Here is a 137,856-nt window from a genome sequence, read left to right on the forward strand (position 1 = left end):
CGTATTCTCATAATAATCTAATTGACTTTAACTATACCATCTATTACATGAACTAAGCCCTTTTTCAAATATAATCATTTGTTGGAGAAATATTATCGAATGGAAGGTTAACTTCACGTAATTTGGAGTAAATCAAGTGTGTTTGGAAAAAGAGAATGAATTTAAAAAGACGTATTTTTATTTGTTTGACCTATTCACGTCTAACAAGTAAGTAATTGCTGACTTCATAATCACCCAATTATTGCAATTATTCCGCGAGTTAAATGTAAATAGAGTCTATGCACTTACAGGCAAAATGTGCTAGGTAAACTCCCATACACATATGAATGCGACTTAAACCGGATTTAGAATATGAAATATATTTCGCTCCTTATTACGTCGTAAATTTTCGTTCAGAAACATAAATAAAAAGTCAACGTAGTTAGGAAAAGCTTATGAACAAATAAAATATTTCTTATAGATAATATGCGTCTTATCTCCGAGAGATGGATGCCGATCGTACTTAGGTCGGAGTAATTATTTCTCCATGTCTTTACAAGAAGATAATACTTCAGTAGATTTTAGTGGCGGAAAATTGCTTATAATTGCCCTTTAGTTTGCAATCACCGGGTAGATTTATTTCATTTTTACCCCATTCGATAAACATGAATGAGTTCTAGGTTTGCACGCATCATAAAGCAGTCTGCTTTCACATGACGCTATATTCAGTCCATCCCCGTAACCACTGGCAACAGTTTCCTTTAATTGATTAAAAATCTATATATTTCAAAATCACGCATGACAGCACATCATGATTTGTTAATAAATTCCAACAGAAAATATTACCACTCAAGTTAATTTAGAATGTTAAGTTGACCAGGCTTAAGTACACAATGTGCATTACAAAGTGCACCCGTATCTGGCTGTTCCCATCACCCACCTGTCGCCCCGCCGGTAATAATCGTGATCGAGGCGAGACATGAGACAGTCGGCCGATTTTATTGGTTGATCACGAAAATAATGAGTAGAACAATAAAACACAGCCGGACTTCATAAACATCTACAGGCTTAATAATGTGTAAGTTGTCGTCTGTTTGGCGGCCATGACGGGTCACACATGGTGTCTCTCCCACGTACACCCCCGTAATTATGACGTCATCAGGAAAACGCCGGTACCTGGGAGTTGTTAAATTGCACTACTCATGTAAACTGCAGACAAATAAATTCGTGCTCCCAAACATCTTTTAATGACTCCCATCACATATATAAAATGCACAGTGTTATTTCAATAAAGTGATATATACAATTAAAAACCATATTATATACAGTATAATATTATGTAGATAATTAATATCAATCATTCACATCGTTGCATTCATATGATGAAAAGGGAGGAAACTCGTGAAAATCAAAATGTCTTTGGAGTTAAAAGCATGATCTGAATGTCATATTTATTTGATATCCTGATAGTTTAATACGTCACAATCACGCGAGTTTGAAACTTTACACCAAACATATTTATGAATATGTATCTATCTTTTGATAGGAATTCGGACTACATTTTATCAATCAAAATTGATGCATGTGGACAAAAAAACTAAACGGCAATTATTATATCAACTCAAGAATAACTTTATTCAATAAATACAATGCACAAGTAAATTCGGTTCCCGGTAAGTAAGTCAACAGTAACAAGAGAGACAACTCTTATGATTTGTTCAGGCCTACAATTGTTGTCTCCCTTTGAAGACCGGTACAATTTCACTATGCAATAGATTTCTTGTATTGCAAGAATGTACGAATATCTGCATCAAAATTTGGTTGATATATCCAAATTGTCTTCTGTTTTACGACCGGGAAAGAAAGGAAGTTCCCGGGTCATTCTTCTACCAAGTAAAAATATTTTGAATTACTCAGGTTAGCTGCAATATTTTAGCTCAAAAGACTTTTAGACAGAAGATGGTGTCGTCTTTAGAGCTACAGTTGGTGCCTATTACTTATAATGGAGCAAAGTGATGATTATACAAACCATTATTTAAACGTTTGCATGCATTTTATCGTACTTGTTTTATATCGCTTACCTACTAGGCAATAAAACTGAACCATATAAAATATCAAATTCTCAGCGAGACATTTGGTTTTATATATGTACATATGAAGACCTTTCTGAAGAGAATTTATACAGCAAGTCTATAAAGTATGAATTTGACGTTTTGTGAGCGGTACGGTAGATATTAAGAATAGTAGGCATGTTTGTTTTCGACAAAAATAATATATAAATGCTTGTATATGAACAAATTAGTTCGAAACCTACAAAAAAAGTATAGAAAAATGTGCCCGAGTGATTTTCGGAGGCACTGCTCCACTAGGACACATAGGGACCAATTCGTACCCGGCCGAAAGGTATAGTAGGCCGGGTACGTATATTCGTTCTACTCAGGTAACGAACCGGACGCCTGAACTATTCAAAGCAGTCCAGGCAACCATCTCAAATCTATGACTCATTTAAAAATATATTTTACAAGTCTTAGTTGAAAATCCAAACAAATGCTGATACTGAATATTGGTACCAGTCGGTACCGGTGTACAGTCGGTACTAGGTTTCTCTTTCCATCGTAGTTTGTGTTCCGCTGTTTTTACTGCAGTATTTGTACATACGTGAGAAAAATCATTTCTCTCTCATACAAACAGCAGTATACCTTGTTTTGAGCATGTCACAAATAAGCAAGCTTCTCGTATCTTAGCTTCTCGTATCTTAGTGTTAGCTAAGTAGAGACAGTTGCCATCTTTAGAAACGCGATCTTTGTTCAATAAACATGTTCAAAGGGAAGTAACTCCTATTTAAAATTCAATGCTAAGTAATTAGTCACCGATCGAACTTTTAAGGCCCACTACCTTTCCGAAACGGCTATTTATTTTTAAAATGGAAATGTAAATCGAGATAGATAATTTTTGTAGAGTCTCAAAAGTTATTAACCTACCGTTATACTATATTTATCATCGCCTAACGAATAATCTAATTAAAGAAATAAGATGTGAATTTTCATAACGCGGGTCATCTTTTGTTTCCCGCCGTCGTCCTAATTACGGAGCGTTAGTTGACTAGATCCTATCACTGCGCCAGACGGCAGAACAGCGAAATGAACCTAAGTTGTTACATAGATTATGGAGGGAATCTTGCATTTATTTGGTGTTGTAGCGTCATAGTAGGCCATCATTATATATTTCCGTCTGTTATTGTTGTTTTTAAGAAACTTTAAAATTTTGGTTTCGGAAAGTTAGTGGGCCTTTAACTTTTCCAAATTAGAAACGTTTTTCAATGTACGTAACACTGGAACGTCGACCATGTTCTTTGTACAAATTATACAAAACGTAACAATGGATTTATCATATATGTCGGTGGCTTGTTTTTGCCATATGTTATTTATCTCGGCACGTTAAATAACATAGCGCAACCTACATGAATTTTGTAAATAACACAAAGACAGACTTATACATGCGACCTCAATAGGTATGAAAAAGAACAGAAAGGAAAGTTACCAATTTCGTGTCTTAAAAACAAAACGTAAAAACAAAAGGAGATAAAAACAACAGAACAAAAGAAAATACAGAAATAAACTTCAAACATTTTTAACCATTACTAATGAAAGAATCATAGTTTTTATAATGGTACATTTGCACCTGTCAATGAAAGTTTGAAGTTTGCTTTTGTTAACTTAGCCCTAGCTGTCTCTCTTTCCATGATTAGAATTTCCATTTTGATTTCATGTTCTTTCTTCAAATATTCCATTTTCTTATCGTGTTCAATCCGAGCGTACTCCAACACCATGTTGTTTACATCTGACCTTGAAACGTTCGCATTGTCTTCGTAATTTTGTTGAACATCCGGTTTTGTTTTCCGGAAAGTTCCCCATCTTTCTGATGAATGTTCCGGGTCATACAATGATTTACTAGCTTCCGGTGTTGAGTGACTTGTATTTGACGTCATATCCGTAGAAAACCTGAACTGTTGGACATCGTCTGTAGGAATATGACTTAAATCGGATGCGTGTGAGTGTCTATGTTCTGAAGAAGGTTCACTATTACACTGCTGGTCATTTTGCACCTCTTGAATGCTGCAATAAAAATACCTCCATGGCTATACAAGACATTAAGATCTTTATTCAATTACACATGAAACGTTTTTCTAAGAATACTACGAGCGCTAATGACCACAATGTACCATGCACGCATGCCTGTTATATTCCGATGGAAAATAACTCTATATCCGAAGTTATCAATTTCTTTTTCAAGAATTTTGTCAGATTCAAGTGTCTGAACAAGTTTCTTTGGTATTTGATTCCAAAATAAAATATTGGTCACAAATATTTATACAGAATACTCCCAAAATGCGCCGCACTCCTTTCAACGAAACTGACCCTCAAGGCATAAATTCTTCGTGTTGAAGGACAAAAGAAAGGTCATTTATTAAGTTCAATTTTCAAGAAGTATTACGGAAATCATATTTCTACATCATATTATATAGAAATATGAATTTCGTTATTTTGCTTGTTACGAGAATTATCAGCCCATAAAGAGAATTATCAGCCCATAAAGGAAAAAATAGCGTCGCCGTTTCTAACGTCACTTTTGATTTGCTGAGATAACGGCGTAATGATTTCATAGACAAAGGAGTAGCAAATTTTGAGAATTGAAGAGATAATATTTAGTAAATTGAATTTTAAGGATTGATTTGAATATATTTTTATGTTATGGAGATATATCACAAAACTCTGAGTGCACTCTCATCATGAATCGGAAAGCGGTTTATTTAGATTTCCGTGTTAATTCTCGATAACATAAAAAAAATCTATTCAAATAAATCCATAATTAACCGTTATGAAATTTACCTGTTAAAATCAACCACAGTTGTTATGAGTTGTGGAGAGGTGATGGGAATCTCTGTATTATCGATGTTGTCATGGTAACTCTGAATTTCATCTTCATCGTCAATTTCAATTTTGATTACCGTCTGCTCATCATCTGGAACCGGTAGTCCTGCATTCGATTTTTGTTCTTCTATTCTATGCTCTGACAACCGTGAAAAATCGTCTATGATTGCATTTGTTTCCCGATCCGATAAACTATTGAAATGTACAGGATTACTATTGTTAGAACTAGCGACATCATTTAATATCTTCTTCACTTGTGCAATTATATCCGGTGTTTCCCCGTAATATTTTGCTGGTTCCTGTGGATTGGTACTTCCGCTTCCGGTTGAAGAGTCCAACCTCTCTTGTTCTCTGTCTCTCTGTTCAGCACGGGTTGCTAGTTTCATTCGTTTCCATTGTTCTTTAATTCGAACAAGCGTCCGTTTTCGTCCAAATCTTGCAGAGAATTGATCGTAAATAACTTTCCAACACGCGGCCTTCATTCTCAAAGTGTAACTGTCAGACTTTTTCTCCTCGATGATGCGAGCTCTTTTGGAACACAGATTAACAAGGAACAACTGAAATTTAAAATATCGTAATTAAATCATAATTACGTGATAAGAAAACATTATGTGATAAGAAAACATTATCATAAATATCTACAAAGTACCACATATTTTTCCACCATTCATACCAATAAAGTATAATAAAAGTCCCCCCCCCTCAAACTGACTCTGATCATTTTATAATTGATATAAAAAGCATCTATAAAACATATCTACAAATTATAACCTACGAAATACGGTCAAATACCGTTACATTTTGTATCACGAACTCGACGGACTAAAACAATCAAAATACTACGAACAGTAAACCACCTTATTATTTTCCCGTAATATACATTACTTCGCATCATCGATATATTTAGCATATTCACGTCGAATATATAGACTGATGATCAAGCTTCTTATCGACAACCATGTATTCATTACGTGTTTTACAATTATCTGCTGAACATTTGAATTCGTGATCCAGTTTTCATAATTACGCGAAAATTTGTAACTTGCGAAAAAGAAAGTAGTGTGCAGTTAAATTTCGTATGGCTTGGTCAAGTGCAATCAACCATGGGACTCCCCGACGAAAAAAATAATTTTGTCTCAGAGCTAAAGAGTTCTTTAATGACCTTCTCATCGTGTGTCCAGTTTATGCCTCGAGACTTCCGCATCTGGTACATCAGTCCCGAGTGTTGCATGTTACTCGGGTTCACTCTGGCGTTTGAAACTTGCCCGTAGCTCCTGATCTGTCCTGAGTTAGAATACATCGTAAAAGGCTATCGTTTCTTCTCAAAGTTTTATAGCCGATTTCTACACAATTAGCCTGTTTACATATGGGCTTCGTTTTTTGTGACGTTATAAAGCTGTCCTGTTTTACTATACACGTAGAGGCCTTCATGCAACAGTAACGTAATGGTATTTCACTTTTGACAAAATCACTGTTCTCCACAAGTTCCCATACTTTACTGACGAAATCATACATTGATGACGTAATCACTGTTTACGAAGAGGCCTCCATACTTTGATGACGTCATCGATGTTCACTATCGCTGTTCCTTCAGAGGCCTCCATACATATGTGACGTAATCATTGTACACCCAGAGGCCTCCATACATTGTTGACTTGGCATAATCGCGTTTGTTCACCTTGATAAAACTCCACATCAGATGTTGACTTCCTTATATCATTTGCTTGTACTGTTTAACTTGACAGTGAAACTACATGTATTCCATCACAAAACTGATTATACCATTAGGTACGAGTTTCCTGGAATTCCTGATAAGATTTCCGTGGTTTTAGAGTCTAAACCAGGTGTCGGAGATGCCTATACGAGTGTGGTGAAATCATACACTGTACGCCCTACACATTGTACACACATCACGCTAAACCAGAACGCAGGTTTATGGTGTAGTTGTTGGTCTAAAAATAGCTCCCTACACACAACCGAGCTTAGCTAAACCGACAACGGCATACGAAGTACAGTGTATTACACACATACAGTGAGGCCACGAGAGAGGCTCTCCGAAAGGGAGTTTTAACAATCGCAAAAAACACTTAATGATATCGAGACATCATGGTATACATAGATGTACAGTACATTTAGATTGTGTCACATTTTTTTTTGATAGTACAAAATTTGTTTTAAAAATCTGGTATTACTTTTATTGATTGTTTCATATCATTAATATAATTACTATACGCGTATTTTTACATGAAGAAATGAAAAAAGTAAGAGATAGAAAAAAAAAAAGGAAAATTTCTTTCTAGAAAATAAAAGAAGAATTTGTTTTCAGTCTCGTGCAACGTTAATTCATTTTACTCTTTTTTCTTCTCCAACAATGTGTACCTTAGTCCGCTAAACTGCCTATATAGTTATTAGGCTTTAAAAAACAATTAAAAGGTAGGTTTAGCGGACTAATCGTATAAGCGGAGGCCGTTCTTAAAATAACCAACCAAACATTACTAGGGAATTCTTGTGTTAACGGTACAAAACAGTTTGACATTGTACTATGATGGGACACAGGTTATAACGGATCAATTTGACACGAATTTAAACCGGTACTTAAAAACTTCAAACTTTATTTAAGAGGTCAGAGCACGAGACAATCTCTGACTTTCGATCCACAATTTACGGTGACTGAGGTTACATCTTCATCAAGTAATTTTGATGTTGACATCACAGTAAAATATTTAAAAAAAGCTCTGAGTTTACGCTGTAGTACGACATAATATTATTTATACTGAAAAATCGTGGTTCTGCTCAACACGTCGGAACAATTTTCTGCATGTCACTTTAAAGATGTAAAATTCTGAACTGCATTTACTATTTTTTTGGCAAGACCATGTGCTATAAAACTCGTAGCTACAGTGTAATACCATAAATATCCAAACCTATAACATTCTACCTATAAATATATGACATATTTGCATGAATGCTCAAACCCATTCAAACGTGTTCCATAAATGTGATTGTACTCCATCAAAAGGACATCTTCATGATCTAGATACTAATCCTCTGGTTGGCGTGTTTTTAATTTTGAAGATATACAAATTTACTAATCGCCTTTATCATTATTTATAACGTTGGGTGAGGGGAGAAAGTTAATCGATACTACTTGTTAGTTTAAATATTGCATATTATTGTCTAAAAAGTAGATCCGTTTCTCGACTTCATGGACAATTCTGGTATATTTCTCAATCGCGACATTTCGGAGAAATTTCCGGCAATGTTCGGAAATAATAAGACACTTCCGAAGATTTTGAGAAATTTCTTCGATCCGATTGGTGCGTTAAACTCGTTCGAAGGGAGGTAACTATGCTTTACTTACGACGTTTATGATGTATACTATCAATATTATTATAATCCTCTAGACAATTCTCTATTCGTTGCTGAACAATTGACACCAACTAACTTTAAAGTCCAGATAGGGATATAATTGTTATGGTCGTCAATGACCAATTAATCTCAAACTGTTTCTTTTCTCTATGGATTATATACTACACATGTTAATCACTTTACATACGGGGAAAAAGGTGACGGATTAAAGCTAATCCCGAAACCTCAATTATAGATCACTTATAACTCAGCTTGAATTTATTTTGTAAAAGGATATAAGAAAATACTTCAACGATTTTAGAAGGAAATAAAACAAACATTTTCAAATTTTATATAAGTTAACCTCTCTAATTTTAAAATCTAAGCCATGCTAAACCGACTCGAGTAACACTGATATGATACTATACTGTAGTCCCGAAAAGTTGACAAGACTTTCGGTTAGATTTGTGTTCTGTTTCTTAAAATGTGTATTAGAAATTTCCCAAACAATATGTACTCTAGGCGAGGATATTATGGTACAGATTTTTTGTGACGTATGTTTGGTCAGACGCTTACAACGCTAAAAAATGGCCGCTGTCCGAGCTCTTCTTCTTTTCACACTAGTTGTGCTGTCTGTTGTGGCCCTATCACATCAAAGTAAGTGGTTTGATTATATATTCGTACATCATGTAACGACACATGTCTCGTTAGTTATCATGCTTTAGTTTGAATGAATAAAGTCTATAACTGTAAGGTACGTACATGTATCATAGTAAACTATCGTATGTTTATTTGTCGTTACCGTTACTTTTTACATTAAAAAAACTATGAATGCTTAACTACAACTGCTGAAATTTTAACGTAAACACTTGTTTTATATTACACAAAGAACCAATCTACGCCAAACAGCATATTTGGGGATATTTTAATATCGTTTAATGTTTATTAAAAATAAAACAGGATCAAAAACAGATCCATTGGGAACTCCTGCAGAATTTAGACCACAAGTAGTTTTCTATTCATTCTTAAAGTTCTGCACAACAATCATCTGTATCGTAAACGTTCGAAACATTTCTTAACGTCACAGAAGATTATAAGTAGTAAATTCTCTTCAATGGTTCAAAGACGGTAGAAATGTAGTAACTATTTTTTCTAAAGCATTTAACTAGACTGAATTTACCAAGTTGGTTGTTGCTTTGTTGAAGGGATGTTTACCACCAGAACTTGGGGAATAGCCCTTCTGTCTTTGCATATTACAAGAGTTACCTTCCTTGCGAGTAGGTACAGTATTCATTGTGATGTCATTGTTTTGTGAGCGTACGTCGTTTTAGCTGAAAAGAGTATGATGTTACGTATACGTCCGTAAACAAATGTGGTCACAATCTCACAATCATTACTTACTCGCATGGCAGATACTCCTGTAATATGCAAATACAGAATAACTATGATTTAAAGAGATTTAAACACTTACCTTTCTTGTTTTGACATTTTATTGTAAAACTATGATTTCGTTTTAATTTTAAATTATGGGAATTTTTTATTTTGTCTGTTGCAGTCGAAAACTTCGAGCAGACAGAGGACGAAGAAGTGCCAGTATTTGAAGAATGTTTGGATAGAGGGGTATTCAGTGTTCCATGTACAGAAATCCAATTATTCTACCAGAATAGCGGCCGTGGCTCCATGTGTAGTAACCCATACATCAAGTCTTTCTGTTGTGTGTCATGCCAATAGACTGCGGAACTTAATCTGTTTATTAAATAATAAAACAGGATCAAAAACAGATCCCTTGGGAACTGGTTTAGAAAAATTCCTGATGAATTCAGATTTTAAGAAGATTTCTATCCAATCTCAAAGTTCTGCACAACAATAATCTATGTCGCAACCGTTCGAATTATTTCTAGATGTCACAGAAGATTATAAGTCATAAATTAACTTCAATGGTTCAAAGACGGTAGAAGTGTTATACCTGTTTTTTTTAAAGCATTTAACTAGAATGAATTTACCAACTTGGTTGTTGCTTTGTTGACGGGATCTTCACCATGAGAACTTAGACTACTTGGGAATGACCATTCTGTCTTTGCATATAACAGAGTTATCTCCCATGCCGATATGTATCCATTGTGATGTCATTGTTTTGTGAGCGTACGTCGCTTCATCTGAAAAAAGTATGAAGTTACGTATACGTCCGTAAACAAATGTGGTCACAATCTCACAATCATTACTTACTCGCATGGCAGATACTCCTGTAATATGCAAATACAGAATAACTATGATTTAAAGAGATTTAAACACTTACCTTTCTTGTTTTGACATTTTATTGTAAAACTATGATTTCGTTTTAATTTTAAATTATGGGAATTTTTTATTTTGTCTGTTGCAGTCGAAAACTTCGAGCAGACAGAGGACGAAGAAGTGCCAGTATTTGAAGAATGTTTGGATAGAGGGGTATTCAGTGTTCCATGTACAGAAATCCAATTATTCTACCAGAATAGCGGCCGTGGCTCCATGTGTAGTAACCCATACATCAAGTCTTTCTGTTGTGTGTCATGCCAATAGACTGCGGAACTTAATCTCCGAACTTCCAACAACTTTGCAACTGCCTCCGATAAATACTTCTTGAAACTTCTTGGCGCACCTGAATGTATCTTTTTCCTACATTCAGCAGTCTATACTCTATACACCTGGTTTAGAAAAATGTTCCACCGCCGACAGCGTATACAAGCATGGGAGCGTTGAGACCTTGTTTACCGCTGCAACAACTCTGATGTGATCGAGAGAACATTACATTACGTATGTCATTTATGGTCTCCATGCACATCTCTGCCGAAAATCCGTCTTATTGAATCAAGATGACAATCCGTGAATGAAGTGTATGACTTAAATAACACATGTTCGCCATATTTATTTTAAAGGTGGTAAATGTTGCTGCTTAATACTCCATAACAAGTGTATTTGGGATAAGCGTTTGTCTGTTGTTTGAACGTGTAAAACATTTATGTGATACATGTTCAGGATAGCAATGTATGGGAATAGGGATCTAATAAACATCTAATCATATTATGAGTATTATTGTTATTTTAAAAACTTATGTTGGAGCCCAATTTTTATCTATATATGGTGTTGAAAAACTGTTGTGTACAACAGTTTCGAATCTCATTCTGCTTTTATAGTGCACCAGCAGCGTATTGAAAATCAACTAAGATTACCATCTCTATATATTTTGTATATGGAAATGTCATTTCTATTCTGTATACGGAAATTTTATTTTCGTAAAAAAATGTTAATAGTGGTTGGTAGGCTGCGGTATATTCGTGCTGTGTCTTCTTGTGATATTATTGTTATTTTATATAGAGCTATCCCACTGCAGCATGCTGGCAAAGTCGCCAAACAACACATCTTGGCCTGTCACATTATACTGACAAAGTGTAAAACAGTTGTCCAACCCACTTCTTTCATACCGAGCAGAATCTACCATTTTATAGACTGGTGTAGATTGCTTTTCAAATGTACGTGATATTTTCATATTAGGTATAAGGAATAGCAATAATAACATCCAAATATGAGAAAGACATTTTCATGTACGGATATGAAGTATAGGGATAAGAAAATGTGGTAAAGCCCTTGATAAGACATGGAAAACACTTCATTGTGTGAATCCTACCTATTTGTGATATTAAAAAATGATTTAAACACAGAAAATGCAACATAAGGTCGTACTATTAACAAATAATTTTCAAAACTCAATTTAGAAAAAAGAATTTACCGAGGAGCGTGATAATGACGTTCTTTTAAAGCTTAAACAAATATCAGAGTACATAATCTTGCCTAAAACGCAATCCAGATAGATACAAAAACATGTACAATCATGTTAAAGTTGTAAGCCCTATTAACAGCCAAGGACATAACAGAACATGCCAGGTTTTACAGGCGAAGGAAAGCCTCATTACCAGGAGACACAACATCGACCTACGTATCTGGCAACAGTACCAGGTGAAAAAGCTAGAGGTGGAGCACAGTATGTCGAAACAGTTTCCTCTAATTCGGAGGGGATGGCCACTCGGACATCGAGGCCAATACCTTGCAACTTTTAGCATCTTATGCTTGTAGAATTTAATTTTATACATTTAAATCGCATCTATTGCATTTCCAACGCATAATACAAAACAAACTTCCTAAGGGACATTTGACAAATTTAATATGGATGAAATGTTTCAAATAAATTAAATATTATTAAAAAAAGCGAACACAACTTTCAGCTCAAGAAAATTACACACACAAATTCATATCTGTCCACAACAAACAGTCATCGTTATTGTAATACCTCGTTCTTAATTTTAGATCACAATGTAAAGACTTTTAAAAGTTACCTCCCTTTGGGAGTATATTTTCATAAATTTAGTTTTATTATTTAAACAATTATAAAAACTCACAGGGGCAATAAATGACCCCAAAACCTACGTGTTTCATGATCAAAGCGATATGAACATTGCACTCTTCAATAAAAGCGTGTTAAAGTCGGAATGTCTACAATATACACAATACAATAAATACATATACATATACTTTGAAGGTATTGTGATGTCTCACGATCTGGCTTCAACCAGAGAGTGACTGAAACTAATTTATTTATATATATGAATTATAACATTCATAACAGTATGATTTACTTGAATATTCTTTTTGTGATTTTGGAAATATCACACTCCGATGTTTGTGTTATAACTCCAAAAACATAAATAATCATTCAAGTTAATTCGTAACATTCAATCTTAATCCCATACAATTTGAAGTTTTTTTCAGGAACTCTTTTTTCTCTGAAATCATTACACCGTTGTATGATGTATCGGCTAATCAGAAGCGATGTTACAAATGCTGCAATCATTGTGTAGGTTATAAAATGATAACATGATTTTAAGACCAATAAAATTCCCACTTTGTAAACGCAATATTGAATATATAGATCATAAATAAGTTTAAATTCATCTCCCTAACTATGGTTTAGCTCAACTGTGATAAAATATATGATCTCTAAAGCTTAAAATCTTGCATCATATCAGTTGTTTTGAGATCTGTACTTTTCTTACCACTGGTGTACTACAAATTATCTACTCCTTTTTATTGAAATAAATAGAAATAATTCCAATTCTGTAATATCGCTGGCATGTAATAGCTACTAAACTAATGTATTAACTGACCAGGAAAGCAAATGTAACCATTATTTGTTCATAAGTGAATGACAAAAATGCAATAATACCATGTTCATACTTAAACATTACACTTCATTCATTAAATTATCTTTCTGTAGTGTTCGAATAATCCGGATTATCTGCTCATGTCATAATATTTCATTATTCGTGAGTATATGTGTTATTAGAAATGACATCATTCTATCAACGAAATACTCCGCAAAATCGTATTTTGAAATGTAACCTACAGTAATTGCCGTTATTTTTGTTTTGTTTTTCGACCCGCTTTTTTCCCTAACTTCCCCTTTGATTTATGTTCAACACTTCCAGTGCTCTTTTTAGAACCCCCGGAACTCCCACTTCCACTTTCTGAGTTGTTTCCGCCGTTTCCATTTGCTTTTACTAATTTGACACCATTTCCTGTCTTTGGGGTGACTCCACTTCCCTCTGGCGGTGCCGGTGCTGGTTTTCCAGATATTTGAACTTTCGCAAGTTTGTTTGATGGCTCCAGATCCACTGCCTTTTTGAAGGCCTTACCGGCACGACTGTTGTCACCTGCTTTCTTCATAGCGTATCCAAATAACGAAAATGCCATAGAGTCTTTCAAACGCTCACACAACTGTTCAAAGTCGTTAACTAACCCCGACATGCCCGTCTGCTTTTTTAATTGAACAAAGCTGTCGATAAGCAAGTAATAGGCGTATACAATAGACAGGACCTCAACGTAGCCCCTCACTTCAATCTCCTTCCTAACGAAGTCGTCGACCACGTAAACTTCCATCTGTCCGTAGTAGTTTGCACATGTCGGATGCTCGCTTTCACTTGAGATTACCGTCTTCAGGTGAGGAACTGCTTCTTCGAATCTTCCACAGGAGCAAAGGAACTGCGCATACTCAACGAACATTCCTGGTCCATGACCTTCACCTTCGCGACGAAGCGCTTGCTGGAACATCTCGTCAGCTTCGCGAAGTAGCGGAACTTTGTTTTCTTGAAAAATGTTCGCAGCTGCATGATACAAACATGCCAGGTGCTCGAATAGACCGGATCCCGTATTTCCTTCCACATATCTTCGAATCAAATACCGGCTAAAGGTTATAGGTTTCCAGATTTCGCTCGGAGAGATGTCGTTGCTGAATTCGATATTTCTCTGGTTCAGGAGGTGAGGGATGTACTCCCTTTGTTTCCCAGCCTCTTTTGCACCTAACACTGGCTCCACCAAGTAATCCACGACATCATCCAGAATGGACGCGCAATGGTCGTATCCAAATTCATGGTAGAATCCGTTACTTAGAGTGTTGCTTGTTTTGATGAACACTTCCACGGCATCCGGTGCCTGGGCCTTATTTTCGTATTTCTTGGCGCTCTCCATTACAGGTGCAAACACTCTCTTCACGTCGAGATTGTATGGGAAAACGTCTAAGAGGGTATAGTTGTCTCCCAAAGAAAATAACTCCTCGGCTGGTTTCTTGCGTATGCTCATCAATCTCCTCTCAAGCTGAGAAAGTTGAAGGTCAGAAAGGTGGTCAATCATATTGTTCTTTCTGAGGAAATAGCAGGGTATGTTTTTCTGTCTGATACCGTCTAAAATCCTATCGAAGACGAGAAAACAGCTGTATGTTGGATTCTTGTGCCACATCCGGGGATCTATTTCCTCACATGTGTAAAGGAACGTAGCTTTTAGATGGCACGGTAGAATCATACCCTCGGAAAAGGTATGAAGAAACAGAAGATACAGAAGGAGATAGCATTGTCTTTGAGAGTCATCTATCTCTTCCAAAATAAGTTTCTTCTCCGCGGCTGCGAATGACATCCGCCACTCGATGTCGGCGGCGGAGGATGCTCCGTTTGCCGTGGGGACAATATGGATACCCATTGCTAATACCTTTTCGACCGTCCCCTTACTTGGCCAGTTATGAGAACGCTTCCGTGTTTGGAACTCGCCCGCCATAGGGGGCCAAGCTGGATATGTGAATGCCAGCTCGTGACCAACCTCGTCCGATTCTACTTCGTTAATAAGACCGCTTTCTTGCTCCGCTGCCTTTTTGCTTTCGCGGTCTTTTTTCGAACTCGCTAACATCCCTCGCAGGCCCATGGTTGTATGGGGACGGTTGCCTAGATCTAAAGACTTTGCGGGAACGCCAGAAAAGACATCACTAAACTTCATATCGAATCCGTTTGTTCCTTGATTTATCAAGGAGTCCAACATGGATTCTATTGCTCTTTTGTTCATATTAAGTCTCTCCTCAAACTTTTTCTTTGACTTTTCGCTACTGAGGTAGATAACACCTTTCTTGTTCACTTGTAAGTCTAAATGGGCCATGTTATTACCATTGTCTAAAACTTTCAGTCGACAATAACCTATATGCACGCTTTCAGTGGATATCACATAGTTACTATTGTCAGGTTCAATGGAACCTGGAAAGCCAAGAACAACATCCTTTGTATGATAAAACATCACGTCTGGGTCCTTGCAAAATTTCTTCTTGACGAAGATTCCATCATCCCTTTGATGCACAATTGAGGGTAGTCGCATGCCTTCTCCAAAACAGCCGAACACTGTGGATGTCTTTATGGCAAACTGAACCTCTAAGAAGCGACGTGGAATGAAAGAGTGAATGATGAATGCGAAATGAAGATGAGGTGTACCGCTAGTTTCATCTCGTCCCTCCACGAAGTTTGGACCGTCCAGGGCAGGTGAAGCCCCTTTCTCAGTCTACAACATAAAATCAAACCACTTTTAAGGAATGTATTCAGATGAGCTTTTACAAAATTTGCATATCATTTTTTTCCGAATAAACGAATTTGAAGTATGAAACAAATAATTCCTTTGCACAACAAACAGTGACTTCCATGAAATGAAATATAAACTCCTCGGCCATCTCCGTTAAGACTCGTACAGCAACGATGCTATTGTTATGTTGTCGATAATGGTCTGGACGTCAATATTGATTACTGTGTATGTAAAAAGATAAGAAACCAATCTCACGCTTCAAAGAGATAAAAGGTCCAAGTTTACATCAATAATTAGATATTTCGAAAGTTTAAGTCTCTGTGATGCAGTGTTTAGATGCAATAAATATAACACAAATGCAGTTTCGACACTCCAGAGACATTTGAAGATCAGTTTCAATAGGATATTTCTGAAGGAGATGACTACTTTCAGAGAAACACTAAATAATTTATCCGTTTTCAACAACTTCCAAGGCTGTTGTTGTCTTGTCGATAAAGATAAAAACAAAACAATACAATAATGTACTGTAAAGTGCTTTAAATTCGTGGAACCAATGTTTTTGCGGTTTTCTATATGAAGGCCATGTTCACGAAGGAGGTAATTACATTTCGCGGTTCATTAATTCCTACATGCATGATTCTTTGAAAGTGTGTTCTATGGTAAGTCGTTGATTTTCTGAACATTTCGCTGGTGTTTAAAATTCGCGAGTTTCAATGAAAACTCGAATATAGCAAAATCAACCTCCCGCGAAAGTTAACCGCGATGTAGTATACATAAATTACTAGCTCTCACTTTTACCACATCTTCTCAGTAGGTATACGATCGAAACGTTCATCCCAATGCAAGACAATATAAACGCATGTTATGCTATATTTTCGAAAACGTTCATATAAACTCTTGGGTATATTATCCACCTGATAAGCAATAGCTTTAAGCAGTTTATTCATTAGATAATTTATACATATATGTATACTATTTAAATCTCAGGTATCTATTTATGTCGGAGATTGTCAAGACGATTTTCTAACCAATATGACATACATGTCTGAATTTCATCTACATGTAAAAGTTGATATGTTCGATGGTGTTCAATCCTATTTCATTATATATATTAACAAATGGGTAGGGTTATCGGGGGATAAGTGACGACCGCAGTGTGTTGTACTAATACTGATGTGGGACTAATTTAACGTCTATACCCGGGATTAGTTAAATTAATTATTAATTCTTCGCTGATACCCGCTGTTAACGAGGTAAAATACCTGTCAATCATTACACATGACAACAGAATGTACAATGTTACAGGTAGATATTCTACTTTCTGCCTTTCGTTATGAAGAACTAATGTATCTGTTCGTCTACCACGAAGGCTTATGCCTTTTTATTCTTTTTGAAAATAATCATTCATACTTTGTACGAGGTATTTGTTCATGTATAATATGATCATAGTGTACATATTGACGAAATGTCCTTGGGATATAAACGGGCTTTTAGAATGTATAGAAACTATATTCATATTAATTAAATATAACCTGTCTTCATATTCATGGGTTGCATGGTCGATATATTTTGATGAATAGTGACATGATTAAATAATTCATATCAAGTGATATATCATGATTGTTTTATAAAGAATGCTACACTCAAGGATTTTCCCATGTGTCCTTTTAATTAAATTTTTAACGGAGTGCATTGAAGTTCAATTACCCGCTCGTTTGGTTTTCAGTGTAAACTTCCTTAGATAATAAGGTACATCTAAAAATGAATTGTAACTTTAAATATACACATACGAATTTGCAAATTACATTTGAGTCTGTAACATGAACGGCAAACATACAGACTGAATCAAGTTAACGAACTACTTTTGGGGTAAAGACAATCTTTATATTCGAGCGATTACTATCACTGCCGTTATATCCACCCTTTGAAAGTCATAAGAAAACTGAAGGCAGTCCAGGGAAAATCTGACCAATCACAGGCATGCAATAATTTCTTTTAAAGAACTAGGCTAAAGTGTCATTAACTTATTTTATGTGTATCGAATGACTACCTGTCTAATCTGTGGTCGAACACCTTTTTTGTTGTATTTTGTTTTTATTTTCAAACATTTTACACAGTATATAAAAATGGACACTAGCAAGACACAAAATGCATCCATGCATGCATAAATACATGCATACAATGTACAAACATACTATATGGCAACACATGTATACACAAACATACATGTATAAATATGCACGTATAATACATATGCATGCATACATACATTCCTGCATGTTCTGTGGTCGTACATAGATCATTCAGTTTTGCTATTGTATATTCCATGGGTGATCATAAATCCTGTGATACAGGACATAGGTAAAACTATAGAACTAAAGAAGCCTGATGTAAGAATATTGAAAAATAATGAAAAAAAAAACATATCCCAAATATATGAAATCTGGCCGATACCACGAAATTCAGACTCTATAGCAATACCATTATTTCAAGCTAGGATTGACTGTTTGACATTTCAAATCTTTACCTTGATATAAACACACAACCTATTGGGCGTATTGGCCATTTCCACACAACTGTCTGTTACCCAATTCAACAACTTTTAAGATCTGAGATTTAGGCTGGCTAGGACCCGTCAGCGCCTAACGGGTTATTATCACGAAAGGTAATTTGTCATACTAGTTATCCCTATGCTTTCAAGTGAAGCCTTTTTAAATAGACATTTAAACGTGCCCGGAGCAAAGGTACGGGCTCCACGTTACGGGGTTACAAGCTACCATAAAGGAATCCACATGTTGATAAATGTGTAATGTTAATCGCGAAGTTCAGTATTGCAATGTATCAAACTTACTATTAATCAAAATACAAGAGCTCTTCTGAGGGGTATTTGCTCTCAGAAAAAGTCCTTCTAGTGATCGACGGGTATTGCTGTTACATGAAGAGCATAAATTATACTAGCAATTAAAACTACAATAACGTGTACCAGAGTTGCGATGATATAATATCCTAAAAACATTAAAACATACATGCATAGTTACAGTAGAACCAAAACCCACATCAACAACAGAACAAAATTAACATACAATTGGACGTCGGAGACACATCTTTGATTTGGTAGGGTTTATCATATTTACGTCCTACTAACAACCAGGGTTATGTAAGGACAGTCTCCCGTGTATGTGGTGGCATTCGTGTGTGAAGTGCGAGTTCTGGAAGACTACTGCATAATTGTGTTGTGTCTTCTTCTAAAGTCGAACTCTTGCCCTTTATCACTGACGCATGCCGCCGAAGACACCAAACCGACACCCCACACGGTCATATTATACTGACAACAGGCGAACCAGTCGTCTCACTTAATGTTACACGCTAAGCAGGAACAGAAACGGCTACTTTCATAGACTAGAGTGTGTCTCAACCAGGACACAGAACCCAGAGCCTACCTCACAGGGTCAAATGAAGGCGAAAAGTGAGGTGATGTCAAGGGAGACGTTAGGGAAAAAAGTCAGTTAAGAAGAAGGAAAAAGGTAATATCCTAAATTTAGTCGCCATTCACCATAAAGGGCAGCAGGTACACTTCTTACACCCTAACTGTAGGACCCCAGTGACAGGATGTAACACAAAAGTACAAATATAAACGAAATGGGTTTGTTCTATTTATATGTGTTTAAAATACTGTTGTATTACCGTGAGAAGCCATCGAGATCGAAATTGCAAGATGTGCATTGTACACGTATATGTATTCAATGTTCGACTATCTTTGCTAGCAAAATGCACCACCACGACGATGCTTACACGGCGCTTACCACCCTATAAATGTCAACAAAAACTGGATTAAAGAGGGGTAAAATTTGTAAAGTAAATCAAGCATTAAATAAAGATATTAATAGCAACTCCTAAGAGATATTAAATTCTGTATAAGTACGTGTGTATGCTATTCAGGCGACACTTAGTATCGTCCTTTACAAGTTTAAATAGTAAGCTTCTTTTCAACATTCTGCTACTAGTTTAAGCAACAACCTCACGTGGACAAAGGATAATAAAATCCCTATATATTTGCCTTTTACTTTACACGTGTATTCCAAATCTATCACAGCCCAATGTCAATATACAACATATGGCTAAGCTCGGCATTTTATCTTATCAGATATTTCGCTCAGGATAAATTTACTTTTATACAACAAATGTAGTTTCTGGAAATAATTTTCTTCTCTGAGCAATTTCAAACACGGGTTAACACAACACGTTCATATCTCTTTCTTTGAAACTAAACAAATAGCAAAAGTCAAGAGTCTTGTTTTGCCTAGGATTATTGATTCCTATTAACGATCAAATCAATAAAAGGAACATAATATTTGTCTGTAACTAAGAGTAAATTTGCATTGTACCACGTTTGTATCAAAAACATTGCAGCAATGAAAAAACGCGATCGGACCCTTTTGACCGCTTTGGTTAAAGGCTTCTATAACACTTCCGGCACTGAAGCTAGACTGTCATAATACAAAAAAGTGATGAACTCTGTTTTATGTGTGCAGACTTATACACCCAAAACAAGCCACAATGTAGCCACTGTTTTCCAGAAATTAAACACATAGTCATATTGGATATATTTGGTGCCGAGGACTCACAATTTCCATTTCGACATCATACAGTATCCTTGTTATTATCTTGATCACTGACTGAGCTACTAAAAGTCTGCTGAAGTAGATACGACTTACGAACACCCGAAAATAATAAGACGACTAGTTGTATCCATGAACACACAACATTGGGAATACTGAAACAAGACTCTTAGCGGCCATGCATCTGTCAAGACTAACCTGTTGTAATCATGAACACACAACATTGGGAATTCTGAAACAAGACTCTAGACGGTCATGCATCTGTCAAGACTAACCTGTTGTAATCATGAACACACAACATTGGGAATACTGAAAAAGACTCTTGGCGGTCATGTATCTGTCCAGACTAACCTGTTGTGACCATGAACACACAACATTGGGAATATTGTAACATTGTAACAAGACGCTGGGTGGTCAAACATTTGTCAAGACTAATATATTAACTCTCCTTTGAAGAATTGAAGAGTTATCTCATATATCATTGATAATTGATTTGTTGAAGTACGAGGATAACGGCCATATCAGCTTAATGTTTACAATGATTTATTGGGAATATTGGAACATAAACAAGCAAAATAAATTAACCCTGACTCCGTGTATAGTATTCGGATCAGTACAATCAGAATTGGAGAAGTATTATGGTGTTTTATCATAACATTTGGCACAGCAATATATATACACCTTGATTTATGCCCGACTTATGAATGCATGGTGCACAGGCCTAAAGCCACAAGCCAAAAATTCATTCAATGATATCTTTGTTCATTATCATATACCTGTGTATATCACCTGAAATAATTCAGACCAGATCTACCTTTATCGATTTACCTAATTCTATTCTTATAACATAGTTGTACGTACCCCGATATATTTAGCCTGAGCCATGACGAGTGATCCTTGGGGCCGGTATACAATCCCTACCCTCACGGGTTTGTTGGACAATCCATGGTGTGTACGAGTTTACTGACGTCCAGGTCCTTTCCTGATCAGTCACGATCTTCCGTGAGAATGAGGTCCCCACGACTTCCGCTCCGAAGCAGATCGATATCCTGGATACAGATATAAATATCAACAGTAGCGTTGTTGCTGTGCAGGTAAAGGCTATACTTGTCACACCTGTACAGGTAAAAATATATAAATCATGATATCTTGTGATAAGTCAATAATCTTACTGAATTAATTTATTTCGATTCCCTTCTGGTGGTATTTTGTTGTTTATTCTTCGGCGTATAGATTTCCAAACACCGTCCGCCCAATCCTTAAAGAAATAATTGTATCGAATAAAACTTATATTTGCGATAAAGAAATTATGGATAGCCATTGAATGCATATCAAAGCATTTGGGGAAATTTAAAATGTTACCACAGAAATCGTCTGCATTCATATATTATTGATATCATTGATTTATTATATCATTACAATAAACGCATTATCGCTGTGAGTATTATTACTGAACAGCACGCCAGCCAAACAGTTTTTGAACACACACAAACACACACATATATATTTACCTCTACGTAATGCGCTGGGTTTTAAATTCCATTAGAGGGTTTAAATATCCACACTTTATATAATTCATTCAGATATCCAACAGTAGCTCGGCAGGGTTCATTAGTTTAAATCGTGTTCCTTTTCAGTCGATCGCTCAATTCAAATCCAGAACAGGTTTTAATCAAGCGGCACACATAGAAATTTTATAGCGTTACACATACACACAAATATATATATAGATCCTTTAGGGTACCCTTTCGTCTTTATAATGTCCAAATACAAGCCCCTCCCTATCTTTGTATATAGGATATAGACATTCATGTACATACAGATCTAACATTAGTTGGTGTTATGTCCAGGTCCTAATGGCAGACAATGATTTCTTTTAGCTGATTCACATTTGTCCCACCAATGTAAAGGTTATAGTTGTAGTCTGACACAAACGGTATATATCTTCAAAATTTGATAGGAAGAAATATGGTGATTAATAACGGGTTTTGCATAAGTAATAAACCTCCAGTATCAAAAACGTTCTCCTTACTTACTTACAAACTTAGTACTGATTTGGGCCCAGTTAGTTGAAGGTGATTAGACTAATCGCAGTTTAATGAAAACTTTCAAATCAAACTAGTTATTGTAATTATACTAATTTTACAAAAAAATAAATAAAAATATCTACATACTTTTCTTAATTTTAGAGAAGACGTACGTATAATCACATACTTTGCAGTAAATGAAAAATACCACAAATCAGGTGATCATGCCAAATGCCCATTAAACAACTGGGCCGTTAACAAAACTGATTCTGATGATCCTAATGCAACTCATTAGAGTAGTGTTATGTTCAATTAATTATCAAAGACACTACAAGCTTTCGATGGTATACTGATGGCGTTTGCCTTGACAAAATTAAAGGCCTTGAATATTAGACCCAAGCGATTGCGTTCATTGGTCCATTCCATCTACATAACTTGTTGCAACTGAAGTGAAGGTATGAATGACGGTTCCGATTACAAAAATCATTGGATTCATCTCTAGATTTTAAAATGCAATCAAAGTCGGCCACAACAAGATTCAAGTCTACTTCTTAGTCGCTCAATCAACCCCTCCAAATAAAAGATACTAAAAGAATAGTAACGCAAAGAAGATACTGCAAAGAAGTGATGGGGAAAAGCGTATCATAATTATGAAAGGACAACTTATACATGAACACTGATAACCATGTTTTACTCGTTTTTTAAAAGAAAATTTTTTTTTTTGTTTTTTGTTTTTGAATAATCCTAACACAACACATCGAGAATAAATTGCTCGCATTTGTTAGGGAGGAAAAGGGTGCATTAGTAAAGGAGAAACGTTGAAAACTAGACGAAAATTGTTACTCTTGAACAGGAATGGAACCCATGCCGCATTGGTGAGAAACGAGATCTGCTCGATCGCTCTAAACCATCTAAATAATGCACATACGAAAAGTAATTTTTTGGGATATCATTATTATCCGATATCATTAGACATTTACTGCAGGTTAGTTTAAAACAATTGTCGTTACATTATATTGTTATAAACGTTACACATACATGTGTGGTGTCTGTCTATTCTTCTCCGGAGTCCTAGCAGTGCATACACACCATTGTGATAAATCATTACGACCCATAAACGGCGACTTGTGAAACGATAGACCACTGATAAAGAAAAACAATTAAGTCCAAGAGATCGAAACAAAGGGTAAGCCGATAATACTATGGGTTTTAATCGATACACACCGAGTGTCAAAATTGTTCCTTTTAACGCAAGCACATTCTGATCAATAAGGACACTGACCCATAAAATTGGTAGTACTATCAGTACTGTAGCCTACTAATATAGGCTAGTTGATGGTCATGAAAAAAATGTAAAGAGTTTTCTATCCTGTATTTCACGCTGTTTATATGAATTATGCTTTAGGTCATTACCACTTGACTACAATTGTGTCACCCTCTTTTCAATCCATATCTGTCCGCTTACCTCTTTAAATAAGCTGATGTCCAGACATATTACCAAAAGTCTGCCATCTCTTGGTCACGAGTTCGAATCCCGTGTAGGGCAGTTGCCAGGTACTGACCAATGATCAGTGGTTTTTTTCTCCGGGTATTCTGGCTTTCCTCTATCAATAAACCTAGAACGTCGTTACATGACCCTGCCTGTTAATAGGAAGTTAAACAAACAAAACCCTAAGTTACATATGCGGCGGTGCGTTGCAGTTAGGGCGTTGCAATTTATACCTGCTGTCCCATGATGTGAAAAGGCGACTTAATTTAGGATCTTTCTTCTCTTCCTACCTGATTTGTCTTCGACAGCATGCGTTAATGATATTATCAGATAGCACTTTAAAACTATCCACTTTTGTAGAAGACGCAGCATGAATATACCACAGTCTTCCAAAACACATACACGCATCACACTGTCATCTCACATGACACTATGCTACATGTATCATTTGTTTGATTAAATACCTTTTAACAGCCAGGGTCATATAAGGTCGGCCTCCCATGCATGCGGTGTTTAGCGTGTATAAAATGTGTTTGTGTGTGTTTTACTGCGGTATGTTTGTGTTATATGGTATATTCATGTGTAATGGAATTCTTACCCTTTTTTTTACTAAACCACTGAAGATTGCCGCCGAAGACATCAAGAAAAGCCCCGCCCGATCACATACTGACAGCGGACGAACCAGTCGTTCCACTCTCTTAAATGCTGGGCGCTAAGCAGGAGCAGGAACTATACAACTGTTATAGACGCTGGTGAGTCTCTTACGGGGGACAGAACCCACCTCACAGTAGCGAGCGCCCACTTTAAGGCCAAAAGTGAAGAGGTGTCCAGAGAGACGTCACGCAATAGAGGCAGCAGATGCTCTTTGTGGAGAAGGCTCTAGCTTCTGTTCTCTTATCTCGATCACCCCAACTTAAGGATAGAAGTGAAGAGGTGTCCAGAGAGACGTCACGCAATAGAGGCAATAGATGCAATTACTCATTGGAGGCATTATGAGACCGGGTTGGGTGCACTGTTCGATGACTTTGATACAATGTTTTAGTGAACACTTTAATATGGGCAAGATTTCCATATATATATATACTCACTAAATGCAACCTATCACCGGGCCATCACATACTCGGGGTATCGTTCTTAAATATCCGCAAGTATTATAATATTACGTGTAAGCATAATTACTCAACTAACCTTCACCTGAAATTATTACATAAAAACTAACTTAAACACTTTTAAGTGTTCGGAAAACAGAAACGGCACACATTCCTTGAAACGGCACACATTCCTTTTGGAACTTTCCTCCGTTAACAAAACCCAATTGTCATTCAATTACAATAGCTGTTTATTAGACATAAAACACAAATTAATCAATCCTCTTTCAAATAAGTTGTAATATTATGGTACTCATTTTGGTTTAACAAAGTTTAGTTATACTTTGCATTCATGTTCCTTCATTAAGCTTCTCTTAACAGTCAATCAACGACGTATATTACTAATGTAATCCGTTGTGTAGTATGAAAACATACAAGTTGGAGCTACCTCATCATCGATACTCCAGGACTTCCGATCACTTACAATGTATAGATCTGTATTCTGTGACCATCCTATCTCCTTTGTAACGTCATTTCTGATTGCGTCTTCTAATAATCTTAATATCCTATTCATATGTATGAGCAAACACTGCTTATTAAATTAAATGTATTTTAATGACAAAGATATAAAAATTGTAGCGATAAAACTAGTAAATCTAAAGATTTTAAATGTTAGTCTGTTTCGTGTTGAGGTCCTACAAGATAGAATAGGACTGCTGACAAATCGTGAACGCTTTAATGTACATTATACAGTTTGCTTGCAGTGCTTCTCGGTGTTATGGGGCCATGACACGAGATATAACGTCAATTATTAGTTTCCTTTTCTCATCCATGTCAATATCGAGTGATGTTACCGTAAAGAACAAACAAAGAGAGATAACTCTGATCATTTCATAAACCTTCTATCGTTTTAATACATACATATATTTTAAAACACGTTTTATAATTGATATGTACATTTTGTTTGTCTTATATCATCATGTTATCGCACTTTTGATATAGAACTGTTTCGTTACATAATACTTGGACAAGCATGCTTTGCTTGCTTTCAACATGCATTTTCATTTTTCATAATGCCCATACATAAATATGAAGTTGTTTTTTACGTTTCTTGTAAAAAAATAATGCTAAATTTATTATAATAAGTTGCCCTGAGCATGTGTAAAATGTGAGTAGTCACATTTGAATACAATATATTATAATATCATGAGGCATGATCGTACATGGATTCATGATTGTACATAAATCAGAATAAAATACAAACCATACTAAATGGATATGGAAATATCCATATATGTATCAGATAACATTAACAAAAGTGATCAAGAACGTTGAAGGTATTATTTTTTGGAACTCATAAAGATACCTCAGAGGAAAATATCTTTCCATAGACTATGATGTCGATGTTAACGTTTGCAACTTAGACCAAATTAGAGAGTGTTTTCAAGTCTGGTTCCATAACTGATACTGATTTTCGAAGGTCTTCTCATACACATGTAATAGATGTTTCAAAAAAATTTGCCTGAAGAACAATTACCTTGTATGAGACAACATTTATCATTTCGATCCAGAGACTTCACACACTCGGATGGTAGGGTTCACTAAGAGAGGTATGCGACTTGGTCCCTCATTGCTAAACTCATACGTGGGAGTTTTCATCTTGTATGGAATTCCGCGCGAAGTATTGACCGCAATTTTCAAAATATTACACTCTAGCTTATCTTTCCCTGACGACACAGACTTGAGAAAATTAAAATATACATTTAACATCTGCATTTTGAAACTAATGCAGTCTTAATACCCAACAAGTAGTCTCCGAACCATTAACCTGTGGAATCTTCTGCCAAAAGAGAATTTCCAAAAATCTATTTTTGGTATGGAGCTGCGGTTCTACAAACGTCGGTATAATTACACAAATGTACATTATTGTTTTACTCTATTGTAAAAGAAGTTACAACGTACCATGATTAATGCGCTTACACATTAACGCAAACTTCATGAGGCAAATAAATGAGCCAAATAGTTTAACGTTTGTCTTTACTGTGTACAACGTCCTGATTTTGAGCTGTCCGGCGGCACGTGATCGGTGACATTTCCGGATGAATCGTCAGAAGGTGAATCCGAAGATAACAAGGAATGTAGGTGCATTTGACGCCCCCTGGTGGCACCTTCTTCAATGACATCACGCATGACCTTGTCTTTGGTTTCCGGTACGAAACCTGTACACAATGCCGACAGGAAAAGTAGTCCTGCGCATATGAAATACATCGCACCGGGGAAGTAGTGATTCTGTGAACATGAAATAATTATTGTAACTAAATTGTCTATTCCTCAATTTAGAATTACATTGACTGGTTTCGAACATTGCAATAACAAAAACTATATATATCATGTTTTAATACAATGTTGATTGGCATGTCAACATACAATGTACAAAAATGCAGATACTGTCAATCAACTTAAGCTTACATTCGCGGCAAATTAACTTACGATTTCATGCCAAACAACATTTCTCCGGCGATTTAACTTGCGATTTACAGGTAAAACATTGTTAGTACTGTAACTGTAGTTGAATAATTTTCTCGACGATTTACTTTTGCGAAATCGTATCGCCCGCAAAAAAATTGTTGATTTATGTCTCTCCTTGCACAAATTACTTTTACAAGTATCGCTTAGCCATACGTATATCATATTTGTCGTTAAAATTAAAATGGTTTGTTATCAAAGGCATACCAGACGTGTGACTCATGAAATTTGGGAGAATTTGGTAATCAAAGAGTTGGCATGCCAGAAATGAAAAGCCAACAGAAGGTTATCCCATCACCTTAAACACTATGCCATCCTGACCATGACACAGGGCAGTGATCTTACTTACAAGGTAGACCGCTTGTGGCGCCACCATCCCGCCAACCCTGCTGACTGAGCATTGTAATCCAAACCCGATGTTCCTGAAAATGGAAACGGTTTAAGTGATAATTGAAGTGGATGGGGCTACTACCTCTCTCAAAAAATCCTTTATTTCGGGTCTTTTGATATTTGAACAAAAATGAATGTATTGCAGTTATGATATCATTTCATGGATTCTTAAATGCTACATAAAATATCTTAGGTGCTAATCGATTTGAATCATTTCTTTGTTTACAAAAGTTCGTGGAATGGAAACAATTCTGGAGCTTGCAGATAAAGTTGTTTAAATTCCTAATTAGAATGTTTTAATGACATTAATTAGCTACGTATGTGAATTGTATACCTAAACAGGGGGATACACCACGTGATATCTGACCTTATCTGACCTTACCTGACCACCGTAGGAAAATTTTCCGTGGTCAGCAACATCAGGGTAGACCAAGCAGCAGCCACACATAGTTTAGCCGCTAGCGCAAAATAATTCATTAACTGATGCTTAATTTCCAAATATGAAACATAACATAAAAATGGCAAAAAGTGGCAAAATTCGAAACCTTAAATCTGAACAATGTATACATTTACAAATAGAAACTACCAACCTAACCATGCCAGTACAATGTAACCATGTGGGGTGTAATTAATCTATCTCTGGCAGTATACTTCATTGGAATATCACTACAAAAGGAGCAAGAGTTCACCTATTACAAACAATCACAAGACGAATAAACCGCAGTTTCCCAAAACACGGACGCACAGAAGGCCTTTGTTGTCTCTGGCTATCAATCTAATCAACCAGCAAACATAACCGGTTGCTCCTATATCGTTGGCTGACATCCGCTGTACAATCTAGTTAGACATCAAATGTTTTATATGACGATGTCTCCGTATACATATTAATACTTTTTTTATTTTCGTATACTGTAAAGATTTACAAAAATATGATACGCCATGTGACCCCTGAAGTAAGTAGAACTTGTAATCTATGTTTTACTGATATTGGAAACGAATATCATTATTTGTTTCAATGCAATAATGAAATGTTGAAACGTTTACGAGAAATGTATATACCATGTTACTATTATAAAAATCATAGTGTTATCAAAATGAAAGGTCTATTTACTATATTAAACATAACTGTTCTGACAAATATATGTAAGTTTTTGGAAAAATAAAAAAACCTATTGATTGAGTATGTTCATCACTAATACATATTGTAATGCACTGTCGCGCTATGTGCCCAATATATTTGCATGTTTATATTATGTATAGTGACCTCCTGTTACATACTTGTATGTCTGAGAGTGGAATAAAATCTGAAATCTGAAAAATACTAAACAATTACAGCCCCCAAAACACTAAAAATAACATTTAAGTATTCAAAACAAATATGTTTGTCTTTTGTTTTGAACCTTGGTATGTTCTCATTGATTACCATGACTATTATCATAATTTTAGTATTGCTTCTTGTTTGAATGCGATGTGACTTGGTTGGATAAGCTTGTTCTTTGGTTTCAAGTGGTAGGCTTCATACTGCAATTCACGCACGCACCTCGTAAGCACCACGCTGGATACACGGAAGGACGTCCTTTACCATGGCTGATACTAGGATGTCAATCTATCCAGCCAATCAACCAATTTTATTTTGGCTAATATTCTATGAAAAGCCACATACGATGGTAACACAGATTATATTGGAAAGAAATGGACAACACAATGTGTGTTTTCCTATCAATCATGATTATATTCAGAGCTCTACCTGTTATTTGTGCCACGGCGACAACTAAAGATGAAATGCTGGCTATGGTTAAAAATCCAAGTGCCGTAGGTTTCCGTCCAAGCCTGAGGAGAAAGAAAAGAAGCCATATGTAATATACCTTTCACTACAACTTATTATTATACATAATACCTTTGCTGACACCTATTGAAATATTGTACGATATATTGAGGCCCGTTTGTTGACATTTGCAGCTACATGATCATTAACTGACATTTGGTTTGGTGTCGTGTGATATTTTCGCCCTACTAATAGCCAGTGTCATTTAACGACGGCCTTCCGTGTATGCGGTCCTGCAATGAGTCTTGGCACTACTGTTAAAACTTACTTTGAGCTCTTATTTGTATAGGTAAAATAAACACCTTTGCAATTTAAGTATTTAAGGCCTCAAAATGTTGATAACTTTTATAGGTGAATGTCATAATTATGAACTCTTCTTATTTCGTCAGAATGAAAACCACGGCACAAATAAGTTAACATTTTAAGATCTATCTTGAAGGTCTTGGGTTCGAATTCCGGGCTGGCCGTGCATTTTTCTGCACCTACTACATTTAATTTAAAGACCCCTAGTTTCTTAATTTGACAATAAGCCTAATCATCAAATTATTAAAGTTTGTAATCCGAAAACTGGCACCACGCACTTCTGACACACTACACATGGGAGGCCGTCCTTACATGACCCTTGCGGTGACACCCTTATATAACTACGGTCTAATAGTCCGAAGGTTCGTTAGTCTGAAGGTCCAATAGCCCGAAGGCCTAATAGTCCGAAGGCTCTTTAGTCCAACAATTAGTAAATATTGCAAGTTATAGAGTTGATATAATTAACCTACAGTTGTATTTTCAGAAAAAAAAGTCTGCACTGCTAATCTGACAATATCTATGGACAGCAAGTTGTCATTTCTACATGGGGTATTTCAAGGTCAAAATTACAAAAAATGTACATCAAAATTAAAAAAATAATAATAACAGTTTTAAATATGTTATATTTGATAAAATATCTCACAGGCATACATTCTATGAATTATCTTACAAACATACATGCTTTAAGATGTCCGATTGTAAGCCTTATGTACACTGTAATTTGATTACATTACGATTAACGTTTTTCCATGAATAAATGATTATATAATCAAATTTTACCGAAAAATGTCCTTTATTATACATGTAAACAATATGTACAATATGTACATGTATTCAACGACTTATTTCTGCTATTCCTTCCCCTTTCTTTGACTTGTTATATTTTGGTGGGAGATGTTACACAGGATGCGTTGTACATATATAATGCATATATTCTATAATTCGTTTGCGTATTTCCAGATTATACTCTTTTTAAAATTCACAACATTTCATTGTTTATTATGATTTTTCGTATCAAATCTACAAAGTCACATACATGTACATGTAAGTTTACCTTAGCAAATTTACAACAAATTTTATAATTGTAAAACTATAATATACGTTTTTTTTTCATTTCAAGTACAGTACTGTTCGCATATAAATTCCATTCATTTTATCTGTTTTCGGACTATTAGGCCTTAGGATCAATGGGCCTTAGGACTATTGCACCTTCGGACTAACGGGCCTTCGGACTAACGGGACTTCGGACTAACGGGACTTCGGACTAACGGGACTTCGGATTAACGGGACTTCGGACTAACGGGCCTTCGGACTAACGGGACTTCAGACTAACGGGCCTTCGGACTATTAGGCCGTAGGAATGTCATCGTCACCACACTGGCTTCTAATAGGACGTTAATTAATCAAACAAACAAACATAGAAAACTGATGTACTCACTTGTTAGACAGAAAATAAGTAGACATCTGAGCTGGAACCTCTACCACAGTAACGAGAAACATGTTATAGTAAAGGTTTCCCGATAAACTCTGAACTCCGAAGGAAATGGCGTAGAATGTATAACCACAAGAAAGCCTGGAATAGAATTTTACAATATCTATATCAAGTCATTGTAAACAAATAAAGAATTTCATACCTACGTGAGTATTACTGGTGCAGTATACTCGTGTTCTACGAGGTTGTATTGTATGGCTTCCATAGTGACGGACCGCCATCAACAATATGGCTCTCTACTCGATACAATCGGAAAAAAACCTATTTAATATTTAGATATACAAGACTTTAGTATTGACACATTTTGTGACCCACGGGTAGATTATCCATTGCCTAAGTTCATAACCATATATGAAGGAGTATTTTATCGTTTTGTATCTTGATATATCATGAAAAACTCGTATCATGTCATGATAACGAAACAATGATTATAAATTGCGATATGCTGTGGCTAACTATGTTTAATGCTGATGAAAAAGCGCACTTTAAATTAAGTAATGTTATCGTTTTGAAAATAAAGCTTAAAACAATTATCAACGAGCATCGGCTTTATCATCCTCGATACTCCAGGGGTTGCGATTACTTACGATCTCTACACCCCTGGCATATCTCATTGTAAAAATGGAGGCAATAGAACAGAAAAATTGATTTAGTCCTTTGAAGTTCATCAAAAGAGCCGTATCATGGTACACTGTGGTTGACTGTGTGGCGGCTATGAAGTTGGGCGTCGCTCTCTCTGTAGTCTTCAAAGACTTTTTTGCAGGCATGCAATTTTTCAGATTTGTTCCCCTGAGCTGCCTTCAGTTTTACTATAAGATAGTCTAGGAGTGTAGAGAACGTATGTGATCGCAACCCCTTGAGTATCGAGGATGCATCTTCATTTAATAGACAAATTACAAATGTATGTCTTAATCTACAAAATGTATGTCTTAATCTACAAAATGTATATATTTACAAATCACAATTTACCTACCATCCGACTCCGAGTAGTAAGGTATAATTCCTCAATCGTTTTGTAGATAGAATATCCCGGACGGAGTATTTCTTTTGTGTAGTTCGGTCAATGTCGGCAAGTAATCGGAGCTCCTTAACGTTCGGAACAGGTCGGCCATTGATTCGCGCCATCCGACGTACTATATCTTGTGCCTCATCGATTCTATTATGGGATACCAAGTATCGGAAACTCTCCGGGGTAACCCTAAATAAATAAACAAGTGTTAATTATACAAGGTATATAATCATATGAGTAGACATTACTTAAGTCTCCCAGACGCCCCCCTGCGGTCGTACTATTGCATTCGGTATCCCTAAAACCCATTATATACAAATTTTATTTAAATCGGATGATACGTAAATTTCGCCCAATCAAATCTTTACCATGCCATGTGCTGGCTTTCGATTGTGGTACTATTGTATGTGACATACGTTTACCTTAAAACGACTGCGTGTGTACATGTTGGTCGTGTGCACACTTCCTGTCTTTATAATATTTGTGTAAAGTTTCATACATGTAGAAGAGTTTCATGAATCTACATTGAATAGTTTATTAGAAACAGTTTTGCACACAATTATTGGGAAAGTAAAAGAAAGGGAATAAAAGTAATAAGTCAACCATATGAGAGACTTGATGAAATAGATAAAGAATAATCAAAATACATGTATATGTATCATTGCAAACGTACATTATTTTGTAATTCAAATAATTGAACTTTCAACTAGTTTCTGTTTGTTTTGGAAAAGTTTTAAGATAATTGCATACCTTCCAACAACCATGTGACCTGATAAATTGACTCCATTTTCATTAATTGTATTTCAATATATTACATAACTGTATAGTACATATGTGTAAATTAATTAATTAGTGGCAGTAAATTCTATATAATTATGCTATCGACGTATCCACCTGTCAAGCTGTTCACTGAAGTAGTCACTGATGCAGGTAACTAAATAATCTAATATAGTCGTGGTCATGTGATACTCACCACCAAAAGAACAGCCAAGGTGCTGTCATTATAGAAGTAGCAAAATGTATATGGCGCCAGTCGCGCAGCCACATCGCTATGAAGCCGAGTATCGAAGCCCATAGTGCCCAAGAAGGGAAGGCAACAACAACTGCCCTATGCCGAGACGGAGTGAATTCCATCATAAAAGTGTAAAATACGGTGAGGTAACATCCGACTCCAAAACCAAGCAAGAAGCGCATGGCAGCAAACATTCTCCAAGAAACTGAAAACCCAGCTATGGCATTGCAAAATGTAAGCACAAGCAAAGAGGCGAAGTAGGTCGGTTTTCGTCCTATACCATCTGCTATGTGACCGGCTACAAGTCCGCTAACCAGGAGGCCAACCATCTGGATGGTGGTGATGGTGGATGGTACCCAATCTTTGTCACACACAAGTGACCACTGTGAAAATGTAAGCAATAAAGCAATAGTAATACCAGCAAAAATTATTGATGAAAGGGAATGTTTGGAGCGTTCGGTGTAAACAAATAAAAAAATAAATTGCAGATACAAGAAAAGAACGTACTAGGTCCTAATGGGCCCGGATCGTCAACCTGCTTCAACGAGCACAAACCCAATATTCGACCCCACAGTAAATTGTATTTTTGTGTAAGTTCTTTAAAATTATCAGTCTATAACATGACACCTTAAATGAAGATTAAGATACGTCGCAATGTTCAAAAGAGATACCTCGGATTTTTTTAAAGATTCAAACAGCAAATATTCGAATTGATTTAATCGTATAAAGTAGCCTGATTACAATATATAGCATAACAAATGGCATTGACAATGGGAAATGACAATGGATGAAACAGCTGACTAAAGAGAAGGTTTCTGTGGTTGTTTTAAGTTTTTTTAATCAGTACACTACACGCCACATTATGGCGCGGAATACATAATTAAAACATCCATAATTAATAATAGCTATGGACTTACCTCACTGACAATAGTGTTCATATTTTCATCAAATTGAAAGTTAGAGCATGCAATAGATGTGGCATTATCAATCGAAGTAGAACATTGTTGAGAAGACATATTTCTATTGTTATATCCAGAATTCCATGTACTGTTGTGTGAACTGGAATAATTGTATGACGTCATATCATAGCTGACGTCATTCGCACACCACCATGTTGGAATGGCACCACCAAAAGCCATTACGAGCATACTCCATACGGGTCCCACTTTACTGAAGCTCACTGATGCAAACATCAATATCTGAAATCTGGAAAAACCTCCTGTCTCGTCAATCAAACCTTCCAGATACTCACTGACCGTCTTTTTCTTTGGAACCGACATCTTTCAACTGTAAAATTAGAGAAATATTTTTCTATTTTTCATTGAAGATATCATAGCAGTCGTGAATAACGGGACAGCTTAATAAAGACTGACTTACAAATTATTAATTCGCATATTAAATACAAAAACAAAAAGCAACAGAATAAATACAAATAATCCTATTGAAACGGACTTTGAATATGTCTTTCTCGAGTTTCTTTCTTTTTTTTAGTTACGTTATATCATGAATGGGAAATAACTCCGCCCTGTCGTCCTCCATTGATAGCGCTTAAATTAATTGTATCAATTTATTTTGTGCATGACATATTATTTTGAAGGTTTTTACTTTGCATTTGTACTTTAAATATGGTTATCTGAGAATCGCACGTTAGTTTGACTTAGAGTAATACATTTAGTTTTGGTTTCACAAGTTCAGACCTATTTTAGAAAATACATGTAAATGAAAACTTCTTAGAAGTTATCATCTTTAATTACAAATGTATTAGTTCCGTTGGCTAAACCGTATGTGTGTCTAGCACATAGATAAGTAATAAGATCATGCTTTCTGATAAAGTACTGACACATATTAACAAACCTGAAATTTCAGTAAATGTTTATCATTGGGTGATGTAAAACAATGGCTTGTTATTAAACAATATGACAATATGAGTGTTAGTGAACAACATTGTCTAAAAGTAGAACTAACACCTGGGACCGAAGATGAACTAGTTCCAGCCATTGGTTATATTTACAATATTTTCAGCTGGGAAAACTCTGATGGGATGTTGAATATCATCAGAATGGGATGATGTCGGTCATTTGCATTATATCGTGATGATGTTGTGTGTACTGATCTATCGGTATTCTTATAATAGCGCCTTTCATGTAAGTTGTCACAATCATGTAAGTTGTGCTAATTTAAATACATCGCTAAAATTAGTCAGGCCCCGATTTCTTGAAACAAACATCAGTCAAAATCTGACTTAAATATCATCATTATTATTAAATTATCATATACGTTACATAAGAAGAAAAAATGTTGACTTTACCCTTTTGTTTCGAGATTTTGGGGGCCAGATCATCACTTCGAACATGTGAATTGTGATTCTGCAAATGGAAGACTGCGCTATGAAGGTAAACAGCCCTGAGAGCGCAAAAATTCAGTGAGCTTAATTAAGTACACACGTACATGTAGTTTGGTCAAGTATGTTGTATAGTTTTCTTCCGGTCAATTTGATACTGGTAAATCCATCAAATTGCAATAAAAGAGTTTTCGGCCAACTTGACATAAATATGATGACATTGTTTACAGCCTAATGACCACGGTTAGTGACCTTGCACACGATATATGGTTCATGTGATTGATTTATATTCCAAAACACGCACCGAGAACCACTTACACGCTACACACCGCATACATTGGAGGCCGTCCTTACATAACCCTTACTGTTAATAGTTAATATAATACACCAGTATAGCGCGAAGTTCATTTTTCGTTTTATACACTGTGATATACACCAAACCTAACAAGCAAAACGGTTCTCTTGAATGTCGTTTGTTTTTTTCATATTATTGAATTTTGAAAAAAATGATTTAAAGATGCTCCACCGCTGATGAATGGTATTTTTTCACTATCAAAAACAGGAGCAGACGATTTAGTATTTTTCTTCAGTTACAAAAATTACTTTACACCATTACCACCATTGAAAAGTTTGAGCTCCTAATTTTACTTCAAGTTAAAAATATAAAATATTAATTAATTGCATCCCGAAAAAATTCCGTGTAACTATATCCTTTATGGAATGAAGTATTGATGGCGCATGCACCAAAGTAAATTATTTTATATTATTTTTTGTGTTAATCATACACATATATACACGAATGAACACCAATTATTATTCAAATGTTGAATATCATTTATGCTCTGTCGGCGGTGGAGCATCGTTAAATGATTATTTAAAGAAAAACAAAAAGTCAGTGATTGACATGTGTCAGAATAATACATTTCAATATTTATTTGCTGGAATAATAATTAATAACAGTGCATGAGTTAACAGAGCTACTATCGCCTAAACTACTGCATCATTGTTTTGTAATTTGTAATAACTGTTCCTTACATATATCAATAAAATCACCTTTGGTGAGCTGTAGATACGTACCTTGATAATGCGAATAGATTATTTTATCTCCAATGAAATCTTACCGCGACACACACATGTTGGTATTTCTGCAACGTTAAAATGCTATGGAAATGTCTTAAAGTTGAATCTCAGTAAGTTTCAGTATAACAATCTCTCTTACGAATATTTTCAAATGAATTCATTCGGTTTTGTCTTGTTTATGTTGTCACCTATAAGCCTGCGGCAAATCTTCGCAACTTATTGTCGACCTAGATACCTATTGTTTACTTCGTTCGTTTTCACTATTGAAGTAGGTCGATAATTGTACATACCTTGGGGCAAAGGAAGCCTTTATACGAATTTTGACAATATATATATCCTTATCAACTAAAGGCCATAGTCATTAGATCATATTGATATACACGGATTCATTAACGTTGAAGACATTGTGACTAGAAAATCCATTTAACAAAAAATAACTGATATTGTACATGAAAAGTTTCGTTAAAGGTTTGTAAAAGTTATCGAACATCGTCTACGAATATTTCACACGCCGTGAAGTTGCAATAGTTATTGACCAGTTAACACTGATGCTAAATTACCGAGACCTAGTCTCCCGGTGCGTATTTACAATATGTTGATTTTATTAATCCCATTTAAAAATTGAATTTTCCATCAGCATTTGGTTTTCAATACATCCAGTGTTTGAGAGATGAATAGTAACATTAAAGGTCTGCATTTTAACATTCTCTCCTAAAACGAGCCCGTTTTTCAGTATACATATCCTGACAAACGTACGTTGAACTGAATCTCTTTATATTCTTACTGATTATGTTCAGTATTCGAACTTATATTATGTTTGAACGTTAGGAAGCGACGAAAATACAGAAAAAGATAAAATAAAAATGAATAATAAATATTCAAAGAAGACAGATAATCTAAAATATAAGAGTTGATACCATTCTCCTTACCCAGGTAGTTGATTTGTAGCCGTTTCCCTGTGATCTCTCAATGGTGTGTTAATACACAACTTGCCCTACCGTTGAGCTGTCGACAAATCCCGTATTGCTGTCTAAATGCAAACAGTATACTATACGCGAAGCCTTGACCTTCTAATAATCATTTCAAACCACCTAGGTCCAATCGGTACAGCAAATTTATGAAAGCGTCTTTGTAATTGTAGCTAGTTTTACCTTTCATCTTTTACTTTATATTGATCGGACGCACATTCTCGCCACATGAGAAGGTTGATTTTATTTCACGAGGCATATGTTCGCATATGTGAAATCTTTGGTACATATTCAATGAAGCATAAAAAGAAATCCTTTACAATCTAGTACCATTGTATTTTTCAACTTCAAACATCGAAAAACATATAAGGATAACAGTAGTATTTCATTCAGAAAAGGACTATTAAAAGCTTCCTGCCAACAGTCGTATAAATTATGGTACCCTCTGATTGGCTTAAATACCTTGACACTGTCAGTTTTACAAAGTATTCATATAATTGATACTTAATGACAGGAATAAATAAACTGCTATTATTGTTACATTAATAATTATGACATTTAGTCCATAACTTCGATGATGTAGCTAACTTCTTTCCTATTGATAGTCCCACTACCTTTCCTGAGTAAAATTTAAATGTTTTTTTTTTAAGAAATTAATGACAGAAGAAAATACATATCGATGGCCTAAGATGAGGTTACAACACCGAACATATGCAAGATTTTCTCCGTTATATATGATAACTTTGGAGATTCATTACTGAGATTCGAAACTGCAAAATGATTAGATATACAAAATGGAAAAGTTATTGACGAACACATTTCAAATTTAGTCGCCTTTTACAAATAAGCTGTCGATGCGTTCAATGCTGCTAAAGAGTATTAATCTACAGGGAAAATACTGTATATATTCATAGATGGGTTGATTGAATTATATTCTAAACTTATCTGAAAAGTTCTCTACGAAGAAGGCATTGTTAGATATCTACTTCGCGTTAGTTCAATTTGCTTGTGACTTGCATTGACAATTGTGTTATGCCACCACCAATTGTAAAGAGTCTAGCCTTAGGGGTTTTGTTTAGATATAAATTATACAATATATAGGTAATATACACTGTACCAGTTATATAACAGTGATGTCTACGGAGAGATACTATAATATACATGTATGTGTACTAGACCTATCTGTAAACCTATAAGCAAATCTGCGTCGAACATATACCACCCACATTGATGAACCATATTGGTGCAAAAATATAAATACAATTCTCACAGCTTTATTTTTGAATGATCCGCAAATACCACTATCACAAGGAGACACAATACGAACAAACCGCTTCCTCCCAGCACTTACACTGCATGAAGTTGCAAACATGGGAGGCTGGCCTTAAACGGCTGTTAATAAGACGTCATACTAAAGAACCTGGCCATATTATTATATAATACAGGTCGTACATGTGAATAATAAATAATTTGCTTTATTTAATGGCAACCTCCTTTATAACTCCATTAATTTGTATGGTATTTTAATTCGGTTGATTTACTTCAGTGAGGTAGCACTATAAAAAGAGTTTGGGTTCCACTTTTACAAAGGGTAATTACAGGAACATATCACAGTCACCAAAAACACGCACGTTCTTCCCACTCGGAACACAGCTACACGTAATACCGCCAAATTACTGTTGATGGTAACTAAAATACTATTTTTTGCGTAGGTTAATATAACCAGACCTAGACTGAATAGACTATAGCACGTTGTTCTAACCAACCAACTCTGCAAGTAATGTGTATAACTGTAGGTTTAGACATCTTTCATTGTCTTAATTATTACCTTTCTCATTCTTAACGTCTTCTTCAAGGAAGGTTCTATACCTCTGCCGAGACACACCAAGGCAAATAATGACGGAGGTGTCTTACCTCTTACCATAAAGGGAGTGGGACCGACAGTTTGTCAGATGTCTGGGGGTGTGCTATTCGGTAACTTATTAGCATGCCTCGGCGATATATATATGTAGCACCATAAGCAAGACATGTTTTCGAACTAATTTAAAGAGCCGTATAACGGTACATTGTAGTCGACTGTGTCGCTTTAAAGATAGGCGTCGCTCTTTTTCTGTAGTCTTGAAAGGAAATCTTTGCTGGCCTGTGGTTGGTCAATTGTTTTCCCTGAGCTGCCTCCAATTTTACTATGAGATAATCTATGGGTGTAGCGATCGTAAGTGATCGGAACCCCTGGAGTATCGAGGATGATGTTCTAAACGAAACTGAAATAACTGTATATATCGCTATCATGGCAATCCAGTTATAACTTTATAAGAGTTGCTTCCCTTTTATTATACAGTAGCAATCAAAATCTCGGAAAAATAGAAAGCGGTGCAAATGAAGCTAGAGTGTAATAGTTAATCAAGTTTTTTTCCTTGACCATGCGCATTTGCGCATCGTTTTGTTTTCAAGTCCGGTGTCGCAGGTTCGAGTCCGGCTGGCGGCACACTACTCTCGCCCTGTTACACTTGATGATAATGTGTAAACCGCGACACATAAAATACATTTCTTCATATTTCTCCTTCTACATTTCTACAACTGGCTTTAATCAAACAATCAAAAGTATTGTGCTTTTCGGCGCATTTAGTCTATCGTGTTGGAAAGCAAAATGTTGAAAACCGAGGTAGAAGATGGACGCACGTAAAATATTTGTTTACAACATGATATTTTATTACGAATCCGAACAAATAGTATATAGTATCGTGGCCGATCTTCTTAATACCACAACTACGAGCAATAAGGGTCATCCGTCCCAGTTTGTAAACATCAGTCGGGTGCTTGGTACTGTACAAGTCGCAGGAAATCTGTAAATGCCCATAGATCTTTAAAATGGTGTGATGGTCTGTCCCCTAAATCTAATTCAAACGAAATATATCCCCAAATAACCAGTAGCTTATAAATAGACATGATTTCCGTTTGTTGTTATACTCTATTGGCGTGGCATTAGTAGTGGTCGACTTCTTTGTTCGCCCTACTGGGCAGGGCAAGCGATAGTTACATAAATGTTTTCACCAGTCAGCACTGATACACCTTGTGGAAATCCTTATTTTACCTGTATATTACATTAAATGATAGAATTTGGATGTTTTTAATAAAATCACGGGGGAAAAGTTTTCGTCAACATGTCATGCATGTGATACGGAATATATAGTTTCAATGTTGCTTATATAACGGAAAGGAAACGTGCTCTGCACAACAGATCCTGTCAACAGTTCATGTTTGAGCAATTTCTACAAATGTTAACAAATGGATGCTAACTTACCTTTTTGTAGATTTTCTTCCTGGTACTGTGATATCTTCCTTGTTCGACCCACAGGACAGGACGTACGGCCTTTACATAACTTTTTCACTTCTGGGGCCCATCACGTGACAATACTATTCAGGCAGCAAACAGGTCACAAAAGGTTTTAGTATTATCCTGTGTGTAACATGTGTGCGGCCACTTTTCATTTCATTGTAACAGAAACACAACACTGAAAGGGACACTTAGAAACGCTACCTTTATTTCAATACAATGTTGTTACATTATAAATACAACATAATAATTATTGCAGAAATATGTGCTTCTTTACATGAGATTTCGTTTCATAAAGATTTATAAAATACATATCAAAATATACACGGAACAAATGTCTTCTGCAGAAAAGCATCATTGTTTTCAATTATGCCGAATGTTTACATTACTCAACAATGATACAGGGGCAGATCGCCTCGAAAATATGACGTTACACAACAATAATATAAACAATTGACAAATATAATGCCAGACTGCATAGAAAGTTGTAAACAATGAAACTAAACCATGTTATTCTTAAGGGCATATACCTTACTGAAGTCAGCAGTGATGCAAATCAGAATATAAGTCTAGTTTCTGTTGACAACCTTAGCGATATTTGTCGGGAGTATTCTAAAATTAGTCCATTTGTCTAAGATATATTCCATCGTTGAAATTTACTCTATTTTGTCCTAGAATTGAGGCTAATGGTATAGTTGTTTAACATTTGCTAATAAGCTGCACATGTTATTTTACTTTGCATTTGTTCCATTTTATTTACGGTATTGAGATGTTCGCGGAAATAAACGTAACACGGAATATAGTGCAATTTATTCCTTGAGAATTAACGAACTATACAGTCGTGATGACGTAGCTATAATTCTGTCGCAGTGATTCAAATTGAGCGCTCGCCCCTGTGAGGAAGCTCTGGGTTCTGTCCCCTCGCCGTGACACACCAAAGTCTATTAAAGTGGTAGTTTCTGCTCCTGTTTAGCGCTCAGCGTACAGGGAGTGGGACGACTGGTTCGCCCGTTGTCAGTATAATGTGACCGGGTGGGGTGTGTTGCTTGGTGACTTCGACGGCATGCTTCAGTGATATAGCACTATTAAAAAGGCAACATTACCACTCTACAAGAAGACACAGCATGAATATACCGCAGTCTCCCAAAACACGCACCTCGCACAACATACACACAGCACACCGCATACATGGGAGGCCGTCCTTACATGACAATAGCTGTTAATAGACGTTAATTAATCAAACAAACAAACATTAAAGATGCTCCACCGCCGACAGAGCATAAATGAAGTTAATTATTTGAACAATAATTGGTGTTTAATCGTGTATATATATGCCTAATTAACAGAAAAAATAATATAAAATAATTAATTTCGCCTTTGGTGCATGCGCAATCAGTACTTCATTCCATAAAGGATATAGTGTCACGGAATTTTTCGGGATGCAATTAATTATTTTTCATATTTTTAACTTGAAGTAAAATTAGAAGCTCAAACTTTTCAATGGTGGTAATGGTGTAAATTAAGTAGCTAATGTAACTGGAGAAAAATACTAAATCGTCTGCTCCGGTTTTTTATAGTGAAAAAAATACCATTTGACAGCGGTGGAGCATCTTTAATACAAAATCATTCGAATTTGTCGACAGTGATTGGACACCATGTCTGCAAGTAAGCAAAGTGGCAAATGTTACTTACTGTGACTGTAACAAAGTACATTTTAACCAATATATATATATATACATATATTTGTTTACCATTATCATTTGACAGCTAACGGTTTAAGTGGCCACTTGTATTAAGCGGCCAATTGTTGTCGATCCCATAGCTGACCGATTTTGCCCTGCATGTATGGCATTAGAATTGTTCCCGCAATCCGCATGATATTAGATTTGGGATCTATTGTTTTTCTCTTCTTCCAAACGTTTCCCTTGACACCACCTCACTTTTGCCCTTCTGTTGAGTGCTCGCCCCTGTGAGGTAGGCTCTTGGTTCTGTCCCCTGACCGAGACACACCTTAGTCTATAAAGGTGGTAGTACCCTGCTTAGCGCTCAGCATTAAGGGAGTGGTTCGCCCATTGTCAGTATAGTGTGTGGGATGTGTTGCTTAGTGTCTTCGGCGGCATGCTGCAGTGATATAGTACTATAAAAAAAGGCAAGCACGGTCTCTCAAAGCACGCATCACGCACTTCTTACACACTGTACATCGCATACATGGGAGGTCCTGACTGTTAAAAGGACGTTAAATAATCAAACAAACAAAAGGTTACCGCTTCAGATAGGTTTAACTATATTAAATTAATTGTTTCTATAAGACATTTGTTCCTCTCTGGTTATGACCAGATTAACATGTCACAAGAACAGTGTTTAAAAATTGTGAATCTGTGCAGAAGAAATTGCTATGTTATTGGAAATGGATTTAAAGATATCTATGAAGAGAAACGATACCGACAATATGGCCATTTTTATGTTTTACACAAACACGTTTCTAAATGCTGTGACATTTGGAATGACCACGATAATTACAACAACCGCTATCTTTTACATGTATTAGAATATGTAATGCGAACTGTATACTTCCGATTTAGAAAGGATCCAATCTTCCTATCACCAACGTTCGCTTTGACAGTCGTTTTCGTAGACTGAATGGCACATGCCATAACTAAACACCATTTCAACAATGTATTTAATACAATAATTGGGCAATAAAAACCAATCTGTGCGATGAACTTGGACCGTCGACCTTAACCAAAATCTATATAAGTGCAACAAAAATCTGCAGAGGACGAGAAAATATTTGTTTACATCGCCAAGCATATTGCGTTAGAGTCTTCGATTGCCAAGGTAAGGTATTCATTATTAAAACCTTCAGTTGATATTAATCTTTCATATACATATATATATTGTATGCATACAAAAGTGTAATAATTTCTCATCTTGTCAGCAGCGAATTGTTTTACTTTTAGTGAAATAATTGTAAAATCATAACGTGGGTTACATATTGAGATTCCATTAAATAATAAACAAAACAAATAAAAATTGGAGATTGTTTTTTAATGTAAAAATGCTGTAAACAATGTTTCTGTAAATAGTTATATAATTTCACTGTTTAACGCAAGGTTTATATGTACAAGAAGAAATAAACGGTATGGACATAACTTTTGTTTTATAAAAATATTAATTGCTAAAAAATGAATAAAAGGAATGAGAAAATCAAATTACAGCGAAAGTTTCCTAATATAAGTACATGATGTATGGTACATTTTATGAAATGGTTAATATCAAGTAGTTCACCTAATGTATACGAGAGGTCTTTATTTTATTAATACTAATAATAGTTGATACATGTAACAACCTTGATTGACACTTTTGTGTTTTGTTACCCGCTTTAAGAAACAGTTGTTGCGAATAACAAAATAGGACTACATATTCTAAGTGTGATGCATTCTAATTCACGGTTTTGTTTTAAAACTTTAGAATTATTCTCTTAAAAAAGTGATACAAATAAAAACATAACTATTATTTCCAATAACTTGGTGAGCTAAAAACGATGTATGAATATGGCAAATTTGATGTAATTCTGTTCATCATAATATGTTGTATCTATGTGTGAAATAAAATCAATAAATGTCTTTATTTATTTCTAAACCCTTCTCCTTGTTTTAAAATGGACTTTCATACTTGTTCATATATTTTATATACATTTTGTGAATTCGATGTAAATTCGATGAAAATAATGCTAAGCCCCATTTGAATTAATTATAATTCTAAAAATATAATACGCCTTACGATTTGAAAGCGAGGCTGCTTTGGAATGTTATAACAGCCATAGCCAGTCGAGAGGACACTTCAGGAGTTCAATAATATGAATTAATTTCTTCGTATGTACAGCGATTCCGCCGCTATATTTTATTTTCGCAATTTCATAAGAAATTATACTGGATATATCAACACTATTTTTTACCGACTTTAACCTTCTTTAGCCCAACTATTCACTCAAGATAAAGAACACCCAGAAGAACAGAGAAAAAAAATGAATCTTCTGATTTAGTTGAATTGGTTTATTTCGTTGTAGCACACAGGGGACAATTGGTGATTTTCTCTTAATATAGACAGGATCGAATTATAAATCATCATTAACTATTGAACACCCTAACATCATGTCTCCAGGTTATTCTTGCATATACAGATATTGAGATAACGAGTTTCGACTGTACAATTAAGTTTTGGCAAGATTTGATATAAACGTTTATTTTCTTCATCGATACGCTGCTTATAATTATCAAATAATTGGTTTTGCACCTTACTATCTTTGTATATACATATATACATATATATCTTATTGTGTTTTAATGAGCGTTTCTTAACATTAGCTGTAAGTTACTTGAACTGGTCCGTCTTTTTACTCGATACGTAATTTATAAACACAAATAACGCGAGCAGGGAGCTAACTCAAAAACCCTGCACTATTGCAGGCTGTTTTTGTTTAGTGGTTTCCAGTCAGTGAATACTCTAAACCTATGGGTGTTTTGTATTAGATAACGGATTTTGTCTTTGTCACATAATCATTCAGCATAATTGAAAAATGTATATTAAATCGAACTATATGTGTATTAATTATTTTACACGGAATTATCGTTGACTCCAAAATTATAGTGACATTTCTTAAATATATTTTGTTCGTTTCAGATGAACGTTCAAGTAATTTCTTTGTTTATCACCGTCGCCGGGATTGGGACATTTATACAAACAGCCAGAGCAGATAACCCATACCTTGCATGCGAATCTGATTGCACCACTGAGTTTTTCGACTGTACAGTCCAATACGAATGTGCAATAAGGCCACCGAAATGCGTGAACTATTGTATCTATCTGCAGGACAAGTGCAGCTATAGATGTGAAAGGAATGCTGCGAATGACGTCATCAATAGGAGGTCCTCAATGTTAGGCAACGTTCGAGGGGCAGCAGACACAAAAGCCGACGACAGCGATGATATTACGATGAAGCGAAGTCCATTGTTCACAGACACACTGGTGAAGGCAATGAGAAATAGGCTTGGCGAAAATGGAGCGACTGGCAAGCGCTCGGAAAACTTTCTGAAGATGATGAGGAAGACATTAGACAAAGAATGATGTCGAATATGAAAAAACGCAGCAAAACATTTGGACAATTTTGATTTTAAAGGTTTTAAAACGTTTGCTTGAAGAAAAAAAGAACGTATGATTAAAAAGTTTGATAAATAACTTTGAAAATTTTAAATATTTTTTTCCAAGACAGAAATGATAAATTGTTTATCTATATTCCAGATATATACATGTATGTAAAATAATACTTAGTCCCACTCTACAAGTTTTAGTTTAAGCTTCATCTTGTAACGGCTGGCCTTACAGGGAGGAGAAAATCGATAGGTCATATAGTCTAATGTAACATAATGTAGCAAGGCATAATAGTCCAATATGATAATTTTGGATAAATCAATATATGTTTAATTTCGCTGCATCCGTCACAACAGGTTACCTTTGAATAAAGAATGACTGTATAGATTTGTCTTGGTACAGTGTATGTAATACTTAATTTTGACATTAATTCGTCAGTATTATGTAAGACACTTTCCAAATAGTACAATAACATAAAAGCTGCGTGAAAAAGATATTTTAAAGATGGCTGTTACAGTTGATTTTGCATTTTTATATGCCCTATTTATTCTTATAACACGACAATGGTTAATAATGGTTGTTACAATGGAAATGTACACCAAGCTTTTTTTTTCTTTCGCAACCCAAAATTATCTGCGGCTTAAGTGAACAGATGTTCATGTGGATAATGACGTTGTTTACTTTTAGATAACTTCGTAGTGTACCAAAAATCTATGACATAACTCTCGTTATCTTATGACGTTGTGGTTAAAATCACCTATTAAAAATGATATAACGATTTATTCACTGACTCGCCAATATTTTTGCAGCAGAACGGCTATACGACATACGCGAACGCTCTATTTTGGGTGTTTATTACCATAACATTTCGAATGGTTATGATAGTAAATGCAAACGTGGAAACATAATCTGCATATCAGATTTTTTTTCGGTATGTGTTTTTTGTAGTATAAATGGCATGTGGCATAATTAGGCGACTAGTGTAACTACAATAGGCTTACAAAACAAACGTTTGATCTCTGATCGTGACGGCAATATATATATGAAAACTGTTACCAAAAGTAATTGAGAAATTAAACGTTAAGCAAATATATTATATAGAAGTTACACAATGAGTGGTTATTGAATATTGAATTTATTCCACACGAGTAGGTTATTTTTTTAAATTACAAAAGACACGAGCTTTAGCGAGTGTCTTTTGTAACTTTAAAAAAAATTACTTACGAGTGTGTAATAAGTTCAATATTCAACAACCACAAGTAGATTGACATGTTTCTGTCACAATCACATTCGTTTTTAGGCGATAGACATACGGCGGGGATACGGTAACGTGTATTTACCGAAATATGCAAATAAGGTGTAGTGATATTTTCATCAGCAAAAAGACACTAATTATTATTCAAAAGTCATCGTTTGATAAAGAATCCATCGATATCAAATTATGATTTTATTGTTAAATAATGCTCATTTTACGTCTTATTTACCTCAATTCCAGAAAATAAAACACAATGGCGGACTTCATGTATACATGTAAGAGCATTCGCAAGACACGGCATCGTCTACTTCCCGCCAGATAATCATCAAGCCATTACCATCAAGATCAAGCTTGTTTCATACACGATAAATCTACGAAACTCATCAGTGGTATTGTTGTCCGTAAAGATGTATTATTAGTGTTTAAGGTAAATCTAACATGTATGAAAACGTCTTTCCAACAGCTGTTTTGGACGTCAAGCGGCTATCACAACATAACATGACGTCATTTGGTTATTGATGACGTTGACAATGATGACGTGACACAGAGAAATAAGTAGTTCGGTCAAAGTTCACCATGTCAGCAAATCAGAAAGCGTACAGAGTTTATACCACGTGTGGTATAAACAAATTTTTAATCAACAGCTGCAGTGTTTATTTACTAATGTCCTGAGAGTTAAATAACGCCGTCAATTGTGGTAGAAAGGAAAATAATTTATATGAATTTCTTGAAACAATAATCAATCGCATCCACATCGATGCTATCAGTTGAAGGTTCATTATTCCTCACTGTCGACAAGTTTGATCATGTATTTATATTCATTTTGCAAACACAACACGATATAAATGATGCACTCGAACGTGTTTCCTGAGCGTGTGGCATATTGCCATTTTAACGTGTTGCACGTCTAACAGATATATCTAACATCTGAAAAATACCAACCAATCTGATGGCATACTAGAATACTGTCCTCGATACTACAAAATATTTAATTTGTCTCCAAAGACATCGTTGCGAGGTATATTCAGCGCAAAATCGTGTTGACTTCTAAAACGGTAAAATGATTCTGATAACTATTTTGTTATTTAGAAATACATAACACATTAGATATATGTGAATACCGAAGGCTTCAGCTTATCCCAATTCATGACGTGTTTCTTTCATCCAAGCAACAAGTTTAGTTGTAAGACGATGTTTTTGAACTGTGGATTTCCTGATTTTGCTGTTCCAGTAGTACATTACTAGTGAAAACTGTTATATTACGGAACAGACTTGGTTCTAAGTTAAACAAACACACACAATGTTAACGATAATTGTATTTAATTATGAAATCGTCAATATGATTGACATCAATAATAAATAGCAATAACATGAACAATGTGACAATATTGTAACAGTTCAATGTAGAACACCGCTCCGTATCTTCGTTTTTACCTGATATTTAAATGAGGCTGATTATGATTGGCGCTTGTTTTAGATCATCAAACAATTCCATCACAGCAGCGAATTTGTGCAAGATCACAGAACAAAGTGATTTCGCATTCAAAGAAGTAAATGATTGTCTAACAATTATAATATAATTTCTATGCGTCTAATTTAACATTTACATCTAATATCCATTCAGTTTTCCCCTTCGTAATGTTCTAAATCAGTATGATCGACTTGCTTTTATAATTATCAGTAGAATATTTACATGGGTACACATGTTCATGCATGAATGCTTTCCATTCAGGTATTAGCCATTATTTGTTTAATCTAATACTAACGCTGAAAACAAATCGCAAATAAAAAAATAAAATAAACACTTCTTTACATAAGAGTTAAATAAATGAGCGAGCAGAAAAAATATTAATCGTGACGTCAACACGCAAACCCTTAACTTATCATTAGTGATGGATATCACTATATTTGATTACATCAAAGAAATAGGAATAAATATTTTTGACATGAAAATGATGTTTTGATTGGCGAACACTTTAGTAATAGTTTTAAAGTATAGATAGGTGTACTATTCGAAGATTAATCAATAATTACGGAAAAACAACAATTTGCACACAATAAAACTAAGATACAACTTATTTCATCCCATTTTAAGAAACATCATATTAGAAATGAGCACCAATTCATATTAATCAAAAAATTAAGAATCAGGTATTTGATAAATTAAATATACTACCAAAATGTAAGAGAGTTAGAATTGACGTAGAAATATTTTCAAAAGCACACATTTTTAATAAATTGACTCCTTTAAATTTTGAGCATTGAATATTCTTAAATATGGAATACTTTCACATTTACCACAAAATATCAAATTTGACTTGCAATACAAAAATATAATTCATGTATCTTAAACATTTCATTTCTATCTATATACTGTAAACCAAGTTTCTTTCGCGGCTGCTAATTTTCGCGATTCAGATATTAAGATAAGTTTGCAAATCTCATTTATTTCGTGGATTTGAAAGTTGAATGGAAAAAAACGGTTGGATATAAGTGACTTTGATATACATTTAAGCTCACGGAGATAAACTCTACACGACTTTGCTTGATTGCTAATTCCGCTGAAGTAAATTGTACGCGAATGAAAGTTGGTTTACAAAACTAAAATCTGATTGTATAGGTAAAATATATTATATACAACTTTCTGCTCGTCTTAAATCATACTGAACTAAAAGTTTCCTATCTTTCTTGAAGGCATTGGAATTATATCTGAGAAGGCGACTGTTCATGTCAACTTGCCATTTACAAACACAAGAGTTGGATCTCCGATGGTTGTATTTGGGACTGTCTGAGCAATGTCTCTGTATGCCGTCACTGTCGTATACGCTTTGGCGTGAGTTTACTAGCGTACCATTGTTGTCTATTTTATGACACTGACACACACACTTTGTTGAGGTAGGATTAAGAGATGCACGGTAATATCGTTGATAATGAATATAGGCACGTTTGCGGCATATTCGTTTTAGTAACTCCATTTGTACCTGTAAGATAAAAAAGTGTGTGAAGTTAATCATTTGATTAAGACAAATCGTTAACTGATCACTTGATAATTACATTAATTGCTAGTGTATCGAACGACAGTCCTTTTATGTAAATTCAGTATTTTACATGTTTCGGATTAAAATGTTAACCATAGATAAAAACCTTTACCAGAGGTCAAATGTAGATCGCAGTAACCTACACAAAACTTCGATTGTATTAATGAAAAGGAAATGACCTTAAATAAAGTCAAAGGTCATGGCGATAATCCAAACCAATACAATACAGTAGCTCCCTATGCGTTGATGATGACTAATATAAAATCATTGATAGTGATTAAGAAATTATATTAGTGACCTACCTCCCCATTCATGAAGCAAAACAAAATGGCCACTACCAATCCCTGCAAGCAAAGTTAAGTGATATTTCCATATAAATTGCGTCAGTTATTTTTCATATCCAACCAAATCATAATATTTTTGAAACACAGAAATAGAAAATTATCACCAATATTAATTTTATATAGTTAAAACATTGGTTAAAAAACCTGAGTTTTCGCTGTCGCTTCCAGTGAATCTATATCACAACATAGAAACTAAATACTGCATAGTTGTTAAATTTTGCCGGTTAAGATAGATTCGCAAATTTAGCGAAATTAACAACCCCGCAAATATTAGCAATTATACAGTATGTATGTATTAAAAATTAATCTTACCTGAAATGAATTGAAAAACATCTCAAAGTAAAGTTTGACGACCTCTGTTTCTGGTTCCAGCTGATCTGGAAACCCGATGAAGACGATATAGTGAATTCCAAAGAGAGGAATAAGAACTAGTGTTGCTTTAGCCAGTCGTCTGCAATATGGAAATATATTTATCATTACTCAATATTTGAGACATATCTTAAGGGAATTATTTCTTTGTATTGTAATTCGGTGAACATATTTCACAATATCTGTATCTATTCTCTTGAATAGACTAATTATAAAAATGTGGTTTTCTACTACGTTACTACATGAAAACTATATACATATTGTTATGTTTCTAAAGTGTCAGAAAAACTTTCTTTATAAATGTGTGACCGAGCTATTGAAATATATCCGATATTCGTATTGATACAAATTGTATTGTCTTGTGCATTGTTTTTGACAACGAATCTATTTCAGCAAATTATTAATAAAAGGCAACTTTTCTATCCAATTTACTCTTCATTATAATACAGACATGATGTACCGAACAAGAGTTACCGTCCTTACTGCGATTGACATCTGTCTTCCCTTGCCACAGAATTAACAGGAATTCATTTAAATCACATAAGATAATGACGAAATAAGCACTACTGTCTTCTATGAGAAGATACATCAATAAGACAATACAAGTCCTTACCTGTATTTGTGCCGTTTGGCTGATTGTGATTTTGGACTTTTCATATTGGTAAATAACGTCCTCAAGATGTTCAAAAACAGAAAGAAATTTACCTGAAAGAACAAATGAAACGAAATTTTAAGATTCGGATGCGTTTGGAATTTTAACACTTAAGTAAGGATTTAATGCGCGGATTTTAAGGTTCATCGCATGATCTAATCTTAATCGATGTACTGCTTGTATCCTACTTCATCCTATTTCATCGCTTGGTAGTAGAGTTTTGACTTTATTGAGAATTCGTCCTATATTCATTATAAGTAGAAACAAATGTATTTAACTTTAAATTCACCACTCACCATAATGCTTAAAACTAATGGTCCTTTGATGATCCAGAAAAATCCATGAGTTGGATTTGTATTCCAACATCTGAAACATAAGAAGAGCAAAATTATCTGAATTGATGCGGAACTCTGTCTAATACGTGTATAGCAAAACGTTCCATTGGGGATTATTTTCTGATAAGAAATACAATTCAATCTTAAAATTCTGATAAAGATGTTCTGAAATAAAATGGCGGCCACCTTTCCTATTATAGCGGATGCTTTTAAGCACTGTATGAAGCATTCACTGTTATTTCATTGCAACGGCGTCAAAATATTTTTTTTTGTGAAATTCGGCACTAGAATTGCTTGGTGAACATGTGCATGCCTAATCAGTGTAATTATGACGGATTGAAGGACAAAACTGCTACATATGTATATGGAACAATGTTATTGGTATACCATCGTTTGTCTCTCTGTGCAATGTCGCCAACTGACTTTACAGATACAGTCATCGAATATATGGTTAAATATAGACATATAAACGATATCTAAACCAGCCATTCTCATCAACATATGTATTGAGAAAAATCTGTTTCTACGGTTCAGCCTGATTTGGCAAATCATTTCAATAAAATGCAGAATATCGCAATGGTTGGCGACTCGGCGTCACAAGCATCTTTAACAGTGGGATGGGATGTTCCTATTTATCTCAGTTGGTTTGTTTAAGAGGGAACTTTTAACTGATGGTATCGACGAAGAAGTGCCTGAGCCTAGATATCAAATCTCGCTTCACGTTGGTAGCACCCTTGTAACGAGCACAATTTCGGTAAAGGACCTTGTGTGCAGCCAAGAAAAAATCAACATTTTCACGTGACTTGAAAGTCAAATTTATCATTTCATTAGTGCATTCAATGACTGTGTAAAATATCAAAATACTGCAGTTAAGAATCGAGAAGTCTGAAAAGGGTGAGCTACACCTCCGATATTTCGAATTACTTGCAGACAACGTGATGTCTCCTATAACACGCACCATGCGCTTTACACACGCAACACATCGCATACATTGGAAGCCGTCCTTACATGACCCTAGCTTTTAAAAGGACGTTATTTTAATCAAACAAAGTTTTATAATTTTGATTGAAGTCTTACTTACAGGACATTTTCTTTGGTAATTCGAACGACTACCCATGGGATGACGTAAAGGAAAGGTGAACCTGTGAAAACAATTTTATCTTGAATTAAATTGAATTAAAATTGGGTAGATTTTACAATTGATGTATTGTATATATTGATATATTATTTATCTCCATTGTTCTCTACCTTTGAAAAACGAACGACTTTATCTTCAAAACAAATATCATATGTACTATACTTACCTAAATACATACATATATGATTTTGTTGAAATATTTAAAATATATTACTCACAAAAAAAACAACAGTTTTTATGTCATATCTTTTTCGTAACATGGAGCAAAGTGACCGATGCTTTGTTTGCTGTACTCAAAGGAATAATATTGTAGACAATATATGTTGTTAAATGTCATTAATTAATGACTTCTCCAATTATCATGTTGGATAGATAACACAATGTGATATTGATAAACATTATCAAAACAAGATTTTAACTAAACAGCGAAGATGGTGGAGTACAAAATTGTTTTCTGAATTCTTTGGTCTGTAGATTAAGTATAAGGCTACATGTCTTCATAGCTAGATTATGTTAGCAATTATCTTGGGTAACATTTGCTGAAACCAACGATTCCAAATGCCTTTACAGCTCGACATTTTACCACATGTATAAATTATCATTTTATCGTCCATCTTGGTTTAGGGCTCCTAAGTTACAACCGAAGCTGTCGTTAAATATTAGCACCTTGTCGATAACGTTCGAAAGCATCATCTACAAATGTATATGACATCTGACTTATTCAATTAGGGTAATCTGGTCTCCTATGTTTTTTTTTCATTAATCTTTATCAATTATTGAAACATGGGTGTTCTTTTTCTGGTTTCTGTGTAAAGTATACTAAGAACATTGCCATTATATATAAGTCTTCATAGGATTAAATGTCAAATCCAAAAAAGATTACCAAAAATGGGAACGTAATGGAACGCTATTACAAAAGATATTAACAAACACAAATTTAAATTTTTAAGTGTTTTTGATGAATTTTGCATGCCAGTAGTATCGACACTTGACAACCGACTACAGTTCCACCAAAGACAATTGTATTTTAAGTTATAAATAATGCATTACCTAATGCTTTCTCGCGTATTCCAGTCTTGTTAAATAATACTTTTTTCCGCTGATGATGTGAGTTCATGGTGTCCGTATATGTAGCATTTGAGCATATTATTCCTACTCGATTATCATACATCGAGAAACGTGAATGAGGACGCTTCCTTTCAGAAACACATGGTTCTATTATTCTGTTGCATTTTACGTTAGACATATTATTCATCTGTTTGGCGCCAAACCAATATTATTTATCTCTTCCACGTGAGCTATTGATACTCCTTTGATTATATCAGTGTTTTGTTCTATTTTTGCCATGACTAACATCTTTATAAATACATACCCCAGCCAAGGATGACATAGTACTTTATACTACTGCGCTCAGAAAAGACAGACACCAAAATAAGTGTGTGTAAGTGTATCCCCTCCACGAAGATCCACATATAACTGGCGGACAGGACGTAGTAAAATATCGAGAACAGCAACTTACACTCCCAGTGCTGTAAACAGAGAATGGGCTGATCAGTCAGTATACACGATCAACGATGGGATGATCAGAATACTGTAAACGATTATTTAATTTCGCTTTTTTATGCTTAACGACCTTTCACGGCGACTGATTTCGCGATTTTGAGTTTATATTGCTATAGTATCACTGCTCAGATCATTTTCGGGGCTATTGATTTTCGCGGTTCTGATCATTCAAGCGAGAATAAGTTGATTTACAGTAATCTGATTATACAGCTACAATACATATATACAGCTATAATACAAACAAGTGTTTTTGTCTCTTTAAGCAAAAAACTCCCGTTATTGCCGCACTAGAGCATTTAGCATTTGACTATGATAACGCAAATAGTGCCTTCTATATACAGTCGAACCTGCCATAGCGAAAATCTGTGTAGTAAGACCAACTGCTAATGTGACCACTCTCTCATGGTCCAAATAGTGAATTTCAACTTAATTTAACATTTGTATAAAACAACTTGGCTATATAGACTATTTTGCTAGGTACAATGGGTGGTCTTTTTAGACAGGTTTGACTGTACTGTATCTTTCGGCAAGTATCATGCAATATCGCCAGTGTTACAATACATAATGTACAATGTAATTGTACTTTAATTCGGGGAAAATCTGAAAATCACGAACTACGGGTGTCAATCCAGTATAGTATCAATTAGATGCTTACATTCTTAATTAAAATGAGACTTTTTCATTTTCATGCATAACGTTCCTGGTCTTTGTAAGATAGTGCACGCATGCCACTGTGTCGATAACGGAAATCTTTGTATTTTTTAGAACTTCATAGGAACATGATAAAGACCGATGCCAATGGTTATACAATCGATTATGTCTTCAAGGCGCGCTGAGGGAGCTTGCAGTAACAATTTTTCTCTTTGAAATTTGATTCATTCTTATCCAAACTAACAGAAACAGCATCCCATATATTGCCATTGTTACACTACTTCTATCAGGAATGAATCCTTTAAACATATTTTTTGTTTTCTGAAACCATTATTACTGGGTCGTATTTCACCTCTTCATTCTCGAATGTTAATTCGTCACGATCAATACTTTATCGCATGCATGTAGAATCATCACGGCATGACATCCAATAACACACATTTTTTGTAAAAGCATTATCGCATCAACTTTCCTTTATCTATAAATTTCAATATCGCAACTCGTTCACACATGTAGAAAATAAAAACGCTCCCTTAGGCGAAATGAATCAAAGGCTATTTAACAGTTGCAGATGATGATTTTAAAATTTATTTCTCCATTTTAAATGACACCAATTTCTCAGCATTCGATGTTGTTCTACTGAAAAGGGATACTAACGCTGATGCACAAACTGTATCATATCGATAAAGGAGACAAAATAGCGATGTTATCTTTTCTCCTTTCGATATGACCTTTTTGTTAAATGCCCCTCCCTCCTTAAAACCACCGCTCCGATGGTCATACATTGATCGCTTGCCTTTGTGAGGAAGGCATTTGGTTCTGACATTTGCCCGAGACATATCATGACCTATAACAATGGTAGTTTCTATTCCTGCTTTACGCTCAACATAAAGGGAGTGGGACGACTGGTTTCCCACTGATTTCCCATTAAAAGTATATGGTGACCCTTTGGAATGTTTTATGTAGTGTCTATGTCGGCAAGCTTCAAGTGAGATAACACTATGAAAACGGCATATCACAGCTATACAAAACATCCAAATATGAACACAAACACCACCAACCGATCAATATTTGATAAAAGCTTGAACGACAGAAATTAGACGGCAAAATCTATTCTTAATTACTAATAGTAATTCTTCTGGTGTAGAGATAAACTTCGTTGTATCCGCTTTTGGCAATGACATTTCATTAGGCTTGGCCCAGACAAATAGGTGGTAATTTACGAGCAGAATAAGGCCTACGGACGAACAATTAAAACAACAAGAGTTATACTTACGGTCCCCTCCGATATAAATAACACAGTGTCTTCATTAGGAACTTGCTCCACGTCTTTTTGTAAGCCAAGCCCTTGAACTAGAAGTGTTTCCTTCAGGATAGATACTGTCGCACGGAGAATGAAGGATACAAACAAATTCACATGGACAGTATTCCTGGGGCAGTGTAGTTTTCTGGTAAAGTGAAAATGTACTCATTAAATGCATTATGAGTTGATGAATTCTTTTCAATATTCCACATTCCATATACAAGACAGTTATTCTATTTCATAGGATTAAAGCCAAAATCATTTTCTTAAACTCTTGTAAGAAATAAAAACAGTTTAGACTTCAGATTTAAAGATTTAAAAGCAGTGTAGAAGACATTTGTTAAAGATGTTCCAACGCTAATAGAGCATAAACGATACTTTTCATTTGAACAATACTTTGTGTTAAGTCGTGTACATATGTGTCTAATTAACAAACAAAATTATATGAAATAATTAATTTTGCTTTTGGTGCACGCCTAATCAGAATTTCATTCCTTAAGGAGCATAGTGCCACGGATTTTTTCATGATGCTATTATTTCCAATATCATTATAATGAAGAAAAATCAGAACCTCAAACTTTTCAATGGTGTAACTTTTGTAACTGAAGAAAAAAAAATTAAATCGTCTGCTTCTGTTTTTGAGAGAGAAAAACACCATTTGTCAGCAGTGGAGTATCTTTAAAAATCGAAATGGAGCTAACATATATTGTCTTGCTGTGGATGTAAATTAAGATAAAATACAAATTACCAAGTATGGCTAACATGACAAATATTTCTGATGCAAAATCTTATTTTTATTCTATGTTTAACTTTTATTAATTTACGTCCTATTAACAGCCAGTGTCATGTAAGGACGGCCTCCCATGTATGCGGTGTTTTGTATATATGAAGTGCGGATGTGTGCTTTGGGAGACTGCGGTATATTCGTGATGTGTCTTGTATAATTCATAAAACTCACCGGAAATAAATCATGACGAAGACTGCGATGGAGAGGGATAGGAGAGAAATAGTGTAACCAATGTTATACATAAGTCGTATGTTCTTCAAATGGATCTGTATAATATAATACAATCAATATGAATCTAAACATTAAAAAATAACTGTATAAATAATTGTTGAATAGAATCTAAAGCACAATACTTTAACGATTATGGAATGTTTAACATTTCTTGCTCTGTGATATTTAATACATTGTAAACATAGTTCCACATATAAAATCCCCTGAATACACTTGAATCCCCTGAATCATTTGAGGCATCTTAAAAATGGAAGACGTTTTTTAAAACTTTTTATAAGTTAATATAAAACATTTATCTCACCATAAACATAATTATAATGTCATAATTTGGTTTCATAGATAACCTCAATGTGCAACATTATAAAATTAGAACCTGGATGAGTTCCGGTACGGAAGCTGTCGGAGTAAGCATTTCCTGGTCAAAACAGGTTGTGTAGTTCGTCCATGTCTGGTTGATTATGGGATGTACAAACCAATGTCCGTCAGGCAGGCAGTATCTGGTAGCAAAATCTAAACAGAAAGTAAACAACAAAGCCACTTGTAACCATCTTCTATGAATATTGACTGAGATATTCATTATTTAAGTATTCCAATTCGTTTTCATCCTTTCTTCCGAATCTTAACCTTGTAAAGTATGTCCATATTCGACACCCATAATTTCCATTTTTAAAATGAAATAATTAAGATACTTACACATTGATCATTCATTTTGATAAAATTCAGGCAGTATTGATAACTCATAACTTTTTTTTATCTCAAATGCTAAGTCAAAATACATTGTGTTTATTGCACAATTATGTTATAAACATTTGCCTTCATCCAGTGAAATAAACAATCTTTCGACTTTATTCTACTACCATCGCGATTACCAAGGTCCGTTCGTTAATTAAAAGGTATATTTGCTGTAACTGGGCGAAATGTTAGACATTTTATTGTTTTCTGTAATCTATTAAAAATCATAAGATAAAGTGAATTAAGTTGTGAAAATCTTTCAAAGGCAAAGACAGAAATCTATGATGACTATAAATATTAAACCTAAAACACAATAAAAAAAATCACAATAAAAGTTCTTGTTTTTATGCGTTGCTTATATTTAGATGATAAGTCACTTAACAATAACTAATGAAACTACAGGAATGTGTTATGATTGTGTAGGCCAGAGCTTGGGTTTATGATCTGATCGTAACGTATATACTTCACTGGACTATAGACGTATATATCATGCTGTTTGGCAGTACTGCTTCGGGGTCTTTTTTGTGCAAAATAACAACATATGTATTATAAGTGTTGTAACTCTCGAAATGTTAGTGATTTTTGGTTGTGAATATCATAGTTTAAAAGCTCTTCTTGAATAGTGAGTATGAAAATTACGGCATATATAACTTCAATAATACATTTAAATATAATGCTAAAAAATTATGTAATATTATTTGTCAATCGTTTGTCCGCGCCTTCTTGACACTCTACAAATACTTGACGTACACAACTTCACGTACTAATTTAATTACACCGGTAATATATCGCACAAATAAATTGCCAATAAAAATAGAAATAAAGACATGACTCTATTTGATATGGTCTTAACAAGATGGTCCTTAACACGAAACGTCACACAACAAAATTGCGTAACTACTCTAAATAAAGTACGGCATATGGCTGCACATAAGGCCAAGGACAAGCGGACTTCCGCACGTGCCAAGGTCGAAATGCTGGCTAATAAGACTTTGAAAACTCACGAAGAAACATCAAATAAGCACGTAAAATAACGATGAAATCTAAGTATTGTTCTTTGATGTTGAACGTAAGACCTTGACAACAATATCATTATTAATTTGTGTAATGACTCGAGGCTACCAATAAAACGACCACGCATTAGTTTAGATCTCTGTAAATAAATGTTAAAAAAGCAAAAATGTAACAATTAATTTTCATTTTTTCACGAAGGAAGTAATATCTTGATATATGTAAACACGCCTTCACGTTAAGCAATATATATTCTGTACGTGATACAATGGCTGGAATCTTAGGTCTGTTGTACACATGCTTAATGAGGAGAGACATAACTGTTTGGTAAGCGGTATAACCTTTGTTAACGAATTTAAGGATGAATTTGAATATATTTTTTATTATGGAAATATAACACAAAAATCAGAGTGTAATCTACATAAACCGGGATGTGGTGTAGCAGTGTATGATAAAAGTTCACTATACTTTTTGTGGCAATCTAAACCGGTGAAATTCCAAATTTCTTGAAGGACGTTGTTTCATTGCCCCGTTGTTTCAGGGAATCAGAAACGGCAATACAAATAGCAACGTCATTATTACGATAAGAGATGATAGTGTACTTTTAAACCTATACAAAAGGCTTATTACAGGCAATGGCAAGCAAGATTGGATATTACAAAATTTAAAATACTTGAATAAATGATTTTCGCACTTTTGGTAAAATAGGCCTACATAGATAGTTGCTAATATTTGATTTATCTGGTGGACGAATTAGCTATCAGGTACTTTATATAATCAGCAGTTTTCCTTATTGCAACCATTATTAATTGCAATAGCGATGCGGTGACTGTTCGCATTCTGCCCTAATTGTCGCGTTTGTAGTTATACATGGGCAACGATTAATGTTATCGAAATCCCTCCACATGCCTGTATTACCCCAGGTACTGAAGAAATGATTAGTGGTTTTCCTGATACCATCTGCTGCCTTCATAAAACAATATTATACGCATCGCTAGCAAGCTATAATTACGAAACAACAGTTTTTCGTATCATCTATCGATCAAGTCTACAATAACATGTAAACAGTGTAATTACAATGCCTAATTAATAAGTCAGGGTAAACAAGCCGCATGTTTGTTTTATGAGATAGGAGAGCACAGACCATAAGCATGCTGGAGAGAAAGCCACGTTTTTTGAGGCATGTCATTACAAGATTAGTTATCTAAGGTGCACATCAAATTGCAATATTCTTTTTAATAACATCATATTAAAGGGGGACAAACGAAATAAACAATAATTAAATACTTAAACATTAAACAATGTCGAAAAAAAATTCAGTCATGTAAAGCCACTGTTATTGTGAAATGCGGAAAGAATGCCAAACTTCCAATTATCGTATGAAAGGAATGATGCTATTTTTATTTCATTTGTTATACTCATTGCTATTCGTAAGGTCTTTGAGGCTTTTTGAAAATGGACCCAAAGAACTGTAAATCGAGTATTATGACGTCACACATACATAAACTTTTTTGCGGGAAATTTTAAAAACGACACGCTCATTGGCCAAAATAGATGAGATATCCATGCGTCATTACTGAATTTTCTTTATTGAAAAAGAAATTAAAAGCCTGGAAAAAATGCTGACTTAGTATTTCATTGAGTTATTTAAATGAAATTATAAACATTAATGACTTCATAAATCCAAAAGATATTAAAAATAATGCTTAATAACTATTGCTGCTATATTGTATGAAACGGACCAATACTGTTGTAACTATTGAAATAATTGATAAAATGATGCTATAACTATTGCAATGTTTGAATGCTGCTATCTCTAAAGCGGCAGAATGATGATTATCATTATTACTGTAAATTTTTGAACATGTGCAGTCCTATATTAGGTCCAGTGGAAGATTCTGAACATACATATAAGCTTTAAACATACAAAAGTTTAACTTCAGAATTAGATTTATTTAAAGTAATAAACATTTAACATTTAATCAAAATAAATATGCACGTGTTTGCGACCCTCGTAATTTTCACAAAAATGACGTGGTGATTTTTTCACAAAAAAATGACATAACATTACTTACCTACCCGCAAGGGAGGTAGCTTTGTTATACGTAAAGACAAAGTACAGTTAACTCTACTGTAATATTTTTTCTTTTTTTAATATTCAATTGCTGCTTTAACTAATGTAGTGGAAACCTGATATCACCATGATTGCAATATTGATCTTGTTCTTTATATGAGGGATATACTTATACGTACTGTCAACGTAGAATCCATGGAAGTAGTCTGGACAAGGCATTCGGGCGTACGATCCAGGCTCTGTTTCCGGCCAACACGCAATACCGTCCCATGTCCGGTTACAGTAGACACCTTCACGGAAAATAAAAATAGGTATGTTTAATCAAGTGATTAACATGTCATTAATTCAGACGAAATTCATCATCCGCCAGTGGTTTTGACGATAAATCATTAAAAATAGATCCAGACAAAAAAATAAGTCTTAAGTTCTATCAATGGTACCAATGAATCCGATTCGGTTGACATTTATATATATATAGATTGTAATGTTATCCGTTAGTTTCGATAAATCGGCATAACGAGTGAATTGATGACTAGTGTCTCATAAGGTTATAATATTTCAATTAGTTTTCGCGGGTATTGATGAGATCGAGGTCGTTGATAAATCATATGTTGAATGACACTTGATCGCCATTCTGCTTTATCCGATACATTTCTCGTGCTGACTTTCTATTTTTGTCATTTTGGTGTCCTAGTATGTAACGAAAGGCAGACAAGTTACGCAGTCAGGCGCATTCAACAAAGCGACAATTAAAAAAAACGGAGCAGTTCCCGATAGCGTTGCCCTGGAAACACTTTCGGTTGAACGAAGCTGCTGTTGAAGATATGCCGGATACATCAACCATTGTATTTCGTTAAACGTGTCACAGTATCCGGCCATAGATTCCTCGTGCTAAATTGGCAACTTTATTATGGTAGAATAATGTCAAAGGGTAACATTACGGCAAGTTGTAACCCAGATGTAGAAGATATGAGTGTATCACCATAAAACTGTCTTTGTTCGATTACATTGAAACACCGAATTGATCATTGAAATGCTATACTTATAAAAATGGTGTTAACTTTTCTGGGTTTTATTATCCTTACTTGCCATACGTCAAAACCAGGATCTAATAAAATGAAATAAATAAAACGGTAGCAGATTGTTTGTTTGTTTGATATTAATGTCATATTAACAGCCAGGGTCATGTAAAAACGGCCTCCCGTGTATGCAGTGTGTAGCGTGTTTGTAATGCACAGTGCGTGTTTTGGGAGACTGCGATATATTCGTCCTGTGTCTTCTTGTATAGTGGAACTGATACTCTTTTTATAGTGCTATATTACTGAAACATGCTGCAAACGACACCCAACAACACACTCCACTCTATCACATAATACTGACATTCCAACAATACTGAGCATTAAGCACAAGCAGAAACTACCACTTTTATAGACTATGGTGTGTCAGGACAGAACACAGAGTCTACTTTACAGGGGCGAGCGCTCAATCGAAGGCCAAAAGTGAGGAGGTGTCAAGGGAGACGTACGAAATGTAGTAAGGCAGAAGGGAAAAGAATAAGATCCTTAATTTAGGTGCCATTTACAATCATGCAATAGGGGCAGCAGGTACAATGCTTACGCCCTGAAACCACCAGGCTTTGTTTTTCGTTATGTTATGATTTTTTTTTTCTTTCTTCCTTCTTTTTTGCATTGATGTCGAAACGTGTATGCTTGGTGATAGAGCGGGATTTTTTTCAAAATTATATAATCTAAGTCGTAATTGCAAGAAAATGTCAGATATCATTGGAATCACGTAGTTATTCTGTTCGACTTTGAATGATAATACTAGAAATCAGAATGCCAGATACTACGGCACTATTCATTCCCAACTAAACAGATTGACATTCCTTAGACGATATCGTCATAGGAATGTACATACAGTTTTGTTTTCAATTCTGAAGCGTTTTCTAAGGAAAGATAATAAATTCAAAATATTTTGACAATTGCTTGACTATTATGGGTATTACCACACTTATATTTTCATTAATATCGCTTTGATAATGTAAAATGATATCTACATCGCATTAATATCAACAATACAATAAAAACAATTCTGTCAGTTAAAAAAACAATGTAATATAAAGTTAAGGATTATTTATTGTGCTTGGTTGGCTAGAAATCCAGGTCATGCTGACTTAAACGCACGCAATCCTTTTTAGGTATCTGTGGATCTTATTAACGCCATTCAAAATAATGGGATACCATATACAGCACTCAGTTGTCATCTCTGGGATTTCGTGATTATTAAGATGCTAATAGTATAGGAAGTTATTAACCTGAATTAACTTTATTGACGTGGCCTCTGTGAGACACGTATTTGTGTGATTGAGTCCATACCTAACTAGCCTATCCCATTTAATATTGACTTATTTTATGTCTGGTTTTAATACAGGTCGGATATCTAAGTTAAAAATTAAAATAAAATAAAAGATTTTTGTTATTTTAATTTTTGAAGAGCAAGTCCATTAACCTCCCCAATTATTTTGTGGCAGTAACAAGAAATATTCGACAACTGATATACGTATTTTTCCTAATATCAAATTAATTTAACCGGGATGTATCTAAACGTGCAATTGATTATAGAGGGCGATGTAACCAATTCTATCCCATTTTCGAGACGGTCGCAATTTTCGTTTCCTATTTCAGTACATGTTTTACACCTGGGTACAAATTTGCAAGCGTATCGAATTGTCAAACATGGCAAGTGATACATGTTTTTTTTTTCTCTAGAGTACCTTGCTATGAAAAGGTATTTAAAAGATAGACTCACGGCGAATTGACTATATATATTGTCCTCCTATACACCAATTTATAAAAACGTTAAATTACGATAGAGAATTTCAAACGTAGAACGTTTTTCATCTAGAAGATGACGGCAGGCATGGAAGCCCTCTTGATGCCAACGCCGAAGCCATGTGTACAAATTTAGGTGGCAGAAATAATGGTCCTAGGCATTTAACATGGTAGAGTTTCAATAATTGTACACGATTTCTAGCTATGCGTAATCTAACAGTCCGCTGTAAGCGATGAGCAAATGGCAACCAGGGCATAAGTATACTTTCAGTTTTCTGGCTGATAACACAATGACATCGTTGGTTAGATGGCAATTACATCGAAATAGACGAGGAAAATCAGAACTGGAAATAAGTTGTGTTGATTGCTAATTGACTCGCCCTTGTGGGACTTTATTGATACAGAAACACACAAGGATTGAAGCTAAGTAATTATAGAGTAACTTCCTTTAATGAATGATTCGTGATGGAAATGCTCCAAACGATCCCTTTTCGATCGAACCAAATGATGTTTACAGTTAAAATATAATTATCTTGTTTTTATGTGACTACATGTATATCAAAATATCTGAATGAAGGACTATGCAGCAAATCAAGTCGTTATAATAGATTTTCTTGTCTGATGATAGAAATTAATATTTTTTATTTAAAAGTAACTACAATTAAACACCTCGTCAACAGCAAAGCATTTATGTTTTGCTTTATAACCAATTTTACCATAATCAATGTGAATAATAATAAATAAATGATAACTGGTCAACATCATAAAAAGACAAATGTTAACATGTATCAGAAAACAGGTTTTGTATGGTGACATATGAAAGAATGAAAAGAACACAGCAACCAGTAGCTCCGGAATAGTAAACGCTTCCTTCTTCATCAGCAACGACCACTACACATATCTAGCTTAACTGTGGATCCAAAATACTAGGAACAACTACTCTATCGTGAAACAATTAAATTGTAATTGTTCAAATGACGATGATGAAAAATCAATCTGTGACTGACAAAGGCATGATAAATTGTTGAATACGTCATGTTTATTAAACAGCGATGCCCAGCAGCTGGTCATAATTTGCGTAGGAACATCTTGTCGGGTTTTATTGTCAACACCATCTGTTCCATTTCCTTTGACTTCTCAAAGACAACTTATAAATGCGGCGGTGCGAAAAAGGCTGGTTGTTCGCATCGTATCTTTTAAAAACGTGCCCTTGTTAGAAACGGTACAGAAGTATTGACCTAATATGTTCTTGTCAAGGTCATCCCGTTGGTGTATCAATTTGAAAACAATAGTTATTCTCAGTCATTTTTATGTTTTTTTTACTCTTTCGAAATTGGAAACATAAATTGCTATCCACAGGAATTGTCAATAAGGCGATTTTGATATGTTAACTTTCTAAATTGGATGATCTTCACATTTGGTGTCCCATCCTTATAATTACACCTTGTCAAATATTACGCCGCGGGGAATTTTCATGGCTTCTTTATCTTTATCATTAGCGTGTATTTCCCCAGGTAAATTATCATGTAAATGGTATAATTATTGTTCTTATAGGCGTAGTTCGAAGGAAATGTCTTCTGTGATCTTCTGTAAAAGTCACAGGATATTTGTACGACGACCAATGTGATCATTTATACGTAATCGCGTAACGCAATATGATATTTAACAGCATATGAACACATAGACCATATGAATGAACCTAAATGAACCAGAATCAGATATCAACTGAACATGCAAAAAAGAGAGATTCGTTCTTTTGAAGACTTTCGAAGAAATATCAGTCAATAAGGTAAGAAAAACAAAAATCAAAAAGCAAAAATAGTTTTCTACAATCCTGTTGGTATTGCTGTTAATCATCTAGAGACATGGCCAGAACTAATCGCCAAGGCTATCCAATAAACACCCTTTCTTAGTGTAATTAGGTTACATTGCACTCTTGCTGACACACTCCTTACATTACCTCATAGAACCATGTCATTAACGGTTTGGTGGCTCCATAATGGAACCACGGGGAAATCTTAGGGAAAAATCTACTGTCGGTGATAATTTACAAAAGGTGGCTAATGGTTTATTTTTGAGGAAAAATAACATAAATATTTACCGAACTACGATGACCTTGATATATGACATGCGTATTCGATACGCCATACCCAAGACTTGACTTATCAAAAATGATTTGCTTTGTTACTATAAGCTTGGCATATCTTTCGCAATTACTACGTTCTATACTGATACAAAATAAAAGATTGGTTCTTGTACTTGCGCTTAAATGTCGTTCTCTGAAAACATATTTCATTTCATTGGATGATTTTTTTGTCTGAGTTGTATGAATGAGGATTTGTGTCAACAACAAATCTGAGTAACTTACGGTTTCATTAATGAACTATTAATTTTCATTTGCCATATTTATATTTGATTTAAAAACAATTTTGAGAATGAGTTTAATCGGTCATTAATTTGTTTTTAATTACCTTGATGAATTAAAAAAAGATTAAAAAATTCAAATTCAATTTGATATATACAAATCAAGAAATTACAGCGGGAAATGAAGATTGAGCGCAGATACTTTAAAGAATCCTTTTATTAGAGTATAATATGATATGTAAGTTTGTTATATATGATAAATCACAGCACCGCGAATTCATCAAAATTGATGGCTTCATTCAAAAGTTTTTGTTTTCCTGCTCGTAGTAATAAAATAAGCTTGTGTAAAAAAATTTCGGACGGTATGGTTTTTGTAATCAGATTTGCTACACAACCAATTCAATATTACTTAGCCTCGTTTCGATTACCAGTACGATGTGTACATTGTTGTCTATGGCAGTATATTCCAGTGAGACAGCACTATGACCCTAGCTGTTAATTGGATATTAAAAAAACACCCTATGAAAATGGCAACATTTTCCATTATTACAGAGTAACAAAAGTAATAATACGAGCATAATACAGTTTCACACACCACGTAAGCATTTCATTCACACAATACGCATCTTACACGGAAAACCTTCGTCCTTAAATGAAACCTAGGTGTTGTAGGATAACAATCTAATCAAGCAACCAATCAAATCACTGGTCTTTTTTAAAGTAGATTCATTCAAACCATTAGATGTGTTTGCGTTATTTTGGTGTTGGTTTTTGCACTAGTCATTTAGCTTTACGACATTGTTTCGTGCTTTCAAATACTTGTTCACCTATGTGAACTTGATGTTGTAGCGAAGACAACTGGTACATGTCTTTTTGTAACATGGTGTATTGCTGCCTGGTTATTCAACCGATAAAAGTCACAGTGTACAGATCGAAACGGCATACCAGAAATATTAACTACAATGTAGTTGTGTAAGCATCACTGTTAATCTGATGAAGCGAAATGTGACATGCAACAATTAAAAGTGATATATTACAATAAACATTGTCTTGGAACTGTATCAAATTATCACCTATATTAGACACACCTGCACGATTAGGTAAATATTTTCACCAAAGAAGATATCAAAATGATATCAAAATGAATAGACAAGCTGAAATAATATCATCTTTATTACATTGTACATGACACGAAGGATCGCAATTCAGCTAATTACTTTGGTACAGTGACTGCAACACCTGCGGTCCTTTGCCTAACAACAGGACTGTCAATACCAGGCTGATATATATATGATGCTACACATAATAACTACGGATAGAAATGCCTTATATTGCTATATTTCTGATATAGATTGCTGTCACTTCTTTGCGTCAACATTTTAAATTGTGTCTTGACCTTAGTTATGAAACTGTGTTGGAGTTTGCATTTGCCTTATCTGAATGTAAATGAACGTGAATAAATAATTTAACATACCAGATGTAATGTTACGTAACAACGGTATCTAGTTGCATTGATTGCGTTTCTTTCATTTTCGATTTTGCGGAATATGCAATAGATAAGTTTTTCAATATCTTGCAAAACTCTTACATTTTCCTTTATGGTAGCAGGGTCAAAGATATAAAAAGACGTAACTGACAATAACAGAAAACAACAACATGTGATAGAATCAAATTGAAAACAAACAATAAAAGGTATTATTGCACTGTTTACAGAAGAAGGTTATCAGAATCATCCCACCTGAAGTAAACTCGATGACATCATCTATATGTTTTTTCCCCTTTAGACTATATACTAATGTAACATGACCAATGGCAGCTGTCAACAACATTGGAAACATTTAGGGTTGATAAATCATATAGATAAATACCAATAGTCAAAAGAGTGTTTATGTTTTGAAATACAATATTACTTCTTACTATAACACATGTTATTGGATTCCATGTGCCAGGAAAACACAGCCATTGTTGGTGAAAATGCATTATCCATTATCACCAGAGTCTGATGTTCTGTTTATCGTGCTAACAGGTTCCATTATATCCGTTAGGGAAAAGCAAAACATGCAATACTCTCATTGTCTTCACCTCAAACTGCCCTAAACCTATTAATGGCTTATTATTTCCGAAACGCTAATGTTTTTGAGTTATTCAAAATGCTCATTAGCTCATGTCATTTAATATATCAACTGTTTCTTACATTTTGTGTAGACGTCATATTTCTTGTTTATAATAACGCACGATCGTTTGGCTATATATAATATCGATATGTTACTGATGTTGCATGAATGCAGCGTGGTTGACATTATAGGAAAACACTATTTTTTTAGTTATTGGCTATCCATAAGGATATTTTAGGTGTAGCGTAAGTCCACTGTTATGAAAGTTCCTAAAGCATTGGAATGTTTTCTTTAATTAGACCTATCAATAAAAAACGTCACGTGTTCAAACTATACGAGGGGAATCAATCAGTGCATGTTCCCAGCCTAACTTATTTCTGTTTGGGATCTATCTTGTCTTTTTCTATGAAGTTGCCATCTAGTGTGATGCATTATCAAGTGCCACCAGCCCAGAACTGTCAGAACTGAAATAAAAGGCCTTTCCAGCGACCTGCTCCCCAACTGCCGTCATGACCCCTTCCGACCACAGATGACTTCCAAGTATATCCCTTTGATAGGTCGGGGAAATGAAGAAATTGCTAGGAGCTGGGTGTCAGGTGTGATATATCCCATAATAACAACTGCGGACTATTGCGTTTGTCCTGTTTTAGCAAATCGACTTTATAAACTTTACCTCTGTGTTTCTTATTGATGGCGGTTCTACAACGGTGTCGTGAATTTATTTGTCCTCGGGGCCTCGGGTCATACCCATTGATAACTGTTAGCTGTACTCAAAATAATGAACTTAAGTCACAAGACACAATAGAACATAATTTATGACCTAAAACCCGTTAATAAAGTTTCGTATAATGATTTTCTGGTTGTCATTCGCTCATCGGATTTCGGGACCCATAGCTTGTCATGTTATCATGACGTATAGTAGAAACGCGCTACCGTGTGAAATGTCTAATACATACGCTATTTCTTCCACATGAGTCCTCTTATCAGAGTGAAGCATATTCCGAACTTTTATTACTTATTTTTTACGTCGGTGGCATCTAGTGGCTATTCAAACATGACTTCCTCTTCTAAAGCGGTTCGTTTAACCGCGTTTAAATTGCCTATCCAGCCCTAAGCATACGTGTAAGATGGCGCAGAAGACCCGTAAATATCGGCAGTTTATTGCCTTGTCATTCTCAGCTCTTAAGGATGCCACACTGCTGACAAGTGGTAATGCTTATCTAAAAAACAGTAGCAAATGGGTTAGTATTTTTCCTTATACTATGACAATCATTGAAAACTTTTAATTTCTTATTTTACTTCTATATAAAATTATTTAAAGTACTCAATTGCATTATGAAAAAACCTTGGCACAATGCCCTACATGGAATGAGTTACTGATTGCGCAGGCAACCAAAGCGAACCAAACTATTGTACATTTGTATACGCATTTTGTCTTAATTAGACATATATATGTATATACAATAAACATATACGATTTAGGATCAATTATTATCCAAATGATACATATTGTTTTTATTGTCTCACCGATGGAGCATATTAAATACAAGTACCGAATTATAGCACGGTACTCGACTATAGATAAAAACATACCTTTGCATCACAAGCCATGTACTGAATGTATCTAATTTAGGAACGATTTGATACACTGTGCAACATGTATTGAATTCGGACCGTCTCGGTCAATAGAATAGACTGTTCAGTTAGTGACTCGCCATCATATATTCTAGTATACAGCTTGTTTAAATTAATTATTGAAAGCAATGGTGTCACGAATTTTCAAATATTTCTTGTAACAGCCACAAAACAATTATGGCGAAAATTAATGATTGTACTTTGTCTTCTTCAGAAGATCAAATAACAAAAACCTATATAAGTGTAAGAATTATCGGCAGAGTGTTCGGTTAAAACATCGGGATCTACGTTATTAAGATGATATATTGATGTATTCTTCAATAAATCTCTCATCTGGTGTATTTAGAGTGTAATTTGAAAACAGCGATGACGTCTTATGATCGAGAATCAGCATGATTGACGGGACGTGGGGGCGTAATTATCCAGTATCTAACTTGTCCTTCTGTACCTAAAACTACTGATTGTAATAGAAATAATTGCAGATGTCCCCGACGACCCCGCAGTTGTATGACTGCATTAACTATCCTTCATATGCCAATTTTTAACCACTTGAAAGGCATCCATTTTGTTGTCATGGCATCGGGTCGTAAAACCTGTTTCCACTGCGTTCGGTGTTCCTCATAATCTTTCTGTGACATTTTAAAAACTTTTCGAACAAATACATTTCGGCCAATCAGCAGTTTCCATTTTATTACCAAAATAATTGATCTTTTTGAAATAATTGACATGCTAATCAGTATCCCTTAGAACCGAAATCTGAAACAAAAAGTAAGCCCTGGTGGCCATCTTGATATTTTGATCCGACATAGTCCTGATTTAAGTCGGTGGGATTACTAAGCGGAGACATATAGACGTTAAACTGACTTACTAAGGTTCGTGATAACCTGTCCAATAGTTTCTAAAAATGAATCTAAAACCCATCATGACGAAAGAGAGTCCCCGTATTCGCTATTTTATGTACGTATCTATCAAAATTATGACTAATCGAATCCAATGTCCATAACAGTATAAATATCGACTTTATTATTTGCTATACTAAAATGTCGAGAAATACGACCCTAGTACATATTTCCAAAGAACTGTACTTCAGAATATTGTAACGTTGATCGCTCTATTAACATGGATGTGATATCACTATAGTAATATTAACTCTAAGTAATGAAAACACCGAGTCAATATGTTCAATATCGACCTCAGTTACACCATGCATTAGCTGATGAAAATAGAGAGTCAAAAAATATATTATATATGCACTGATTTCCTACTATTTTCAATGGCTAAAACATTGTCATGTGGATGTTGTTTTCTGTCATGACTACACGTGTAATACTGACTGGTCCATGGCAATACACTCATGTCGCCTGAAGCTATAATACATGGCTACCCATGCAATAAATCCTCGTGACGTCACAGCGTCTACAAAATTACTGTCGCAGTCGCGTTATTTTCGAATTTATTTCAAAATGGCGCAAAATTATACCTAGTATTAAAATTGCAATAATACTTCGAGGTATGAGAGAAAAATACTCTTTCATACATCGATATGAAGGAAAGGGTATTTTACCCTCGGGATCACAAATGTTATAAAACCCTCGGCAAGCCTTGGATTTTGCAACCTTTTGTGACCCTCGGGTAGAATATCCATATACTTCATATTTACATATGAAATAGTATTTACATATGAAATAGTCTTATAATATAGCATATTAATTGACTCGATATTTCTATTTTTAGAAAAATAGGGATGGTGTTGCCAGGAGTGGTGTCCTATAACTATCGCTTTTGTTTTTGTAATTAACATGCATATCACATAATTTTATTAATATTTGTTAAACAAACTCCAATAGTGTCGGGGTCCATACTATTGAAGTATATTGAGTATCAACTTTCATGGAAAACAGATGGATTTTCTTACCTGCTTTAGGCTTTTCATACAGAATCTGTTTTAAACATTCGATGTGATATCGGTCAATTTCCCTCTGCTGTTCGTCTTCGCCAATAAACACACGACCCTGGAAGAAGATAATATATTTGTTAAGACGAGATGATGTATTCTATTACCATTGATTTCAATGATAAAGAACAGCAATTATCAGGAATCGTCTCAGCAGATGTTTCCGAAGCTGACATATCATTAGTAGTTCAGCTTTGAATAAGAGAGGAAAAATGAGTGATGGTCACCACTGATGTCTTAATACCTAATCATTCATATTTTAGTCTAGAAGGCTGGTTACAATGTCTTAATAATGACCATCCCCACCATGTAGACAGATGTATTTGAGGCTTATATTGGCATCTGACATCACGATCTGATTATAGGTCGGTGGTCTTTTCTCCGCGCACTCTGACCGGTCTCAAGCACCTAACCTAAATATATCTAAATCAAAAGTTGATGGTGATTGCCTTTTATCATCATACAATTGTTTTAAGTCTCATTGTCTTTCATTATCATAAAATCAAATTGCTTCATGCAATCATTTAAGTCCCTGTATATCAAGACCATTCAAGGAACAAGGGAAATTATTTCTAAAGCCAAGTAGCCTTTATACATAGGACCAATTTTGTTATAAACGGTCATTTGGTACCCGCATCAAGTGTCTTATTATAGCAGGCGGTCTTTATACAGAGGTTGTCACTTAGACAAATTTCACTGTAATTGCGATATTCTAGTCATAGAAGTTTACGCCCAGCTAGTTTTGTTAGACATTAGCCAGCCAAGCTGTACGTTGTGTAATAAGTGACTGATCAATACTTGTGTTCGAAAAGACCCTGATAATATCTCAAGTAAAGACATTCCTGTCACATTTACAGAGCGAACCAGTAGATATAATAACACCATTCTTACAAAAATATTCATGATGCGATGTGCTGCTTGTGAAACTGAATTTCTAAAGGTGATTATTGCATTTGTCATTCCTATAATAATCATCCCTTTCACACACATTAGACCAGACAAATTAAATGCAATTTGAAACAGAGATTTTTCTCCTTCGTTAATATATGATATATTTGACGGCAATATACAGTCAAAGTGAACAGTTCTCAATTGATGAGGCAAACGAATTCAAAGTACCTCGGTTTAAATGTTAAAAGAATATTTTCAGTTATCAAATATGGTTGAAAAATCTAAACATTTTCTTTAATTATTTTAACCGTTGTTGAACCTTGACCCTTCATGCATTCGTAATTTAATGCTTAAATACTTAAATTACGCATGAACACGGTCTTATTGGCTTTTTTGTTATAAACTACGTATTCTGATTTTTACAATACATTGTGCATGTATATAAATACCACATATCACACACACAGGTTGTGGACTAAACTCTACATACATATCTATGTATATGTTATAAACTTCTCATATTTACCGAACGTTGTTCTGTAAATACATCAGCACGGCGTCTTTATGTTTACTAAACAGCATTGACTTTCGTTTATGCCTATTCAAGTACAGATGCATTTGTTTGACCTTTGTTTATTGTCCGGGCGATATGGGGGGTAATTTCATTGACTACATGCCCTGGGTGGTAATGGCAGGCTTTAAATAACTCTTTCGTCGGGTTCAGGACACAGCTTACACAAGACGCGGATGTTTACTACTGGAGCGATCTGGCCATGACTTGTCGTCTGCCCATATAAATCTATTAGTCAATCATGGGAAACAAAGTCAATAAATAGCATTGTTGCTTCACCACATCTCAACATGAAATTTAGCAAACTGTTTGCTAAACCAAATTGTAGATCAATTGTGACGTTGGAAACCTTCCACCTCTTGGCATTTTATTTACATGTAAAATTTTGTTTTGCTAGCAATACTTATTTTTCTATACCTAAAAAACACATATGTGCATTGAAAATGTCACAATTTTTCTGGAAATTGCAAAAAAGGTCAATAAATGTCAACTGTATGCTATGGAAACACGTATCGATATTACATTTTTTTTAAAATCAAAATGACCTATTTTCACTATTACTTCCATAAAGATAGATCTTGTTACCTTATCATCAACAGCTGCTGTTGTAACGATATCATGAGGGAGTACTGTGTTATAGATATAGCCATGACCTGATTCCAAAACGTATTGAAAGCTTAAATCATTTTAGTACTATACGTAGTTATAACCTCGATTAACGAAATGATGCTATCCAGATATTAACAGTGTTTATCGAACGTGAAAAAATATTAAAGGGTGCCTTTTAGGAATGTTCATTAAACTGGGCACTGATATTTCTTAACGAGCTATTAGGGATCTCTTAATTAATCTCTTAATTACTGATGTAGGTTGAATATCTGTAACATGTAAACCACTTTAGTTTCACGTGTACAATATGTCGTGTCTAAGTCATTTCCATCATATCCGTGAATGTGTAAATTCGTGGTTACATGTTTTACTTACCTACCCTGACTGCTAATAGTACGTTAATGCTAGGTTTACACTATGTTCTCGGCGACCACGGATGCCCCGTTTACCCGAAACGTGGTGCACCGTGGAATTTTGACTATTTTGTCACTGTATTCAAGTTGAGCTAGGTCTTGTGAAGTTTTGGCACGGTCTTTTACGGATCACGTGGTGGACCGTGGATGCAGGGGAAAGGGCTGTTCCCGGAGGTTAAAAATACACGGCTTTAGCACGGTCTATCAAGGATACCACTACGTTCTCTCTAGTCCTGTTACGATCTGATGAGGTCTGATACGTTTTACACGTTTTGATCAAGCTCCGATACGTTTTTCACGGTCCGCCAAGGCTTACTAAGGATGAAAGTCTGATTCCGGGCTTTTTTGGAGCAAATGAAACAATATTTATTGCCGAAAATGTCATTTCATAAACATATAATTATTATAGCCAAGTGTTTCTACTCATTTTTTTCTGTAATGGTTCTCACTTAATCTGCCTTTTACAATAATAGGTTTCGTATAATTTGATGGTTTAAATGTGTTTGATAATGACTATTTCTATCTATTAAAACAAATAATTCCAAAAAGTAGCAAAATGCACCATGCAAGGCAATGATACTCTATCATATATTGTTTGCAGCGTTAGACCGTAATAGGACGTAAGACGCCGTATTACGTCGGGCTTTGAACCGCTACAAGCCGTGATGTGCCTTGACAGAACGCATCAAAACGGCTATCACCCACCTTGGCTAGCTGTCTAAACCTTGACAAACCTGGACAAACCGCCACAAAACGTGCAGGCAATCTCCATCAACCTTGGCAAAACGTGGATAAAACGCAACAGAACGTCACAAAACTTGAAATCACCGTGAGATTCCCGGGAACGTGTATGCTGCCCGTTCCACCACGGACCGTCTGGAAGTTTTGTTACGGCCTCGTCGCGCTGTTACGTTTTGTTACGTCAATGCCGTTTTATTACGTCCTGTGGCGTTCACCATCTGTACCGTGACTGCCGTGGCAAATTTTTTGACAGTTTAAAAATCTGGCACGGCATCCACGGTAATCACGACCGCTCACGTTTGTCTATCACGTCCTTCTGCGTTTTCTCACGTTGTCTCGCGGTCACCACGTTTTGTCCACGGTGGCCTGAAACGGGGCTGCCGTGGCCGCCGGGAACATAGTGTAAACCTAGCATAATCTAAATAATAAACCAATGTAAACTGACAAACGAGCATTTATAGGTGCGTTTGATGAATGATTTCATGTAACATTTTAATGCTCCTTCGAGGTTCGAGATTTTGAAAAAATATAATAATAATAATTCCACATTTTACTTAATTCATCGAAGATAATGTCACGTTGAATTACATTTATCTGCAGAAAGTATTCGTGATCAAACTTAAAGAAGGAGTAAATCTATTGAAGTTCATCACCACAAAAAAACATTTCTTCCTCTCTGTGTGTTTTAAAACAGCCTAAATGTACAGTTTTCAAAACAAAGTTGTCATGTTGTGTATATGAGACTATATGTACATTCGTCTGTCACAAAAAAAAAAAAAAAAAAAAAAAACCAACAGCAGTGATCAGTGATTAAAGGTGGCCAGAGGCTATAGAAAATCTGGTTGGTCAACGTAAGATCTTATCATGATGGCCCTATTAGCTATGCAAATTTGACATAAAATTATTTTATTCTGCATCCCTGGACAAATTCTGATTTCGATATATATTTAGTGAAATACTTGACAAGGATGAAAAATAAAATTTGTTATAAAAACTCTGTATTTTAATTTAGCAATTTCCATGGGTTTTCCCTGCTTTAGCATATACATGTATGTGATCTATTATAAGGGTCTATGAAAAAATGGCTTGGGCCATATAATTTTCTTTCTTTGTAGACCGATTGTCTATGGAAAAAATCACAGTCACTTTTAGACACTGCAACAGTTTAATAATTAAATACATCGCATCATTTTAGAAATAATCCATCGTGAAAAATTTACCTGCAAGTGGGTACAAAAAAACTTTAATGGAACCTTTGTGATGAGGAGATGTTCCTGAAGAGTACTTGTTCCGGAGACTAATAAAAACCTTTTTGTATTCCATATATTCTGAATTGGTAGTTAATAGTGTCTGAGTGGAATTTCTTCAAGATTTATCTCTACAGTTAAAGTAATAAAATGTTTGGAAACGACCAGGAATTTGAGATGAAAAGGTCAGAAAAGTTCTACCATGGCAGGTCGTCCTTAACTGACCCTCGCTATTAATAGAACGTCCTATCAACAAACCAGCCAAGCCGAATAATTCCATATCAACGAGGATCAGATCCACGCTGATAATCAAGGGTCTTCAACGTTCAACACTACAGAATAATAAGACAAAACGATTTTCTTAGAAAGCTCGAGGCTGGATATCTAAGCAGGTTCTGGTTAAGTTGTATGTATGAGGCGGAAAACGCATTAAAATATTGGAAGCCAAGGAATTATCATCAGAAAGCAGTCAAAAAAACACGACAACATATTACATAAAACATTGATTAACGGTATAAATATAACTGTATTTTAGTCTTTTAGATTCTTAAATAACGAATGACTGACTTGTATGAACATCTATACAAAGAATGTATTCATATAACGAAGAGTAGATTGTGTACTTTTGTGTTGCATATGCCCTTGAAAAGATCCACACCAAAATCCAAATTAATGTAAATATGCAAAAATGAGATTACTTCAGTGTGAATGATCTAAGAAACACAAGGTTTTATTTTCAATAGAAATTGTCTGAGATCAATCTTAATAATTACTTCTGGATATGTCATATTTTTTTCTCTGAAAGAAAATTAAAAGATGTTGTAAATGTGACTGGCATCAATTATTTGTAATTTCGTAAGGGCTGTTTCTTGATAAGAGATGGGGGAGAATTCGATCAACATCCAGATATAAGAAAAGTCAGAAGAGAGGTCGACCACCTCATTCATATTGGTTTTTGACAGTCTGGTAACGACGGCAAATTAACCGACACAAAACCTTATAAAACGACAGACGTCCAAATGATAACAATGAACCAATATGTAAATATCTGTGGTCAATACAAGTATATATACATAACTGTCCATCGAAAGTGTTTGGTTTGATTTGGCTTCTTCGATACATTTTATGTTTTTTTTCTGTACTGTACGTGTTTACCTCGCATACATTAATAAGATCATCCCATGTTTTAGCGCGATGTATTACATATTTGTATGCACTTGAAAGCCATATCAATACAAGTGCTTCATCTCTCGGCTCTGGGTCGCGGGTTCGAATACCATGTTGGACAGTTGCCAGGTACTGGTCGTTGGTTTGTGTCCCGGTACGCCGGTTTTCCTTCGCCATTAAACCTGACACGTCCTTACATGACCATGAATGCTTATATGACTTAAAACAATGTATGTAATCGAGGTGTTACTTACATTTACAATACACAGTATACGTCGTTCGTAAATTGACTCAGTATGCTTTAGTCTAGGAATGTCTAATGTTATAAATGAATTGATAATTAGCTATGCTGTTAAGATAATAATTACATTGGATGTACTATTAAAAGTAAATCTGACGTCATAGGTGACGTATGTTGTTTATCCACTACGAAGACCTTAAAACACATCAAGGAGCCGAAAATATTACAACCATCGATAGGAAATCGATTTTACCGCATTGAAACGATATTTATATTTTTAGTATCAACGACGTTGAATTTTTTGACAAAAATAGAATCCCAAATAAACACTTTACCTCAAGACGATTTTCTCGACGTTCGAACTTGATCATATAAAGAAAACATGATTAAGTACGGAAATGTTTTAGTAATTGTGGCATTGACCTTTCACAGGGAAAATTGTATTGTCTTATAGAATGTGTTCAGGATGATTAAGCGGGACCAGCCGAGAGCTCTTGAGTAATCGCAAAACAAACCTTTTAATGCTTATGATTATGTAACATGTTTGATTCTCAATAAATGGCGAAAAAAAAGAAGAAAAGATACTGCATAATCTCAAATAGAAGATATTTTTAAATACATCAAATCATTTGATTTATAAATCTTAAATACTACGCTGCGTAGCTGTGAACGTTTTATGACAAAAGGAATAAGAGATAACACATTTATTTCCTATTTTTTTTAGTTTTTGGATTCTAAAAGCATTTTGATGGCCATTTAGTGTTTTGTGTGTGTGGCAAATGCGAGTCATTATGTCAGATGGTTTAATGCATTGAAGGCTCGATCATCTCAAAGAGCCTCTGTTGATACAGATGTTGTTAAAGAGATTACAGGAAAGCGAAAGACAGGTCATCAGCAGAAATCAAACAAACATTTCGTTAATTGACATAAATCAATGCCTGAAGTCGTATAAATCATGTGGGAAGAGCAAGCACATGACCGATATTTTTCCTATTTTCCTTTTTCTGTACAAAAATATCAGGAATTGTCACGTCATGGCATTGTCTTGTTCCGTGGCTGACAAAAGAACCATTTTTGAAGAGTAAGTCTAGTGGAAAATGTTGTCAATGGTTACGCTTCTTTTATTCGTGCTGATAAGTAGCATGACTTCTATACCGGTGACAGTAAGAACTGTGCGCTGTGTAATGTTGCTGATAGCCCGGCAGTTCCACTGACATTTATCAATATAAAAAATCAAATGTAATTGATTATATAAAACCTGTGTTTAAAACAAATGTGTCGTAAAGTAAGCATTACCGCTGCTACACAACTTTTCTTATCTTGCGAGCAAACGGAAATAATATATAAGATGTAAGAACTATGTAAAAGGGATGGAGTGATGCTCATAGGTTGCTTTAAAATTCGTATTTTATCTAACGCATGTAAAGTTTGGTTTCGCAATCTCCTCTTTGATATCAATTTGTCGGGAGAAATCCTTGTGCGCATTTGAATAAAGGGAAATTTTACTTATTGACCTTTCCATTTTATTCTCGGTTAATTAATTCTGTACTCGTGGTGACCGAGTTGTTCAGTTGTTTTTAAGGGAAAATAGATTTCTCGACATATTACCAAAGACCTTCCAATTCTGGATTGCGAGTTGCGGTGGGTTTTTTTCTAGGTACTCCAGGTTTACTCCACCATCTAAATCTAAAACCTCCTTAAATTACACTACTGTTCATATGTTAAATTAATCAAACCAAACCAAATATTTAATTCAATTTTGTTAGCATGAATTTAAATTCGAGAATATAGCAAAAAATATTTCCTAAATATTTGAAACAGGATATTCGACAAAATGTTATTTCTGATGAGCTTTACAGGAAATAAAGATCGATAATTTTAATAACATCTTACACACTTCTTCATCTTGACGTCATTAGGTGATAACATCCCCGTTTAAAACAATTTAACACAACATTGTCCTCGATCAAGTTTTGAAATTAGGCGTTGACAAATTTTAGGCCTGCATGTTTATTATCTGGGAGAAATATTTGCCATGGAACTCCATGGGATTGCAGAAATACTGAATGATTGGCATCTAAAAACAAACAACAAGAAAAGGTCTTTCCGAAAAAAATATCATAATGTTTAAAATAAATGAATGCTATACTTTTCAAAATGCACATTTCTCAAGATGAAATAAATGTTTAAAGGTTTTTTTAAAAACCCGCATCATGACCATGGTAAAACTGGATAAAAATGATTGAATTGTTTGTCGCTGAAGTCGGCGGCTATATTCGGTATCCAGTCACAAGGATTTCAAGAGACATCAAGGCAAACACCAGAGGTCACTACAACACGGTTAAGTGATCACCACACATTTTAATGCAACAAACACCGACATCCGATAAATTTATATTATCTCGGCCTACTCCCATCCCAGCCTGTTTTATCTCATTATGTTTCCTCGTATTGTTTCATTTTTTCATTTCAGAGAGAGTTTGACAGTATATAATGTCACTTCGATTCATTTTTTGTACGAAATTTCTGTACGTAGCGTCTAGCTTATACGAATCGACATTTACTTTTAGGTACGATCTGACTTAATAACATCGAACACTGTTCGTAACAATCCAATAGAGAACTACCCTTTATGGAATGTTTTTAAATTAATTTTATTGCAGAATAAGTATAGCCTAAAGATCGGAATCTTCGAGGACGTCTAAGGTCTTACCTTGTTGCAATGTTATCAATCAAATCGAAAGAAAAACATTTTTGCTGAGCATTGCATTTCGGCATCTGAATAGATATTGCTGCGCGCCTACATTATTCTATTATGGTTCTTTCCAGAGGGAACTGTTCTCCTATAGTGTTGTCTGGGGAGGAATAATCCCCTCGTCTGGCAACAATATAGGAGAGCAATTGTTCCCGAGGTAAAGAGCCATAATAGATTTAGTACGTCACATGACATTTTTCAAACAAAAAAACACGACTCAATTGTTTATTTTAAGTTTAATTTTAATAAAATTTAAAAGTCATAACTAAAAAATCATTCATTGTGAATCGTTACAGTGTAGCTGTTGAAATTGAAATATGGTGCACAGTAAACGACCGAATTTTCTGCCTGGTCAACAGTTTTCTTGACAACAGCTGATTCATTTCTTTTAGCAAGCGACAGTGTTCATCATCATCAAAACATTCCAAGAAGTCGCAAGATGACAAGTCTAGATCAGGGTAGATTTTCTATTTGTTTACCATCATACCATTGCTGTCGGATAAGTTTACCGTGGTATCACTAGATTTCGATTTTTTTCCTACAGCGCTGACATTTAGAAGAAAAAATCCACCGCCATTTTATCGTTTCTTTTCAGATTCCTCTCCTTTATAAATTCCCTAAGCACTGATAGTGAAACACGTGTCGCTTGTTTCGTTTTTAGACTTCGTTGAGCCTCCGGAAATGCATTAAAATTGTCTTTTCCAAAACGACGAGCCATTCTGATTGCTGAAACCAAAGTCATTATGACGTCATATACTTGATCACGTGTTCATTCCCGGGGGAATATAATCTGGTAGAGCTCCCGTAATCAGGTGTAGTACATCACATGGAAATTATTAGGATTGCGATTGGATAACAGTCATGATTTATTTTGCGACAGTTCCCTGTCCATCTTAACAACGGGAGACTATACCTGACTACCCGAACTATACCAAAGTATATCCCCCCGGGAATGAGCACGCGACCAAATATATGACGTCATAATGAATGTCATGTGACGTACTAAATCTATTATTGCCTTTCCCTCGGAAACAAATCTGCTTTTGTGTTGTCTGGTGAGGAATAGACTATACCACTACACTATAGGAGAATAGTTCCCTCTGGAAAGGGCCATACTAGAATAGTAGTCTAGTCAAGAGGACAGGGAACTGTTGCAAAATAGACCATGGCTGTTATCCAATCACATTCCTAGTAATTATCATGTGATGTACTACAAAGGCATTGACAAAGATAAAGCACGGAAGTATCTTACTATGAATACTACGGGCTAATTGTAATGGTGATCTCATTCAAACATTCCCGAAATAATAATATTTGCACTTCAAACGCCTCAAAATTCTAATGCACCAATCAGAAGCCTCTAATACGTGATGCACCAATCAAAAGCCTCTAATACGTGACCGTGGCAACTGCGACAATCAAAAAATGGCACTCTTGTGGCATCACCTAAAGACCCCTGTGTCAATGTGCACTGAAATCAGACACTATTTAAATTTCGACGAATTATAAGCCAGGGGCTAGCGGTCATGCGAGCATGTTGGTTGACGATTAAGAAAATTTAAGAGTCGCAAATACACCTCATGGCCATAATTATTTTCTATTCAAACAAAGTAGTTCCGTACAACATTTTTTTTTCAAATCTTGTGTCGGGGAAAAAGAAGAAGAAGAAGAAGAAAACCAACCACAAGTCCCAAACTTCGCTTGGTGGACGTGAATAAGTTAACATATTCGATTTTTGTGAATGCAAATGAAATAGCTGTCATAACGGAGAAGATTGGAAGAAAACATATCATAGGAATCTACTACTGCATTGCGTTTAGGAGATAGAGAATCGAGCTCTGTGTTAGCCCTCTGTCAGTGTTATGTGACAAGGATTTGTTGATTGAAATAGCATTTTAAAGAAGACGCACTATCCCAAGGAGATACAATCGTGCTTGAAATGTGATATATATCTAAATGGTAGGATTAACACTGCTTCATTGAATATTGATGTTCAATCCCTTTTGAGTGACGAATTTCTTATCAGTTCATTAAATTTCACGATCTTATTAAATGATTTGTCTGACATTCGTGTCAGCAACAACTGCAACACGCTAAATTATTCATTTTCAGGAACGCTTGTGCACATTTTGGACTATTTTTATTAGATTATCTGTGTATATTAGAGATTCGGCAAGCTGTGTAATGTCTGATTCAGGAAGTAATTTTGATCCATGTAGAAAATATATAACGGCCTACAAAACATTCAAATCATACAGATATTATTGAATGTAGTAAATTTTAAGGCTTGTTTATGAAATGACTGATAAATCTATGAGGTTGTTTATCTACAAATTGTTTTCCTGAATAAATCTTCAATGCATTGTCATTTCACTATTTCCTAATCAAATTTCCATAACGTGCGCAGTAACAGCATAATCTAAATTATGATATAGGGAGACATCCTGAAAGGTAATGAAAATATGTAAGGCTGAAGATATACCTCATGACGTTGTTTTCGCATAATCATCATCCATGGATTTGTCTGATACATTAACAGACTTGGTTTTATTTAGTTTGGTGTACACGTAATGTCCTAGAAATATATCCCTGATTGGTAATGACGGCATCTCATGTATGTAATCTGTTGCGTGAGAGGATATCTATATCTTTTGGTAGGCTGCGGTTTATTTATGTTGTGTCTCTTTGTGATGCTAGAAACCTTCCCGTTTGATAGTGTTACATGTATATCACTGACGCATGCCGCCGAATACCCCAAAACAAGCCCACCAGAGTGTGACAGTGTAATTGCGTTCATTTGCTAGATTGACTTGTAACTATCAACAAAACACAATATTTTGTTAAATTTCCTTAAGACACATATTTAAAGTAACCCGTTTTCTTTCATATCTGCGAGTATTTTTCGCTGTCGTCGATGCACAAATTTATTAACAGCGCTCCATGTTGTAAACATGTATTCCGGTATTCAACCACCGAATCGTGCAAATTTAAACTATAATTTGCGATTTTTTTCGCATTTGCCCTAAAGTTTGACTGTGCTAAAATAAGTACAGTATTTGGATATATAGACAGAACCCAGAACAATGAAAAAAGAAAAGAATGACAGATTCATGCTATTTGGGGAAACATGTACTATTCTGATTCCGACTTACGGGATCACATGTGCGGAGACGTTTTGATCGGTATCAAGTTTTGATATTGAACATTTTTGACCTAGAGAAATATAAACGTGGAAATTACTTATTATTATAATTGGGGTAGAGACAATGGTGTCCGATTAATTAGGAATCATGAAATTAATGCCCATTTTTTGCATCTGTTATGTATAAATCGTTGGCAGATTTTTGTTTTTCTCCAAGTACTCTGCCTTCACAAAATCCTACCTTTAGTTAAGTGGTAATTGGACAAAAACTATCAAGTAAACATATAAAGATTGTGTGAGGAAAAATACAACGGGAATATAGACAGCAGTTATAGAATTATATCACCTCGGTATAATGATCTTCTAAGTTGTCAAATATAACAACAATACGAAACCTATCTCAATATTCACTGCTCCTAATGCAAATGACGTCGCATAAAGCAGTTCTGAAGGAGGATTGTCAATTTGGGCCCTCTGGTGGCTATAACTGATTAGCATTATTTTTTCGTTTTCAGATATCCGGGGGTTAGGACATCATGATATGACTAATGATTGAGGTCAGGTCGGAGTCCCTTGTCAGTTATGTGGTACAGTATCGTATATTTGAATTCCTTCATTCATTTTCATATGTAAATATCGTTAAATAATTTTATAAGTCTGTATATCCTTGGTCTAATGTCTTCATGTATCGTCATCGTATATATGGCATTATCTCATTTTATGGAAACTAGCAATTCATGTAAAAACGCTATCAAACTGAATGTAAATACCATCCAGGGTTAATCCCGCCACAGAATATGTGTTTGGCAAACATTAAATGCAGTAAAATGCTGAGATACACAACGGAGTTGATATCATACCTACTTTTAAGTCGATTTGCTGTGTGAAATAGCAGCTAAAATCTAACTAATTAAATATTTTCAATGACAAGTTCTGAGAAGACGGTAACTTCACGTGGAATCCATTTGTTCTTGTATCGTTATAAAGGCATTATCGCAAATCAATCGCATCAGGTAAACCTTCACTTCAAGGTAATGTTGAATTATTTATATAAGTAACATCAGAGTCAAGAACTTCCATTAACACAAAGCCATCCTTCAGTTTTAATCTGGTGTTTGCCACCATACTAACATAAAACACATGTATCAGCAGCTTGTACGAATAGTTCTAGATACTAACTTGGCCAATGCTGGATGAATGGATAAATACGATACGGTTCATGTGTGCTCCGAAGTGTTTTCATGTCTCACTTAACCTTCAGATCTATGCTAGCCTTGTTAATATTGACAAGATACCGAGCAATTATTCCATACTGCGCGTGTCTTAAAGTGATTTCGTACTGTGCTAGAGAGCATTACGATTCCTTATCAGTTTGGCTGTAGGGAATTTTTAGAGTTTTATCAAATTTTGTCAGAAACAGGGGTTAAATTTGACTGTTAGCAAAGTGTATCTGTGTAGCATCATTTTATCGGGTGTTTATTACATTGAGGGAAACGGGATCAAACATGATGTATGCCAAGAAAAAGGGGTTTTAGTTTTCGTGAATAAAACACACGAGAGATATTTGTCATCTCATCAACATCGCTATAAAGGACGGATGGAAAGTATTGGAAAGCTTAAAAAAGAAATAGAACTAGGCAGTATAGCGGGCCGTCTCGGACTTTATTTCCAAAGTGAAATATTAGAATGGTTATCATAAAATGGCGTAAATATGTTTATTTGCTCCGTCACTTAACACTTGTTTAGAATTGGCGCAGCTAACGAAACATTCTTAACTGGATGGAAAGTATTGGAAAGCTTAAAAAAGACCGTCTCGGACTTTATTTCCAAAGTGAAATATTAGAATGGTTATCATAAAATGGCGTAAATATGTTTATTTGCTCCGTCACTTAACACTTGTTGAGAATTGGCGCAGCTAACGAAACATCTTAACTAAACTAGATGGAAGACATATTTCGTGTAGAAGACAAAATATATATATCAATTTCAGTAGATAATTACTTGGCTACGTAACAAGCGTATACATTAAAAGTGGCAAATGGCCGCCAAGTTCCTTAGCAACGATGACCGATATACAGGGGCCATCTGCTAACCATTTGATTTTTTACCTAATATTTATTTTTAACTTCCATTATCAGACTTAAAATAGTCTCTATTAAATTTTGGTATTTCGTCTAAAAACAACATAGACTAATATTCTTACTCGATAAATTATGTTTGGCAGGTTTGTGTCTAATTTTAGGTCATTCTGTTCTAGGAGAACACTCTGTTGGACATCGTCAACTGTCACGTGATTAACATACATATACCGTATGGTTAATCTAGCAGATTTAAATCTTCGCGATTTTAGTAGGTTTTTTATTTGCGACCTGGCTATAAGAATTTATATGAACAATTTATTTCCCAATAATTCTCAATTTTTCTCGGCCGTGATAACGTGCGCATGCTTTACAGCATATACATTTTACTTTCGCTAGACATCGCGCTGATGGCCATACTCGGGAAAACGTTGAGGATTACAGACGATTCATTTCCATTATAATTATTTATTGGGTTGTACTATCCTACTAGAACTAATTAATCACCAATGACTGTAGAGATAAGAACGTTACATGTCTGTAGAGATGTAAGAACGATGTTTTTAATCAAGGAATCTTGTCGATGGTTTGACAATTGACATTTAACTCAATCAATCAGACCGAAGATTCGTAGTAGGAAAACGTTGACATGTCCTTGAAGAACAAAATAACTAATGGGCCCCAGAGAATTGTCCGTTGTTGGATTAAATAATTTCCTATTTTCTGCTTTCCATTTATGTAGTGTGCATGTTTTAAAAGACTGTGGTATATTCGTCTTTTGTTTTCTTGAAATCAAGAATATGCCATATTTTGAGCACCGTTTAATTAATGAAAGTACCAAATTTCTTTATTATCGTTATTAAAAGTGTAATCTGATAACAGTCAGCAATAATAACACTTTAATTAGGAAATGGTATGTGGTATTTGTTCTCTAGTGAAATATGTTACATTGCTGATTACCCCTCAACTACGAGATCCTCTTCATGGTTGATATTTTATTCTAGTGCCGTTATACTGATGTCTTCTTTTAAAATATCAATATAATAATTAATTTGTTCACCCGGTCAGCAGCGGAAAAAACCTTACAATTGCTGGAAATTTTAATAATTTCATTATGATATCTAGCAGCTAATTTTTGCTTCAATAGCTATATTACTCCTCGTCATGTGCATTAATCTTTGGTGGATGTTAATCATGGGTATATCTCAATTTAAATTGAAAAGCCTTATAATTAACTGTTGAAAAATTAATAAAAAAAACTACTCAGCAAACATTAGAATATTTAAGAAGGAGATCATAAATTCATTTGATATTGGAGTTATTTAAGCGCAAATAATTTTTTTGTGTGCATATGAATCGTTGATATTTCTAAATTATAACTGGAATATTTACAACTACGTGAAATGAAAATAAATTTAGATGTTTGAATATAATTTTGCAGAATATGAGATAGCTAAAAGGTACATTCTTACATTTTATTGTATTTCTTTGAAGGTATTCCACTGGGATGTCTAAACGACCTTTTAAATGCAATATTTAGTGTTTATATCTTTTGAATCGTGCAATATTTAATGGGTTCGGAAAGGAAAGTTCTCGATAACAAAACACAAAGATTAATTTGTTTGGTTTAATTTGCTGAGCTTAATTCCATTCGGAGTCACATAAGGACAGTCGGGGACAATGCAGTGTGTTGCGTTCGTGTATATATCATTTTGTTAGGCCAAACAAACAAAAATATGTCTGTTAAGGGTTACCTTGGGTGGGTAGGTCGGGAAGATATTTTTTTTTCTTTTTTAGTGTCTTTCACTGTATAATAATGGCCTTAACTGGAGTCTGAGATCGAAAAAATAGGATAGTTCGGGTATGTAACCCTAAACAGACATATTTTTTTCGGCCTTATGTATGTTATGGAAGGCTATTAGCCCTCTTTCTAATAGTGGGTATTTCTAAAAATAGTTTTATTGTACTATCCTACGGGCGCCACAGACACCGAATACATGTAGCACATCTCATCCGGTCACATTACACTGACAACGGACAAACTATTAATCCCACTCCCTATGTGATGAGCGCTAAGGAGCAGAAGCTATTACTTTTATAGACTATGGTGTGTCTCTGCCATGGGACAGAACCTAGAGCGTTCCTCACACGGGCGAGCACTCAACTCAAAACCAAAGTCAAAATAGAGGCGCTGTCAAGGAAGACATTAGGAAGGAGAAAAAATGATGATATCACTTAGTCAACTTTCACGTTAATGCTAAGGGGCATAATTTTAACATCGAAGGTCAGTGATAAAATATTACGCTCTGTAACCATTTGACTTCCGATTACATTTCCGAGACTTTTATTAAGCTGTTTACCTGAATAATTAGATTTTTAAATATATGATCTAGATGTCGGTTCCCCTAGGAAACGTTTTTGATCCACACGATCATCTTATATACACGTCTTACGCCTGTCCTTAGGTCACACATCAAACAGCAAAGGAAACACACGGAAGTGGTCAATTGTCTGTAGGAATTATTGTTTTCAGATCACTTAAGCAAGTTCTGCTATCAATTATGTGTGTTTCTAAGACGTGTTTTACGACATCCCTTTTCTAAAGCATTCGCCATTTTAGATCGCCGCTGACATACCATAGATTAAAACAGTAGTGTTTAAAGCAGCTCATTTTAGCGCTCTTCATTAACGGATCGTGAAGACTGGTTTCCCCGTTGTCAGTATAATGCAACCAGGTGCTTGTTCAGTGAGATAACACTATAAAAAGGGCAAGATTTTCCGTTTGACACGGGGACACAGACAATATACCACAGCCTCCCTAAATATGCAGAAATTCACACACATAACACATTGCGCACATTTGAGTTAGCCCCTAAATGAAACTGGCTGTACCAAATCAAATTAGATCGCCGCGTTACGTCATTTTACGTCAATAGACTGTAGATACTGCACACGATGAATCTCATACTATAGGTAATCACACTGGCGAGGAAATCCGATGATTTTTATCAATTATTGATATTTTCTGACGATATGCTTGTGCTAGCGTAGACTGCGACATGGAATACGTGTCATATTGTAAAAGATGACACCCGATGTTCCCGATTTAAAAAACCACCTACTGAAACTGGTAGCTTTGTCCGGTTGTTTATGTTTGTATGCATTCACGGGTTAATTCAAATACTGTGTTTATTTTGCGTTACAGACATGCAAAGTCAATTATGGACGTGCAAGCCTCAGAAGTTGGAATTCAACCGGAGAACAAAAATTTAATTTAATTCACCTGACATATGTTTCTTGCCAACTCTTCACATGGGATTCGTACTACTTGGTGTCTTCGGCGACATGCTACAGTGATATCGCACTATGATAAAGGCAAGGTTCTGACACCACACAAACACACCACAGTCTCCCTATAAACAAGCAAAAAGTTCCACGCACTTCACACTACACGAAATACGCTATAAACATGGGTACCACAACCGCACAACATGGACGCAACATGTCACATAATGGGAGGCGTCAAAGACCTCAAATTTTGCAATAGGAAGTTTTAAAAAACAAACGAAATCAAAGGGTGGCAAGTCATATAGCACTACACAAAACCGTATGTTCAAATCACTTAACTAGGGTTCACACACGCAATAGTGTTGTAGCGTTTTGTTGAAGCATTGCTATACAAACACGCACACATTTGACGGATTTGGTACGTGCGAATTTGTAACAATATTAACTTATGTAACAAAAGTGAATATTTTACAAATGGACACATACATATTCTTTCATATTGTCATTTGATTTATCAGAAAGATTTGCATGACCGTATTATGTTTCGATATGGAGGATTACATGGTTGATAATGCGCTTTTCATCAATCGTATGTGTTTTAGCTTTGAAATTATTACACAATACTGCAAACCTCCTCATTTTAGCGGTATGTATATTTTATTGCTTTTAGTGCTGTCTTTGAAGCGCTAATTTATGTACAGCGCTAAATTGTGCAAAAGGGTATTTCTGGTATAATATTGAACCGATTTGCGCTCATGTAATACGCGCTAATAAATCATAATTAAATTTTGTTGTTTTCCGTATTTGCGCTAATTATAAGTATGTATACAGTACCAGCAAGCAGAATGAGGTTATTGTCCTCATATTTTCATCCCTGCTTATACATGTTTTATTTGATATATCAAACACGATAATTATAAATATATGGTTATCTAAAATTAAACCGACACCCCAAAGCTTATTACACCACCAGTCTAGAATAGATCCATTCCGGTTTAGAGTTATTACGCTTCAGAATAAAAATGTAACGAATGATTCCTTGGGATGTCAAGTGTTGAGAACAAAACTATTGATTTACGGTGGGAAGTACTTATGACATTACATATGGCAGACGGTGATTGTAAAACATGAAGCAATATATAATGTCTAATTGACGAATCTGACACTTTCCGTAAATCATGCCACTCTAGGCAAAACATTTATGATTCTTGATTTCTGTTTTCACGTCTCTTATTTAAGTGATATAATTATCAAGCGCATTAATGATTTTAAACAGATATCGCAGAGATGCCACTCAGAAACTGTGATTTTGGAATTAATGATGAGTCGGAAGAAGTATTGGGAAGTGTCAGGTTGCAGGAGTGAAATGATGAAGTATCTGGTACAAAAACAAGACAAACGGTTGTAATATATTACATCTGCCTTACGTTTGGTTCATAATCAATATTGAAATGGTTGGTTAATTAATTGGTCCTAACGTCCTCTTAACTGTTAAGGGCGTACACTGTATATACTGAGTTTTGTGTTTATCAGAAAGTTTGTTATTGAGAGTATTCCTATTGTGCGGCTTTTTAATATTGGATCTCTTGCACCTTTTATGGTATAATCTCCAGATTCAGAGAGCAGGGCATGTTGTCAATTATTGTAATCATTTGGCCATACCAGCTATCTCTGTATAAGATGATAGTGCTCAGGTATTTAACCAACGCCATCCCTACGTTTAGCATGATACAAAATGGCCAAAAAAACAGGGCGTCTTTATCAAATTACTTATTAATAATCATGTCTAATTCATGGGATTTGACTGCAAGCATAATTTGTGGGACGCATTTGGTATGGACATTGATTGCTAATACTATGGCACCCTCATATTCACATTTACTATCGCAAAAAAACCCAGCAAACTCCGCGGATTCCTTTTAAACTATATGCTGTTTTGCTGTCGTAAACATCCATTTTCATGTTTTCCTTACATTTTCATAGACGTAGGTATTAGACAGCATTGGGGGCATTTTTATTTTTTATACAGAAAGAAAACTAATTAACAAATCAAGACGTTTCTGATATAGCCTAATGTGTGTTTGATATGACAGATAGCCCTAAGATATGTAAGAAACTGTAGAAACTTACATCATTTGCATTAATAACAGACCAACGCATACACACATACATGTACCAACTATATCAATGAAAAGAAAACCGCCGTTAACGTTGCAACACACAAATCTACCTTATATGGTACCTTCAATTTACGCCAAGAATTTACCAAAGTTAACTACGTACTTTCGGTTCGTAGTTCAAATTTCCTAGTCGTGCATTAAATGTCAATCTTGAGCAATTTACTGCAAATTGTTATTTTTCCCAAAGAATCCTGTTTTTTTTTCAACTTTGATCGTAATAACTTTCGCACACGAACACAATAGAAAATCCCAAAGGACATTAAGATAATAGAAGTGACTATAGACGGAATGAGATAATTACATAAATCCCCTACATAAAACAAAAACTTATATGATACTTCAATTGAGTGGACGCTTAATAATTCCACCGATAAAAAAAAGGTTTAGTCCAGAAAAAAAAAGAAGATGTGTCTGGATATTGAATATTTTTTATTTTCCTTATTTTCGCCCTTTGTATACAAGCGGTTGAACGCCACAGGGTATAGCTGTATTATGTTTCTAATAATGGTCTCATTCCATATCAATGATTACCAGCCCACTGTGAAATACGTGACATTTCTACATTATCAGCCACCAACCACTGCAATATCACTAGTAATGAATGTATCAAACGTTAACAGGTCATCCCTTGGAAATGATATACAGGTGAAACAAAATCGGTCAGATTGATATAGTGTCTATGATATTTCCGATAAAAAGAGTGTCACACAATCAGTTATAATGCATATATTTCAAATGCAATGAAAACAAAACATCATTCACCTTGTTGTGGCAAGTATAAGATCATTGACTTACATATGTATGTAAATGTTTTACGACATATTCGATGGAATTTATTTTTTGAATAACCTTTGTTGTAATTCCTTTTTGAACTCATTGGGGATTTGCCAATTTATATATTTCAGCGTCATTAAGTATCGGAACATCACGTGTATATAATATTATTATAATTTTAGATGATGTTTCAATCAAGTGGTTTTTTTTTGGAATCACAAATGTGAAATAAATCTCCTGTGATTTTCTTCCTCTGTTAACACTATTAAATCATGTTATAATATGTCACCAGAATATTTGATACGGTGTTATATCGTGAATATGAAATAAACCAATACATCTGTTTTGTTATCATCTAAATATGTAAAATTGGAATATGATCTCATTAAATGGTGATTACAATGAAGGTACAGTTAAGGACATCACGACATTATTACGTCACATAGCTAAATTTTGTTGGTATGTCTTGATAAGATAATAGGCCTACACTGTTTGTCTCAGATCAAATGTCACAAACATAATAAAGGCATCAATCAAATCTCAAATTGAAGCACATGTTCAGATGGTCATGGCATGTACTTAGGTAATCCCAGTAATTAAAATTTGAATTAACATAAACGAACAGCTCTGACGTCACCGAACATATTTAAATGACCGCTATGACGTAAATGATTCTCTTACAAGTAAGAGAACATAGCTACGTCACGTGGTATGATCAAGTTATGACACGTGATTTAATATCTACCGCATTATATAAAGCGTCAAGGACACATATTTATATTATCAATTTCAAATTCGATATCTTCCAACAATACAAAGCCATCCTTCAGTTTACACAGTTTCTCGTCTCCGTGCTACATTGAAACATAGTGTATAAGATGCGGAGGTCAACTTGTGGCGATTCCAGCGTGCTTTGAAATACGGTTCAAGTTATAATATACAATTTTAACTTCGAAATATATCTTGACCTTGTTCATATCGTCAGGATTCTCTGCAATCATTTCACGTTTAGGAGCCCTTATTATACATTGGCAGACTACAAGAGCATTAAGATAACTTATCATTTTCAGAGACTTTATCGAGTGATATCGCACAGTGTAAAATTGTATGTTTAATTTGCCCGACAACTGCTGAGTCGTAATGCGTGTTTATCAACAATATACAGTGTGTTTATTACTTTGAATGTGATATACGAAAATAAATATCTAAATCCTGGTTTATTGCAGAAAGCGAGAAAATATTGTCACCGCCGTGACAACATGATGACGGAGGGATTAAAACAAATATAAACGATGTTAAAATGTGAAATACTAGAATTATTATCAGAACATCACACCAGCCAGTGTTTATTTGTTCTGTCACTTCACACATGTTTGGAATTTGCGACCAACGCAAAAAGAGCAACGTCTGAAACATGTTTCATTTTAACAGCAGCATGCACAATTACAGTGAATTATTTATTGTATTTTCAATATGATTTTTATGGCAACACTGCTTATGAACAGCATGGTGATATCTATATGAGACGGTATTATATGAAAATCGTCATCATGTTGATTTCTGAATTGTGACTACAGTAGGTTTAATCTGGTAACCATGCCAGTATTAACAAACAACAGCTGTTAATGCAAACCAACGTTAATGATTTCAATCTGCAAAATGCGCATTAAATAGATATTCCTTGTTTCTTGAAGCATATCAGTTATATTTCACGAGTGCAAGGAATATTCTATTCAGTATATTTTTTTCTCGCTTTCATTTATAAAAGACCATCACTACTAGTTCCGACAAAGGCTATCTCGCCATTGTATTTTACAGAGCTACTTGCACTTTTTGTGGGCATAACGCCATATTTTACACAACAACATGTCGTCATTATCGCTCACAAACTAATGACGTAACAATCATAATGATAATTTCACTGTCAACGCTGCATTCCGATTGGTCAAAAGCGAGTGAAAATATCAAAAGTGATGTTCTCACTGGAGTAAAACCTTATATTTCACTGCGAAAAATCTAATACATACGAATATTATCTGTTTCTTAATATGAATGTACATTAAGAACATAATCTTCAATATTTAACAACATCAAATGTGTTGTTGCATATATAAAAACCTGTCTGGTCTCAGAATATCATAGAAATATTTTCACTATGGAGTCTAGGAAGATATTCCACACCATTAAATGAAAACCAGCACTGCTTTTAACATATTTTTGTTTGTTTTAATGTCGTTACAAATATTATTTGATTGATTTATTTAGCTCAGCATCATCTAGATTTATCTAACAATGTAAACGATATGTTGCTTATAGTGAGTTTTGAGTCTTGCGTTATAGTGGAACGTTTGTTGTTGAGGAAAACATGGGGCTTCGGCCCCTTGGTCTATAAAAGAAGTCACTTCGCGTTCTGCCTTCTACATTGCCCATTACTCAATAAAATCTGTCCTTTAAGAGATTCGCTTATTGATGAGTAGTGTACACAAGTAAGATATCGATGTAAAATTGTTAAATCGGTGTTTATTTATCATGTAATAACTTATCGCATTGCTCATTTCAAAAACAGAAAAAAGGAGATAAAACATTTCACACGATGTAGAAGAACGACGCCGCACAAGCCAATTATATCTTATTGATATTCTCTGCAAGTCAAGCGTGACCAATTTTTGTCGATTTCTTGGATCTTACTTGTTGCAAAGATTTTGACACGTCAATTGCAAGTCAAATTCTGACTATAATACATGTGTAGCACACTTACTAAGAGTTAACCAATTCTTACGTCGACCAGACTTGTTAACTATATTGTACTTGGCCTTACTTGAGTATGAAAAAACAGTTGTTTGCAAAAGCATTATTAATTTCAGATTTAGTAACGATGTGGTTAAGTGGCCGAGCGTTTTACAAATACCAATTCTCAAATGATTGATTGCTTTTAGGCTTGAGCTAGACAGTTCCATGGTACCAGTCTATATTTTAAATCTCTCAAATCCGATAAATCCTTTCATATTTTGGAATCTAATAGAACGAAACACGGTGACCAAATGAAATAGAAAACGATAGACGTTTGTTGCTTCATATCAAAAACTAAAGACGAATCAGGATTGGAACTTCGGTTAGTACCTAACCACTACACATCGTAGAGGTTGTATGCAAAAACACAGGTGTGGGCTAGAGGTAAAATAGACTCGTTCATATGTTGATATGAAGATTAGGAATATTCTACCCGAGAATCACAAAATGTTGTGAAACCCAAGTTTTTCCGAGGTTTTTCTAGTATGACGGAGTATTTTCTCTCATACATCGACGATTCATCGATACTACCGTAATGTCCTGCCATTTTGAAATAAATAAGAAAATTCCCACGACTGCAATTCAATTATCCATATAAGAAAATTACATGATAATTTCGACGTAAATGCCGTTGTTTTAAAGTAAACACAGTCTAGATTCTGAAAACAAATGATAAGATTATACCGAGAAAACAGTAATTTTGTTGACTGTGTGACGTCACGAGGCTTTATTGCATAGGTAGCCATGCAATACAGCTTCAGGTGACATGAGTGTATTGCCCTAGACAAGCCTGGGTATTGCACGTGTATAGGTTTCAGGGAAACAATTTTTTCCCATTCGACAACGAGATTCATCGTTTTTGTTGTGGTAATTCACGTGTTAAAATCGTGTGTTGTCTTCAGTAAGCCGTCGATGTGACGGAAATATAAAAATGAAGTCCAATTAGTGAGCCTTCAGTGACATAATCTTTTCTCAATGGTTGAGAGATAACACAAGCAAAGCTGAAATTTTTACGACTTTTCTATGTGACATTCAAAAATTAAAAATCTTCTGTAGAAATATGTTTCCTGTTTAGATAGAGGCTATCATTGGAAATTGAAATATTAAATTTGTGCGATTTTTTTCTTCTAAAATTACATCAATATACCAAATGTGTCAAATAGTGACAGTAATAATCCATAGAAATTCGTAAATGATGGCGCGATTAAAATTTAAAAATATATCTATTGAGAAAACGGTCACCTCTTCAAATATCATCATGAAATATAACATATGATTGTTGTTGTTTCTTTAATTTCTGATTGGTTGATTATATTTAACAAGGTAATTAACGGACGGTCTCCCATGTATTCTATGTTTTGTGTGTGTGTACATGTACCTCTATGTATGTCTTGAAAGGCTGCGGTATATTTGTGTTGTAGTAATGGAATCCTGGCACGTTTTTATAGTGCTATCTCATTGAAGCATGCCGAAGAAGACATTCACCCATTCATTCAAGCTATAGGATGACACGATGGGCAAAATAAAACAAACCCATTATATAGCAAACTACGTTAGAGGGACTAAAGTAAGGTCATATAAGACAGGGAGTCGTTACATACAGAGGGTCGCTCAGACAGTCTCTACTTGACCCTATTCATTCAATTTTACTGACAACTGGCAAATCAGTGGTCCTATCCTTCCCTGCAGAACGTAAGGCAATTAAGAAATATATAGTAAATATATAATATCACAAATTTAGTCGCCATCAATGATGGGAACAGAAGATACACTTCTCAAATGTAGGTTTATTGTATTAGCTAATGTAAATACACATAACTGCACGGATGATATCGTTTGTGGCAAAATGTGTACATGGCCATTATATGGAATTCGATACAAGTGAACTGGTCAATTATCTAGATTATTATTACTATCTCGGGTAGTTAATATGGTTAATAGCATGATATAGAAAGCTCCTGTTTTCCTGTCTCTGAACGAGTGACGTTTATAAATTCAAATTCGGAAAGTTTCGGTCCTTTTTAATAATTGGCTCTGTATCTATTTCAGTATTTCACCAGCCATTTGGTAGATGGCGCCCCAACAATATGATAAAAAACAATACTCTTGGATGGTGAAGTCGATCTATTTTATTAACGATATAAAATTAGATGTCAATGCAACAGTATCAGGCTATGAATCCACACTGAAAATACAACCCGCTTCAGTCATCATAGTTGTTTTTTTGCGTGAGGAGATTCCATATAACCTCTGTTTGGACCACTTGATTAACTCTTGAATGCCGACTTAATTTCATAAGAGCATTTCTATTTTTATAACGACCATCTTTAACTATTTGTTGATAACAGAATACTGACAAAACACGACGAAATCTTCATAATCACGAAATGTTAGCTCCATGTTGTAATCCCTCTCTGCATATTACAGAGTAACCTGTTTGCAATTTATGTGGAAGTCTGTATAGTTTTTAGGCTGTGGTATGTTTGTGTTGTGTCTCATTGTGATAGTGGAGATTCCTTTCCATTTTATAGTGCAATCTCACTGAAGCATACCGTCAGAGACACCGATCAGCACACATTACCCGGTCATCTAAAAATGACGTTCTGGTATAGAATACATGACGTCGTAATTAGTACCTATCCGCAACGGCAGCTTACTCTGGAATAAGCAAAATAACTAAAAACAGATTTCAACTGAATAGTAATCCCGAGGACAATCAGTGTTCTTGTATGTATCAGAGTAAAGAAAGCTGCCATATTGACATATGTAAGACTTTTTTCTGAAAGATAACTTCTAGTTCACGATTGAACCTATAAACATATAAGAAGCATTACAGTTGCATTTGATCTGTGTCACATTAGTGAAACAGGACACAATTTTAGAGTCTACCTAGAAATAACTAGCCCTTTTGTGCTGAATTTGAGTTTAAAATGCATTTTTTTAAAATTACATTGCATTTCGACATCCGTTATAATTGCAAATTCTATCACTCAGCAATGAGATAGAGAGATGTCAAGAATGCGCATTGCTCTTGAAAAGCGTCTTTATCTTCAAACATATTGACGAAGCTGTCGAAAGATTTAATTCAATACCAGGCTCAGGGAAGTTAATGAGGAGCCTATCCTTTTTTTACATTATCACCATCCCTCCCTCATAATCATCATCCCTTCTCTATCACCCACTACCCTAACACAGACAACTGAAAACTGGTGGCATGTTTAATTAAGTAATTACACATTGACCCAACGTCTCCCACGCAGTAATGATATGATATTGAGATATATGCTATAAATCAAAACAAACGTGAATTTGACATTTGATACATGGGCACCTTGCAAAACGTAAAATTTGGATGGCCTTGCATAGATTCTTGATGAATTTGTTTTTTGTGGGTGTATGTATTTATAGAATTTTTATGATTACACTGGTGTATTCAGCAGGACACAAAATTTACACAAATGATTTAGCTGACAAGCTAAACGAGGTAATAAAACACAGCAATCACTTTCTTGATAAAGGATACATAAGGTTGTTTACTACTGCCATTTTTTGTCGTGGGCTCAAATAAATAATAAACTATTAAATCCTTCACGGCAACAATTTAGGCTATACGATATTTTCGTGGTCATGACTTGATGAAAAAGCCTAATATCAAATTTGGTTATTTCAGGAGATAAAAGAGGAAACCGTAAATGCCTGCGTATTACCTACAACTAGGTTTAGCCCTAGTAAAACATATTAATGTATTTTAGTAATAATTTTGTAAAACAAATTAATAATTTTGTAAAACAAATTAATAATTTTGTAAAACAAATTCAAGATGACCCGCAAATATCATGTCGATATATCCCTTGGATTTACAAATGTGCTGTTTTCTACAGAATATCACGATTATGTATTATATTATATTGGTATTATTTGGCAAAAGGTTGCAGATAACATGTCAACTTACCAATGATATATAATGCGTTTGAAAATTCGCCTCGAATGCAAGATTATCAGCTCATTTAAGATAATTGTTATCTGGATAGGATACCTAAGCTATCAACATACCGATTTTGGTAAATTTAAAATACTTGTAACAGGGTATAATGAATTTAATCATTGCCTATGCCAGGAATCGAACTCTGGATTTTGAGTTTGATGCTCAACCGAGATAGCTAAAGAGAGTTCTCTATTGCGACTAGTATCGACTCGTCTTCCGCCCCTGTACATGTAACGTATTCGATCAGTTAAGCGCCCATGACGGTTGAAAAGTAACAATTGAAGGAACACGTAATAGTTTCATTCAGGCGTCTATAGGAACGGATACACTATTCAACAGCCCATATTTTGTTAAAGATTTGATAATGATCTTCACAGATACCCTCATCGGCATATGTAACCCAATTTAAGCAACATCTTATATAATAACTCGTACAGTCCATAGCCCACGGGCATTATTCATTGTTGTCTTGTGTTTATGGTTTAACGGCCCCTCAACAACAATTAGGATCAATTTTTAGCGAACAAAACGCATGAAATTTTGGGACATAATGAGATGAATGCAATAGGATTGATCAGACATTGATGTAAACTTTAAAATTTATGAAAGAAATGGGGCTTATCTTTTCGTTCTTTCTAGGAAGCCAAAATCTGGTTCGTTGTCTCAGTTCGTTGATTGTATTACAGACAAAGCTATTAGAAACCAAACCTCAATTCGTTGCTTTAATCAATCATAACTTAAATCTTCGCGTTGAATAGAATAGCCGATTTTATCAATTAACTTAAAATATCAAAAGTCTTAAAATAATCTTTTTAACTTCATTATTTCTGATATGCATGCGGAAAGAATATCAAATACATATGTATATGTAGAATGTTAATGTTATATTATAAAATTCACAATTTATTTTACATTCCTACACGCTTGCACCCCACTGAGAAGATATTCCAAATGTTTTAGATAAGTAAATACTATGCCAACCTCCAAGTGCTGCTGCCTCAGTGTCTGTTGTAATACTCAAGGCTAAATGGTAGTGTACCTGCTATTACGATTATCTCGACAATCGGGATTCCTCTTTTTTGGTAAAACTACATAAAGATTGTATCCGAATTTTTATCTTCGTTATTGATATCACAGAAAAAATAAGCCATATAACACAATTATCTTTACATGTCTATATATTCATTTGATATTTATCAATGAATGCTAAACACTATTCATAAATTCAATGATAAAAGGACCCTGCGACTGCTTCGATGTGAGATACATTATGGAATACACATAACTTTTCAATCGAATCGATCAGGAATTGTGATAACTTCGAATTACCTAAATTCTAACTTAAAATTATCCTTTTCATACTTAAACCCTATCGATAAGAATCTTAAGTGAATCTAAGGCGATACTGTAAAATTCACTTAATTATAGCAGATATATATCTACAGATCTACCATTGATTGATTTACCAATACACCAATAAAGGAATGTAGCTTGATTAATCATTGCTTTTGACAAGTTTCTGGTACAACCCATTAGTTGAAGTTAATGCGTTTGTATTTGTAGTAGCAGCAGGATCAATTACGTTGATCTCAAAAATATGATTTGCCATTTAATGATTTTTTTTCATGAAGACAATAGCTAATCTGAAAAACAGACCTCTTCTTTCTCCACTCTAAAAATTGAACATTTAAACCACATTAACATGAACTTGTATAACTCGAAGTTCATGTTTAAGCCGAAGACTTTGACCAAATCTCTAACTATAAATTCATGAAATCGTATGTAGTTTTATAAAACACGTTTTAATTAAATGCTTAAATCGATTTTAAATTCATGTTAACGCAAAATTCAATACCATTACATTCCTAAAGTCTAATAATTGCATAACATACACAACTGATAGTTTCATGAAAAGATAATCTTTTCCATTTCATTATCACATTCTTTATACTGTCATATAAATTACTACTACAAGTAAAAAAACACACCCTAGTACGTTTAGACATTTTGTAAGTTTGAAAGTGCACTACAGCTCTCCTTAGACATCCGTGAAAAATCTGTGCGTGGCTGAAGTACCTTATGTGTTTTCAATTGATCAATTATCACATTTTACATTTTCGTAAAGCTTAAAAATATACATTGACTTACCTCAATGGTTTTATATTCTGCTGCCAATGTTGTGTTCATGACATCCTCCATTACTAGAATCAAATGAAGATAAACCAGTTTGCGGCTTAGCAAGCTTCTACAGTAGTACATCGTATGCTCCGCTGGAGAGCGCAAGCTCCTAACCAAATGGATTAATGATGCTTCAATAAGCCTCTCTAGCCATGTAAATCAGATGCTAGAGGCACAAAACGTGTAACACCTTCTAAATGCGTCCAATCGCAATCAGATTATTTTAAATTTTGCACGATTTACATGAATATAATTTATGTTTCCATACCTTCAGTGAAGTAGCGATCAATAACTTCACATATATGATAACATAATCCGGATAAAACAGTGATGATTATAGTGAAAATCCCTCTGTTGATTATGTACTTATATACTGTACAATGGGTTTAGTCTTTAGGCTACTGATAGCTGCCGATATAACTTCGAGCTCTTCAGATCATACGGCTACTGAACGGTCTATCATACACTATCGCATAAATACATATCGCGCAAAGCCGAAAAGGTACTTTAAACACCACACGATTGAATCAAGTTACAAGGAATATCCCTGAGTTCACCAGGCAACTTTTATATGAAAATTCCGGTGTAATGAACATTTGAACAACTTTAGATAACCCAATGACCTACTGTCAAAATATTTAAGCTACTGATGAAGAAACACAATTATACTGTCAAACATTTTTCTCAATAATTCTCGAAGTAATTAGATAACGATGTGCACTAGAGTTCGTTTTAATGCCCGAACAACAGGTATATGGAACGTAGTGACAGTCTTGTGGTTTTTGGTCCCAATATTCACGTCATCGGAAACAGCTTGTTTTCTTTTGCCACCAGATCTAAAGTATTCAAGCTTCTTTCAAAAGCTTAGTCTTTAACACTCCGAGTTACCGATTCATTCTCGATTTTCAATAATCTGCTACATCGATTTCGACACAAGACATACATTATATTATCGCTCGACGGGGTCTTAGAATGGGAGGAAACTGGAGTGCACGGGAAAAAATGTAATGGGGCAGGTAACTATTTGACTTTTCATATCCGGATATTTACATTCTGAGTGTTCCGTCACTATATGAATCAACCAACTGACGAAAACAAACATTTGCCCATGAAAACACTATTAATACACTTTGCCTTACAACGAATCTCGTGTATCGATCAGCTGATTTCAAACAATGCGTCAGATTAATAAAAAATAGTCCTCCACAATATTTTAATGTATAATATCTAATGTGTTGTTTCTTGATATAGAATTAACTAAGGTTTACTGTAATAAGTTAATCAAATCTTATTTTAACTATATTTCTTGTTTAACGTTTGTTATTTGCAAAAACAAGATCAACCAGAAGGCGGAAGCTTGAAAACGCGTTGTGGAACGACTTCGTCATCCAGCCGTTCCATTAATCTCGTTTTCGTCGCATATGAGTGTCATAATTTTAAATATAATATAAAAATCTTTCAATAATTTTTATTTTCATAAATTATTCTAATGTAAATAAATGGATTGAATGTATTTTTCTAATTTTCATAGCGGCTATGAAAATTAGAAACGCGCTCCTCGGATGATATGTAGATAGCTTCTGCTATTCATAGCCGCTATGAAAATTATAAAATTGCATTCAATCCCTATATAGTTATTTTTTATTTTTTTTTCCATACTAAATCCAAATTTCTGATTGGCAGATAGTTTTTCTTCATTTATTATGACGAAAAAATTCGAGAAGGCGCGAAAACCCGACGTTATCATGACGTCACAATAGAGACGTTGATGTTCCGTATTGATTTGGAAAAAATAATCCATTGGAAAGTCAATGGAATCCTACGTTTAAACGTGTTTTATGTTATAAAGTAGTCTGAAAAATTAATTATAAGCATTAAATAATAAATTTGTTTGCAAACTTTTGTGAGAATTCGCTACGCGGATTCCCACAGTTTGCAAACAAAATTTCTTTCATACCCCGATGAAGTGTTAAAATAGTGACATCAATGCTTATGTCAAGGATATAAAAGAAAAAACTTGAGACTCTCAATACATATATGATCATAAATGAGTGTTAATCTCATATGAGATTTTATGAATCTCATGAAATAAACACAAATTTAAGATACTTTTTATCACATAACTACAACAACCTACATTTTGAAGAATGCTTCGTCATAAACCAAGCGGTGGCCACCGTTTGTCCAACCGTCCTGGAAATCCTGACGTAACGTCATTTTTCCTGACGTCATTTTATTGTTTCTGTCTTGACGTCACAATGAATTTCCAGCCAATGAATATTGCTCCAGGTGATATTACACTTGTGACATATGCAAAAAATGTACACTGGAAATCAGAGATATGTGATAAACAGATTATGTAATAAAATATGTTATGGATGATAGACAATACGTTGGTTTGGTTTATGGATGTCCCATTAAGACAATATAACAGCCATGGGTTTGTTTTTATTCATGACCGTGTTACCAACACATTCGATATAAAAAAAAGTGAAACAATGCATAATGTACATGCCGCGCCGTTCCTTTTCTGTAACAGATATAAATGTATCACACACTTTGTTGAAAATGTGTTCTTTTTTATTCCCTTGTTACAACATGAAATAAAATCACTGACAATATTCGGTCGATATGTTACCGCGTAATAAGACTAACTATTGCTGCAATGTGTTCCATAATTTGATTTATTTCCCTGTGTTTAGTCAAGGCCAGTTGAGGCGAAGCTTTCATGTATTAGCTGGAAGCCATCTTCCCAAGCAATATGTTGAATTCTTTTCGATTTTTCCTGAGAAATTAGAGTAAGTTATCCTACCCAAGGGCAACCAATTATTTGAGACAGACCAGCGTTTTTCCCAGTTTCTTAAGTGCATAAACAGCACAGTTTGGGTTATTTCCTTAAGCTGCATGACCACGCCGTCGTGGATCCGTTTGCTACATGCAATCAAACTGCTGATTTAATAATGTAAAGAAATAAAACAATTTACGTATAGTAATTGGCACCTGAGTGCACTGTAGCGGTATATCGTGAGCCGTTTAAAAGATGTATAGCTGAGTAACAACGTACTTTTGTTATATTTTGATTATTTGACATTCTTGGCATAAGTTCGCAGTACTTAATGACAAGTAAGATAGGAGGATTGATATAAATAATTCATTGTGTTGTTCGCAGGACATAAGTACTTGTAGCAAAGGCCAAAAGGTTTATCACTAACTAGTAATGATGGCGGATGTGCCGGTGGAGTTAATAGTTCTATTTAATGGACATAATGGCTATAAGGACACGGCGACCTGCTGAGCATGCGCTCTTTACACTTCCGTGGTATTTTCTAATTACCCCATAGTGTTGTCATTCCATTAATATTATTTAAGATTTGGGTCAGAAACAATGGTGTTCGCTTTCTTTCATTTATTACTGAAAGCGAATCGACTTCAATCGGACACAATATAATTGGTTGTGTTTGGTTTATCATATTTATGTCACATTAATATCCAGTGACATTTAGGGACGGTCTCCCATATATGTGGTGCGTGTTCTGGGAGACCTCAGTATATTCGTGCTATCTTATTGTACATTGAAACTCTTGTCTATTTATAGTGCTATGTCGCTGAAGCACGCAATATATGATTATATCAAAGTATAAATAAAAATAAACTGGACAGATGTACTTTTGCAGCAAAATGAAACTGGTATTTGCAATTACGAGAAAAGTACCACATTTGTTCATTGATACACTTTAAAGTCTTCAAAATGTATGAATTTGACCCGAAGTATAGCTTAAATCACTGCGGTTTTCGTTTATACCCTTCATCCATATCCCGCACTTTTTTGTTATGTTTCACTGACGGATACTGAAGTTATTGGCTCATATGACCCAAATATTTCCTTTAAATCGCTATTAGTCATATAGTTCTGCACGTATTGTCACCATATTTGGTCAGAAACATCATTGAGGAACGGAAAGCAAGGTTAGTGGAAATTTCACCTCTGGCGCCAGTGTTTAGGAGAAGCAATACCCAATTGGTGAAATTGAGATAATTGCTTAAAACCATTATGGTGATGTACCACTACGAAAATAGCAAGAGTTCCATTATCATGGCACAATGTACCAAAGGCGAGTCAGCCATAATACAGTGAACCTTTATCATACCTGTTGGTACAGAACGTTCAGCAAAATAAGCAACCAATGTTAAAAAGCGTATGCTTAATTTGATCCACATACCGCAACATATTGTACACATGGGGATCGTCCTTAAATGACTCTAAAAGCTGTTAATAGGACGTTAAGTTTATTTGATATACCTCTACTTTATTTACACTACATAAAAGTTGCTTGGTTGAATTTAACTTGTTTTAGGATATAATAGTCTATGAGTCAGATTAATGTTTTAGTTAAACCAATCGCTTTTGTATGTATCGGTATATTAGTATCGGCTTCGCCTCTGGAAATAGATAAGTCTCGGCAAACAAGAAACTTGTTATATTCCTCAATCTCATACTTTAAATGTTTTAATGTTTTAAAATACACCCCCCAAAAAAAAAAAATAAAATAAAATAAAATAAAATAAAACCTAATCTTATTAAAAGCCCTATTAAACGAATACGTCAATGCCAATTTGGGATTCTGAATAATTAAGCCGTGGGTATCTTTTTTGGATTTGCATGTTGCAGTCACGTATGTCATGGTCATTTTTTTCAAATATTTGATATCGTGATCCATCAACGTCTACATGAGAACCATGAGTTATCTTCCTTTCGAAACTAGCATGTACTATAATATATATCAAATACCGGAAAACGGATGGAGACGCCAGAATTTCTCAGCACATCTAACGTGCGCTAACCAGGTCTTTGCTCCCATCACAAAATCGAATCTACAGGTGAATAATGCCTATCTTACATATGCCTCCAACAAATGAACAAATAATAAAGCCCCGGAACTGACACAAGGCAGAGGGAGCGGCGATAGAACGCCAATTACATTTTGGTGCTTAATCAAATGGGGTCAATGACATTTTCTGCCAAAGAAAACACATATCGAAGGTAATAAAACATATAAATAAAGATAAATAACGCTGTTCGTGTTTAGGCTTACCTTTTGTGGTGATTGGTCTATAACTAGGCATCCTATTCGGAAATATAAATTGCTTTTCATTTCCCATAGGGAACACGGAATTCGAATATAGTCCTTTCATGGATACCGTTCACTTTAGGCCGCAAATTTATCACTCTTGATGGTATTGGCTTTCACATACCACATTCTTTAACAGTTACATCTCGCCATTTTGATGGTATGGACCCGGTGTTTGACTCTATTGATATTTTTGTCTCTTTATGTATATATTTTATGTGTTTATGTTATACAATTATGACACTCTGTGGAAGGATATATATAGAATTGTCTCCCTGGAAAGAGTAATTTTCTCGAGGGCGAACATATCCCGATACATAGGGACATAATTATTTTAGTATACCAACAAAATTAAAAGAAATAAAAACTCTCTGTTAAAAGAACCAATGAAGGTATTTCCCGACAACAACATTGCTAAATTCGTTGGGCTACAAAAATCAGCAACTGTGTTGCCATTGTGGGTTGACGTTGCAGATGACGTCAACTTCCGGTCAAGTGCAGAGCTTCCAAGGGGTTATTTCCATAGGGTTATTTCCCTCGGGGGTTATTTTCCTGGGGTTATTTTCCTCTACTTCCAATTTCAGGGAAACATCTAATTTATTCAATGTCATGTGATAAAGTTTAATCCAATCAGAACATTCTAAATGAAAGTGAGGTATAATAATAGGGTTTATCGTTTAGCCGGCCTGGTCTATAACACTACACAATTTCAGAACAAAAGTATGATTAATAACAAACTTTACAAGATGTCACAATAGGAATACTCTCAATCGACAGACAAATAATTTAGATTTGATTGATGATGCGATAGATACAATGCCTTATAAAAGTCACTCTATATATTGAAACATCGAAAGATAGTCATATTTCAACACCTCGGACGGACACTTTGACGTTTTTCGACAAACACGCCAGGCCTCAATTAGGTAGCTCAAAAAAAACATTGCATGTCATCACTTCAACTGAAATAAAGTGGTCGCGAAGATAAATTTCTTAACAACAAGCAAGTCTGTTTTAATCTCAATAATAAATAGGCATATCTTCCCCATATATATATTATGACATATATTTATTGATATACTTTAGTAGAAGACCACCAACTGATTTATTAAACAGTAAAATGAGATATTTCTTGGCTTTATTATACTGGACATTTATTAGAAATCATAAAAAATAACCAGAGATCGCATATGAATAATAATGAAAATCAAATGCAAATTTTTAATTGGAAACAAACGGTAGCATGGAAACAATAAGTAGCTTTCCTTAATTATAAGGTGTCATCTTTTTGTATGCACTAGGTGTTTTTTTGTAAAATAATGTATTTGTTTTAAAACACCTAATTTCCCATTACACTACAGTGTTAGGTTAATGTAAATCAACATGTTAAACTGCAGTATTCTACGTAATTTAAGACAACAACACATACAGTTTACAATATTCCCTAAAGCAAGAATAATTTTTAGTGTTCCATGATGGATTGTAGAAAAGGCCATGCATCATGCTGCTGTTTCTGAATCTCGAAAGCATCAAATTGTCTGCATTACCTTGTCTACAATACCTTGAGTATACTTGGTCGCTCCGTGCTACGGTACATGATATATTACCATTTGGCCCATGCTTCTAGCTTTTTCTTACAATTTTCGACATAAACCGAAGAAAATGTTATTTTTCAAATTTGCAGTCATATGCATGCATTATATTTTTTAGACTGTTTGCAGTTTTCAGTATAATATGACCGGATGGGTGCGCTTTGATCATTCGGTTTTTAACTATACAAATGACCGGATGGGGTGTAAATTGATCGTTCGGTTTTTAACTATACAAGAAGAAATAAAACGAATATACCGCAGACTCCCAAAACACGCACCACGCACTTCATAACACTACATACCGCATACATGGGCTTCCCTGCAGGTAGAGCGTTAGAATTGTACCTGCTGCCCATATTGCATGATCGCAAAAGGCGACTAAATTTAGGATCTTATCTTTTCTCCTTTTTCCTTTATCCTTCCTAATGCTCCCTTGGTACCGCCTCACTTTTGGCCTTGAGTTGAGCGTTCGCCCCTGTGAGGAAGGCTCTGGGTTCTGTCCCCTGGCCAAGACACACCAAAGTCTATAAAAGTGGCAGTTTCTACTCCTGCTTAGCGCTCAGCATACAGGGAGTGGGACGACTGGTTTGCCCGTTGTCAATATAATGTGACCGGGTGGGGTGTGTTGCTTGGTGTCTTCGGCGGCATGCTTCAGTGATATAGCACTATAAAAAGGGCGACAGATCCACTATACAAGAAGACACACCATGAATATACCGCGGTCTCCCAAAACACGCACCTCGCACAACATACACGCAACACACCGCATACATGGGAGGCCGTCCTTACATGACCATATCTTTTATAGGACGTTAATTAATCAAACAAACAAACAAAAAAAGCATACATGGGAGGACCGTCCTTACATGACCCTGGCTATTGATAGGACGTTAATTAATCAAACAAACAAACAAAAAAGCATACATGGGAGGACCGTCCTTACATGACCCTGGCTATTGATAGGACGTTAATTAATCAAACAAACAAACAAAAAAGCATACATGGTGATCGTCCTTACATGACCCTGGCTATTGATAGGACGTTAATTAATCAAACAAACAATCAAGTCTACGACGACATACTGCAGTGTGATAGCACTATAAAATATTGGTTGATTAGGCATCAAGTTCTATAAACAACAGGGATCATTTATGTACGACCTCTCGTAATGCATTGCGTTGCGTTATGCGAATGCTCTACGATTTGGGAGGCTGCGGTATATATCTCCTTGTGATTGCGAAGTATTTACTTTCTTATAGTGCTGTCGCACTGAAATATTCCACTTCCATTGCAACACTTTTCACACATGACCCTGGCTGTTAAATTTACAGGCCGTGGTGGCCGAGTGGTTAAGTGTTTTTTTATTTGTTTGTTTTGTGAGGAACCTCGTGGGACCCAACCCCTGGGGCCCTATTGACGCGAAAAATAAAAGTATTTTTATCCTTGAAAAACAATGTTTTGACATATTACCACAAGCCTCTGGGTCGCGAGTTCGAATCCAATGTAGGGCAGTTGATAGGTACTGACCGCTGATCGGTGTTTTTTCTCTGTGCACTACGGCTTTCCTTCATCAACAAACCTTGTACGTCCTTACATGACCCTGACTGTTAATAGGATGTTAATCTAATAAAACGTAAAACCCTGTCAAATGGACTTTAAACCTAATAAAACAATTCAAACCATTTTTTTCCGTATATTTCGTCACCCAATATATTTTCTTTTTGTCCAAAATGTTTTTATTATTATTAAGAATCATTCATTTAGTCCATTATTTAAACAGACGCCTTTGTTTAAAGCTATATCATACAAGTACATGCCTATTTTAAAACATGCTATTGGACGCATATTATCAGTAGAGACCTCCAAGTCTAAGACTTTGTTTAAAATCCTTCTGTTGGAAAGCTACAGGTTTTAATTTTATCTTGATAGTATATTTCCATATATCCTTATCTTTCGCCATCTCCAACACGTGATATTTCCATATATGATTGCATTAATTGATAGGAAATATGGAATCAAGCCAAACAAACAAAATCGATACGAGAAAAATACAAATCATACTATCAAGAAAGTCAGTATACAACTAAATAATGATTAGGACAAATAAGAAAGGGTGTTTGACCTAATCGATAATGAAATTGGACGAGTAGAAATAATTAACTTAATTAACGAAGAAAATAAGCCAAATCAGCCGCCAGGTAAAACCATCAATAAAGATCATTTATTATCTAAATCATAGTAGTGCAGTACTTTACTCATCTCTCCCTAGCTTCGAGACACATGGTCATATCTTCATTCATGAGTGATATCGATACGATAATTATACCTTCATCAACATTTTTCTGGGGTAATCAATATCACTGATATATACATACTGTTTTAGGATTGTTTTTTTTTCGTTTTTACTTGAAGCTGATTGGTCGGATTTTGTTGCGTACGAATCATCAATCATTTGAGGTTAATACAACAATGCCAACCCTGTCGTAGTATCATCGCCGTATCAGACGACATTAAGGTCGACCACTGCCCTATTTGTGTTTTGGCCATAAAATAAAGTCGATTATCATTATTTTTGCTTGAATGATGATGGTCGATGGCAATGTAAAAGCGTGATGTAATTACAGACATTAACGCCGATGCGGCAATAACTTCAAAGTGATGTTTGAAAAATACATTTTTTAACATCATCAGTTTCAATTCATATAAGGTAATATAAAATATTTATTTTCCCTTGCCATATGTCCTTCCCGTGTTATGGAAGGTTTATGTTTTATCAAATATGTTAAAAATAGTTTTGCTTTGTGTGGTGTTCAACAGAAGCAAAACTTAAATGATTACAGTTATGGAATCACATAATTAAATTGTATTGCCTCCCTTTCAATACGTATTCATTCGCTGACGAAATTACCATTAACATATCCATATAATTTTCGTTGAAATGTTTTGAGTTAATTTATTTAAAAGATGGAACTACGTCTAGCCTAGCTATCTGAAATATTTGTATGTCCATGTGATAGATTTGTTGAAACGAAACAACAAACAAATCATATTGATGTCATTGTCACATGATGGTAACAACATATATAGGATATTGCTCAAGGAAATATAACGATGAATCTGTATTTCCATGAATACATAGCTCCCTGCTGACACAAGGACAGCAACGTGGTTTTCAGCTTCATCCGGTAAAGTTTCCATTAGATGCTAATTAATAACGCTATATTACATTTAATGCCGAAATCATTATCTTTATGGGAAATGTGACACGTCCTTGTACTGGACTATAAAGTAAAACATGCTTGTATCTGCCTTCTGGCTACGTTCGCGAAAAGTTTCCATCTTATTCTTTAGATTGCTATGTGTATTTTCTTACGGTTAATCTAGAAATTGTTATAGATAATGTGAGTGGCATATAATGTACGCTTTTTCAACGTTAAAAACGTGACCTATTGCCTCTAGTACGAACTTCCATGTCAATCATATCCTACATTCCTACGGTTATTACGATCCTACATGTATCTGGGAAATTGCCATTTCCGTTATTTTTTTTTGCACATGTATTTTTACAATAATTTTGTATAATCATGTCTAGTGTTTTACTGGTATCACTGCGGAAATTTTCTTCACGAAATTACATTTCATGACGAATGTGGTGCACATTCACATCATCATAATTGTCATCATAATTTATATTTTAATTTTTGTTTTGTGCTTGCTTACCTTTTATTGGTTTTGAATTACAGATATTATTCGGAGTTAAATATGCGTTCCCGTTTTAACGACATGAATCAGTGGGGCTGGAGTTTGTTTTCTAACTCGGATAAAACTAGAAATGCCTGTAACACGTCAAGTGTTGGAGAACTTAATTCCTATGTGTAAATGTATCTAATGTGCTTTGTTTGGTGTTTGTTATATTATATTTAACTGCTTAGCACTCAGCATACAGGGAATGGGACGACTGGTTCACCCGTTGTCAGTATAATGTGACCGGGTGGGGTTTGTTGCTTGGCGTCTTCGGCGACATGCTTCAGTGATATAGCACTATAAAAAGGGCAACAGTTCCACTATACAAGAAGACATTTCACGAATATACCGCAGTCTCCCAAAACACCCACCTCGCACAACATACACGCAACACATCGCATATATGGCAGGCCTTCCTTACATAACCATAGCTGTTAATAGAATGTTTATTAATCAAACAAACAAACAATTATTATATTTAAAACCAATGTCATTATTTGCAGATTGCAAAAATCTTCTTTTTCTGACTTACATGTAAACTCCAGGTAGGATTAATTGACTGGTTGATTCGAATGTCCTATCAACAGACTGGGTCATCTAAAGACATCCTCTCGTGTGTGGAATGTGTCGCGGTGTGTGAGAATGCTTGTGTAATTTGGGAGACTGACAGAAATCTTATATGATTTGTTTGGTTATTTTTATATACGTCTTTTCAAAAGCCAATGTCATGTACGGAAGGTGCGTGTTTCTGGAGATTGTGTTATATTTGTGTTGTGTCTTCGTATAGTGAGACTACAACACTTGCCCATTTTATACTGCTATACAGCTGTATCACTGAAGCATGCAGCCGACGACACCGCGCAGCACACCTCGCGCGGTCACATTATACTGACAATGGGTGAACCAGGCGACCTACGCCCTGTATACTGAGCGATAAGCAGGAGCAGAAACTACCACTTTATTAGAATTTGGAACATAGAGCGTAACTCACACAGACAGAGCGCTCAACAAAAAGCTAGAAGTGATGTTTTTCAAGGGAGAAATTAGGAAAAAGAACAACTGTTAGGAAGAATAACAAAGATAAGAATTGTACCTGCTACCACTATTGCATGACCGTAAAAGGCGACTTAATTTAGGATCTTATCTTTTTTTTTTCTTCCACCTCACTTTTGCCTGTTGGTTGAGCGCTCTCAGCTGTGAGAAAGACTCTGGCCGAGGAACACCAAAGTCCTGAAAAGTGGTAGCTTCTGCACCTGCTTTGCGCTCAACATACCGTGAGTGGAACGACTGGTTCGCCTGTTGTCAGTATAATGTGACTGGGTAGGGTTTATTACTTGGTGTCTTCGGCGGCAGGTTTCATTGCTACAGCACTATAAAAAGGCAGCAGTTCCACTATACAAGAAGACCCAAAACGAATATAACGTAGTCTCCCAAAACACAAACCTCGCACATATACATGTACACGCAACACACCGCATACATAGGAGGCCGTCCTTACATGAACCTTGCTGTTAATAGGACGTTAATTAATCCAACAAACAAACAATTCGAACGCCCTGCCTGCAGGCCTATTATGTTTTTAAAGCATGTTAACACAGATGAAGCAATTTAACGCGATAAGGAACATCCGGTATTACATACACAAGTTGAATTGTGGTCATATCGGAAGTACACAGTCTCCACGCCAAGAACAAACCTAATACTCCGCGCGCTCACACTAAACTAAAGCAATGACGAATTGTAAGATGAAACCTTCAGGAACCATTAAGGCATCCGATTACAATTGCGGATTTTTTATTAAGTTCCACTCACTCAATCCTCATTACTATTGCTTGGTGACATTATCTCACTAGTGAGGCCATCCCACATCCTTGCTCTTCCTGTCGTGGAAGAAGCAAGATGTGTGAACATAAAACGTTTTCGTTCTATGCGTTGGTATGATATTTCTTTTATATACCATGTGCGATATACAACGTACGATCGTATTAAAAGAATGAATTGAATCGAGGACAGAGAAATGTCTGAGAAAGCACATTACAATATACTACCATAACATCGATTCGACTGGTAAGACGATTTCTTTTCGGATGTTACGGACACGACGTTATCTTTCAAAAGTGTCTCGGGCTATACCTCTAATATTGTTTGAGTAACCTACATACTGTTTGCACCAGCTTGTCGCATTCTGAATTTATGCGCACATTTTTTAATCTTTTTTTTTTTTTTTTTTTGCAATCATAAAATGAAATGCGCACATATTTAAGGTACGCGCGATAGTATATATATATCAAATAACTAAAGCATACATTCGATGTATTACATTACAGAGGATGTTGCCATTTTGTCACTCCGTCTCCAAATCCTGATGCCACATCATTAATGTTATACTATGATTACTATAATGACGTCACAAATTCCAGCTCGACACAACAAATAAATCAATCAAGGTCTTATTATTTACATATATATATGACATGTGCAAACAATATTATAACGCTGATTGCTATAATTAAACGTCATTAGTTAAAACATATGTCACAGTCATAGTATTATCGTAAAATGGTTTCTGTGTTATTGTTATATTCTACCAACTACAACATCAACAATCACTTTAGAAGTACATGTATATCCAGTTTATACCAAAAGTCATAAATCTTTATAGAAACGAGGTTTTAAGATCGTAGCATAAAAACAACATCACAAATATCAGGAAAATTCCTTTCTTGTAGAAAAGAAGGGTAATGTAAGAATTAGATATCTTTTAGGTTTCAAAGATGGAAGGGTCATTAATGTGATCTGTCGTCAATTTTTTCAAATATGTAATAATACGTTTGCATTTACCATCAGAATGATGTAAATGCGTTTTTGTGATTTCATAATTCAATTTTGCTTGTTAGGAGCATTATCATTGGCTTATTACTTTATCAGCCAATAAAGGAAAAAATGGCGTCGCCGTTTGGGACGTTGCTTCTTATTGGCTGAAATGACGGCGTAATGATTTCAAAAATATAAGAGTCTCTATAACATAAAAAATCTATTTAAGTTATTCCTTAAAAAATGGATCATCTCTGTCTATTTTCGTTTTGTCATGGTTCTCAGATTTTGACACGACAAACCATGATATGAATGAGCTCTCAAATATATTAAACGTATGTTGTGAAGCCATGGCTTGAAAGTGGAGATCATTAAACTTGTCGCACATGTTACATGGCGTCTATACGGACCTCAGTGTATCATGCTACATGTACATCAAATCGATAAGGTCACGAAAGTGTTTGTAATTATTAGAGAGAGCAACACAGAAATACCTGAAAATAGGTACGATATCGTGTGACTACATCGACTTTATTTGGTACCCAAGAAGAAATAGATAATGGACATTTTCTGAACGATTTCGTAATGAACGATCTCATGACAATGTATGTATCACAAAGGTACCATTCTACGTCATCAAGCGGCTCTATTTTTAATGATAAGGCGGCACAAAATGGCCGAGTTTCCACCAAATATAGCATCATACCATAGTCTTAATATATTTTTTTATATATTGGTCGTACACAAATGTAGTGAATTTTTGGGTATATAGCTAAATAATAATTTTGGTAAGTTAGCTATTTAAGCTAAGTGTAGACATTTTGCAAAGATTTTTCGCATGATATCTGTACTAATAAATTTTGGTTTTATCCATCTGTTATGAAATATTGGTTTATGCTAGGTGACGTATTAGTATGCTTCCGTAGTTAGGTTTATGCAAATTCCGGGTTTTCCCATAATATTGTAAGTTTGTAACAATTAAGTGATAATCTCTCTAAACAACAAAATCTCGGTGGCCGAATGGTTAAGATGTACCGACATATTACCACATGCCCTCCACCTCTGGGTCGCGAGTTCGAATCCCATGTGGGGCATTTGCCAGGTACTGACCGCTGGTCGGTGTTTTTTCTCCGGGTACTCCGGCGTTCCTACACCAACAAACCTGGCACGTCCTTAAAAGACCCTGGCTGTTAATAGGACGTTAAACTAATCAAACCAAAACTTTCTAAATCGACTTCAGCTTCAGCATGGATGACTAGATTTGATTTTAGACGAACACATTTTTTTTTTCAAAATTGTAAAATCTTACTTGCTTGTGTTTTCGTTGTTTGAGAATATGGGGAAATTGGTTGTGTTCTGAGACCAAATACACCAAAACTGGTTTGGTTGGGTTTATTATATCAAACACGTGTATTGTAATAATACAAATGTGCGATTTCTGAAAGAATCAGTAATGAACGAATTCGCGACAATGGATGCATTATACCTTTGTCACAAATACGTGTTAAACTAATAAAGTTTCCCCAAAATTATACTCATACCATTATTGCTGCTTACTCTCAACTTAACCTATTTCTGACAAATCTCTTAATGTATGAACTCGTAATTTTTAATCAAGTGTCCTGGGTGCATTTTTAAGTTTTACACAAAACGCAAACATTTTAATATTGCTTTACTTTAAATTTGAGAACAAACACGTTTCCAGAAATAATGACCAGTTCAAAGTATTACTGCTTCAAATTCAGATTATATTTAAGACAATTAAGAGAAAGATATATGACTTTTGTTTCCTTTTCAAAGCATTTTATCAGATGCAAAAGAGAAGATGGGGAATTTGCTGATTACACAAAGACATCTGTTAACACTAACAGAGCATAAACATTACATGACGGATGTGGTCTCGGTGCTTTGAGGTGACAAAAACATTTAAGTCTCCACATCCCCAATGTACTTAAATAACAACTCTCATTTAAAAACGAGGCTCAATGACTTCACTGTTGCTTGTAAAAACGTTTTATTACCTGTTGAAAAATTAAAGATATAGCGTGAATATTTCAGTAACGATTTTCTTTGGTTTGTTAAACTTGCTTTGCTGTATCAACCATACAAAATATCTACTTCCCAAACAAAGTGATAAAAATATTCCCCAAAAAGTTTCTTTTGAAAGGAAAAAGGAGTGTCACCGATAGTGTAGTTTAGTATATCCGATTGTTCGAAATGTAGATGATTAAATTGTTTCAGTTACATGAAAGTAGGCATTGGAAACGACCAACTTCATAACCAGAGTAATTTATTTCACAATTAGACTGCATTGTGTTCAATAACAATTATCTATAGTTAGTATGCTTCTGTTTAATTGTTAAGTATCACAATTATGAAAACTGGGAATTTTTTGTTAAGCAATAATCTAGTCCAGATATTGAACATGCCGACCAGTGCCATATGGTGCCCCATTTGTACAGTTAAGTTTAAAGTATTTATTTATTTTTTTTATAATGCTTTTCATTTATGTTTATGTCATAGAGCTATCAAAATATACAATTTGGAGTAGTCAAAAGACATCAATAAAAGATATTAACAACAACTAGTGTCTCCATTATCATTCAGGTGACTGTACAGCAAAAATTGCTGCTGTCACTTTTGTTACAAACATAAAAAACATAATGGCATACAATAGGTATATCTTATACACGCTCAAGACTCGTGTTACTTCTTGATACCTTTAATACCAGGCCCCAGGATGATGAAGTAGTATTAAACTTAAGTTTTAGCTTAGCCAATCAGATATGACGTAACGTTTTGTAACGTCATTTGTGATTGGTTAAGACTGTTTTAGACTTAGGTCCGTTTCGTGATCCTTGGGCCAGAACTTTGAAAAGATTATCATTTCACTTAAATTAGATTCCTATTCATACAAGTTCTTTTTGTTCGCATTTTTATTGAGCTGAATGATACAGCATTGTCTTGAAGAAACATTAAAAACTCAAATGACCCAGTTTAACATACCAGTGAAAAAGAAAGGGAAACTGGACTGAATAGACTCGGTAACTATCGCGAGCATCTTATTCCCCACGAGCAAAATCCTATCGGTCCGAATAAAACGATTAAAACGACAGCTAAAACTTATTTTGCTTATAAAAGGCAAGACCATGAACTTTAAAATTATGTATGCCGTAACTGAGCGAACATTTTGGAATGTTAATTTTTCTTCATTAATCTATTCAAAATCATAAGGTTTGATAAATTAGGCTTTAAAATCATTCAAATGGTTTCAGATGCCCTATAAACGTTAGTTACAACACGGAAATTATGCACTGTAAAATAAGTGTTATTTTTATATGTTTAGATGGAACCTTTCTTACAGAAATCACTTTACAATTTCTAATAACACTGTACCAAAATGTGAAATAAATTTGTAGACCACAATTTGACTTCATGGTCTGACCGTAGGTACTCATTCGCTTCACTATAGTACATGTACTGCTAGGAATAATTTTCTGCTCAATTGTATTAAAACAATTAAAACTAAAATTAAAACAATGCATTGAAAGTAATGTAATTTTCAAAATGTTTGTAACTTTTCGTAATGAATAACACATTAAAGCTTATATTGATTGGTGAATATGAAAAATACGGTACATATAACTTAATATGTATATATATATATTTAGCACAGATTACACGATGATTAATGAGGCATAATATTAGAGTAAAGGTTTGGTGTATTTTTACTTGAAATATGGCGACTCTATTGGAAACCGGAAAGAGATCAATAGAAAAAATCATAAAGCGGATGGAATAACTAAAATACTCATTATTTTACCAATTGACAGTTCTATTCAATGACCTAGATGTCAGTTTGGAATCCATGCCATGTTCGTTAATTGCCTTGATATTGATCTTCGATCCACAGGCTAAATGTATCTCTCCGGGGCATTTTTTTCAAGAAATACTCTGAAGTCGTGTTTTAACACGTGCGGCTGGTATCTATTAGCAGGTAATTATCGAAGCAATAAAAAGAAAAACGGGCTACATTAATTTGTACCGGAATATTTCTGTTTCTGAAATTATCACCAAAGGTTCCACTTTACTCAGGCTTGGTCTTACTGAATGTAATACCACATAAACAAGAAAGAATTTAATACTTCGCATATTTTTTTATGAAGAAGCATAAAATAAAAAAATAAAATCATAAGCCCGATACAAATACTAAAAATCTAATATTTATATTTATATATCTATATAAAATGCTTAAGATAAAATAAATAAAAGCAAGACAACAATTGTTTTAATTAAAATATTCAGGCGGATATAGACAAGCAATATTATTATTGTTCATATATCGATAAGCGTTTTTTAATGGCATTAAAGGACTACACGCATGCGCAAAGTGTCACATGATCATTGTTTAGAATATACGTCATCACATATGACACAATATATAATCATCATGCAGTATCCAAAAACACACAAAAAAGTCCCCTAATATAAAATTAATCTTTTAAACAATGAAAGTATAGGCGTACAGGTAGGCCATCCTTAAATAACCTTAGTCATTATAATAATCTTATTCTCATTCATGTTTGTTTGTTTGTTTGATAAATCAACATCCCATTAACAGCCAGGGTCATGTAAGGACGGCCTCCCATGTATGCGGTGTGTTGCGTGTATGAAGTGCGGGCGCGTGCTTTGGGAGACTGCGGTATGCAATTAACGTCAGCAGGTACTACAAACAACTTGTGTTCAACACGACGACTTAATTTCGAGATGCCCTGCTTTACAGTGTTTCTCAGTGCGATTTCACATTATAGCCAAATATCTTTTTTTTATTTTCCAGGCGATTAATTTTCGAAATATGTAGTTTACCTCGAAATACTGTGAGGATGCTAATATTTGCGAGGTGTTTTAATTTCGCTACATTCACGGATGCATCCAAAATCGCGAAATTTAATACCCCGCGAAATTTATTAAAATCATGATTTCTCGTTTTATAGCCGGTCGTAAGATCGAGGATTTCGAACGGTTATAAAGATAAAACGCGAAAATAAACCGCCAAAATTAGTCCAAAACAATGAATCGCGAAATTTTACACCCACAAAATTTAACAACTACTCAGCAGTCGTTATTCATCGCGCGCGAAGGTAAGTCATTTGTTCCATACTACTCTTTCCGATTTTGGAATGAGCTGTTTCCCTTCTGTGTTTAACACAAACTGACACGCTACTGAATGAAATCGAATTCCTTAACACTTTAAACATATTCTGTGCGGCAGACTGTTAGCTGTTTCAGCAGAAACATGTAACATTCTCGGTTCCAGAAGCGGATGTTTGTTGTCTTCATCTTAAAGAAACTGACACTAGTATTTAGGTTATACCGTAAGTTTGTATACAGAGTTCCTCTTGTGTAGTGTGAGTTTCAACAGTTTGACATATTTTAGAACATTTATAGTCCACGTGGTTTTGTTCATCTCTTTGGTAAGTTTCCCTGCTATCCCGTGAACAGTCGTAAACCGAGGTATAGTGATTGTGGGAATCACGCTTTTCTTAGCCAATGGTACATACTGATGGTAGATTTCTACTATCTTTTAGTATAAATTGTAGCCGACTCATCGTTTGACTTATTCACGTATCACATGATATCTGATAACATTCCTGTGTGACTTTTGTTTACATTGGGTATAGAATGACGCTAAAAGATTATATCCTGCGCTAACGTCATATCGTTCCCATATTACGCCAAATATTACATCATGTTTTTTTTTTTTTTTTTTTTTTTTTAATTTTCACATACTACACATGTAATTAATATCTTTTGAATAACAATGCGTTTAATGCTATTGCAGGTGAAATGAAGTTGTTTGATGTTTTTTCATTCGATCTTAATTAGATAAAGTGTGTTATTATTTTTATTCAAAACATTTTAATTAGTATGTTCACGCCATGATCTAATCATATTAGTTTGAAATATTCTAATATCTAATAATATATAATGCGTCTTCTAAGGAATACTTCTCAGTCTACCTATTCCGTTGATGTCTTCTTGGCGCGTATTCTTGTTTCTAATTATTTTCCTAGATGTTTTAGTGCATATTCGTATTAGTAAGTAAAAAGAAATGATTTCCTTTGTGTTTCTAAAGCTCTAGACACATCATTTTCGTTTCTTGGTTTAGGCACAATAGACGTAAACAACAAACAGGTAGAGGAAATGTTGTGTTAGTATTATTTGGAATGAAGAAGGCCGTATAGTGACTAAATATATATTTCATAGAAATGTTTTTTTTTATTTTACTTTGAATCCTTTAATTGATATATTTACATTTTAATATCTACATGAAGTTCAAAGTAAAACATAATTAAGGTGAGAGTGAACATTTGAATTTCCCGCTTCAGCCATCTAACCTGAACAGTCAAGTGCAATGTGATAAAAAAAGTCCCTATAAAAAATAAAAAAGATAACAAAATTTCAATGTTTTTGATAGCTTTTCAGTTTAGTTTTAATTATCCAGACAAAGAAAAATTAATAAGTTGCATAACCAAAATGGTTTATTCACCTACAATGTCAATTTTCCCGAGCGGACTTACATGGTGTCAGTAAACAAGACTCGCATCAATTTATGTAGATATTACTACACCAAGTCTAGGCTGCATTTATTGGCTCATAATGCAGACCAAGATTATCATTAGAGTATTGGGTGTCGCAGTGGCAAAATGTGAATATATCATTATGTTTCTTGGTTTTCCATGCACCCTCTTAGGAATGTAGGGTACCATGTGATGGAACGTAAATTAAAACCACATTCAGTAACGATTCTAACTTTACATAAGTGTGTCGCAATTTTGTCATATTTCTAATTTCTTTTCATTTGAATATGTTATTTATAGTTCGTAACAAAAGAAAGTTTCACTATGACAAGATTGTTACGCTTCGTCATACAAAGAACGGATGTTACTTCGAATCGCAATGGAACTGTCTGGTCCTGTAGGGATTAAAATGGTTGTTGTCGATATGTCTTCGATAATGGGCTGGGTTCATTGTAAGGTGGTCTATCCTCTAATATATAACCACAAGGGTTTATTATACTTTCAATGGTCAAGGTAAAATATAATTTGAACCCTTGCCGCGAGGTAGATGTTACTGATTATTTTAGTCCCCATGTCTCGTCGTGATAAACCCGTGAATAGCGGCGATTGTCAGAACGTAGAGCGCACAAATTTCAAATCATATCATTTCTCATTAGGATAGCTAATTTTTATTTGGCTTCTCCATCCATACGATATTAGCCTTGAGAAATATTTCATTTGCCACCAAATACCACTATATTGTAAAAAAAACTTCCATTGTGTAATTGATTACAAATATCACATATTGTGTCTGATATTCAGTGTAATCGCACATGTACTATTTTTACACAGGCCATTAGTGTGATGATATATAAAACCTGGAACGATTTTTATTAGCTGTGCCGAGAAAGAAACTTTATGTGACGACATGACAGAGACAATTAAATGACGTCAAGAAACAGGACGTGACGTCAGGATTTCAAGGACGGCGGGAATAAATGAATGGCCATCTCCGCTGGATGTTTACATTACATTTTGGTGTTATAGGTCTTTGAAATGACCGCTGGATGTGCAGTTATGTGATAAAAAGTATCATAAAATCACATGTCAAATGAACACTCATTTAAGGTTTTAGACCCTGTTTAAACTATTCGTATTTCGTATGCCTATCTATCACTTCTTAGGTATACCTGTATATAAGTTCATAAAAAGTGTTTATGCATCAGTCCTAACTTTTGGGTATTTTAATGTTGAGTCATAGATTGTTGTATTGGTTATAATGTGTATGCTTTTGTAAAGTCAAAGCCGGTCTAACAATTCGTTCGTTGTACATGATATAGACACTAGCAGAGCTAATGGCATGGTTATTTGGGTACAGAAATATTACCGAATCCTGTGGACTTACTAAACTTATATTTTTCCAAAATTTACAAACACTTTACGAGTCAACTGTAATACCTAAGGTTAGGGCCGATGCATAGATACTTTTGTAAGAATTAAGTTATGTTCACCTTAAAAGTGAAATATAGGCTCACAAATTACTGCAGTCATCACAAACAGATCATAGTTTACGACATATATGTTGTGACGTAGCACTTCTTGTGTGTTACGTCACTTAGTTCTTGTCTGGTGTGTCCAAACACCTTAGTATTCTATGCATCTTGTCGCCCAACATATCTTTATAAATGAGCCTCGTATATTTAGCCTTATTAGTGGTAAAACTTGCGATATCCACAGCGTGGACGATAATTTCTGTATGCGCTTGTACAAAGTTTACATACCTTGATTTCCTATTGTTCCGTAATGAGGTTTGTAACGTTCATTGTATAATGTTAATTGTCTATTAGTTGGTATGGTGATCAATTATATGTGCTCTATTTTATATGTTCACTTTGTTACCAATTCAAATACTAATTATTGAGAGAGGATGTTGCCTTTCCGACTTAACGAAGTCGTATTATATAGCTTCATATCATATTCTTCATTATATATAGAATGAAATATTAACACAAATAAATCCAAAGAAAGTTTTATTGGAATAAGCACATGTAACGAAATATTTCAACAAGTGGAAAAGGGATTAATGGCCAAGAACTGAAAATGAGCTGAACATGGAAAGAGCAATGGCACACTAGAGCATCTTCGAGATCAGGTACATGTTTATGAGACTGTGTCACTAAAAACAAGTCACGCGTGTTCTCCACGTGTTGCTATAAATATATATCTGTCGAAAATTGTATGACTTTTGTTGTTTTAATGCGCCGCCAATTTACTAATTGTGTAAAAGAGGCATCTTCTGGTATAGCATTATTTTCAGGCGTTATAACCAATGTCTCTAGAGCCGTACTGATTAATTGGATCACTAAAACAAGCTAGTACTGCATTACAATACTGTCGCTGTTTGATGTTAATTATGTTCATTATCATCGAGCACTCTAAAAGTTCATGTCAGTATAATGTGACCTGGTGGGGTGTGTTGCTTGGTGACTTCGACGGCATGCTTCAGTAATATAGCACTATAAAAAGGGCATGATTTCCACTATACAAAAAGACACAACACGAATATACCTTAGGCACCCAAAACACGTACCACGCACGTCATACTCACAACACATGGCCGTTTTTCCATGACCCTGGCTGTTAATGGGACGTTATTTAATCCATGAGATATACAAACAAAATAACCACACTGTGAAAATACGTTATTTACCCTGGCTTACGTTGTCATGTTTATTTATTGTTCTCCGTGTTATTTAATGCATATGTAGTTGTAGTTGAAGTAAAAAATGTGTGCTGCACTCTCCTATTGAATTTCCGAGAAAATAATAATCTCGCAAAACGTAAGAGTAAGTCGTTATTTTTATTATGACTATTTTATGTATAAACGTTTAGCAAATCGATGGTTAGCTGAAACATTCACTGTCAGTTTCATTTCGAGCTGTATTTTGGTGTTCTGATCTACCGAATCAGCAGTATGATAACCAACTATTTTCCTGTCAGGTGAATGACTGATGATTGCGATATGCCTATATATTTTCTGTTTCTTTTTCTTGATTTTTTTTCATGGAATTATTAAATAATGAAGCCGACGGCCAAAGCAATTGCAAAGCCTCATGGAAACAGAACCAAGTGGAATCTCTGTAAGTCCTATTTATAGGTCACATACGCGCATGGTTTCCATAAAGTTTATTTCAACTGCCAACAAAATGTTAGCCCTCTGTGCAAGTTTTAATTGTCCAAAACAACCACCAGACGTGTGATTCCGCGATAGGTCATAACTATTTAGTGATATTTGACTCCGATTTTCTGTGCTCTGATGTCGGAAGTGCCCCCGGCACATTGAACGACCAGATATTCATATCTAAATTCGATAATTTTTTAAAATGAGTTTACATACATACAATATATGGTTCGGTTTCCTATAGGTCACACCGTTCAATGTTTAGATAATACTTTACAGGTATTTTCATTAATTTATATTAAAGCTTACGTCTGGTTTTTTATGCTTTGGTTATACAAAATAGAAAATACAGGACGAAAACATTGCGTAAAAGGTCAATTATCCATTCCGTATATGAAGGATCTTCTCTGGTGAGGTTTATATATCCAACTAGGCTGTAGCGAGAATGATACGCCACTGTAACGTCAATGTTAATAAATCCTGACAGAGACAGAGTAGTATAAGCACGCTGTTGGCGCACTAAGACAAAGATTGATTGACGCTTGTTAACGGAAATATCCTATACTTTTGTATAATTTACACTTTATGAGAAGGTATTATGATTGTATCAGTAGCTTGCAGAGAACATGACAGGTTTCACAAATTACAGACGTCACGCTCAAAAAGACGTAATGATCAGAGCCTAATTAAAAATGCAGAGAATATTTTCAAACAATGGAATAACGCCGTATATTTAACAAGAGGCCCGACTTCGTTTAGAATAAAACAAAGACATATAAACACTAATAGACTGGCCCTTGAAGTCGGTCAGTGAGTTTATAAATTTGACTTTTTAATCTATGAAGAGTACATTAGTATTTGCTTCCATCAAACCTGTGAACTCAGAAGATTTTTTGATACTTTAAGTCATTTTAACCCTGTTTTGCCCCGCCCCTCTGGTCCCCTGAGGGTCAGCGAGGACTGATATGGATGTTAAAATACGACAGCTCAGGCTTATAATTCTAATCAAGTTTGATTCATTTCTTATGAAAATTGAGCAAACAATGTTCATAAATGTATATTTGATATATAAACTAAAGTAAACTTGCACCCTCTTCAGTGGGAAACGTGAGACCCCAGGGTCATATAATTCACAATTTATTTCCATAAAATACCTTAATTAAGACATTTCCATCTATGAAGAGTATTTGATTCTACCATTTCCAGAATTTAAGAAGAAGATTTTTGAAGTTTAGCCTATTTGCCCTTTTAAGCCCCACCTCTCTGCCCTGCCCCCAGGGGGTCGGCCAGGACCAATAATGGATATGATATTAAAATGCAATCTCAGGCTAATAATTCTAAACAAATTTGACGCATTTCCTATGAAAAAAGAGCAAAAAATGCTAATAAATATGTTTTCACTACATAAACTATAGTATACTTGACCCCCTCCAAAAGGGGAACGTAAGAGTCATATAATTCACAAGTTTTGTAAATGACCATAAGACCTTTCCATCTTTGTAAAGTATTTTATTCAACCATTTCCAGAATTTAGAAGAATATTTTTGAAGTTTTAGCCTATTTGACCCCTTTTGACCCCGCCCCTAAGGCCCCTGGGGGTCAGTCATAGAAAATTTGTCAATATGATTTAATGGCCGTCACATACTGATAATTCTGACAACATTTGAATCATTTCCTTTAACAAATGACCGAATAATGCTCAAAAATATGTTTTTCTCAATATAAACTATAATAAACTTAACCTCCTTCCCAGGGGGGGAACGAGAGACCCTAGGGTCATATAATTAACAATTTTTAAAGGACTATAAGACCTTTCTATCCATGAAGAGTATTTGATTCCACCACATCTGTGAGTGGAAAAGAAGATTTTTGAAACGTTAGTCAATTTTTCCAATTTGATGCCTTTATCTAGAGGTGAACTTTGATCGACTGCATTCTTCAGTTAAGTAAATGATCCCACCTACAGATACACGTAGGCGATGTGCCTATGTCATATTGTCTTACATCGTTTTTATAAACAATTTGGTCCCAGTTGTGCGTCGTTTCAATATAGCTTCTTACAAGATTTGACGAAATACGTAGCTATTTCTGTAAATATTATAGCGTTCGATTTTTTTAACATAGACCGAAATAGTTGAAGTCGAGTATTATGACGTCATACATACCAAACAAACCTTTTCGCGGAAAACTTTTAAAGCTGCACAGTTCATCCAAAATGAACTATTGGATAGGATATCAATGCGCTACAACTGGATTTGTTTTATTGTAAAAGTAAGTAAAAGCGCGGAAGTAAATGCCTAATTGATACCCAATTGAGTTATTCAAATTAAATTATAAGCATTATTCTCAATATCTTTTAGGTTTATGAAATCATATACAAAAACAAACGTTAGTTATTATCTATAGGCTGTATGATACGATCTATATAATATATCGAGAATTTCAACCACCTGCAATTGCAGTCATAAAACTACTGACATCTTTCAGATTTTAATTATTTTTGTTCAAAGTGTTTCATTTGTTGTGTTTGGATATAGTTTTTTGTAAATGACAGATCTACAAAATCAATTATATTTCACAATCATATAGAAAAATATAATGATTTTGTATATCATTTTTAACGTAGATAGTAAATTTGAAACAAATATAGATTACAGTGATGTATATCTCTATATCCAACTAGGTTTTAGCGAGAATAATATGCCACTGTAACGTAAATGCGAATATAAATCCTGACAAAGATGGAGTTGCTAATAACACACTGTTGTCGCACTAGGACAAAGATTGATTGAAACTGGTATCATATTCTTTTTGTGTAATTTACACTTGTATTGTCTTTCAATCGATAACTTAGCAGAGAATATTACAATTTTCACAAATGAAGTCAAGCATTAAACCGAGAAGACAACAATTAACATTTATTCCTTAATACGAATAATGAATTTTAAAGAAAATCTTGGGAGAACGTCACTTACTTAAAAATAATAAATAAAAATGAAAATAATAAAATAATAAAAATAATTTATAAAAATGTCAGTTGTGGATATTTTTCAACAGATTTAATTTCGCGATTTTTGTGGTTATTTGAGTTCAATCACAACTGTATTAGCAGTACGAACTGATTTTGTTTCATAATATGTTATAATAATTCCAACAACAAAGCTATTGTCCTTTATCACAATGTAGCTTTGTGGCAGTTCAATTCCGAATACATAATGATTAAGACAAGTTTTGTACACAAACGAGAGGTATTGTATACAGAATATTAATTCACACCTTTTAGAGTGCGGAGAGTAATTACTTTGTTTGTTAGGAGGACCACCTCCCATGTATGTGGTGTGTTGCTAGTACATGTATAACGTTTGGGTGTGTGTTTTTGGAGACTGCGGTATATTTGTGTTGTATCTTATTGTATAGTGGAACTTCTTGCCCTTTTTATAGTGCTATATCACTGAAACACGGGCGAACCAGTCGTCCCACTCCCGTTATGCTGAGCTCTAAGCAGGAGTAGAAATTACAACTTTTGAAAAGTATGGTGTGTCTCGGCCAGAGGACAGAACCCGGAGCAATCCTCAAACAGACAAGCGCTCAAAGGCCAAAAGTGAGGCGTTAAGAAGAAGAAAGGAAGTTAGGAAGAAAGAAAAGATAAGAACCTAAATTTAGTCGCCTTTTACTATCGTGCAGTAGGGGCAGCAGGTACAATTCTTACGCCGTTCGACAATTTGTAATCCCTTCTTTTATTCTTGTTGCGACCTGATCATCCTGTTAAGCGTAATTCCGTCTCTGTAAAATATGACACACTAAATCACATGCGATAAATTTAATTCGAATACATTGGGTGTTTTGAGAGATAATTATTCTTGCGTTGTCAACTATCAGCTCTGTCTATTCAACCTTCACTCGAGACAAGGAGCTAATTGACAAGATGATTTGATTTCAATATCGGTCTCATATGTTTTAATCTAATATCTATATCTATTGAGGTGTATGTTAATCCGCAATAAATCCGTAAGTAAGATGAGCACATCACCAGAAAATCTAGTAAGTATCTGTAATTCTTATATCGAATTGTCTATACTGGATCGATACGTAAGTATCCACAGTTACAACAATCGAATCTTATATTGTGACTCATAAAGAGTAAAATAATAACCTTAATTCGAAACACAATCTTCATTTTAAAGCAAATTAATTTCTACTAGGACAAAAGCCCTAGGAAAGCTTAAGCTATTTTTACTAGAGCTATGAATAATCGCTTTCTTCAAATGATAGAAAATACGTATTTTTAATCAGTATGATTAACCGACCCTTTTTCAATCAGGACCCCTGTGTATCCCGGTAATATTGTATGACATTTTCCTTCTTATTCTAGAGTAATTAAAACTTGTTTAATACGGAAATATTGCCATACCGACCAAATATGTCGGTTACACTGTAGAACAAAGCCTGTTATAGGATAGTATTGTGTAAATTAACCATAATTAAGCATAGAAAAGAGGAAAGATAACTGTACCTGGATACGAATCATATAACATATATGGTTTGTTTTATGTAGAAGATAAATAACATTAAAAATGATTAGGAGAAATTATATTTTAATATCTACCATTCGATGTCTCCCACATGGCTCGTATAAGCGTATCTCATGATTTTCGGTGTGCGTGTACGAACATCTACCTTAAATAGGAATTATCTACACTGTTCAATTTAATAACATATCTGCATCAGAAATATAATTATCTATATCCCATTGCCCCTCCCCCCATAATTGACATGGATACGATAACATGATATTATCAATAAATGTGAAACGATTGAGAGAAAAGCTAAAGCTATATTGAAAAAATGACACCCCAAGATAATACCAGACGTTCCGTCTAAGTGGGTGGTCGTGCAATTCAAAGACATTTTTATGATAGATATCGGAGGCTATATAATGATAATAAATGAGAATCATCTGAAAAACTTAAAGAAAACCAGTAACAAGTAAAAAAAAATGTCATCAATCATCTGTCAAACATTTTGGATAATAAAGGCTATTTTTCCATAGAAGTGAAGCTTAGTTGCTTCAAAATAGTTCACAGCCCAATAGAGAATGTTTCTTCCATATTCAATCATGCTATGAATCCTATTAGTCATAGACACGTCTCCAATACAGGATTGAATCGCGGTTGTTAGGGAAACATTAACTCTGTCTTTTACTGGGTTAGGCAGCTTACAACTGCTAGACAATGACGTGAAGTCATCAATACATGCAACAACCATTGTCGACGACGTCATTAATTTTGTCGCATTGCGACGTCCATGTAATGACGGCGCTTTGGGAATATTTTTTACTACTTTGCGTAGAAGTATAAAGATAAATAAAAACATACGTGGAATGTCAGGTGGACACGGATATATCAACCTAAATATTTTAGCCGACAACGCTTCGGAAGGCTCAGGTTGACAAGCCAAATTCTTTCATTTGGCTTTAGAAATCCCAGTCCACTTGACAGAACCATACAAGATTTCAATAATTATAACCGGTAATGCCAAAACATTGTCTGTTTAGGGTTACTTTGGCACAAAAAATAGGTTCGGTAGGTCAGGAGGATTTTTTAGTGTATTTCACTCTGAAATAATGGCCGGAACCGAAGTCTGAGATAGAAATCCCGACTTTTATTTTTTTGTAGAAAAGTAGAAAAAATATTAAGGTCGGGGGTAAAAAATTAGGGTCGGTCGTGTAACCCTAAACAGACAAATTATATTTTTTACCTAATCGTTGCTAACATTTCGTGTAATCATACGTCTTTTTTATAATCAATATATGCATAAGTGATTTTGTTAAAGATCATAACTGATTTTTTTTCGCTACGTCTCGTAGGCATTTACCAATAATATAATAAGTATATTCTCAATAAGAACCAATAGGCAAATTCCCTATATATATCCAGAGAACATTCTGTTACTAATACATATGGTAAGTTTCCTTTCCTAATGTTACATTTCACAAATCACAGGGCATGCATACATGAACATTACACATTAACCGGAGATACTCTGACCCTACACCAGACATCTATCTGTCATAATGTCTAAGTCTGGAATCAGGGCCAGAGTATCTCGGGCTACACCAGACATCTATCTGTCATAATGTCTAAGTCTGGTATCAGGGCCAGAGTATCTCAGGCTACACCAGACATCTATCTGTCATAATGTCTGGTATCAGGGCCAGAGTATCTCGGGCTACACCAGACATCTATCTGTCATAATGTCTAAGTCTGGTATCAGGGCAAGAGTATCTCGGGCTACACCAGACATCTATCTGTCATAATGTCTAAGTCTGGTATCAGGGCCAGAGTATCTCGGGCTACACCAGACATCTATCTGTCATAATGTCTAAGTCTGGTATCAGGGCCAGAGTATCTCGGGCTACACCAGACATCTATCTGTCATAATGTCTAAGTCTGGTATCAGGGCCAGAGTATCTCGGTCTACACCAGACATCTATCTGTCACCAGACATATATCTGTCATAATGTCTAAGTCTGGTATCAGGGCCAGAGTATCTCGGTCTACACCAGACATCTATCTGTCATAATGTCTAAGTCTGGTATCAGGGCCAGAGTATCTCGGTCTACACCAGACATCTATCTGTCATAATGTCTAAGTCTTGTATATCTCGGGCTAATTACACATCTTACTCGACTAAACCTAGATCAAAGTAGATATTCTATAAAGCATGATTATAGCTTGGATATCTAAAATTAATGATGATTCTGTGGCCTGTTTCAACTACGAAAAAACCGTACCGATTAAATTGGCGTATTACATAAAGATAATAGCCATTAAAAATAAAAGTAACTTCAATGTTATGTCCAGAATTATAAACTAATCCTATGTGTCATGCAGGAAACTCCGTGATTTTCAGAATTTGAACACTTTTATAGAGTCGCATCATTTTGGGTTAATTGGTATTCATATATAAGATTTTACATTTGAAGTATGTTATCGCCTGAAATAAATGGGCACAACTCGTCAAATCGCTTTAGTGATCTAAACCACCTGTCTTCACCTATGCCACATAGACATTTCATTTGAATTTCAATTTGTGAAACTTACGCCAATTGTAACGAGCAAGTAAATAGCAATTATGATATAGCAAAACGGCTTAAATAATGTATGGATAAAAAACTTTTAGACTTAAAAGACTTTAAAAAAACTGACTTTATAAAATAAATGCGTTTCTATCACCAACTTATAACGTTGAAATCAAACAAGATTGAAGTACTAAAATATATTTATCAATCAATCAATTGGTTAAATCGTCGAAAGCCAGTTAGTGTTTCGGGTGAAGATACATTTAAGTTAGTTTGTTAACGTAAATGGATAAATTTCTATTCCAGTTTTTTTCTCGATAAGTTACATCACATAGTGACAATATAATTACCTTCATACAGAAAAAAATATCTCATTGGCAATGAGTAATTGATACAATTATTAAATAAAATGCAATACCTTAGTTATGTCGCAGCCTCCCAAATGCATTTTGCAAATCATTAGCAATAATAACAAATTGAACTGACGATAATTGATGTTTTCCACAAGTTAATTTGAATTACAAAGTTGTCACTAACCTGTTTTGTGTTATAACCGCTAGCTCCAATCCCTGACTGTCCAGAGACGTACCAAGCCATGCACATAAAGGTCACAATTGCAGACATTAGAATTGGCAAGTCTTGCTACACTTTAAAAATGTTCTTTAGCAGAAGATTACATCTGGTAATAACGCTATGTACTGGTCTCTGCTTCAGTGTTAACACACGGTCGGGATACAGAGATAGCGAGAAAATCACCACGTGATCAATAGTATTTTTTTTCAGAACCAGCCAACACTGTTAATGGATTATCATCATACGTTTGCATATGGTTAGCTGAATCGGTTGGTACATAACTGTCATAATAACTGTCATAATTAATCTGCTGGATACTCGGTTATAAACCCAGGGTATGCATAATATATATGTAATTGTTCGCTGTGAATCTACAATATTAAATCATCATAATTTTGTTATATTTTTAATTGTCAACTTTATTTTTTTTTCCAAAATGATAGAGTTGAAAATTCAATAACGATATTAAATAAGAAGGGGGATACCAGGGGAATCCGTTGTTGATGCCACATTTCACACATAGGTACATGATTATACCACACGTTAGGACTGGTGTGCATAACCTTTGACCTCGGGTATGTTTTTTTCAACTGATAGATGGTGACAGGCAACGCAAATACATAGTGATCGTAAATTGATCATACAAGTTGATGGTTAAGCAGAACGTTCAATTTATGGTGTCAAAATACAATGTGAATTTAAAGTCTTTCTATTGTTTAGTACGAGTAATTTTATATATAATATGTAGTTAATCGTGAATGATGTACGTCGTATTAACAGCCAGTGTCATCTAAAGTTACGTTACATTTAGAAAGTTAGATGAGATGGGAAAAAACCACCGACCTGCGGTCTATATTTCGCACGGTGGGGCGCAACACATGTGTGTATAGTTCGAAGCATCTGTATCACTCTGCCTTTCCGCGACCCCAGTCTTGAATCGTCCATTTGGAGCATCGTTATATGAGGAACATTTGATTACCTTGAATAAACGAACTTTAATCAAACGAATTAGGTTCACCGGGTTTTGTTTTCTTTGGTATAGTAAAATCACAGATACTACACTGCTCTCTAAGAATGACGGTTAACTGATGATAGTAAACATGATGACTAGGTCCTTAGATGTCTCCAGACTTATATTAATACTATTAATTAAAACAGTTCTGGAGTGGAACAATTTTGACAGGTAAAGCCATCTGAAAAAAACACTGCAGGACCCTGTTATTCACAGGTGATTAAGCCAATCATAGTCTAACGACAATTTCCAAAGACAAAGAAATGCCTTCTAATATGAACTTTCCAAAATTTTATAAGATTTATAAGAACTGCATTATGTACCTAATCACATTTTGAAAAACGGGTCATAGTTTGTTTTTGTCGTATTTGTTGTTGGATGTAATTAAGGTAAAACGAGAGTATCGAACACATCTTCTTTTTCTATAAAAATACATAATGTAACCCTGGTCAATACTAGCGCTCGGCTAGAGAGAACTTCTCTTTAGCTCGATCGGTTGAGCGTCAGACTAGTAATCCAGAGGTCCCGAGTTCGATCCCTGGCAGAGGCAGGTATTAAATTTATTGTAAATCCTGCACCCTGTTACATTGGCGCCCATGTAGGGACTCGGGAATGATACTTCACGATACCTGCGAAGGAATCGTTGTGACCCCTGGAAACTCGAGGACGAGTTGATTCCTGGAGGGGGAGTATGTAACCCTGGTCAATACTAGCCGCAATTTATCGCTCGGCTAGGGAGAACTTCTCTTTAGCTCGATCGGTTGAGCGTCAGTCTAGTAATCCAGAGGTCCCGAGTTCGATCCCTGGCAGAGGCAGGCATTAAATTTATTGTAAATCCTGCACCCTGTTACAATAAGATTTATGAATTAATCTTTGTAACCTGCGGCTCGGTATTATGTCATCCGTCCACAACACTATAAGATCATAGTACCCTTAAAGGAAGGCAATAATATATACATGTTCAATATGATATGTCTTACTCTTGAAAACTCGAATTAGATTTAATATAGTTCTAATAACGTTTTCATGCATATGGGGGTATTAAATTAACTTTTAAGTGATATGCCTTATATCTTTAGAGTCATTAAACGGACTTCAGTTGTATGTATGGTTAGAAATACACACATAAACTATATACTGGTTGGTCATAAACAAAATATCATTAACTGCCGACCTTCTTTTTTTGATGATTGGTTGCCGATACTACTAGCTGATGTATCACAGGTTTTATGTCTCGTCTCTTGCTAATCCAAATACGGATCTAAGGTATAAAAAGACAGATGCGTGCAATAGCCCGAAAATATAGTATATGATGATTGATAGAGTGCATTCTGAACCGCAGCACACGTATCGCTTATTACGACAAACTAAAGGAACGGTGTTTCCTACCATTCTACCATTCACAATTGAGTGTACCATCGTATAAACACTGATTGCAGTAAGATTTCTGTAAATCACTAATCTGTAAGTATTCATGTCACTTTATTTTTTAATTGGAGTATCAAAGAAATTTTGTTTGCACGCTGTGTGAATCCTTGTGGGAAATTCTCACAAATGTTTGTTTTATTTCATGACCTGATGAATGTTGAAAATAGAGACATCAATGCTTATAAATGATTTTCCAGACTGCTTGACAAAATAAAATACTTTTACGCGTACTATTCCATTGATTTTCCACGGAATTGTTTTTCCAAGTCAATACGGAACGTCAACGTTTCTAGTGTAACGTCATGATAACGTCGGGTTTCCGAGCCATTCTCGTATTTTGTTTTCACAGTGATATGAAAAAAAATGAATCGGCCAATCAGAAAGACATATTTAGTATGAAAACGAAGAAAAAAACTATTCTATTCGCGTATATTTTATTTCGTGTATTCGTTGCTTTCAACATGTTTGCGAATGCATATATTTGCGATATATGGCTCCTGCTTATACTAGAATCGTGCATTCATGCATGCGTTTATACATTTATTTCCGAAATATTTTAATTCGCGTTTAAGCTCTGTAGTTAAATTACGCAAAACAATATGTCGCGACAACGAAGGGGTCCACAGTTATTCGATTAATGATTTAGAAGCTCTATTTCCTTAAAATATCCTAAATTCATTTTCAAAACAAAATTCTTAATACACCCTTTTTGCAATTAAAAATCAACTACGAGCCCAAAGAAGCAAATCTAGTCAATCGATGACCTCACACATCAATAACATGTATTGGAGGAAAAATTCATTTGAAATATAAATGTCCTTTGTACACGCGTAGAATGGAAGTAAATATCAACTATTTTTCATTCTAATTCACTTTATTGTAATTAATTATGATTGAGAATAATATCCATTGGGATGACAAACATTAATCAAACGTGCGGACGCAATCCCACGCAGTAAGATTAATCGACACGTGACGTCCTTATTAATAGGTATGCTAACGCTTTGATATCTGCTTCCATTGTACTTCTGTCATTTGAGTAGCTGTTCCAGTAGATACGACATCAAATCCCACGGAATTAAAAGGAAAAATACTGCCATAACTATATACAGTACTGTAGTTATTTTACACATCATAGGTATCTAGATTCTGCCGTTCGTAGTAATTCACTCTCAATTTTAACACCGACGTTTTTATAGAATCAATACTAATTCGTCCTATTTGTTTTGTTCAAAATGAGGTTCGATGGGTTAAGCTCCAACAAGTGACAGCAATTACTATTCATTCGTGTTATTTTCTCGCGACAATGCTATCTAGATATCTAGTAAGATCATATCAGAAACCGGTAATCATTGATTCGCAACATGTCTATCAAACCGTCCGGGGACCGACTCTGGCTTTGTATTTATATTGTGTATGATTCGACATATGCTGCGACATTGAATTGGTAACCATGTGTGTGCAAGCACGGGACGTAACGCGATGTCTTGCGTTCACTTTACTCATATAGGAGCTGTCATGCGTGCCAAGATATGAACCAATCAGAGACCAAATGTAAATTATATTAGTCCAGAATTAGTCGTATCCATGAACATTTGTATTTTATTTCTATAAAACAAAATACGAATTCGTCCACGTTAATTGTTACCATTTCTCATAATAACGAAAATACGAATTTAAGACAGGTCAGATGTTTACCGAACATAGGTTGTGTCATACAATGTAACATATCTGATTCTGTTATTACCACCAATATTGGTGACACGTCATTTCATCGCCCTCCAAAATGAATATTCCAACACAGTAGAACCACCTCACGTGTTGTGATCCCATAAAGACTCACAATGATATCTTGTGTATGGTTATCGAGACAATAGAAATGATACGTTTTATTGTTTATGGTTTTCTATGTTAGATAAGAGGTATTGAAGACAGTATTCTCGATACTCCAGGGGTTACTTTCGATGTTGTTGTATTCACCCATGGACTTTTTCATAGTAATACTCAAGGTAGTTCAGGAGTAAAAACTGACCAATCACAGACCTGCAGGTTCACACTAATGCACATCAAACCAATCGAATAACTGTACACTATGGTTGACAGTGTTGCTTCCTGCAATTTTCATAGGAGATATCTTCAGGACAGTGATTGGTCAATTATTTTCTTCTAATCTGTCATCCGATTTACAATGATATAGTGCAGGGGTGGATATAACGACAGTGAATGTAATCCCTAGAGTATCGAAGATTTGGAGACAGATTAAAATCATTTTTGAGGGGGAAATTAACATCGAAGATATTTTTCGGTCCAAATTATTTAACAATTCTACATCTATATCTTAGAGTTTGGTAAGGTATTATTTGTCTGTTACGGGGTGCATCTTAATAATTATCAGATGATTAGATGTATTTCTGGTTGTGGTCGCCATTTACAATTGACACTCTCAACGTGAAAAAAATGGATTTTCGTTGTTTCTTGATGA

The 137,856-nt window shown here is 34.9% G+C and overlaps 4 protein-coding genes across 8 annotated transcripts; all 4 read right to left on the reverse strand.

Annotated features, from left to right (window-relative positions):
* Positions 1-2,727: 2,727 nt before the first annotated feature.
* Positions 2,728-6,903, reverse strand: LOC138314198 (uncharacterized). Its single transcript, XM_069254404.1, has 3 exons — positions 6,073-6,903; positions 4,869-5,467; positions 2,728-4,094 (listed from the first exon to the last, which is right to left on the reverse strand). The coding sequence occupies exons 1-3, from the start codon at positions 6,208-6,210 to the stop codon at positions 3,641-3,643; spliced, it is 1,191 nt and encodes a 396-aa protein (XP_069110505.1). The 5' UTR covers positions 6,211-6,903; the 3' UTR covers positions 2,728-3,640.
* A 5,533-nt stretch (positions 6,904-12,436) lies between these two features.
* LOC138314199 (uncharacterized) lies at positions 12,437-22,660 on the reverse strand. Of its 2 annotated transcripts, none has more exons than XM_069254406.1 (3): positions 22,306-22,660; positions 21,656-21,843; positions 12,437-16,157 (listed from the first exon to the last, which is right to left on the reverse strand). In XM_069254406.1, the coding sequence occupies exons 2-3, from the start codon at positions 21,677-21,679 to the stop codon at positions 13,704-13,706; spliced, it is 2,478 nt and encodes an 825-aa protein (XP_069110507.1). In that variant the 5' UTR covers positions 21,680-21,843; positions 22,306-22,660; the 3' UTR covers positions 12,437-13,703. The 2 variants fall into 2 exon arrangements, with proteins under 2 accessions (XP_069110507.1, XP_069110506.1); XM_069254405.1 differs by having other exon boundaries at positions 21,656-21,910.
* A 3,627-nt stretch (positions 22,661-26,287) lies between these two features.
* LOC138314201 (organic cation transporter protein-like) lies at positions 26,288-41,755 on the reverse strand. 4 transcript variants are annotated; one of them, XM_069254409.1, is made up of 10 exons: positions 38,306-38,374; positions 36,264-36,321; positions 34,873-35,242; positions 33,917-34,338; positions 32,908-33,132; positions 31,881-32,015; positions 30,062-30,144; positions 28,697-28,814; positions 28,274-28,346; positions 26,288-27,687 (listed from the first exon to the last, which is right to left on the reverse strand). In XM_069254409.1, the coding sequence occupies exons 3-10, from the start codon at positions 35,233-35,235 to the stop codon at positions 27,436-27,438; spliced, it is 1,671 nt and encodes a 556-aa protein (XP_069110510.1). In that variant the 5' UTR covers positions 35,236-35,242; positions 36,264-36,321; positions 38,306-38,374; the 3' UTR covers positions 26,288-27,435. The 4 variants fall into 4 exon arrangements, with proteins under 4 accessions (XP_069110510.1, XP_069110509.1, XP_069110508.1 ...); XM_069254408.1 differs by lacking the exons at positions 36,264-36,321; positions 38,306-38,374 and adding an exon at positions 41,646-41,755; XM_069254407.1 differs by lacking the exon at positions 36,264-36,321 and having other exon boundaries at positions 38,306-38,412.
* A 7,632-nt stretch (positions 41,756-49,387) lies between these two features.
* On the reverse strand, positions 49,388-102,736 carry LOC138316858 (secretin receptor-like). Its single transcript, XM_069258507.1, has 13 exons — positions 102,231-102,736; positions 73,172-73,268; positions 62,492-62,602; positions 58,869-59,005; positions 58,436-58,530; positions 57,451-57,622; positions 55,333-55,489; positions 53,904-53,964; positions 52,784-52,853; positions 52,449-52,540; positions 51,779-51,917; positions 51,425-51,466; positions 49,388-51,065 (listed from the first exon to the last, which is right to left on the reverse strand). The coding sequence occupies exons 1-13, from the start codon at positions 102,339-102,341 to the stop codon at positions 50,715-50,717; spliced, it is 1,635 nt and encodes a 544-aa protein (XP_069114608.1). The 5' UTR covers positions 102,342-102,736; the 3' UTR covers positions 49,388-50,714.
* Positions 102,737-137,856: the final 35,120 nt, after the last annotated feature.

The sequence above is a fragment of the Argopecten irradians genome, chromosome 2 (assembly GCF_041381155.1).
Source record: "Argopecten irradians isolate NY chromosome 2, Ai_NY, whole genome shotgun sequence".
Lineage (NCBI taxonomy): Eukaryota > Metazoa > Mollusca > Bivalvia > Pectinida > Pectinidae > Argopecten > Argopecten irradians.

Bases quoted from the DNA above. Each gene is read 5' to 3' on its own strand.
- LOC138314199 (XM_069254406.1), bottom strand. From the start codon at position 21,679: ATGGCTCAGGCTAAATATATCGGG. The intron at 16,158-21,655 runs GTACGTACAACT...TTTATGTTGTAG, and splicing joins CTCAGGCTAAATATATCGGG to ACTGAGAAAGGGGCTTCACC.
- LOC138316858 (XM_069258507.1), bottom strand. From the start codon at position 102,341: ATGTACTACTGTAGAAGCTTGCTAAGCCGCAAACTGGTTTATCTTCAT. The intron at 53,965-55,332 runs GTATGTATTTAT...TTGTTTTCACAG, and splicing joins CTATGTCATCCTTGGCTGGG to GTTCACCTTTCCTTTACGTC. The intron at 52,541-52,783 runs GTGAGTGGTGAA...TTGTTCTTTCAG, and splicing joins CATTAGTTTTAAGCATTATG to GTAAATTTCTTTCTGTTTTT.
- LOC138314201 (XM_069254408.1), bottom strand. From the start codon at position 35,235: ATGTCGGTTCCAAAGAAAAAGACGGTCAGTGAGTATCTGGAAGGTTTG. The intron at 34,339-34,872 runs GTAAGTCCATAG...ACATTTTCACAG, and splicing joins TGAACACTATTGTCAGTGAG to TGGTCACTTGTGTGTGACAA. The intron at 30,145-31,880 runs GTGAGTACATCA...CTTTCTCCTCAG, and splicing joins ACTTATTTTCTGTCTAACAA to GCTTGGACGGAAACCTACGG.
- LOC138314198 (XM_069254404.1), bottom strand. From the start codon at position 6,210: ATGTATTCTAACTCAGGACAGATCAGGAGCTACGGGCAAGTTTCAAAC. The intron at 5,468-6,072 runs GTCATTAAAGAA...TTTAAATTTCAG, and splicing joins ACTGGACACACGATGAGAAG to TTGTTCCTTGTTAATCTGTG. The intron at 4,095-4,868 runs GTAAATTTCATA...TTTTTATTGCAG, and splicing joins ACTGTGGTTGATTTTAACAG to CATTCAAGAGGTGCAAAATG.